Source organism: Oryza sativa, chromosome 8 (assembly GCF_034140825.1).
Source record: "Oryza sativa Japonica Group chromosome 8, ASM3414082v1".
NCBI lineage: Eukaryota > Viridiplantae > Streptophyta > Magnoliopsida > Poales > Poaceae > Oryza > Oryza sativa.
The window spans coordinates 4,091,958-4,230,353 of record NC_089042.1 but is presented as its reverse complement, the minus strand read 5'-3'; the positions used below and the strand labels follow the sequence as shown (position 1 = coordinate 4,230,353).

The window sequence follows — 138,396 nt, the reverse complement described above, 5'->3', positions numbered from 1 at the left end:
ACACAGGAGTAGGGTATTACGCTTCGCGGCGGCCCGAACCTGTATACATCGCCGTGTCTCGTGTTTCTTCCGGGCGAGCGATCTTTCCACACACAGCGAGAGCTTGAGATCTCACCCTAAGCCCCCGGCCGAACTGGCAAAGGGGGGCCTGCGCGGTCTCCCGGTGAGGAGCCACGGGCTCCGTCAGTGTGAATTTCAAAATGTATCCAGAAAAGGTTAGAAACTAACTGAAAATCACCTTTGCAAATCAAAGGAGTATGCAAGATAGTGGAAGAGATTTTGTAGCACTCTAACTTAAATATCCATCCGTTTATTTTTTTCAAATGAGTAATACAATTTTAATACTAAGAATACATATATATCCCATATTTCTCTTAAAGATATGCCATATAAACCTCGCTACGTTAGCTATGTACCTTAAAAACTATAATTTCATTTGGTTATAATTGAGACTGAAAAATATTTTATATCAAATATGAGTTCATCGTCGCTTGAGATCATGTGGCCTAGCCATGTAACCTCAAATGTCCAACCTCCCTCTTGACGGATTTTTTTTTATTTTCTACAAAGAACTCATGCAATATTTTTCTCATACAAATATCCTCATATATATACAATTTTTTGCTGCATATATAATCATCTACATTTTCCTTAAATATTTAAATCAGAGCATGCTGTTGTAAAGTTTAAGCACTACTTGCAGAAGGTCTTTCTAGCTTGCTAGTTAACTACTTGAGATTTTATTTTCTAAGACAAAATTAACCAATTATTTCTCATGAATTCCCCATCCTAAGAAGAGATGGCAAAACCATGCCCGATCCAATGCCCGACATCACCCACTCAAACCTGCCCACCAGGGTTAGCGGGCAAAACTCCGTGCATGTACCCATACTTGATATGCACAGGCATGTCCGATGGGTTCCCGGTGGGTCTCATATGAATAATATCTCAATAGATAGGTAATTTAACAAAGAAAAATAAAATCAATAATTTGCCAAATTATCAATTAGCAACGTTAATTTAAATTGCATCACAAGTTATCACCAACTAGCATCACAAATTGGTCAAGGGGAAGGGGCGTGAGAATTAAGAGATGCCCAAAATCAGCTAATACATATGTATTGCATCAGGCACGAGTTACCAGGAAAATATGTGCATATGAAGTGGAAACCTGCAAGCTATCGTTGCATTTAAAAATGGACGCTTGAGATTTGTCTACGTCACTAAGAGTAAAAATTTTACTCCTAGTAAACTTTTTACTCATGGTTAAATCTGGGAGTAAAATTTTTACTCTGGTTGACGTGGATTTTAGATCCAACAGTAGTTTCTAAGTTTTTCACTACATATATGGTTCGCACTACATATTTTTCTGATTTACCCATGGACAACAAATAAAACCCGGTTGCTGCCCACTACATCTTCAGGTCTTGAGCAAACGTACCCACATGTAAAAAATTGCACCCGCGCCCGTACCCATCGGGCTAGGTATTCGTGGATATCCAAACCCATAGGCAAAATTGCCATCCCTAATCCTTCCAAATAACTCATAGTCATCTAATCATAAATTAATTTCTTCATAAATTTCCATCACATCCCCTCTCACCACACCTACGTGGGAATTTAATTGTTCTTAAATGCCACTTACCCCCTCCGTCCCAACAAAAGACCAATCCTATGTGTCCAGATTCGTAGCTAGAAATTCATTTTTTTGGACGTTGTAGTAGTAATTGAGCAAATAAACATGAACCAATACATATCCATTCCATGTTATTGACAGTTCATTTTCTATATCTGCCTTTTATTCTATTTTAATTTTTTTCCTTGTTATTTTTCTTTCAAAAAATGTTTTCCCCCATTGTTTTGGTCAAGGTTTTTAGTTTGTTTACAGAACATTTTATTTCAGTGGTTTAGAACAGATCAAATTTTAGAGTGTTTTTTACAAGTTTTATTCACTTTGTGTAGTAAATACTCTCACTAACATTTAATAACTTCGCTAAACAACATGCAGTTCTTTTCATTTCTCTACAATGGAATCATGCAAAAATATATCATGAAATTCTCCTCATACAGACTCTTGCTGCGCATAGTTATCTTTATTACCATTAAAAGCTTTAAATGTGAGTTTTAATACTGTAGCTATATACATAAAGCCATACTAATTTACTTTCTGTAAGCAATTTGACATCTTATTTTTCCCGCTCCTGAAAAACTCATAGTCATCAAATTATAAATTGTTTTTTTTCTCAAAATTTTCCACGTCATCCCGTACCACTGTATAGATAGACACTACTACACTTATCCATTTGCTAGTGACTAATTGAGCAATTAAAACTGAACCCATTCACCCAACTCCATAATATTTACCAGCTCATTTTCCATATTTGTCTTTTATTCCATTTCAATTTCAGTTTCATTTCACAAAAAAATATATTTAAATACCAAGCGCTCCACATCCAATGGCTTCCAAGCTCTATATAATAGCCAACCACGCGTGCGCACGTGGCAAGCGCATGCGCACGTGCATCATCTTCTTCTCCGACTCCGGCGATGGGTTGCTCGAGCTCGAGGGACGTGCGCGGCGGCGCGGCGAAGCCACCGGCGGTGGCGGCTCCGGCGGCGGAGAGCCGGCGGCATAGCCTGCGGCCGTCGCGCACCGCCTTGGTTCTCACCTCCCTCGCCTTCTGCCGCGGCCGCCGCGACGACGCCGTGCACGCGTACTCCAGCCTGCCGCTGGAAGAGCCGCCGGCGAAGGGCGCCCATGTCTCCGTCGACTTCGACTTCCGCGCGCTCCCCGGAGAAGAGGATGCTAAGCGTGGGCTCAAGGCTGCCCTCGAGGACGCCGCGCCGGCGCGACGGTGCGCGTCTTTCAACGCGTCCTCGCCGCCGGCGGCGGCGAAGGAGGCAGAGGTGCGGGCTTTACCTGGTTTTGACCAGGGAATCATGTCCGGCCTCCGGGGCATCGTGGCGGCGGAGCCCTCGCGGTCGCCGGAGCGGGAGAATCCGACGACGCCGAAGGCGAGCGAGGAGGAGGCGGCGGCGGCGGCGGCGGCGTTCGACGACATGGGCACACCGGCGGCTCGCGACATCCCGGAGGTGACGGGCTTCGTGCGCGCGCGCGTCGACGAGTTCCACGAGAAGATAGAGAAGAAGAAGAAGGCGGCCAAGGCGGCCGATGAAGAAGCCCTCGACGTCGCGCCGCCGCCCCCGCGGCGGCCGGAGCGCGTGACGAAGGCATCCGCCGTGGTGGTGGTGTACTTCACCAGCCTCCGCGGCGTCCGCCGGACGTTCGAGGACGGCCGCGCCGTGCGCGCCATCCTGCGCGGCCACCGCGTGCGCGTCGACGAGCGCGACGTGTCCATGCACGCCGCCTTCCGGGCGGAGCTCCGCGGCCTCCTCGGCGACGGCTTCGCCGGGCCACCACCGCTCCCGCGCGTGTTCGTCGGCAACGGCCGCCACGACCTCGGCGTGGATTCAAAAATCTGGTCCTTTCACTCTTGATCCGACGGTCCACAGTGATTCTAATGCGTGGTACTGTTCATCCTCTGCATTAGTACCTCTAATGCAGAGGATCCGAATTGCAAATTTATAATGCATCAAAACATGGAATGCAACAAGCACAAACATATACCATACATCCAACCACAAGAGACGACAGATCCAACACATACTCAGACCTACAAACTTGAAAAAGAACAAGATCTTGCAAAATATATAATCACATAATAATATACTCCTACTGAACAAACATGAAGCAAGAAAAACATCCACAGGAGACCAAACCACCCAACTAAAACAACATCATTTTCTCTATCAGATCTGGACAATTAACATGCATTACTCCACCTAAATCAGACATATAAGAAGGGGATTGGGAGTTTACACGAGGGAATTGATAGTGAGATTAAGATAGGAATTTGATTTTTCATGCCAGTCTCTTGTTTGGTAGAGGTGGTGGAAATTAAGAGGGAGTTTAGTTAGAGATTAGGTCATTAATGAAAACGAATGGCTGAGATTTGTTTAGGCGAAGTAAAGGAGGAATTCCCTCCCAATTACCTGCCCCTACCCAGGTATTAAAAAGGAAGAAGTTCATTCCTCAATTCCCCATCCCCATCCCACCAAAATTCTCATCTCCCAACCAAACAAAACAGTTAATAGCCTCATCCCTCTAAACTCCCAATCCCTCCTAAAAACTCCCTTCAACCAAACAGGATCTAAAAACCAAAAAAGGGAAGAACAAAAATACTGAAAAAAGGGTCAAAGAATGAAGCTGCAGGGGGTGAGATGGCCTTACCTCAGACTCAGATCTCGCCGACCGGCGTTGAGGCGATGAAATGCGGGAGGAAGGACTCTCGCCGGCGACGAAAGCTCCCACGACGGCGCACACAAGGAGCCCCCAAACCCTAGGCCTTTTCTCCCAAACTAGGCCCAATACACGGCCCATATGGAGATGGAGCCCACAAGGTTGGCCCAGAGCTCTCGCGAACGTGCGGGCCCGTGTGGGCTGATCCAAATTAGGCCCATGCAGCTCGTCGCATCCGAGTCCTCTCCAAGCTCCGTCTTCTAGGGTTTGCGCCGCGACGAGCTCTCGAAGATTTCGCCGAGGAGAAATCCAAGAAGAAGAAGATTCACCTCGCGGCGATGGCCACCGTGCAACCCGCCGCCTCGGACCCCGCGCCTCCTCCTCCTCCGGAGACGGAGGAGCAGCCGGCCGCGGCGGGGGGCGAGGAGATCGCGGCGCTCGACGAGCAGCTGGCCGTCGCGGACGGCGGCGGGGATGATGGGAAAGCGGCTGCGGCGGCGGAGGGAGGAGGAGGAGGAGGAGGAGGGAAGCTGGTGGCGGAGACCATGCGCAAGTACGCCGCGCCGCGGTCGTCGCGGTACCACGGCGTCACGAGGTTTTGGGAGCTCTCTCTTCGGAATCCTAGCTCCCTCAATTTTTTTTCTGTTTTTTGGCTTGATTGGGTTTGGAATTTTTGGATTGGCTGCAGGTTGAAGTGGAGCGGCAAGTTCGAGGCGCACCTCTGGGACAACAGCAGCCAGGTCGAGGGCCGCAAGCGCAAGGGGAAGCATGGTATGTGATGCGCCTGATGATCCTAGCTAAGCTCGCTGCAAGCAAGATCTCTCATCCTTGTTGGTATCACTATGTAGCCATTGAAATTAGCTCTGGTTTAGTTTAGTTTAGTTTGGAAAGTGCCGAGATGGTGCACGCCTGATGATCCTAGCTAAGCTCACTGCAAGCAAAATCTCTCATCCTTGTTGGTGTCACTGTGTAGCCATGAAATTAGCACTGGTTTAGTTTAGTTTAGTTTAGTTTGGAAAGTGCCGAGATGGTACACGCTCGCTTGGTAGCTATGCGAAACAGCTGTGAGTTATTCCAATTACATTTCGTATCATCACAGATTTTTAGCTAGAGGCTTGACAACAGGTGGTTGTTGATAGCCGTATGCAATTTATTTGTTGCAGGGTGCACATATGGATATATTTAATAGTTGAATTCAATGAAGCGACTTGTAAAATGTGGTTTCGTAATTTTAATTTACTTTAAGGATTAATGTGATGCTTGAATTTGTGAAATGTGTATTTCGATATGGAAAGTAAGGAGCATGTAGCCCTTGGATTTAGAGGATTGTTGATTAATTATTTATGTAAGGAAGTATATCTGTTTTTCTTCTTAGGAGGTAGGGATAGCATTGGACAGCTACATTCAATCATTAGCTTCTTCCTCCAAGCTCTGGGCATTGAATTTGTTAGATGACCATGGCTCATCCTATAAGCTCTGGGCATTGAATTTGTTAAATGACCATGGTGAGAATAGGTCAAGGATAAGGGAACAATACAGAGATAGTCATTGCTATGAAAGACTATCACTTCCTTATGCTTCACTTTCCCTTCATAATTTCTTTCTTACCTGATTCTTCTTTGGATTTTGTGCATGGGGAATCTGGCACCTTTGGCTACTGGTGATTCAGTGTACCTAGGCAAGTGGTAATTGCAGAATGAATTCATTTGAAGCATAAATTTAGCTTACTTATAATTTAATTAACTTCATATTTGGCATTACAGGAAGCTATGTTACTGAAGAGAATGCTGCAAGGGCACATGACCTTGCAGCCCTTAAATATTGGGGTGCAGGGCCAAACACCAAACTTAACTTCAATGTAAGAACTGTCTGTTTCTTTGTGATATTCTGGGACCTGTTATTTTTTGGCATTAAGAGCTTTTATTTCTATACCAGGTTTCTGATTATGAGAAAGAAATCGAGAGGATGAAGACCATGTCCCAAGATGAATTTGTGGTGTACATAAGAAGGTCAGTGATAAATTTGAGTGATTACTATATGACACCGTTGTGTTATGATTGTTTTAACTTTTAACTGTTCTGCGTGTTTATTACAGGCAGAGCAGCTGTTTCTCAAGAGGAACTTCATCATATAGGGGTGTAACAAGGTGCTATTCTCTGCATTGCTAGAATAAGCCCATAATTATCTGGTCAAATGAATTAAATCATTATTTACTTATCCCTTTTGCTCCAGTTGAAAGAAAACGATTTGTGAATCATGTTAAACAAAGTATTCTGAATATTCTATTTCAATTTTGCAACTTAATCCCTTGGACTAAACAGGCGAAAGGATGGTAGATGGCAAGCACGGATTGGTAGGATTGGAGAAAGTAGAGACACCAAAGACATCTATCTTGGTACCTTTGGTGAGTGACCTAAATTTGTCCTCATTTATCTTTTGTGACTTGAAATATTGTGGAAAGTGAACTTGTTTGAAGCAAATCAGTCACTGAGCTTAATTTGCAGAAACGGAGATAGAGGCAGCTGAAGCTTATGACCTAGCTGCCATCGAGCTTCGTGGTGCCCATGCTGTGACCAACTTTGATATTAGTAACTACTGTGAAGATGGTTTGAAAAAATTAGAAGCCTCATCAGAGGTTCCAAAGCTACTAGAGGGTCCATCGAAGGCTGCGAAGCTCGCTGGACGATAGATAAAAGAATACAACTTGTAAATTGTTTTTTGTTTTATTTATTTTCTTTTTAACACCAAGTTGGCCCTTTTTAGTTTTCCCGCGCTTGTATGTGTTTTTCGAGATATTCTTATCTGCCGTGTTGTCATGCTGGTGTTTACCAGCTCCAGAGATAGGACCATGTGATGTTGGGGGTGTTCGGTTGATATTACTCTTTGGCATAATGATAGCTAGGCTTGTTACCTTCTCTGTGTTTGCTATATAGGTTTAGCACAGCTGCTGCCTGCTGGTGCTGCCTCATGTCCGATGTCTACGATGCTACATTGAAATGTAGGAATTTCGCAGACAAAGGAGAAGTTCAGTTCTCATATCAAGTCTTGTTAACCTGATTGAGATCATGGGCGTCATGTTGTTTTTGAGATCCAACAATTGTGAAAGTTCGTTTTTTAACTACCATTGTGAGTCCAGGTTGACACGGATTTACGTATTCAAGATTTTGTGAATGCTGCATTTGAGAATGCATAATCTCAACTAAAAGTTCAAATCCTAAGAGGCTGTAATTCGTGGTAGTAGGTCCCAATGGTATGGAGAAATTTGTGTATTCCTACACCTGAAGAATAACAATTCTGTATATAAAGTGAAGACTCGTCTTCCTGAATGGCCTTTCTTCCCCTAAAAATGTACAGCAAATTTTGGAGTTTCTATTGGTACACTGTCTCCATATGCTAGAAAATGGAGCATAAATAGACACAAAAAATTAGAGAACATCACAGGTACAACACAATGTGGCATACCTTCACAGCGAAAGAAATTACATACATATGGTTGCATACGATTTTCTGCACAAGTATGTGTTGCAATCTGTCATCACTTTGTCGCATTCCCAGTCGCCCAACACATCTATTGTATAGCTCGGCAGATCAAATGACGGCGTGGATGATGTTTTAGGTGAGCCATTCGAACAACATTACCCTTGGGTGCTCCAAGTATATTGCACTGTTCCCGTCGGTAATTCTCTCTATATTTTTCCATTGCCTTGACCTTCTTTGCAACCGAATTGGAGCCTCCGTACCTTCATCTTTCCGTTCAATGCCAGCGCAAGTACATCATACTCTTCTACAAACCATAGCTCTTTTACCGTGGCCTGAATAGCGGTTGACATATACATATTTAGTTCATGCATAAAGGTAGTTGCAAATATAGTGCTTGGTAAACAAATCAGGAACTCTTACCTGGAAGCCACGGATTTTTGAATTAACCTGTGCAACCAGGTCATGGAAGAACTTGACATGATCAAGAGACTGTGCATTACCCTACAACAAAGAATAGCAAACATACCAAGCAATGCCACATGAGATAGAATGAATAATTAAAAAACAAAGAACATAATACACTAGAGTAGCAGACAATTTTTGAGATACCAAACAAGTGTAAATGCAGAAAACATGTTTACAATAAGTATAAATCTTGTTTGAGTTTAAACATCAGCTTATGGCTGCCTTGCTTTTTGGAAAGTAGTTGGCCATGTATGTTTTCAGTAAACAAAATATTCTTGAAGTGGTTGATAATCAGTTGAAACTCAAAGTATTATATCCACTGTAATGCATAATGCAGCAAGATATTATATCCGCTTTTTATGGGCATCTTGCACAAGATAGGCAACAGTTTGAATGAAAAGAGAAGACAACTTTCTAGTGTCTAAAAGGGAAATTAATATTAAAAGTAACAAATTAGAACTCAGATTTCCATGCGGGCTACCTCTTGTGGGAGCTTTGGATGTCCCAGAATACGTGCCAAAGAGGTGTGAAGCATAACAGGATCATACTGCCAAAAGTGAAAAAGAACACCTTACTAACAGATTCATAGAAAATGTAGGATAGGTCAATAACAACCAGCAATCAATAATTGTATTCTGCAGTAGCCAGTAGGTCCTGAATTTCGAACTTCCTAGACTCTGAACATTAAATTTAGTGCAGAAAGGAATTCTCTATTTGGTCCAGAAAGTGAAATTTCAAATAATTTATTTGAGTTGCTCTTACAAGCTGCTTTTGGGGTGCACGAGGAAGAGCTTCTCTCAATCTTGAGCGGATATCAGCGGGATCAGTACCAGATTCAACCTAAAAACAGCAAAAAGGAAAAATACCAGTTCAGTCTGAAACTCTGCATACTAGAGGATGTTCGCTGAAATTAGCGTACAATAGAATAAGGTGTTTTTAAAGGCCCACACCTGCCACAGGCCAAGAAGCACTCCAGTTGATGTCAAAACCACTTGATCCAAGATAATTTTAAGTGGACAAACATCGTCGGTGACTCTTTTTACAGCATCCACTTCAGCTTCAATCTCAACAGTATTACACACAGATACATCAGTAAAAACTTGTATTGCATTTTCATGAACATCATACTCATCCAGGGCATGTTTTTACCTCATCTTCAGTTGCTACAATTGGTTCCAGGTGATGCGACGTGTGAAACATACTGAAGTGGTAGATGCTCATATTTTGGAACCAGATAGCTGGCAAAAGAGATCAACCAAGATATATAAAACCTCACCATGATAATCCAAGCACAGTTTCAAGTGTTAAGAAACCGAGAAATCAAGAAAAAGCAGGCAATTCAGAAACAGAACAGCTTCACATCACAAATGCATGATCAAGCTTTCTTTAATATTGGACAATTCAGCAAGGGTATAAATTCAGGCTTTTAAAAAGCACAGCTTTGGGTTACAGTCTTTCAGATAAACGAAGAAGCAACAGAAATGGTCAAGTTCTTCAGCAAAGATGCAGCTTTAGATACGAAAGATTAACCAAGCAATCTATAGCAGCAAGCAATTGAACCGATAGTTCTTCTTTAGACACATGAGTAATACCAGCGGATAGTTTAACTGAATACACTGAACATAGATTAGGACGACTGCAGTCACTCATGTAATTCAATAATATTATGTTGCAGAGCTAGTAAGCAAAACCTCACCTTGATTAAAATAAGGAAGAAACACTTCCTTCACAGCCTTCCTGCAATCACAAGAATAATCAATACACCAATATTCTGTCCTCACTTCCCAAAACATAACAAGAAAACTACACTACCAGCTCTGTCCTGCTACTACAGCTAAATTAAAATCGATTTCAGCAACAATTCAATTCACACAACAGGAGCTCGGATAAAACTTCAATACATACGATATCACGGAAGCAAACTCAGGATCCAGGTAGAGCACATTCGCGCGCACCGGCGGGTTGGCAGCCTGACAAGAAAAAAAAAGAAGAAAAGATTGTGACATTTCAGCAATGCCAATCACTACAGTGGAGAGCAAATAACTATAGCTATTTTGCAGAAAATAACCTTGAGCATGGGCACGACGGCGCCGTCCCTGGTGTCGAAGAGCTCCGACAGCGTGAGCGACTGCGACGTCTCGCCGCCGTCCAAGAACGCCGCGCCGCGCTCGTCGAGGTCCCTCGCCATCCTCCCGTACAGCTCCGCCCGCCGCGACGACACGGAGCCACCTGAAGTGAAACAAAAAAAAAAACATAACAGATAAAAAAAAATCCACAAATAAAAGAACAAACTTGTTTGACTCAAACAAAAATCGACAAGAGGTAGAATCGAAGGGGCAAGAAGATGACGAATTGGGAAAAGAAAAAAGGGAGGTGATGTGAGATTGATTGAGTGTTATACCTGGAATTGTGGGAGGGAAGGAGCCCATGGGAGGGCGGCGGAGGAGGAGGAGGAGGAGGAAGAGAAGGAGGGACGCCGGGAGGAAGCAGGCGGCGGTGGTGGCCGGAGATCTGAGGCGGGTGGAGCAGCTCGGGGGCTTGGTGGCCGCCATCGAAGGTGCCGGTACGCCGTACGCGTGTGACGACGATGGCACGTCTTCCTTCTTCTTCAGGGTCCAGCGTTAATCGTCGTCGGTCCTGTTTACTGGGACTTTCCAGAGAGAAAAAAATCTTCATTTCTTAATGCCACGTTTCGTGCAAAACAAATGTTTGTGGTCAGATACATATGTAGAATATACAGGCTATAAGAAGATTAGGGATAAAATATTGGATCCGACGGCTACCTACGTGTAAACGCGATGCGTGCTGTAGAAGTAGGGGATGGAAAGAGGATGTGTCCACTTATAAGCTGTTTGTTAGCTGGTAGTACCCAATAATCTAAAATAAACATCTTTAAAGTGTATTACTATATTATAGTAATCTTACTTATAAATTATAATAATCTATCATAATAAGCTATCTGTTTGTTTCAACTTATTTCTAATAATTTAGATTATAATAATCATAAGCTGAATCAAATAGCTATATGTTTGTTTCAGCTTATTTCTAATAATCCAGATTATAATAATTCTAAGCTGAATCAAATAGGACCTTAGGTTAGTAGAAATATGATTAACGAATTGACGAGGGAGAAATTGATAAGTACTTATAGACCTATAAAATTTATATTGTTGTTTATATGTGAAACTTATATTGTTGTTGTCTATAAGGAATAATATTGCTGAATTATTTTTTTCAAGGAGATATAGATGAACATATGGGCTACAACTTCAAATTTTTAAGCTTGAGACAAAGTCAGGTGTCTTTTTACATGAGTACACGACTCTGTATGATCATTGATTTATAACATTAGCAGCAGTTCAATAATTACAACTTTGTAAAAGTTAGTAACTGAGTGAGAGAAGTAAGATTGAATAATCTATTTTTGTTGTTAAATACAAGGATATTGATAACGATACTATCACTTGTCCTTTATATTTGTGTATGGAGCATACGATTTCTATAGTAATGAAGAGCTATATATTTGTATATGGAATAAAAGATATCTGTATAATAGTATAATGAATAGTTGTAAATTTATGTGTGGAGTAGACGCTACTATAATAATAAAATAGGTGTTGGATATAGGCACACGTGGAAACTAAAGATCTTTTAAAAGAATCACCTTTCGCTTGTTACGTGAAAATTGCATTATTATCTTTCTAGTCCATTCCCAAAAACTACATGGAGGACTTATTGCTCCACACAATTGATTGTGTCTGCTCGGTTAACATGGAATATGTCGGTGATATGGGACCGGGAGTATTGCGCCCGGAGGCTTGAGGCAGATGGAATCGCCCACGTGGCCTGGCACCTTCGGGGACGTCGGGCCCGAGGGTGAGGTGTCCGCCCTCCTCCTGATTTCCCCGAGGGGGGGTCGGGTTGCTCCTGCCCCGGCCCCGAGGGCCGAGGTGCCCCGACCCCTTGTGGGGTTTGCACTATGTACATAGGTTGGGTGAACACGGTAGGGCTCACCTAACCGCATTTATTGCGGTTTGGTCAAGCGTGTCACGCTGCATGCAGCGCAATGCAGCGCGCTCTTTTATCCGGTCTGTGACCAGTCACAGACCGGTCAGATCAACGGTTAGGTGGCGACTGGCGGTCTGACGCACGCCACGCCCCGTCCCGTCAAGACGAGAGCCTCTAGGCACGCGTCTCCAGCCGGAGCTAGCGTGTTACCTCTTAGAGATGACACGTTAGCCCTGGTTAGATGAATACCAGGCTTCATCCTAACCATTACAGGCAAGATGTTATGTGAAGAAGGGCAAACATGCACGTTGCTAAGCTGACACGCGGTGGACAAGGATGACCGATTTGTGACCGGTCTGACACTGCTCATGTCGTCAGCGCACAGCCACGTTCCCACGACGCGCCTGCCCCCGGCGGAAGTGGAGGTAGGTATGTGCCGTCCCATCAGAAGGACGTTCGGAGGGCAACCGTGCAGATCTCCGTCCATTTATGTAAAGAAGAAAAGTCCAGTTTGAAAAGGGAAGAGTGCATGTGGTATCCCCTTAAGATATAAAAGGAGGACCATGCCCACAAGGAGAGGGGGATGGGATTTTGGATTTTCCCGGGAGAGGAGAGGGCTGGTTGATATTTTGTAACTTGCTCTTACACAAATCCACCAAAAACACAGGAGTAGGGTATTACGCTTCCCAGCGGCCCGAACCTGTATAGATCGTCCGTGTCTCGCGTTTCTTCCTGGCACGCGATCTTTCTACATACAGAGAGAGCTTGAGATCTCACCCTAAGCCCCCGGCCGAACTGGCAAAGGGGGGCCTGCGCGGTCTCCCGGTGAGGAGCCACGAGCTCCGTCATCTGGCGCGCCAGGTAGGGGGCTCAGCGTGTGTTTTCTGAGCTCTCATACTCTTCCGTGTGCGCCAAGTTTTTCTTGTTCAGCCTAATGGCCGAGCAAGCAAAGGTGCACGACCTCTCTCCGAGTGTGAGCGGCGACGACGGGGAGCCAAACCCACGCCGTCGAGCCCGTACTCCCCCACCTCCTCCACACCAAAATCCTAAGCAGGGGGAGGCACTCGAGAGAGTCGAAAAATCCGCAGCATCGCCAGTCGCGGGTGGTGCAGGAGAACGGCGAGATGGGGAGCGTCGCCTCCTCGTCTACGGTGACGGCAGCACGCCTCAGGGCGCGCTTCAGGCTGTTGGCGCGCTCCTACGTCACCCGCCTGTCGTCCCTGACCCGGAATCTCCAGCCCAGCGATGGCTGGACGACGTGGCCAACTTGGTCATGACGGCACAGCAGCGCCTGGGTGCTGGTGGACGGTCCGCCACCACCAAGACCTCCGGCGCCGCCACTACCGGTTCCGCGTCGTCAAGACGGAGGGCGCGGCGAGCGGCGGCTGTTGCACGCCATTCGGCTGCCACTCCCTCGTCGGCACCTCCGACTCGGGAGGATCGGCATGGAGAGCCGGATGCCCGCCTCGACATCGAGCGTCGGCGTAATAGCCGGCGTACTCCCCACGCAACGGAGGGCGCCTCTTCGTCCAGAGTGTCACCTCGACAGGGACGTGAGGACCAGCCCTCCATGCCCCCGGCTGGTGGTGTCGGCTGTAGAGCCTTTGTGGCGAGTCTTCGGAATGTCCGTTGGCCCCCAAGGTTCCGGCCCACCATCACCGAGAAGTATGACGGGAGTGTCAACCCCACCGAGTTTCTCCAGGTCTATACGACCGGGATTGAGGCCGCTGGGGGTGACGACAGAGTCATGGCGAATTTCTTTCCCATGGCCCTGAAGGGACAGGCGCGGGGTTGGCTAATGAACCTGCCACCCGCGTCGGTCCACTCCTGGGAGGATTTGTGCCAGCAGTTCACCATGAACTTTCAAGGCACTTATCCACGCCCAGGTGAAGAAGCGGACTTGCACGCAGTACAGCGAGGGGATGATGAATCCCTTCGCTCGTACATTCAGCGTTTCTGCCAAGTCCGCAATACTATACCTTGCATCCCTGCACACGCGGTGATCTACGCGTTCAGGGGGGGCGTGCGGCACAACCGCATGCTCGAAAAGATTGCCTCCAAAGAGCCCCAGACTACCGCAGAGCTTTTTCAGCTCGCGGACCGAGTGGCTCGTAAGGAGGAGGCCTGGACCTGGAACCCCTCCGGTTCCGGTGTGGCAGCTTCGGCCGCCCCCGGATCCGCCGCTCAGACAGGGCGGCGTGACAGGAGGAGGAAGAAAAGGTCGGTCCATTCCGGCGACGAGGGTCACGTCCTCGCCGTCGAGGGCGTTCCGCGGGCCACCCGAAATGGGAGGCCTGCGAGCGACAAAAAGAAAGAGGCTGGTACTCCCAGCAGGGAGCGCCCAGCCAGCAAGTGGTGCTCCGTCCACAACACCTCCCTCCACGATCTCGCGGATTGTCGCGCAGTCAAAAACTTGGCTGAGCGAACGAGGAAGTGGGAGGAGGACAGGAGGCAGGAACGCCGTGAGGGCAAGTCCGCGGCAGTTCCCTCCGGTAAACGGCGAAGTGAGGCCAAACAGAAGGCCCCCGCCGTTGACATCGATGACGGTGATGATGACCTAGGTTTCCAAGAACCTGGGGCCACCATTGCCACTGTTGACGGGGGAGCGTGTGCTCACGTTTCTCGCCGGAGTTTCAAGGCCATGAGGCGAGAGCTTCTCGCCGCGGCCCCTACTCATGAGGCGACACGTCGGGCGCGGTGGTCGGAGGTGGCCCTCACCTTTGACCAGACCGACCACCCACCGTGCGTTGCCCGGGGAGGGCAGATTGCGATGGTGGTTTCCCCCACCATCTGCAATGTGAAGTTGGGGCGTGTCCTCATAGATGGAGGAGCGGCTCTCAACATCCTTTCCCCCGCGGCCTTTGATGCTATCAAGGCCCCGGGGATGGTGCTCCAGCCGTCTCAACCGATCATCGGTGTAACGCCGGGGCACACATGGCCGTTAGGTCACATCGACCTACCGGTCACCTTTGGTGGATCAGCCAACTTCCGCACGGAGCGGGTGAACTTCGATGTGGCGGACCTCAGTCTGCCCTACAACGCGGTCCTGGGGAGGCCTGCGTTGGTGAAGTTTATGGCGGCGGTCCACTACGCCTACCTCCAGATGAAGATGCCGGGCCCCGGTGGCCCCATCTCTGTCCGTGGCGACCTTAAAGTCGCGCTCGCTTGCATGGAGCAGCGCGCGGACCACCTCGCTGCTGCGACCAAGCCCGAGGGTGGTGACGAGAGGCTTGGCACCTCCGCCCCCACCGCCCCGAGGCAGCGGATTGCCACATGCGACGAGGTCCCGGTCAAGGAGGTTGCCTTGGGCGACGGCCCATCCAAGACCACACGGATCGGTGGTCTTCTGGATGGCAAATAGGAAGGCGCGCTCGTCTCCTTCCTGCGGGCAAACGCTGACGTCTTCGCATGGAGACCAGCGGACATGCCCGGGGTCCCCAGGGAGGTGATTGAGCACCGTCTCGCCGTGCGGCCGGGCGCAAGGCCGGTCCGGCAGAAAGTACGGCGGCAGGCCCCGGAACGTCAAGCCTTCATCCGCGAGGAGGTGGCGAGACTTCTGGAGGCCGGATTCATCCGTGAAGTCATCCATCCGGAGTGGCTGGCGAACCCGGTGGTCGTTCCCAAGGCGAACGGCAAGCTTCGGATGTGCATCGACTACACCGACCTTAACAAGGCATGTCCTAAGGATCCTTACCCCCTGCCTCGCATAGATCAGATCGTCGACTCCACTGCGGGGTGCGACCTTTTGTGTTTTCTAGATGCATACTCTGGTTACCATCAGATTCGCATGGCTAGGGAGGATGAGGAAAAAACTGCGTTCATTACCCCCGTAGGAACCTATTGTTATACATCAATGCCCTTCGGGTTAAAGAATGCAGGTCCTACTTTTCAACGTACTACTCGAATTTCTTTGGGTAGCCAAATAGGACGTAATGTTGAGGCTTATGTCGATGACTTGGTTGTGAAAACGCGCAACCAAGAAACTTTACTTTCAGATCTAGCGGAAACTTTTGAGAACCTCCGCTCCGCCCGCATAAAGCTGAACCCCGATAAGTGTGTGTTTGGTGTACCTGCGGGCAAGCTTCTCGGGTTCTTGGTCTCTGCCCGAGGCATTGAGGCCAACCCCGAGAAGATTCGAGCTATCGAGCGGATGCGCCCCCCCAGCAAACTTAGGGATGTGCAATGCGTCACCGGTTGCATGGCCGCCCTAAGTCGTTTCATATCAAGGCTAGGAGAGAAGGCGCTACCCTTGTTTAAGCTCCTCAAGCGCTCGGGGCCGTTTACTTGGACGGAGGAAGCTGAACATGCCCTTACTCAGTTAAAGGCATATCTCAGCTCTCCCCCGGTTCTAGTCGCCCCGGAGCCAAATGAGCCCTTGCTACTTTACTTAGCGGCGACCCCCCAAGTAGTTAGTGCAGCGTTGGTTGTGGAGCGCGATGAAGACAATCCTCATTTCGTGCACCCCCATTCTGTGCTAACTTGGCCCGGGAGCGAGCGGGGAGCAGAGGCCCCCGAGTCGGACGGTGGCCTACGGCCCCAGACGACCGGAGTCGGCCCTCTGCCCGCTTGTCAGACGGTGCTAAGTGCCCCCGACCCTCAGGAGGGCCCCAAGGCCACTGCGGGAAGGCCGCACTTAACGCCCTTTGGCCCCGAGGCTAACCCTGTGCTGACTCGACCCGGGAGAAAGCAGGGAGAAGAGGCCCCTGAGCCGAACGGAGGCCTGAGGCCCCTGACGACCGGAGTAGGCCCTTTGCCCGCTTGTCTGACGACGCCAGGGGCCTCCGACCCCCAGGACGGCCCCGAGGCCACTGAGGGAAGGCCGCCCCTTTCATCCTCCGACCCCGAGGTCATCGGCACAGAAGACAAGTGCGCCCCGAAAGGCCACTTGAATGAAGAACGCCCCGGGGATACGGCCCCTAGCAAAGAGGATCGGCCCCACCGAAGGGTGCAGCGGCCTGTCTACTTTGTTAGTGAGGCCCTCCGGGACGCTAAGACCCGATACCCTCAGGCCCAGAAGATGCTTTACGCTATTCTGATGGCCTCGAGGAAACTGCGCCATTATTTTCAGGCACATAGGGTCACTGTGGTTACGTCTTATCCCCTCGGTCAAATCTTGCATAATCGAGAGGGTACAGGACGGGTGGTAAAATGGGCAATCGAGCTTTCTGAGTTCGATCTGCACTTTGAACCACGCCACGCTATCAAGAGCCAGACCCTCGCCGATTTTGTGGCAGAGTGGACCCCGGCTCCAGAGACCGTCTCAATCCCCGAGGCCAGCACGAACCCCTCGCAGCTGCCTCACACCACCCACTGGGTGATGCAGTTCGATGGTTCTCTGTCCCTCCAGGGTGCCGGTGCGGGGGTCACTTTGACCTCCCCGACCGGAGACGTCCTTAGATATCTGGTCCGCCTCGACTTTCGAGCGACCAATAATATGGCAGAGTACGAGGGACTCCTTGCCGGACTCAGGGTGGCAGCCGGACTGGGGATCCGCCGTCTCCTGGTGTTAGGCGATTCCCAGCTGGTCGTTAACCAGGTCTGTAAGGAGTACCGGTGCTCTGACCCGCAAATGGACGCCTATGTACGCCAAGTGCGGCGTATGGAGCGCCATTTTGACGGGATAGAGCTTCGGCATGTGCCCAGACGGGATAACATGATAGCCGACGAACTCTCACGGCTCGCGTCCTCGCGAGCCCAGACCCCACCGGGCGCCTTTGAAGAAAGGCTTACCCAGCCGTCGGCGCGACCCGACCCCTTAGGGGAGACGGATGCGCCTGACCGGCCCCCGAGGCCCGTCGGAGTCCAGGCCTCGGGACCCGAAGGGAGCGCTCCAAGCTCCCTTAGATTGATTGCTTGGATCTCTGAGATCCAAACATACCTCACAGATAAGACTCTACCTGAGGACCGCGAAGGGAGTGAACGCGTACAACGCATTTCCAAACGCTACGTGCTGGTAGAAGGGACCCTCTATCGGCGCGCGGCTAACGGAATCCTCCTGAAGTGCATTCCTCAGGAACAAGGCGTTGAGCTTCTTGCTGACATCCATGAGGGCGAGTGCGGAGCCCATTCCGCCTCGCGCACCCTGGTTGGCAAGGCCTTTCGTCAAGGATTTTATTGGCCGACAGCCCTCAATGATGCAGTCGATCTGGTCCGGCGATGCAGAGCGTGTCAGTTCCACGCCAAGCAAATCCATCAGCCGGCCCAGGCCCTGCAAATCATACCACTGTCATGGCCATTTGCTGTCTGGGGGCTTGATATCCTGGGACCGTTCAAACGGGCCCCGGGCGGGTTTGAGTATCTGTATGTTGCAATCGACAAGTTCACTAAGTGGCCCGAGGCTTATCCGGTTGTCAAGATCGATAAGCACTCTGCTCTTAAATTCATTAAGGGCATCACGGCCCGTTTTGGAGTGCCTAACCGTATTATTACGGATAATGGCACCCAATTCACTAGTGAACTCTTCGGCGACTACTGCGAAGACATGGGCATCAAGCTCTGCTTCGCCTCACCTGCCCACCCCAGAAGCAATGGCCAAGTGGAGCGCGCCAATGCAGAAATCCTCAAAGGCCTTAAAACCAAGACCTTCAATATTCTCAAGAAGCACGGCGATTCATGGATCGAGGAGTTACCAGCGGTGCTCTGGGCAAACCGAACCACACCAAGCCGAGCGACCGGGGAAACGCCTTTTTTCCTCGTCTACGGCGCAGAAGCGGTTCTCCCATCCGAGCTCACCCTGAGGTCTCCCCGGGCCACCATGTACTGCGAGGCTGATCAAGATCAGCTTCGTAGAGATGACCTCGACTACTTAGAAGAGCGAAGGCGGCGCGCGGCCCTCCGAGCCGCGCGCTACCAGCAGAGCCTGCGGCGCTACCATCAGCGCCACGTCCGGGCCCGATCACTCTGCGTCGACGACCTCGTCCTACGCCGCGTCCAAACGCGTGCTGGACTGAGCAAGCTCTCACCAATGTGGGAGGGTCCGTATCGAGTGATCGGTGTCCCCCGGCCGGGCTCCGTACGGCTGGCCACGGGCGACGGCACTGAGCTGCCAAACCCGTGGAACATCGAACACCTTCGTCGCTTCTACCCCTGACGGGGGGGATCGGGTGTCAGGTTTCGGGCTCGGGCTAACCCCGCACCCCCCTCGGGTGTGCAGGGTTAGCCGGGGGCTACCACACATGCACAGCCTTACTTTTCTTATTTCAGCATTTCAATAAAAGCAGTTTCAATTTCCTAAAGGTTGTGTCTGTGCCGTTTTTCCTTCTGAAGAATCTTAACTTGAAATAAGGTCACTCGTGCTCAACCTTGCCCTCGGGGGCTCGGTTCGGTCAGCTAAAATCGCCAAGCGGGGCCCAGAACCGAGCCGTGCCCCGGGGCGTGGTGAACTCCGGGGGGGAATCGGCAAAAACCCACAATCGGGTCACCCATAACCCTCGGTCACCATGTTTCCGGCCTGGCCAGTCTCGACATGTGGATCTCCCCAGGCACTAGCCCCGACCCGAGCCATTTGAGGATCGGGACTTGAGCACGAGCCCTTAAATCAAGCTAAGATGCAAAAGGACCACGGCACAAATCATCCTCAACTCATATGCATAGCAAAATAAAGTTAACATAGAAATTTTTCATCATTTTTGATTGCAGATTAAGTTGATCTATACAAAAAGAAGAAAGAAAAAGTTGGAGATTGGCGGGGGCCTGGGGGCTCATTCCAATGCGCCCGGGTCGCCGGCCTCGTCGCCACCGTCGTCCTCACCGCTGGCGTCGCCCTCCTCGTCGGGGCTGGGGGCGAACGCGAGCCGAGGGGCCGACCCCTCGAAGCTTTGGACGATATGGTTGGCGGCATCCCGGATCCGCGCGCGCGCATCGCCCTCGGTCCCGGGAGGGAACTCCTCCAGCGCCATCCATGGGGAGAAGCCGGGGTCCCTGGCCTGGTAACTCGCTAACACGAGTTCCACCGCTCCTTGGGCGAGGTCCCTCGAGGATGACTTGATGGTCTTCTCGAGCTCCTCGGGGAGTTGTTGGACAGCCCAGGCCATCCTCCTAAGGTGCGGGGCGAGGCCTTCCAGATTGGTAGAACGCGGAATTGTCTGGCCTTTCCAGAGGCCCGCTTCCCGACCGGCGCGATCCAGCCGGGAGACTGCATCCCAAAGCATGCCGGGCCCTATCTCACCCGACAAGCGGAGGGCCTCGGCTTCCCCGGTGGATGAGTCCAGGGCGCGCTGCATATCCGCGACGGTGTGTTCGGCAGCTGCGAGGCGGGCGACTAAGTCGCTTTCGCCCGTAGCCGCCCCGCCGCTGCGCTCCCTCGCGTCCAGCTCCTTTCCTCGCGCCTCGAGGTTAGCAGCCCGCTGCTCCAGCGCGGCTCTCTCGGCGCGGATGCATTCCAGATTGCGGCGCGCCTGCTCCTCCTGCGCTGCCTTGCGGAGGGACAGGCTGTCCGCCAGCCGTTGTGTCGCGGCCTCGGATTCCTCAAGAGCTCGCTCCCGCTCAGCAAGCGCGTCCTCGCGGAGCCGGAGCGCGGACTCCTCTTCGGCGCAGGCGGCCTCGTGCGCCGCCAGCGTCGCCTCCCGGATAGCGGCGGCGGCCTCGCGGTCCGCCAAGCTGATCTCCACGGCGCCGGCATGATCTTCCAGCGCCATGGCACGGGCTTCGAGGGCCTCTTCGCGCCGTCGGGATGCCGCTTCAGCCTCCGTTGCTCGCTGCTCTCGGGCAGCGGCGGCGTCAAGGACCCCCTGGGCGGCGTCGAGCTTTTTCTTTAGCTCCGCCTCCCAGCTCCCGTGTTGAAGGCGGAGGGAGTCCTGCGCCTCAATCATCGCGGTGGTGGCGATGAGGGCGGCCTCTCGCTCCTCCTCCACCTCTCGGGCGATCTCCGCCAGCGCCGCCTTGCGGGCTTCAAGCTCCGAGATGTGGCGGCGGTGAGCCTTACGGCCCACCTCCACCATGGCGTCCACCGAGCGCCGCCCCTCCTCGACGCGCGCCCATGCGGCCTCGAGCTCCGCTCGTTCCGCTCGCAAGGCCTCCACCTGGGCGCTGAATCCATCTAGCACCGCGGTGTTTGCGGCGGCCAAGGCTTGCAGAAGGGGCTCGGCACTCAGCGGGGCGGCAGAAGACGAGGGGAAGAGCCGCCTTGGAGAAAATGCGACGCGGCTCGGCCCGCCAGAAGACGCACTGAGCTCGGGGATGTCCCCCGGACCCGTTTGGTCCTGGGCGTCGCCCGAGGGAGCGGGCCCAGGCGATGCGCCCGCGGCCTTGTCGCGAGCCGCCCCGGAGGTTGTCGCCTGAGCGTCACCCGAGGGAGTGGGCCCGAGCGACGCGCTGGCGGTCTTGTCGTGAACCGCCTCGGAAGACGCCATCGCCTCAGCCTGGCGAGCCCGGGCGGTTTCCTCCCGAGTGGCTTCTTCAGCCTGACGAGCTCGGGCGGCCTCCTCCCGAGCAGCTTCTTCGGCTTGGCGAGCTCGGGCGGCCTCCTCCCGAGCGGTATCCTCCGCCTGCCGAACCCGAGCGGCCTCCCGGGCGGCCTCTTCAGCTTCCCGAAGGCGATCTGCGGCCTCTCGCCGGTCAGATTCTCGCCTCCGTTCCTCTGCGGCCGCCGGATCTTCGGCCTCGGATTGGCCGGACTTGGGATGGCGGGAGGAACGCGACGGGACATCGCTGAAGCAGAAGAAAAAACCGGAAGACAAACAAGGTGGATAAGAGAAAACTTGCTGATTGGGATAAAGGGAAGATGGTTGTGAAAGGCGTGAAACGAACCTGCGAGGGGGTCGGTTGAACGACCACCTTGGAGGGGAAATCAGGTTTCCCCGGGATGGTTCCGTCTCCCCCGTCTTGCGGAGCCGCTTCTTCTTGCGCTCCGTCTCGGGCTGTGATGTCGGCGCGGCCCCCTCCGGGCGCCTGCTGCTGGCACGCACCGCCCCGCCCCCTCGGGGAGGAGATGGGGGAGGTGTTCCTCCCTGTTTCCTCTTCCCCCGGGCGTCGGCAGGGCGGTTGCTCCCCGAGCCCCCGTCGCGGGGCCCAGAAGCACGGCCCCCTCCTGGGGTTGATTCTTCCTGGCGGCTCCCGCCGGCGCCGTCGTGGCCCTTAGGAGCCACCTCCTCTGAGGCCCCGACCCCCATCATGATGGTCAGAATGGAGGCGCGGTCTGGATCGCAGCAGAGGGGGAGGAGTCCTTGAGGAATAAGAGACGCCTCCATGGAGCTGAGATTCAGCACCCTTTGGACCACGATCTTGAAGTCATCGGGAGCCCAATCCCATCTGACTCCCCGGTGGGTCCTCATGTAGTCCTCGGACCCGGTGTACTCCCATGCGCTCCGGGCGCGCCGCTGAAGCGGCGCAATCCGGCGTCGGAGGTAGTCGCCGTACACCATGGCCCCTGTGAGCCCCTGAGATCGCAGGCCCGCCAGGCGGTCGAGGACGGCGTCATAGTCATCCCCCAGATCTACTGGCGCCCGCCAGCTGGAGACCGGCACCGGGGGCTGGCTTGGGAGTCGGAGGCGCGCTTCGTTGGCAAGGGGGGTGTAGAACCAGTCGCTCTTCCAATCGTCCCACTTCTTGCGGAGGGCGCAGGGGATGTAGCGGTTCAACACTGGCCCCCGCGGCTGGAAGTAGCAACCACCGACCACCGACGGCGGCGACACCGACTGCACGGTGAAGAACCACCGGAACAGCCGAAGAGATGGGCGCACCCCAATGAACATCTCGCACAGGTGCGCGAAGATGGCCAAAGTCATCACTGCGTTGGGGGTGAGGTGCGCCATCTGGAGATCGTAGAACTCCAGAACATCCATAAAGAAAGAAGAAAAAGGAGGAACCAACCCGGCCATTGCGAAGGGGAGGAAGAAGATGGACCGCCCCGGGTAATCTGGTGCTGGGCGCGCCTCGCCCAGCATCACTATCTCCCGGCCGGTAGCGGATTCCGGCATGAAGCGGCGCGGCAGCCCAGCCTGCCTCTCGCCCACAATGCGGGAAGGCGGTAGTACGCTACCGTCGAGCAGAGCGGAGCCCCGTGCCATGTCGTCGGAGAAAGAGAGGGTTGAGAACGAGCGTGTGTGGCGAAGGTGAGGCGCAGCAAAGAGAGAGTTTAGGGCGCAAACGGCGAAGGAAAGGGGAATAGTGGCGAAAGGAAGGGAGCAAGTCTTTTCCTCGATGGCTTTATACCCTTCCCATCGCTGAGCCCGGCTCCTCGTTTCTCGTGCCCACTATCTCGCTCCCTCGTTACTCGCTATCTCGCTCCCTCGTTTCTCGCGCCCACGCTTCCACTAATTCCATTCGCCCGCTTGCGGCGCATGAGGTGGATATGCGGTTGTGGCAGTCGAGATAGATCGTATCGTGTGCGCGTTAATTACGATCGCCGACCGAAGCGACGTTACCATATCTCCAGACGAAACGAATCTGCACGTCCAGATTCGAGCGCTGCTCAAGTGATGTGGCAGTCTTGAAGAGACCGCCCATGGCTGACGGCCAAGACACCGTTACCGATATGCGTGGTTTGAGACCGTTGGGTTTCTGCCCAATCACGGAGACCGGTCCCACCTGTCACCAGGCTTTATGAGTGGCGTCATGCCCGACCGCTTCCCTTGAGAAGGATGATCGCCCTGACATCACGCCGGGGGCTACTGTCGGTGATATGGGACCGGGAGTATTGCGCCCGGAGGCTTGAGGCAGATGGAATCGCCCACGTGGCCTGGCACCTTCGGGGACGTCGGGCCCGAGGGTGAGGTGTCCGCCCTCCTCCTGATTTCCCCGAGGGGGGGTCGGGTTGCTCCTGCCCCGGCCCCGAGGGCCGAGGTGCCCCGACCCCTTGTGGGGTTTGCACTATGTACATAGGTTGGGTGAACACGGTAGGGCTCACCTAACCGCATTTATTGCGGTTTGGTCAAGCGTGTCACGCTGCATGCAGCGCAATGCAGCGCGCTCTTTTATCCGGTCTGTGACCAGTCACAGACCGGTCAGATCAACGGTTAGGTGGCGACTGGCGGTCTGACGCACGCCACGCCCCGTCCCGTCAAGACGAGAGCCTCTAGGCACGCGTCTCCAGCCGGAGCTAGCGTGTTACCTCTTAGAGATGACACGTTAGCCCTGGTTAGATGAATACCAGGCTTCATCCTAACCATTACAGGCAAGATGTTGTGTGAAGAAGGGCAAACATGCACGTTGCTAAGCTGACACGCGGTGGACAAGGATGACCGATTTGTGACCGGTCTGACACTGCTCATGTCGTCAGCGCACAGCCACGTTCCCACGACGCGCCTGCCCCCGGCGGAAGTGGAGGTAGGTATGTGCCGTCCCATCAGAAGGACGTTCGGAGGGCAACCGTGCAGATCTCCGTCCATTTATGTAAAGAAGAAAAGTCCAGTTTGAAAAGGGAAGAGTGCATGTGGTATCCCCTTAAGATATAAAAGGAGGACCATGCCCACAAGGAGAGGGGGATGGGATTTTGGATTTTCCCGGGAGAGGAGAGGGCTGGTTGATATTTTGTAACTTGCTCTTACACAAATCCACCAAAAACACAGGAGTAGGGTATTACGCTTCCCAGCGGCCCGAACCTGTATAGATCGTCCGTGTCTCGCGTTTCTTCCTGGCACGCGATCTTTCTACATACAGAGAGAGCTTGAGATCTCACCCTAAGCCCCCGGCCGAACTGGCAAAGGGGGGCCTGCGCGGTCTCCCGGTGAGGAGCCACGAGCTCTGTCGGAATACGATATATAAAAGAAATCATGTATGACGACTTCTTTGACTTGGCACCAAACTCACCAATTTATCCTATGAACATGTTCAAATTTAAGCCGTCGTACTTAAAATATGCACACACATATCCAACCATTTTAGCTAGTGCGTCGAAATATATCATCGTTCTAATTTCTTATATTCAGACTACAATACTTTAATATATAAACAACATATAAAAATAATATGAGTTCATTTCGAGTTTATAAAACCTCAAGCATACTTGTAGATCTGGTGGTACTACGCCTTTTTCTACCAATCTCTTGATTTTTGTTATAGTTAATTGCACGAGAGATAGGTAGTTCAGATTGATACATGCTCTCCCTTCAAATACAAAGAAATAATATAAACATAATTTTAACAATATTTAAATTCAAATAATAGACCTCTATCAATGTAAACATTACACAATTTTTTAATAGGTATTTCGGATTAATATACATATTTTAATACGTAGATATGTGTCGACGTAAACGCAATCGTAAATATGTACTGGATGCAAATTCCAATTAGTGATGGAACTCAATTAGAATTTCAACCTACGAAATATAAGCATAGCTCAACTGATTAGGTTTCTTGTGGTGGAACCAGCTCACCCCGGTTCAAATTATTTGATACGGATGATCGCATTGATAACTATTTATTTTTTCGGTGGTAGACGATATAACCGTCGATAACGAGTCGTCCGTGGTGTCTTTATCAATTTCAAAAAATTACTGGATCAGTAATGCTCGCAAACCGTGGTTATTAAAAAAAACAAATTCGAACCGGAATCCTCAAAATAATCAGATGTTCCCCCAAACCAAACCGGACTCCATCTCCATCCCCAACTGCCCAAGCTGGAATCCACCTCAAGCTCTCCCTCATCTTCTCATCTTCGCTTAAAAACACAAACAAAACGAATTTCACAAAAATCCTCGAGAAACATCTCCTCCTCCCCCTTCTCTCTCTCTTCCTCCTCCCCCCACATCTCCCGCGAGATACGAAACCCTAGCGCTCGCGGCCTGAATCCGCAGCAGCAGGCGGGGGGCCTCGCCGGATCACCGCCGGGCGGCGGGCGGCGGGCGGCGGCGGGAGATGAGTTCCAGGAAGAAGCCGTCGAGGATCGAGCCGTTCAGGCACAAGGTGGAGACGGACCCGAGGTTCTTCGAGAAGGCGTGGAGGAAGCTCGACGACGCCATCCGCGAGATCTACAACCACAACGCCAGCGGCCTCTCCTTCGAGGAGCTCTACAGGTTTCCCATCCCCCCATCCCCCATCCCATCGCGCTTCTCCCTGTCAGTGCTGTACAGGGGCAGAAAGAAAGATAAGAGGCCTGATTTGATTTGATTTGATTTAGTTTTGCGGTTACAACAATGCGGAGATGGCGATATGTGATGCGAGTATTTGGACATAGTTCATTAAAAAAGGAATTAGAAATTTTGTTTGTTAGGGTTGTATATTGCAGATGGAGTTTAGGACAGCTCCTAGATTCATGATCTGTTATGTGGGATTTGAACCTCACTATAATAATTGATGCTCGCTTGTCGGTTATCGCTGTAGACGTAACGCCCCATTATGATTGGTAGGGAGCTTTGTCAGCCAGATGGAAATCGTATGCAGTTAACTGCTTAATTTGTAGAGCATTAAATACTTTTAACTTGGTTTAGAAGTTTGGGAGATTGCGTATGTCGGTTCATTGATGGGTCTCTTGGTTCGTTATGCTTTTGCTCCATAAATTTAAGTGCAATGGATTCTTAAGTCATGTTGTAGTGCTGTTGCATTTTCTGGCTCCTTTTTTGGTGGCCATGCTATCAAGCAATTTGGATGTTGCAAACCACATGTAAGAGGTGTTTGAGAAAGTGGAAAATACTCCGTTTTATTAGAAGGAAAATACCATTGATTCTACAAAATTTAATTTGTGAAGAAATTCATCACTTGAGAGTTTGCGTGCCTATTACCTCTAGGGAAATTCATCTCAGATCAATTCTCATCACTTGAGAGTTTGCGTGCTCTATGCTATGCATTTGTTTGCGCATAAAAAAAAACTCTTATCCCCTTGAAACAAGATTAGCTGAACAGTGTCTCAAAATACTTATGAAAGTCTTTCTTCTTTACATCATTGTTTTTTCAGTGGAAAATTGTTATTTTCCTTACATAAGAACTCTATTTCTACAATCACAAAGCATGGTCTTTTACTATTCATGTAGTCTGTAGGTAGTGCTTCTATCATACTGAAACTGGATTACTGCAGTACCCATAACTTGTTCAATGGAACTTTGTAGTTGTTGTTATGTCCCTTGCATCATTGTATACTCTTAAAAAAGTGCAATAAATAGAATTTTAAGAGAGAAACAAAGGCCAACTGCCCTGTTTGCTTGCCCTTAAGCGATGTGTTATTGTGATATCTGATTTTTCTTTTTCTTTTTGGTTCTGGAAATACCTTCGATATTATTATTGGCTTTTCATGGTATCATGTCTGAGCTACCAGCCTTTCATGGCACAGTATACTATTATTATTTGTTTGGAACCAATAAGCCTTCTTACGTACCAGAACATAATATTGTCCTTATATTCTGGCAGGACTGCTTATAATCTGGTACTTCACAAACATGGGCCAAAGCTCTATGACAAACTGACAGAAAACATGGAAGATCACCTGCAAGAAATGCGCGTATCGATTGAGGCTGCTCAAGGTGGTTTGTTCTTGGTAGAACTACAGAGGAAATGGGATGACCATAACAAGGCTTTGCAAATGATCAGAGATATCCTGATGTACATGGACAGGGTTTTTATTCCCACCAATAAAAAGACACCTGTATTTGATCTTGGATTGGATCTTTGGAGAGATACTATTGTTCGGTCACCCAAGATCCATGGAAGGTTGCTTGACACTCTTCTTGATCTCATACATAGAGAGAGAACAGGTGAGGTGATAAACAGATCCTTGATGAGGAGTACAACTAAAATGTTGATGGATCTAGGTTCTTCTGTTTATCAGGATGATTTTGAAAGGCCATTCCTTGAGGTGTCTGCTAGTTTTTATAGTGGTGAGTCACAAAAATTCATAGAGTGTTGTTCCTGTGGTGAATATCTTAAGAAGGCTCAGCAGCGGCTTGATGAAGAAGCGGAACGTGTTTCACAGTACATGGATGCCAAAACAGACGAGAAAATAACTGCTGTTGTGGTGAAGGAAATGCTTGCGAATCACATGCAGAGGTTGATTCTTATGGAGAACTCAGGTCTTGTTAATATGCTTGTGGAGGACAAGTATGAAGACCTGACCATGATGTACAGCTTGTTTCAACGTGTTCCCGATGGTCACTCGACAATTAAATCTGTGATGAATTCACATGTTAAAGAAACCGGGAAGGATATGGTAATGGATCCTGAGAGGCTGAAGGACCCTGTTGATTTTGTCCAGAGGCTTCTAAATGAGAAGGATAAGTATGACAGTATTGTTACCACTTCCTTTAGCAATGACAAGAGTTTCCAAAATGCTCTGAATTCCTCCTTTGAGCACTTCATTAACTTAAACAATAGATGCCCTGAGTTCATCTCGCTGTATGTTGACGACAAACTGCGTAAAGGAATGAAAGAGGCCAATGAGGAGGATGTTGAGACTGTCCTGGACAAAGTGATGATGCTGTTTAGGTACTTGCAAGAAAAAGATTTGTTTGAGAAATACTACAAGCAACACTTGGCGAAGCGCCTTCTTTCTGGGAAGGCTGCTTCTGATGATTCTGAGAGAAGTATGCTTGTGAAGCTCAAGACAGAATGTGGATATCAGTTCACTTCAAAATTGGAGGGCATGTTCAATGATTTGAAGACCTCTCATGATACCACACAGCGATTTTACGCTGGTACTCCTGATTTGGGGGATGCCCCTACTATATCTGTCCAGATACTCACCACTGGGTCTTGGCCCACACAACCATGTAACACCTGCAACCTTCCTCCTGAGATTCTTGGCGTGTCCGAGATGTTTCGGGGTTTCTACCTTGGTACCCACAATGGCAGGAGACTGACATGGCAAACAAACATGGGTACTGCAGACATCAAAGCAGTGTTTGGAAATGGCAGCAAGCACGAGCTAAACGTGTCGACCTACCAGATGTGTGTTCTCATGTTGTTCAACTCGGCGGACTGTTTGTCTTACCGTGATATCGAGCAGACTACAGCGATACCATCCGCGGACCTGAAGCGCTGCCTTCAGTCTCTCGCGCTTGTGAAGGGCAAGAACGTTCTGCGCAAGGAACCTATGAGCAGGGACATCTCCGACGATGACAACTTCTACGTCAACGATAAGTTCACCAGCAAGCTGTTCAAGGTGAAGATCGGCACGGTGGCGACACAGAAGGAGTCTGAGCCAGAGAAGATGGAGACCCGGCAGAGAGTCGAGGAGGACAGGAAGCCTCAGATCGAGGCGGCCATCGTGAGGATCATGAAGTCGAGGAGAGTGCTGGATCACAACAGCATAGTGACAGAGGTGACGAAGCAGCTGCAGCCTCGTTTCATGCCGAACCCTGTGGTGATCAAGAAGAGAGTCGAGTCTCTGATTGAGCGCGAGTTCTTGGAGAGGGACAAGACAGACAGGAAACTGTACCGGTATCTTGCATAATTACTCTTTTTTTTTTCTTCTGGATTCTTTAACCTGACCATAAGTAAACCGTGGTCTATGTATACCTGTTATATCACGATAATGCTTTTGGTTGGATTAAGTTTTGGCCGCTGGATCCAGGTAACATGTGGTCTTCTTGTGGATGTTAATGTTTGCTTGCAGTTTGCGATGAATGTTACTGGCTATTCCTGGGTGGTTTCTTCAGGATTGAGTTTGTTCTCGTGTTAGCTCTACACGCTACTCACGTTTGCAACCCAGGGCCCAATTATGCTTATATGAACCCTGTGAAGTTAAAAAAGAATATATATTTTTTTCAACTTTCTATTAGAGTTTTTCTGTGATTCTGTTCCATTGAAAATGTATGCGTGTGTATATTTATTACTAGCATTAGTGAAAAATAACTAATACCAAGTGTAGTATCTCTAAACTGGTACTCTCTCTGTCTCGGTTTCAAAATACAAGTATTTCCAACAGTGGTTTCAATACACGAAACTAAGCTATTGAAAATTTTAAGAAACTAAGCAATCGAAAAATTTAAAATTTGATCGCCGTGGTGATTAAAAGGAAATCCTTTTCTTTACCTTTAGAATATAGTAGTAAACAACCTAGAGAAATAACATATATTTTAGAACATAGAAAATATATATTGTACAAAATATAAAATTATATAAAAAAACAGTGGCCAAAAACGCTTGCAGAGAAATAGTAGCAGCCTATCAGCTATGATTGCTTGAGTTGTTGAGTAGAGGCCATTTGCAGTTTTGCTTCTTCTCCCAGTGCACAAACCAAGCTTCTTCTTCTTCTTCTTCTTCTACCTCCTCACCTTCCCTTCGCTTGCTATTCTGTAGTTCTGTGGCCCCCCAATCTCCTCCTCCGCCGATCCGCCCCCTCCAAGTACCATTGCCGCATCCAGTCGCCGGAGCAATTTCCGATGCGCCGCCGTCGCCGCTGCTCAATCGCCGGAGTGGAGCAGCTCCGGCTACAGACTCATTGCTTAGCGATGAATGACGAGTCCCTTTGACAGAAGGTAGCTAGGGGCCTCTTGAGTTAGCATTTCAAGCGATTTTGTTTGATGAAATTTGGGATCTTTAGATGGGAGCGTTTGGAATTTCTGTAAAATTTTTTTTACCTAGTTGGAATTGTGGGCTTCCAATAGCTGGGACATTTTTGTTGTCACTCACTGTGAAAGTGATCTGCTAGTATTAGTCTAGTTGGGCTTTGTGAGGTTTGAGTTGGAAGCTGTTAGAAATTAGAGCTAAACATGCTTCAGGTTTCTGGTTGATACTCCTACTTGATAGTTGAAATTGAGTTAGAGATTTGAGAGTTTTGAAGTTCAGATAAAACCGAGTGAAGTGCTTTTTAGGGAGCGAGTTGAAATTTCATATAAAATTCGAGTAAAAAAATATTTCTTTCATTAAAAGATCCTTATCTTGGCTGTGACTGAAAAAGGAGAGGGGGGGGGGGGGGGTGAGAAGTCTGAGAAGATGAGGTACAGGAAGCTGCCATACAATTAGCAGAGGATAACACCAAAAACACTACCACACTATTAGCATTGTTCAATTATCCATCAACTCAACCTGCTTGATCAAGCTTGAATCATGGAGCTGGTGACAGGGGCGATGGGGAGCTTGCTCCCGAAGCTAGGTGAGCTGCTCAAGGACGAGTATGACCTGCAGACAGGCATGAAGGAGAAGGTCAAGTCTCTCTCACGGGAACTCGAGAGCGTGCACGCCGTCCTCCGCAAAGTCGGTGAGGTAACACCAGAGCAGCTTGATGAGCTGGTGAAGCTCTGGGCACGCGATGTCCGGGAGCTGTCCTATGACATGGAGGACATCGTCGACACCTTCTTGGTGCGTATCGACAGCTCCGAGACCGATGACCGGTCTGTGCTTAGGCACCTCCGGAAGAAGATGAGCAGACTGTTCAAGAGGACCAAGGATCGTCGCAAGATCGCTGGCGCGATCAAAGAAATTGACAAGAAACTCCAGGAGGTGGAAGCCCGGCGTGCTAGATACACAGTTGATAGCATCATCACCAAGCCTGCAGGACCAGCGAGCATTGATCCTCGCCTACAGGCTCTGTACAAAAGATCAACAGAGCTTGTTGGTATTGATGGGCCAGTGGACAAGGTTATAAAGATGCTGTCCCTTGGGGATGATAGGAACATGAAGATCGTCTCCGTTGTGGGATTCGGAGGATTGGGCAAGACCACTCTCGCCAAAGCAGTCTATGACAAGCTTAAACCGGACTTCGATTGTGGGGTTTTTGTTCCAGTCGGTCGAGTACCTGACATACAGAAAGTCTTAAGGGACATTCTCATTGATTTTGGCTTCAAAGTTTCTGATGTGATGATATTGGACGAAAGGCAACTTATCGACAAGCTCCAGAATTTTGTTCAGAAAATGAGGTAAGAATATGATGATCACCCAATGCTGGTCTCAATTTACTTTTGGTATATGAGTGATCTTAAGTTTCAATAGTTATAATGCTTTCTTTAGCTTCAGTAGTTATGATATTTTTTTATGGTTGCCACTTTTCTTGTTTTAATATGTTATTTCTACTAGTTTCAATTATTAAATTGATGGCTCTTGCACTGTCATGCGGCTGCACAGATGTTTCATTGTTATTGATGACATATGGGATAAGAAATCATGGGAGTTAATCAGATGCGCTCTGCAAGACTGTAAGTGTGGAAGTAGAGTAGTCGCAACCACTCGCATTTCTGAAGTTGCCACACATGTTGGTGATGTTTACAAAATGCAGCCACTTTCTCGTGATGACTGTGAAAAATTATTGTATGCCAGGATAGTTGACAGTGAAGGCAAATGTCTTGATAGCCCATCAGTTGAGGCATGTGACAAAATTTTGAAAAAATGTCGTGGTGTGCCATTAGCTATCATTACAATTGCTAGTTTGTTGGCCAGTAAACCAATGGAGGACTGGCCTGTGGTGTACAACTCTATTGGTTTTGGGCATGAAGGCAATGATGATGTAGCAAATACTAGAAGGATATTGTCTTTTAGCTACTATGATCTGCCTTCACATCTGAAACCTTGCATATTGTATATAAGCATATTTCCAGAAGATTATGAGATCAACAAAAACCTTTTGATATGGAAGTGGATAGCTGAAGGTTTTGTCCATGTGGAACATGTAGGGATTGGATTATTTGAGGTCGGGGAGGGGTACTTCAATGAATTGATAAACAGAAACATGATCCAGCTGGTGAAGGCAGAAAACGAAGGGTACATAAGTAGTTGCCGTGTTCATGATATGGTGCTCGATATGGTCCGTTCATTGTCGAGTGAAGAAAACTTTGTTACTTTATGGGACAGCAGTGAAAAACAAAAACTTCCGAGGAGGAATGCTCGCAGGTTAGCGCTGCAGAGTAGGAGTATTAAAGAGCAGAATGGTAATCAGCTAGCTAGTACAAGCATGGAGCAAGTGAGGTCCTTTATTGCCAATGATTGCGACGATATTAGCATGTTATTCCCAAGGTTTCGAGTTTTACGTGTATTAATTCTAGAAGATTGTGATGATGTGGAAGATGTGGAAGGTTGTGGTGGAAATAGTGTGGATCATCTTGGCAGTTTACTTCACTTGAGGTACCTTGGGTTACCAGATACTGACATTAGCAAGCTCCCAAAGGAAGTAGGAGGTCTCAAGTTTCTCCAGACTTTGGATTTATGGAATACTGGCATAAAGGAGCTGCCACAGGCAGTGGGCCTGTTGACACAACTGTTGTGCTTACACACTGATCGGAGTACGACAGTGCCAGCCGGTTTGATCGGCAAGCTGACGTCTTTGCAAGAGCTGTGGACATGGCCTGGTTCCGCATACTACCGCGACATGGACCCAGTGGCTGGTGCCGCTTCGACACGCCGTTTTGCGAAGGAGCTGGGTAACCTGAGGGAACTGAGGGTGCTCCGTGCTAGTATTTATGCAGTTGATGAGAGCACGGAGAGAGATTTGATGGAGTCCCTGCTTGGCAATCTTCAGAAAATTCAGAGTGTGGATATTTTTGGATCACCACTAGAGAGGGGAGTCACATGGGATGCAGGATTTGCCTCTCGTTGGCGCCTCCGGCACCTGAATTTGGAATGCTTCGAGCTCTCTAGACTGCCAGCGTCGGTTAACTCCTCGCTTCTTCCGAACCTCTCCCATCTAGACATGAAAGTGCAGGTTATGCAAGAGCAGGACATGGAAACTCTTGGGAGGCTGCCCGAGCTGCGTTGCCTTGTACTGGATTCGCGTTACACCAAAGTGGTAAGAATTAAGAATACTGGCAGTGATTGCTACTTCAAGAAGTTGAGATTCTTCACGATGGGCAGTTCATCCATCTTGTTTGATGTGCAAGGCAGTGAATGCGCTATCATGCCAAGCCTTGAATCCCTTGCATTTAGTGTCCATGTGCGGTTCCTCAAAGACGCGGACCTGCTTTGTTTCAAAAAACTTGGCTTGGTGAACCTCCCTAGCTCGCTTCAGCGAGTCACCGTTGAAATCAACTCTTGGGATGCCCATGATACAGAGGTGGAAGAAGCGGAGGCCATGTTGGAGCATGCAGCCATCGTCCATCCTAATCATCCCATCTTCCAAACCACACGGCCATTTGGAAAATATATCATGCTCTTACCTGACCAAGAGGTATGCTCTGATCATACAACAAAAAGATGCTCTGTTTTTCATTTGATGTTGCTATTTACTGAGATAATTAGCATGATGCATCAACTCTAGCATGCATGTTGTAGAATATAGATGTGATAAACTTGTACAAAATCCACACAAGGTAGTGGATGGCTGCAGTGTCCATGCATACTTCTAGCTTAGTTACTTGTTTCTTTTTTTTTTTTTTCATGGCTTGGCTTACCTGTCCATTTCATCTTAATTCCTTGTTCTTAGCCAAGCAGCACCAATCCTAAAGTTGATAGATGTGATGTCAATCTGCGAAAGAACGACGGAGACCATTTGGACTTCCGATGGCTGTTGATGAATCCACGCGTCGAGAAATTCTGTGTCTCCATAAACTGCGAGAATGCTAGTCTTGAGGAGGTTGAGGAAGCAGAGGCGGCTGCAAGATATGCAGTCGATGTCCATCCCAATTGTCCCACTCTTGAACTGGTGAGATATGGTGAAGATAAGATGGTGCTACCCAACCCCCAGCAACAGGTGAACACCCCCCATGTGCTTGTACAATTTTGTTGCATATGTAATTACTTTACTGCTACCTTAGCTTGTCTCTCTTGCTCTTATTTCCAACCTACATGCATGATTTAAGGGTAATTTTACTATCTCTAAGAAGGTACATAGAGGTACCATATTTTCTAGTGTAAAATTTGGTACCTCTAGGTACTAAGTACCTCAAGGTACCAAAAATTTTAGAATAAAATTTAGGTACCTCAAGGTAATTTCTCAACTACTGTAAAATTCCTCATGATTTAATCTTAAAGAACTCTCTCTCATCTTACCAAGACGTTACTTTACTCTTTTCTTTTACCTTATTTTACATGCCTGGATAGTGTGTTTTTGTGCACCGTATCATCCAACTGACCAACTCTGTTTCTAGGATGTGAATTTGATAGCCTGGACCATTAGCTACACTCTTCTGAAATTTAGACTTGTTTGATTTAAAAAAATTCTGAAAAAAATACTAGTACTTCCTCTGTTTCACAATGTAAGTCATTCTGGGAGTAGCATTTAAAAAACAGTATTTACAAGGAATCATTTTGAACAGCTTATGCCTAGTTTTCGCATGCTTTTCGTCATTTACTTCAGTATCCTTACATTTTGTACTTCATTATTTTTTATAGGTTGGTTATCTATCTTGATGACTTTCACAATCATGTTGCTGGTTGTAAGAATGAATCATCACATACTTGGCAACTTCGGAGTATATGCCTGTGAAACTCTAGACAGAATGTATTGGATATCGTTCACTCCAAAAATACAAGTTTACAACACAAGGATTCTATACCACTAGTTTCTGATGGAAATGGCAGCAAGCATGAATGAGCTGAACATGTCAACCTTCCAGACGTGTGTGTGCTCATGCTGTTTACTTTGCAGATCGTTTAACACATCGTGATATTGAACAGACAACAAAAATATCACCTGTATATTGAAATGAAGTGAGGAAATCTCTGATGATGTCAATGATAATTTGCTAGAAAGTTGTTCAAGGTCAGTATGTAAGGACCACATTTTTTTTTCTGGTTGTGGATAGTTGAATATCATAGAATTATTTCTGAGGTAACGCATAAAATGTCTCCTGCATCTTATTAGAACGTATTGGATTAGAAAGGGGATTGTGTGCAGTGGAAGGAATTTGGAGTTGCGTAGTGGCAAATATACAATTGTTCGTAATATAGATCGCCCCACTGGAGCTGGAACATCTTAGGCTCCTAGCTGCATGGCTTGTATGATAAATTGGCGGTTTCTTTGCAGTTTGCAGCTGAAAATTTATTTCTTCAACTTGTTAGCTGTGCCAAGTGTGATGTGAAGTGAAACTCCTATTGCTTTTGATCTCTTTAATATTTTCTACTTCCCCTGTCTCAAAATAAGTAACCACATTAGATTTAAAACTCGTCCCAAAATACATGTTCATTTTAAGCAGTCTTATTAATTACTTCTTATTTTTTTTTCTCATCTTACCTTCAACTACCCTCTCACTCATATACATCCCTCATTTAATAAGGGGCCTATACGTGATAAAGTTAGTCACTTATTTTGAACTGTCTCAAAATAAGTAACCTCATTATATATTTATATTTACAACTTGTCCCAAAATATGTGTTCATTTTAAGAACTACTTGTCTTATTAATTACTCCCTCCATCCCAAAATATTTGACGCCATTGATTTTTTTAAAAATGTTTGACCGTTCGTCTTATTCAAAAAATTTAAGTAATTATTAATTTTTTTCATATCATTTGATTTATTGTTAAATATATTTTTATGTATACATATAGTTTTACACATTCACAAAAGTTTTTGAATAAAATGAACGATCAAATATGTTTAAAAAAGTCAACGGTGTCAAATATTTAGGGAATGAGAGAGTACTTCTTATTTAACTTTTTTTCTCATATATCTTACCTCCAACTACCCTCTCACACATATACATCCCTCATTTAATAAGGGGTATCATTTACCTCTCAGCTTTCCTTGTAATTTAGACTATACATGATAAAGTTAGTCACTTATTTTAGAACGGAGGGAGTGCTTTCTTTTAGTATGCTTTTGGCCAAGTGGAGCAGAAATTCTGGGTAATTATTGGGGCTTGGCAAGCTTTTTGCATAAGTAGGATTCTCTGTAGTTGGATAATAAGGAAAATTATTTGTTTAAATAAAGAGGAGGGACCAAAAGGACAGATATATTAGAGGTGGCCGATTAGGAAAAAATAATTATTAATTTTTTTCATATCATTTGATTTATTGTTAAATATACTTTTTTTATACATATAGTTTTACACATTTCACAAAAGTTTTTGAATAAAATGAACGGTCAAACATGTTTAAAAAAGTCAACGGTGTCAAATATTTAGGGAATGAGAGAGTACTTCTTATTTAACTTTTTTTTCTCATATATCTTACCTCCAACTACCCTCTCACTCATATACATCCCTCATTTAATAAGGAGTATCATTTACCTCCCAGCTTTCCTAATATAGCCTATACATGATAAAGTTAGTCACTTATTTTAGAACGGAGGGAGTGCTTTCTTTTAGTATGCTTATTCCGGGTAATTATTGGGGCTTGGCAAGCTTTTTGCAAAAGTAGGATTCTCTGTAGTTGGATAATAAGGAAAATTATTTGTTTAAAGAAAGAGGAGGGACCAAAAGGACATATATATTAGAGGTGGGCGATTAGGAAAAAATATCTCTCTCTCTGATAATGGTAACTTTAATGAAATGGAGAGCGGAGAGTGGAGACCACTAGTGATTGTCTATTCTTAAGATGTTCTTATCTCTAGCGATGGACCAAAAGCACAAATTATAGCAGGCATAAAGTCAGTAGGCTAGCTAGCTGCTTTTGCCGGCCTGAGCATAATTCAGTGCTCAATTACGTTGATCCTAGACATACAATTACATCATCGCCGTCTTCATCCTTCCATAAGACAATGGCCTAAAAGAGGAAAACATAATTTAATTTAATATGAAAAAGTTTAAAGGGTAATTGAGTGGTAGATTCACTGCCAACACCACTAATATATAGAGATGTTACTGGCTGTTCCTGTGTGTGTAGCCAGGTTGATTTGTGTTGTTTCTTTGCAAAAGGTATGTTTAATTAGATGCCAAAATCAATGGACAAAAACAATTTAAAATTTGTCAATGCTGAAATTCAGTAGTCGTGACGCCGAAATTTTTAGTTCTTTGCTTCTATGCATGGGTTTTTACTGATTTTCACCAGTTGTATGCTGCGTAGTTGTAAGTTTTTTGGACCCATTTTTTCTCTATTGGTCAACTCTCTTTTACTTAATGAAAGCATAAGCTCCCTATCTTTTTTGAGGTTCAAAAGAATAGATGAAGTTTTAAAAAATAAATTAATTCTGAGTTGCCTCTCTATGTTTCCATAGTTTTTGTCGTAGTTGTGACAATGAAAAAGGAGGTAGTTGCAGTGAGCGGAAAGCCTCTCTTTCCTAGACTCCGTCTCCTCAATTCTCACTCGCAAGGACGTGTCTACAACGAGACCGTTCTCTGTATTGTTATAACCAGCTACCTCAATCTCATATCTATTGTTACTTGTACACCCAAAAGTGCATGTATTTTTTCTTCTTATGGAATTTTCTATTAAATTACTCATCTAATTTATGATCCGATTACACCATTATGTTTGTAACAATTAATTCTTTATAACAATATCTCACATGATTATATTTTTATAAAAAAATACAAATTACTTTTATAATATATCTAAATTACTTTTAGATTTCATTAAATTACTTCTTAGTCATAAAAGTAAATTTAATAAAGCCTGAAAGTAATTTACATATATTATAGAAGTAACTTAAAATAAAAAGTAAAGTAACTTGTTACGGTATTAAAAGAAATCTATTGTGGAGGTAAAAACATAAGTCTCTAGAAATTAGATTTAATCAACATATCATAGTTACCCCCACAACGGATTTATTCTAATGTCATGACAAGTTACTTTCTTTTTGTTTTAAGTTTCTTCTATAATATATGCAAATTAATTTTATGTTTTATTTAATTTATTTTTATATGTCTAAGAAGTAATTTAGTGAAATCTAAAAGTAATTTAGATATATTATAAAAATAATTTATAATTTTTCATCAAAATATAATCATGTGAGATCTTATTATAATGATTTAATTCTTACAAGCACAACAGTTGTCGGAAGGTGAACTCCTCAAGCGGGGGACTGTGAGGCCCCCTTTGTTAGTTCGGTCGGGGGCAGCAGGTGAGAATTGAGGATTTGGATGGAATGTGTGAAGTAGAGGGGGTCGAGCCCCTCAAGAAGATGAGACAAAAGGAGTTTATACAGGTTCGGGCCGCTGCAAAGCGTAATATCCTACTCCTATATATGATGATTTTTCTGAGCTTAGAAAGTCTCTGAATCTCTGGAGTATAAACTGGAGTTGGCCTCCAGAGATTGCCTTTTCCTCCGGGATCTCCCTTCTCACTAGGCATGGACCTCCTTTTATACTTCAAGAGGTTACCACATGGGTCCGAAAAGCTACCTAGGGAAAAGGAAAAATATTCTTTACATTAAATGTGTGTCTTGTGCCTTGACTTGGAAGCCACACGCACGTCGGCTGCTGTATAGGGCCCATCACATCAGGCCGGCTGACACAGGGGACGCCCGCGTCATTCTCTATTTAATGGATGAGGACTTTGGGTGCATGCATGCATCGGGAATACAAATCCGGGTACAGCTGGAGTAGTTAGGCCGGTACCAGATAGGATGAGGAGTAGAAAAGCTCCTCATCATGATCGATGGGATGGGGCGTGGCATGCCACACGCCGCCTGACACACGGGCAGCAAGTGGGCATGTTGCCGTCGTCCTATCAATCACTTGGCCGGTCACAGACCGGTCATAGCGACCAGTCAGGCGCTCTGCCTGCCGCATTTAATGCTGGTTGTTAAATTGAAACACAAGTACGATGCACAATTACCGGATTGTACAAACACATTTGGCTAATTCTATGGGACAAATGTAACGCTAATGACCACTTCTTATTCCATCATTTAAGGGGAACTCCCCTGGGCTTCTTGTTGATGGTTGATCATTCCTTATGTTGACATGTTCATTCACTAGTTTTAGTTACTAACTTATGGCTCTTGTGCTATCATTGTGATGTGCAGGTTCTTTGTTATTATTGATGACATATGGGATAGGAAATCATGGGAATTAATCAGATGTGCAGTGCAGGATAGTAAGCTTGGAAGTAGAGTAGTTGTAACTACTCGTATTTTTGAAATTGCCACACATGTGGGTTGTGTTTTATAAAATGGAGCCACTTTCTCGTGATGACTCTGAAAAAAATTTTGTACACAAGAATAGCTAATGCTGAAGGCAAATGTCTTACTTGACCACCAGCTGTGGCATGTGACAAAATTTTGAACAAATGTGATGGTATGCCATTAGCTATAATCACAATAGCTAGTTTGTTGGCGAACAAACCAGAGTAGAATTGGTCTGAGGTGTACAATTCCATTGGTTTTGGGCATGGAGGTAATAACGAAGTAGAGAATATTAGAAGGATAGTCTTTTAGCTACTATGATCTGACTTCACATCTGAAGGCTTTCCTATTATATCTCTTGGTGTAAATATGTAATGTATACGAGGGTCTACTTGTAAAATGTTTTTTTTTAAGAATAGAAGGATGATGAAGGGGTGTGTAGGCTTGAAGCCCCCTGAGAAATTGCCCCAAAACCAAACTACAATATGGTATTAGAGCCAAACCCTAGCTCACCGGCGATCTGTGGGGCGGGGTGAGGCCCAGAGCAGGAGGAGGGCGCGAGGAAGGCGGCTGGGCCTAGAGCAGCGGCATCGTACGCGTGAGGCGGCAGCAGCGGCGCGTGTGCATGGGCCGCGCTGGGCCCGGAGCAGGTGGTTGGCGGCGGCATAGGCGTTGGGCCCAGAGTGGCAGCGTCATACGCGAGCAGAAGGCCAGGCACGCGTGCGTGAGGCAGCGGTGTCCACAGCGCGCGTGCGTGCAGGAAGAAGAGGAGAGGAAGAAGGAGGGAAAAAGAGGGAGAAGGGTGAGAAGAAGAAGAAGGAAGAGAACAGCAAGAAGAGGAGAAGGAGGAAGGAGTACTATCACCGGTAGATTTGGGATTTTGTGTGGTTGATTTAAGAAGAGGAGGAGGAGGAGGAAGGAGTACTATCACCGGTAAATTTGGGATTTTGCTGTTGTGTGTGGTTGCTGCTAGTAGATTGGGATCTTGTTGTTGTGTATGGTTGCTGCTTGCTGCTAGTAAATTTGGTGCTGCTTGCTGAAGAGAGGAGAGAAGGAGAAGAAAGAAATGTCTTCAGTGGTTGGAAAGGAGGTTGTAGATGCTTCCTCACTTATCACTAAGGGTGATATGAAGGATTTGCTAGAGGATTTGTTGAAGATGGGCATGATAGGTCAGAGGAATGTAGCAGGAGGGTCTAAACTGAAACTAGAAGTGATGCCAAGTGAGTTGAGGTTGGAAGGGAGCAAAAATTATTTGAGTTGGTGTAGGAGAGCTCAACTAATGTTGAGAGCAAAAGGGGTGGATCATTTTTTGCAAGAGGGTTGTGAAGAGCCCTCTGATAAGGAGAGCCAAGCATGGAGGACATGGAATACAACAAATTTAACAGTTATGCTAGTGAGTTGCAGCAGTTATGGACAAATCTTGATCACTGTGATCCTCTACAGTTGAAGCATGAGGAGGACATTGTGATTGGAAATAAATGGATGCAGAGGCGAAGAGTCATTCATTTCTTGAAGGGGCTGAACAAGGAGTTTGAGGATAGAAGAGCGGCTATGTTCCACCAGGCTACATTGCCTACTATGGAAGAGGTTATTTTTGCTATGGTGCAGGAGATGAGGTTGAAACTGATGAGAGGCACAAATCTTACAAGATCAGCATACACTGTGGCTGATAATAGGGAATGCTACAACTGTGGACAAGTGGGTCATGTGAGCTACAATTGTCCCACTCCTCGGAACATTGGCGGCAGGGGGTTAATTCGAGGAGGGCATGGTGGATTTGGTGGAACCCGTGGTGGATTTGGAGGAGACCGTGGTGGCTTTGGGGGAAACCGCGGTGGTAGAGGAGGTGACTGGAGAGGTCGCGGTGGAGGTCGTGGTAGGACAGAGGTTCTCCTCAGGCCAATGCAGCCATTGAGGAGGGTAAAGCTATTACCCTAACAGGTGAACAGCTGACACAGTGGGAAGAATGGCAGAAGAACAAGACCAATGAGAGCTCCAACACCACCACTCACTTTAGTAACTTTGCCAACTACGCCTAAGTGGATGAAGGTACTCAGGCACATGCACTAATTGCATCTACATATAGACATCCTATAGATTGGATCATAGACTCAGGAGCATCAAAGCATTTCATAGGATTGCATAATACTTTCACATCATACACCCCTTATATCCGCTATGAAACTATCTAAATCGTTGATGGTACATCCAAACCTATTTATGGTATAGGGTCGGTAGAGTGCACATCATCAATGAACTTATCTTATGTTCTTCATGTTCCTTCCTTTCCAGTTAACCTTCTCTCGGTTTGTTCGGCTATTGATCAACTCAAGTGCATTGTTGTATTTGATGAGAATTCTTGTCTGTTCTAGGAGAAGGGACTGGGAGGAGGATTGGGACTGGAGTCAGGCGTGATGGGTTGTGGTACATCAATCATGAGGAACTGGTACTAGCTGCGGTGGTTGGAGATGTTTAGAAGGAGATCGGTTTGCTTCATTGTTAGTTAGGACATCCATCTTTGGGGTTTTGAGTAAGTTGTATCCAGACCTCTTTAGTAGAGTGGATATGCATAGACTGGTGTGTGATACTTGTGAGCTTGGTAAACATACTCGCTCTACATATGTTGGGCTTGGCCTTCATAGCTATGAACCATTCATATTAATACATTCTGATGTTTGGGGACCATACCCTGTTACTTCTGTGAGTGGTTTCAAGTGGTTTGTCATCTTTATTGATTGTCATACTCGTATGACTTGGATTTATATGCTTAAGCATAAGAATGAGGTCCTTCGATGCTTCCAGGACTTTCATAAATTAGTGACAACCCAATTTTCTTAGAATTATTAAATATAGAACTATTTTCTTAAAGAAAAAAGTCCACTCAAACTAACTATTCAAACTAACTATTTCATTGGATCGAACACCTTAAATTAATTTTTTTCTTATTTTACCCTTATATATACTATTGAAAATGGTTAACTCAGCTCCCTCATGCCTAACATTTTTGTTTTCTATAGGCTATATATTTAGGCTGCAATTTTGTAGACCCACAGATGACACCGTTATCAATGTTAGAAAATATTTTCTAACTTTTTATTATGATTTTTTGCATGAAATTTTAAAACTCGATATTTAAATCTATCTTGAGTGCTTCCAACCTAAACACATTAACCCCTCTTAATATAATAAATCTGGACATATTTGTTATACTAGGATAGGTTGGCATTTTTGGGACGGAGTAAGTAAGTTGTTAACATGTATCATCGACATACCTAATTTCAATGCAAAATACCGCTTATATAGGGAGTGAAAAAAGAGAAATACTATTAAAGGGTAAAGTGATCCCTTTTTTTAGTAGTTTGAGAGTGCAGGATGAGCTTAAAAAAAATTACTTTAGAGGGTTAACTGGTGTGACAAAATAGTTCGAGTGGGTAAAATGGACTATCTTCTAATATCCAAAATAAACTAAACTAAAATTTAGACTTAAAAAATAGAAACTAAAATTTAGAATAGTATTATCGTCAAGGCAGCACAATGGTAGTACTGCCATATATATAGACTCTTTTACAAACATCGGATGTTTCCTTTACAGGTCGGTATTATTTTATTCAACTAGCTAGTGCGATCTGAAGACTGAACAGCCCGGCCGCCCTTCTTTGTTTCTTATTCTCAACTTGCTTTATATAATATCTTGAACGTAAATTCCAGGAAATTGGTGCATATACACTATTAATTTCTGTTTGCAGGTAGTGGTGATGGTAAATCTATCATCATTTTTACTATTACCACCTAATAACTACTGTACGTGACCAATAAACAGTTAGATAAGATTTATCTTATTTCCAGCCAATTTTTTATTTATAGTAATTAATTATTTGGAAATTAAATAACCAGTAAATTATCCGCATTGGCTCCACCTCTCTCCTCCCCTCTCCGCGTGGGACGGTGTCCGTGGCGTCGCGGCATCGGCCACGGGCGGGACAACTGTTCCTGTGATTAATCCGGCCGTTTCCGCGGCGGATCCAGCATCAGTGGTGGGCGAGAAACTGAAGGCGGCCGTTCTTGCAGCGAACCCAGTGTTGGCGGCATCGGCAATGGGCGGGGGTAGTATCGGTCATGTTGGCGGCAGGCGAGGCGGTCGTTCTTGTGTCAGATCCGGTGTCGACAGTGGGTGGGGCGGCCTATTTAATGCTATAGATACTATTCTAATTATTGGGTTAGGAATGGCCTTAGTCGTCCTCTGCTGCTCAACCTTCTCTTCAGTCTTTTTTATCGCTGCCCTCTGCTGCTCGCTGCTACCAAGCGCACAGCTAGCTGCTCTCGGACGAGGCAACGACGACTCCTTCCCTTCCCTTAACCATTAAGCTACTCTAAAATCCCAAGCTTCGGATCGAATCGAGCTACGAATCGCGTCCCAGGGCAAAGAAAGGTAGGCCTTTTTCAGTTAAAATTTCAAAAGATTTCTTGATGGAAGTTTTGGATCTGTGTTGTAATCATCAACCGGCACTTCTGGGCTGGCAAACTTAAAGTTTTATTACTCAGTGGGGAGGTGCAGGGGTGAACTAAGAAACTAGAGATAAAACTTTCAACTTTTTATATGTTTGTCGTTTTGATAAAATCGATGTTGTTTCTGCGTGAGTTGGAAGTTTGATGAGAAAAATTGGAGCTAAAAGTTAAAAAAGAAAGAAATTCTGCTTGAAAACTCATTATTTATGTGGTTTGTGATGATGATGAAGGAGAGGAGCTTTCTCGATCGCAATCATGGAGCTGGTGATGGGGGCAATGGAAAACCTGATCCCCAAGTTGGGTGAGCTGCTCAAGGAAGAGTACGTCATGCAGTCGGGCGTGAGAGAGAAGATCCAGTCTGTCTCACGGGAGCTCGAGAGCATCCACGCTGCTCTCCGCAAGATCGGCAAGGTGCCATGGGAGCATCTTGACGATGAGTTGAGGCTTTGGGCGCACGACCTTAGGGAGGCGTCGTATGACATGGAGGACATCATCGACTCCTTCCTTGTGCGCGTCGACGGCCATGAGGCAAGTGAAGTTCACTGGTTCAAATGGTTCTTGGAGAAGATGACCAACCAGTTCAACAAGATCAAGGCTAGCCATGAAATCGGTGTCGCAATGAAAGAAATCGATGAGAAGCTCCAGGAGGTGGCTACCAGGCATGCGAGGTACACAATCGACAATATTGCCATCAATCCTGCAGGCCCAGCAACTGTCGATCCTCGTCTCTTGAGTATGTACAAAACATTGGCAGAGCTTGTTGGAATTGAGGGGCCCATGGATGAGCTCATGAAGATGTTGGATATTGATTTGCCGACCAAGAAGAGGAAGATCGAAATCGATGTGTCCGTTAGAAAACCGAAGATGGTATCCATCTTTGGGTTTGGAGGACTTGGCAAGACCACTCTTGCCAAAGCAGTCTACGACAAGCTTAAACCAAGTTTTGATTCTGGGGCTTTCATTCCGGTCGGTCAGAATCCTAATATTAGGAAAGTTTTTAGGGATATTCTCATGGATCTTGACAAGCAGTCATACAATGACTTAAATCTAAAGCTGCTGGACGAAAGGCAACTCATCAACAAACTCCAGGAATTCCTCCAAAAAAAGAGGTAGGAATATAATCACCAAACCTTTGGCGCCTATTGGTAGAGAATGCAATAACAATTAACTTTCTCCAAATTATTGCATGCTACAGTTTGATGCAGATTCATGTCGTTCCTCCTTACTACTTCTGTTTATATATATAACAAAATCTCATGCTACTGTAATATGGTTGATGGTTTTCTGCGGTTGTTGTGTTCTGCTTGCTTTTACATGTTCTTCCACTAGTTTTAATTACTAACTCTATTCCCTTTCATTGTTGTGTGGATATATGTACCAGGTGTTTTGTAGTCATTGATGACATATGGGATAAGGATTCATGGAGGTTAATTAGATGTGCACTACAAGACAGTAACCATGAAAGCAGAGTAGTCACAACTACTCGTATTTATGAAGTTGCCACACAAGTGGGCGAAGTTTACAAAATGCATCCACTTTCTCATGATGAATCAAAAAAATTATTGTACACAAGAATTATTAGCGGTGAAGGTGAGTCTCTCCGTAGTACATCGGTTGAGGCATGTGACAAAATACTAAAGAAATGTGGCGGTGTGCCTTTAGCTATCATCATAATAGCTAGTCTGTTGGCCAATAAACCAAGGGAATACTGGTCCGAAGTGTATAACTCTATTGGTTTAGAACATGGATACAATGATGACGTAGATAATACAAGAAGGATATTGTCTTTGAGCTACTATGATTTGCCGTTGCATCTGAAGCCGTGCTTATTGTACCTAAGCATATTTCCGGAAGATTATTATATTGAGAAAAATTTGTTAATATGGAAGTGGATAGCAGAGGGTTTTGTACATGAGAAACAAGCAGCAAAGTTAGGGTTATTTGAAACCGGGGAGGGATATTTCAATGAGTTGATAAACAGAAGCATGATCCAGCCAGTTGAGCATGAATACTCAGGGTACATGTGTGGTTGCCGTGTTCATGACATGGTACTTGATCTGATCCTCTTATTGTCAGGTGAAGAAAACTTTGTCACTGTAGTAGATGGCAGTAAGGAACATGAACTTTCATGGAAAAATGCCCGTAGATTAGCTCTACAACATTGGAGTTTTGAAGAGAACAGGAATCAGTTGGCTAATATGGGTGTGAAGCAAACAAGGTCCCTTATTATGACTGAGTGCTTTGATAAGAACATGCAATTACCGAGCTTCCAAGTTTTACGTGTACTAGAAATACAAAAGCAAGGCCGTTGGTGGAACATTGATGGTAAAATTAACCTGCAGCATGTTAGAAATTTACTTCACCTTAGGTTCCTCCATCTAGATTGTATTGATTCTATTCCTCTCATAGAGCAATTCAGAAATTTGAGGTTTCTACAAGTACTTCATCTGAAGGAATCTAACATACAAGAGCTGCCAGAGTCAGTGGGCCTGCTAACAAAATTGCTGTCCCTACGTGTTGATATTGATGTAAGGGTGTCGCCTGGTGTGATCGAGAAGCTGACGTCCTTACAGGAGCTGTATTTGTGGCCTTATAGTGATGATACGTTCCAGTTCGTGAAGGTCCTAGGCAAGCTGAGGGAACTGAGGGTGCTGCATGCTAAAAACCTTAAGCTTGATGGACAGGGCGAGACATCAGCACTGCTGGAGTCCCTATGCAATCTGCACAAGATCCAAACTTTGGACATTGACCTAAATCTTAATCCAAATGAGGGTGTCACGTGGGATGCAGGATTCACTTCCCCTCAATGCCTCCGATACCTCTGCTTGGTGTCTTTGAGGTTTCATAGAATGCCAGAGTGGATTAATTGGTCGCTTCTTCCAAACCTCTCTTATCTTGAATTGAGAGTGAATTTTTTGGAAGAGCTAGACCTTGAAACCCTTGGGAGGTTACCAAAACTACGATACCTCCATCTGTTTATACACTGCGACAGGATAGTAAGCATCGGGAAGATTGCCGGTGCTGGTGATGCCTGCTTCCAAGAGTTGAGATTTTTGAACACACCCTACTTGTATGTCCGGTTTGATCAGCATGGCATCATGTGCAGCAAAGACGAAAAAGCTGTCATGCCAAACGTCAAAACTCTCAGTTTTTGTGTTTATGTGCGGATCCTAAAAGATACCGACATACTTGGATTTGACAAGCTGTTTAGCTTCGCTCATCTTGGAAGAAGTTCGCTCCAACAAGTCCAAGTTAACATCCAATGTCGTGGTGCTCGTGCCATGGAAGTCGAGGAAGCGGAGGCGGCGTTGGCACACGCAGCCGCCATCCATCCCAACCGTCCAACCCTTCAAATCCATAAGTTTTCGGAGGGAGAAATGCTTCCCCCTCACGAGGAGGTACGCTCACACAAATGGGCCTCATCTTTTCGTTTATGTTTATACTTATCAGCTAAAATTTAAATTTTTAAGTTTAAAATTAGAGCTTATTTCGAGGTTTTTTCATTGAAATTTATTTTAATTAGCCTCTGTTTTTAGATCGCTAAGAACACTTATATAAACGTTTTATGCACATATTATTTTTCCTTTGCAAATATAGCGTTTGACTTATTCCACGAATAAGCGAAATGATGGGCTGATTAATCAATCGGACTTTTTCCGATGGTCTCTATTGGTACTGTTATACTACGCACTACTATTATTATCAACAGTACAAGACGTCTCAACTGTTGGTTTATGACTTCTAGTACTGGTAGAAAAAGAGTATTCGACTAGTACTTGGTGTGGCAGTATAAATAAATACCGGTTTAAATTCGTTTATACCGTTAGTAAAAGAACATTATATTTATAAAACACTTCTTGGAACTTTCAGTGACCGCTGGCTCCCATTTTTGGTGATTGAGCTGTGTATCATCTATTCTTCTCTATATTAATTAGTTTTCTTCTTCTTTCTTGATGGCCACTTGCTTCTCCTTCCCAGCCTAGCAGCTTCTTTCCTAAAGTTGTTGTCGAAAATCTCAATGCGCATGAGAGAAAGGACGACGATCTTCGTTTTGTCCTCGGACAGATGCTCCAGCGTAATCCATGCGTAAAGAAATTCAGTGTCTCCATCAACTGTGAAAATGCATGTCTTGAGGAGGTGGAGAAAGCAGAGGCGGCTGCGAGATATGCAGTCGACTTCCACGCAAACCGCCCGACACTTGAACTGGTAAAATATGGTGAAGATAAGATGGTGTTGTCTGGCCAACACCAACAGGTATGCACCCCAGGTTGCCTATCTGATTCTAATCCCTAGTTGGTTACTGTGAATCCCATTAATTTGGTTCAACGCCTCTTCTGCAATACCATCTCTAGGTCTGAAGAAATTCTACCATGTTGTTTTGAGTCAAGATTGTCAAAGTGGTAGCACAGGAGTCTCAGTACTGTCTTGAGCAGAACAGGGAGCCGCTGCACTGCAGATCGAGCCGAAGAACATTTGATGTAATCCTGATCAGAACACCATTTTGACTTCCATTTTATTTGAGAACACCGCAAATTTTACTCTGCAACCTGTAATAAAATGTACTTGTAAGCTCAATCTTATTTCCGATTGATGGCTAGTTGGCACGATTGCTGCGCAGTCTTGATTAAAATGTGTCCCTAGAAATGGTACCAGACTATTTTTTGAACAGAATGAAATGGTACCAGACTAGTTAGCACGGTTACTGTACAATTTGCAACATGTCTATTTATATATATACCTCTACTCCCCAGTTAGAGTGTGCTCTTTACTCTATCTTTCCAATCTCGACTCTCTTGTTTTCTACACATACGCTTTTCGAACCGTTAAACGATATATTTTTAATATAAATTTGTTTTAAATAATCACATTAATCTATTTTATAATTTTAAAGCGAATATTTACATAATTAGTTATTCGTTAATCCATGCTTTGTTTTGCATGCTGTAGGAAGGGGTTTCCAGTCCCTTTTTTTTAGACTCGCACTAGACAGTGCGAAATTCTATTGTATAGCAGGAGAAAAATACAAGATTACAACCCTAGGAGGTCGTAATCAGAAAAAAAAAAAGTATACCACCATCTACACACTGACAACGCCAACACACAGACCCAGGAGAAGGCTAGCCCCAGACCGGTCGCCGCCAAGCGGGACCGACCGGCGCTAAGCCAACAACGGAAAACATCCGAGATCGCTCAAAACCCAACCCTTACCACTAACACATAACTATGCTCTATCCAAATACTTGGGAATGAGGGAGAGAGCATGAGAGAGAATAATGGAACCGCTCTCCCCCCTAGGCCCTTCGACGTGGCCAACTTGCGGAAGCTAGGACGCCGACACAAGAGGATAAGACTCTAGTGCGAGATTGCACCCATTGCTTGGGAGGTTTTGGCAAGGGGGTGCCTAGAAGACGTCTCCAAGGAAAGTAGCGACGAAAGAACCGCCGCCGCCGTCTATCAAGGTCTTAAAGAGAACCAAGACTGGCTTTCACCCGGCAGCCACACTAGAGGGGGTGAGACGGCACGGCAACGCCCTCAGGAGGCTCGAACGCCACCATTGCCGGCCCGGCCAAGGCCGGGCTTGGTTTTCACCCGTCGTCCACCGCCTGCTGATCAAAAGCTGTTCTCCATTGCTCCAACTACCAACCCTTCACCGTCAGTACGTGAACATCGCTGCACCAACGCCCCTAGTTGGCCAGCCTCCACTGCCTCCATGTAGGCCTCCCACTCGCCGCCACCGGATAGCTGGCAAGCCACTGCCACCACCTGTCGTGCCTCCTTGCGCCGTACTGGCTTCCGCCGTCACCGACCACACCTCCTCGTGCCGTGCCAACTTTCACGACCACTGTGGCACAGCCGGCAGCCTCCGCTGCCACCTGCACGCGCTGCCTTGTCGTCCTCCACCGTTGCCTGCATGTGCCGGCTGTGCCTTGCCGTCCTCCGCCGCCCCTGCACGCGTCGGTCGCCCCTCATCGGCCTCCATTGCCGCCTACATGCCCACGTCGGCCTCCGCCGCCACCTGGACGCTCGCCCTTGCTGCGAGCCGTTTGTCAATGACAAAATTTGGTAATATCAGCATCGGAGATGAAGATTAGATTGAAGCGAAATCAAAGATGAAGATCTTTACGGAAACAGAGTAGGAATCGGCTGGAGTCCGGATCGGCTACGATTGGAATCGGCTAAGTCCGAGTCAGACTGGGTTAAGTGATACAGCCGATTCCGACATCACGACTTGGTGTACGACATCGGGTTGAGTTGATATGCTTCAAGATGATTGCCACGCATGGATAGAGTCCTGAAAAGGCAATTGTATCTATTAATTAGGATATTTTATATAATTTCCTTAGAGATATGTTTGGGCAAAAGTCTGCCGCAAAGACTTATGGTATCTTAGAGTTTGTTAGAGATAAGAGTCGTGTCCGATATGGACGTAGTTTGTAATTTTTGGGTATAAATAGACCCCGAACCCCATGTAATCAATTAACACACACGTTCAATACAATCTCGGCGCATCGCCACCCTTTTTGCTTTAGTTTTATTTCGACGAGTTCTTGCTTTCGGGTTGAGCTGCATCGGTTTCGATCTTCAACAAGAGGTAAAACTTGTTATGACGGCTTGCATTCTCGGGATTAGTGCTTCCATCTTTATGATACTCTAATCTTGTTTATGTAATTCGTCGAGTTATCATATATCTTATATAATCTCTGACAATATCGCTATCTAACCTACAATCGGCTAGCATCTATTGATAGAGGCCAGCCGATAAGGTTAAATATCGATGTTGGCTTAGATTATATATGTTATCCACCACTCTATGAAACTTCCAATGGCTTGATTGTTTAGATATTGTCCTTCTTTTCATACTTTTAGCTGCATCAGTTGTTTGATCTTATGAGTCGTGATTAGAATCTCAATCTCTAGTCTGCTTCTTGGATGCCGATTAGGGTAGTATCGGGGTTTCAGCCGATCTTACCTGATTTAACTATATTTGCTTTATATGCTTTACTGACATGTTAAATCTGCCCTTTATATTAAGATCTTGTAGCATTTAAGTATATTAGACTTTTGTTTGATATATTCTACTTGCTTTAATATCTTAATATAGAGTTGTATCGGAGTATTAGCCGATACACGCTAGATCTATCTAATCGGCTATGCTATGAACATATCTATTCCTATTATTAATATATATTTCAATCTAAGTGATTTATACTGTCTCGGCATGGCGACCGATCTATCCCAATCACTTGATTTAAGTATATATCGATATAAGGAATACATATTGTTAATATCTACAGCCGATTGAGTAGATTTAGTCCCTTTTTACTTGTTTATGACCGCCGATCGACCTACATATGTCATCGGCTCAAAGATAAATGATATGTCATCAGCCCCTTAGCCGATCGGCTATTGTTTATGGATTTAACCACGGTTCCTTTGTCGTTATTTCTTGTTGATTGCAGGATCAAATCAACTGGCACGCTAGCATACCCGAAGGCGAGTTTGGACCTGCACTGGAGTTAAGCAGATCTCCCAGGCCTCGTGTTTTTCAGCAACACCGTTGCCCTCCACCGCTCCGATGCCCATGCCTCCTACCCCGCCGCCACTTGCTGCCTCCGCGACGGCCTGCCACCGAAACTTCACAGCCACGGCCACCACGGTCGCCTACCACCGCCACCACCACTCATCCCCGCCGTCAGTCACCACCCGCCCAGATCCGGCCGGGGTGGTGTGGATTTGGACGGGGCTCCGCTGCCGTCGCCGCCATATTCGCCACCAGGTGTCGCCACTGCTACTACAGCCCCCGCCGCAAGCCACTCCCCAGCCAGATCCAGCCAGACTCGGCCCGGATCTAGCCACCATCGCCGCTGCCCTAGACAGCCTCCCCCGGCCGCCGAGCGTGGGATGGGCGAGACGAGGCTCCGCCTCCGCCATCCTTCATGGCCGCGTGGCTTTGCCGACGCCCGCTCAGGCGGCGGCGAGGCAAGACGAGGAGGGAGGCGGGGAGGAAGGTGGCGACGAGGCGTCGCCGCTCGTGCCGCCTAGGGAGGGCGACGCGAGAGAGGACCTTCCAATCCCTCCTTCTGAGGATCCTTGCGGATGAATTTAATTTTTTTATCAACTTGTTGCATGGGTCAAGTGTGATGTGAAGTGTGAACAGCTCTTCCTGCCGGTGGGTAAATTCCAGGCAATTATTGAGGGCATGACAAGCTTTTTCTGCAATGACTGAACCGAGTCACCGACAGCATGATAGGGTGTTAGGGCATGTTTAGATCTACTGGCAAAATTTTTTACCCTATCACATTGAATATTTAAACACATGTATGGAGTATTAAATATAGACAAAAACAACTAATTACACAGATTGCGTGTAAATTACGAGACGAATCGTTTAAGCTTAATTGCTCCATGATCTGACAATGTGTTGCTATAGTAAACATTTGCTAATAATGGATTAATTAGGCTTAATAAATTCGTCCCACAGTTTACAGGCGGATTCTGTAATTAGTTTTGTTATTAGTCTATATTTAATACTTCAAATATCTATCCATATATCCGATGTGATACGTCAAAACTTTTCACACCTAGATCTAAACATAGCCTTACAAATGATTGAAACAGTACAGTACTCTCAATGGACCCCAAATCAGTCATGTTTTAAATATTGACACAGTAAGCTAGATATGTTATATTATTTATTACTGCTCCATCATTCTAAAATATAACAACTTTTACCTTTATATACATGGATAAAGAAATGTCAAGATACATAGCCAAAGTTATACTATTTTTTTAAGACAAATTTAACAATACCATTTTAAAATGTTGAACCGAAATTATTCAAAAAGTTTATTTTGGAATAATTATTCAAAAAGTTTTGATTATCAAAGTTTAAACATGTTGGTTGCACACCGAGAAGACGTCACTCCTTGTGACAAAAAGTCACTCATCCGTGGAAAACGTGTTGATAAACGGTCTGCATGATTTCTTTTTGTTCTGCAAAGGAATCAATCTGTAAAAAAAAAAAAAGTGAAGGGAAAGCCCGGACCCCGGAGTAACCAAGCAGGCATACCACCCTCTTTCACTTTCCGTGGTTCCATCTCCTGATTATGTCCTCAATGATCGATCCCCTCCATCCCAATCTGTCCTTGTAGTTGCAGTAGCTCCACCCCCGCCGCTCTGCGCCTTGGCAACCATTAAATCACCTTGGCAAAAAAAAGTAGGTCTTTTGGTTAAAATTTGGAATGATTTCTTGATATGAATGTGTTCGGATATGTAGCTGTAAGGCCTGGAATTTCTGAATATTGTTATCAGCAGGGTTCACAATTTCGGATGGAAATTTCGGTTCTATCGGACCGCCCGATACGATATAATTTCAGCCGAAATTTTTATTTTTTTCATTTCTCGTGAATTTGGTAATATTTTGTTTAAATTCAGTCAAATTTTATTTAAAAATTCATAAATTTTCAGACCGAAATTTCTAAATCTTCGGACCGAAATTTTTAAATTTTCGGCCACCCCTGATACAAATCAGCAAACCGAAACATTAAACCCTGGTTATCAGTACATGGGAGTTGGGGCTTGTGGGCTTCCAAGTTCCAACTGAAAGTTTTGTCACTGGGCAGGAAGGTGAACTGCTGTATTAATCTAGCTAGTTGGGAGTTGTCAGAGACTTGAGATAAAAAATTTCAGCTTTTCATTTATAGTTGGTCGTTCGGATATATAAATGACAGTTTTCACACAAATAAAGAACAATTTACGCTTGGCAGCTCATCATATGTTGTTTCTAATTAACATCAGCTTAACCTGCTAGCTCTGCTTGCAATTGCAATCATGGATCTGATGAAGGCGATGGGTAGGCTGCTCCCCAAGCTCGGCCAGATGCTCAAGGACGAGTACGACCTGCACACGGGCATAAGGAAGAAGATCCAGTCTCTCTCACGTGAGCTCGAGGATGTGCACGCCGTCCTCCGCATGGTCGGCGAGGTGCCACCGGAGCAGCTCGACGGGACTGTCGAGCTGTGGGCGCACGACCTCAGGGAGGCGTCGTACGACATGGACCTTCCTTGTGCGCGTCGACGCCATGGAACCAGTGGCTGTCCCGCACATGCTCCGACGGCTTAGGAAGAAGGTTAGGAAACTGTTCGAGCAGAGCAACGCTCGCCGCAAGATCGCCGGTGACATCCAGAAGATGAACAGGAGGCTCTTGGTGGAGGTGGCTGCAAGGCGTAGCAGGTACACGGTCAACGACATCCCCAGGCCTATAGTTCCAGTTAAATATGTGATCCGAATTTTAGGCCCACAGTATATTCGGATTAGTTTTCTAATAGTACTTTGTATTATAGGAGAGGTTTTTTACTGTCCTTGAGGTTGTGCAGTACCAAATCCTGATCGTTGATCTAGCATCATCCAACGGTCAGAAATCGTCCGTACCTCATGGTACTGCACCTCCTCTTTCAAGCAGTATCATTGGTGGAAAGGTATTTCTGTCCTTTACTGTTTGACGGGGAAAAATCGGGGAGAGCAGTGAGATTGAGGATTTGCGGCGAGACCGGCGAGAGGCGTGACAGCAACTCGGTGGGCTCAATGCGTGGCGGGCTCGATGGCTGACGGCGGCGGCCACGATGCGTGACGGCGGCGGCGGCGGCGGAGGGCTGGATGCGCGACGGTGGCGGCTGGATGCGTGACATGTGACGGCGGCGGCAACCTTGATGGGCGACAACGGCGGCTGGATGCGTGACGCGTGACGATGGCGGCAACCTCGATGGGCGACGACGGCGAAGGGCTCGATGCGTGACGGCGGCGGCTGGATGCTCGACGGCAGCGACGGGCTCGATGCGCGACGGCGGCGGCGGTCGATGGCCGACGGTGTTGGGGTGCCCGACAGCGGCATGGATGGGCGACGACGGTGGCGGTGGGCTCGATGGGCGACGACAGTGTGGAAGAGAGACCTAATTTTTGTTAGCCCAATCATACCTCTGTTAAATCAACGGTTAGATTAGATTGGTACCTCGTACCTCATGGTACCTCCTCAAGGATGGAAAAGATGCTCATTATAGGATTAGTTTTCTATTAGGACTTCGAGTCTTTGTCTATTAGGGCTCCTAGTTATATATCCCTTGTAAGCCGCATAGGGAGGGTGCGACAGCCCAATGTATCTCCTACGTTTGTATCCAACTCCCCTATCACGATCATTGCTGGTCGACATCCGTGGTTTTTTCCCGTAAGGGTTTTCCACGTTAAATTTTTGTCTCCGTTGTGTATCTATTTTCATAACAGTCCCAGTGACATCTCTATAGGAGTTGTCGGTGTATTCTTACGGTGGTGATACATTGCTGTTTGTGAAGTTGCTTGGCAAGCTGAGGGAACTAAGGATCCTTCGAATTAACCATCTTTGTCTTCATGGACAGGATGAGACATCTGCATTTTTGGATTCCCTATGCAATCTTCACAAGATCCAGACCGTGAAGATTTTGGACGATCGTGATGAAAGTAAGGTGGTGTTTGGATCCAGGGAGTAGACACTAATTTAGAGTATTAAATATATACTACTTACAAAACTAATTATATAAATGAAAGCTAATTCGCGAGACAAAATTTTTAAGCCTAATTAATCCATAATTAGAAAATGTTTACTGTAGCATCACATAGGCTAATCATGGATTAATTAGGCTCAATAGATTCGTCTCGTGAATTAGTCCAAGATTATGGATAGGTTTTATTAATAGTCTACGTTTAATATTTATAATTAGTGTCCAAACATCCGATATGATAGGGAAAGTTTTAGTCCCATCTAAACAGGGTCTTAAGGCGTCATGTGGGAAGCAGGATTCGCTTCCTGTCAACTCATCCGATATTTGTGTTTGACGTCCTTGACGTTTCATATAATGCCTGTGGTGATTAAGTTGTCGCTTCTTCCAAACCTCTCATATCTCGAATTGAAAATAAATGTTTTGGACGGGCAGGACATTGAAGCCCTTTGGGGGGGGGGGGGGGGTTACCAGAGCTACGTTACCTTCGAATATGTATACAAAATACAAAGGTATAGTAAGCAGCACGAAGACTCCTAACGGTGGCTACTTTCAAAAGTTGAGAGTTTTCAACACACCCTTTTGCTATGTCCGGTTTGATCTGCATGGTATCATGTTTAGTGAAGAAAAGGCTGTCATGTCAAACCTCAGATATCTCGAGTTTCTTGTCTATGTGTGGATCCTTAAAGATGCTGGCCTATCTGGTTTCAATGAGCTGCTTAACTCCGCCCATCTCGGAACAAATTCATCAGAAGTGTCAAAGTTGATATCAACTGTCGTGGTGCCCATGCCGTAGAAGTTGAGGAGTGGAGGCAGCGCTGGTGCACGCGACCGCCGTTTCTGTCGGGAACGAGAACAGCGCAGCGACGACTATAAGAAATGACAACACTCCGGCTGTTCTTCCTATCCCGATAGAAGAGAGACTGCCGACTATGACAACATATGGGAGAAGACCTCAGGCGGCCAAAACCCACCTATCCACTAGGAATCAAGTACCCACGAGGACAACTCCTTAGAGATCTACAGCTTGATGTGTCATTCACAAGACAACCAATCACTCCCTAACGAACTGCAAGGTTTTACAACACATGAAGGCTGAACTCGAGGCCTGCAAGGCGTGAAACATTTAGCGTACTTCACCAACAAGGACTACCTGGTGTCCGATCGAGAAGTCAAGAAAAACATGAGCTTTCAGGTTGCAAAGTCGCTGCAAAGTCTTTCTTGACGCAACTAAATCTTCGAGCCCTCAGATCCAACAACGACGAGTTCAAGCTCGACACATTGCAGAGGAACAGAGCACGGAAGGGTCTCCAAATCGATTCGTGGGATTCATTGGCATTGCCGCCAATGAACCCTCAGTTCTACACAGTGTGGAGGATCAAGAATCTTCGGCATCCAATACTCCACGCAATGTGAACGTTATCGACGGAGGTGCTCCAAGCAATCTCAACCCACTAGACTCGACTTTGCAGGGGGCTATGGATCTTGTTCGTACTTCTACACAACATCTTAACGAGATCAACGCTCTGTTGAGGGAAAGCCATTTTGATCATGAATAGGGCTTTCTTTTGGCCTTTTGTTGAGTCGTCTTGTTTCACGTGTAGCTTCAAAGCCTGAAGACTCGCAGTGCATGGATTTGGAGGAAGGTTAAGATCTCGAGCAAGGCAAGTTATCTTTGATCATCTTGCACCCATAAGTTTAAAACTAAACCAACCGGAGGATGAATGGTTGGAATACCAAAAACTTTTGAGCAAATTTTACATGTGGGATCCACATGAGTATTGCCCATAGCCACTGAATAATACCTATTTTATGGGTAAGCTAATTTTGAAATGGGTATGGATAAAATTGGCAGCCCTAGCTTGCAGCCATATTTACAAACTCAAACGGAGTGAAGGTTTAGGATTTGTGTCTTACATTTTCAATTTGGTGTGCAGCAATATAACATATCCTATTTACAAATTTGATGTCAAAAACTCCAAACAACACACACGAAAACGTCTCTGGCCCATATCACTTCATTTGATAATTTGGTACAAGTTCACCATGACCTCTCGTTCCCTTGCAGTCCGGATAACATGATAGCAGTATATCATCCTTTCTGCGGAGTTTTACAGTACATACAAGTAGAACAGTCTGGCCAGAGTGCACTTAATAAGAGAATGAAATTCAGATTGAGAATATTCACCAGATACTGTTGACGCTTTTTCGTGGCCAACACTAGTTCACATAATGATTTGCGGTGTAAACAGTAGAGTCGCCAAAATCGATAGTCGGCTAGTGAAACCGATTTCTCAAGAATAATTCACTTTCGCGGAATCAAGCGACTATTTTACACACAAATTAGCAAAGAAAATAGATATCGTACTTACGTGATGACGAACAACTAGTTTTTGAACAAACTAGCAAAGGATAACCTCCTCGCTTTTATGGAGAAGCACGACCGTTTTTCAGCGCAAAACGGCAAAGATTAACCGAATTCTAGCGTTGCCATATCTCAGCCATGAAAGTAAAATAAAAAATAGCGGAAAAGTAAATAACGGGAAAAACAGTAGATTGATAATTTGTTCGGGGGTCCATCTAATCATCCGTGACCAGCATATATATACATGCCGTCGTACACATGAACCGATCCCACACAAAAATAGGAAAGTTAAACCCAAAAGGAAACAAACTAAAAAGAAACAGAAAATATATCTCTATCTTCACAACCGCACACGCTAATCATGCCTAGTCAAACACAAACACTAGTATAGATCCTTCCATCTGTGACGGCCCATAACAAGACTAGAATTTGCGGGCCGTCACAAGGAAGTAATCTCAATCGGGCCGAAGTTTCGCCCGATTGAGATATGGTCGCACAGCCATGGTATATCGGTATAAAACTAAAGCCTGTCACGGATGACACTTATCTGTGATGGGCTATAGTTGAGGCCCGATTGAGATGAGGGTTCCATATCTCAATCGGGCCCTAAAAGAAGCCCGTCACAGATGACAGATGAGGGTCATCTGTGACGGGCTCCAACTAGAGGCCCGATTGAGATAAGTTTAATGCCCGTCACAGATGACACTCTTTTTTGACGTGCTTTTATTAAGGCCCGATAGAGATTACTTGTATGCCCGTCACGGTTGATTGTTTTAGGGCCGTTACAGATATTTGTTGCTCAGTATAAATACCCCCCACCACCTAGTGTAACTGTATCCCACTGTTCACTATTTCGGTGGGAGGCTGTAGGGGGCGATTTTTTTTGTCCTTTTTCCAAGGAAAACAGAAATTAAATTTCCAAAAGTGATCAAAATGGATCAATCAAGTGAGTAATATTATTCATTAATTGAGCAATTTCATCATGTCTTATTTTTGCAATACTGATCTTATAATATGTGCCTCTAATTTGTTTTTTTTTATTTTGTAGCAATTGATCGAAGTTGGATGTATGCGAAAAATTTGAAACGTTATTCTACGGAGTACAGAAAGGGTGTAATAAATTTTATGAACGCTGCGGAGGAGGATCGGAAAAGAAGAAACAGTGATTATATGTGTTGTCCATGTGCAGATTGCAAGAATGAGAATATGTTTGATAGCGGAGAGGACGTACACGGTCATCTGATACAACGAGGATTCATGGAGGGCTATACATGTTGGGTGAAGCATGGAGAGCAAGAATCAGGAAGTGGAGCAGCAGCAGACAGAAGTGGTGCACATAATCAGGAAGATGAAGATGAGCATGACATGCTTATACCTTCTCCATTGGGTGGTGAAATGGTTGATGTGGATCACGATCTGCTGCAAGACATGCTACGTGACGTTGAGGACCCAGCCTAGAATGAGAGAGATGGAATGAAGTTTAGCAGGTTGGTAAGTGATTCCGAGACGCCTCTGTACGCTGGATGCAAAGCAAAACACACTAAGTTGTCAGTTACCTTGGACCTAATGAAGCTGAAGGCAAGTAGTGGATGGACAGACAAGAGTTTCACAGATCTTTTAGGAATTTTGAAGGCTATGCTTCCTGTTGAGAACACATTGCCCAAGACGACATACGAAGCAAAGCAGGTTCTGTGTCCACTGGGGTTAGAGGTCCGTAGAATTCACGCTTGTCCCAACGACTGCATATTGTACCACAAGCAATATGCGGACTTGGATGCTTGTCCTGTCTGCAAGGCTTCTCGATACAAGCGAAAGAAAAGTGCTGACGAAGGAAATAAGTCAAAGACGGGTGGTCCGGCAAAGGTTGTGTGGTATCTACCTATCATTGATCGTTTCAAGAGAATCTTTGCCAACCCGAACGAAGCGAAGTTAGTACGTTGGCACGCCACGGAGAGAAGGAATGACGGTATGCTTAGACACCCAGCGGATTCGATTGAATGGAGGAATATCGATCGAAAACACAAAGACTTTGCTGCCGACCCTAGAAACATGAGGATATGTCTGTGTACGGATGGCATGAATCCTTTCGGTGACATGAGTAGTACTCACAGCACTTGGCCGGTTCTTATTGCGAACTATAACCTCCCGCCATGGTTATGCTTTAAACGGAAATATATTATGTTGTGCTTGTTAATCCAAGGTCCAAGGCAACCCGGCAATGATATCGATATATTCCTGGAGCCTGTTATCGACGATCTGGAGATTCTTTGGAAAGGTGTGGAAACTTGGGATGCATATGGTCAGGAGAACTTCAAGCTAAGAGTTCTATTGTTCTGTACCATTAATGACTACCCTGCACTCGGTAATCTTTCCGGACAAACTATAAAAGGAAAGAAGGCATGCTCCGATTGCAAGGAACATACACGAAGCCGGTGGTTGAAGAAATCACGAAAGATGGTATACATGGGTTACCGGAGGTGGCTCCCGCTACGTCACGCATTTAGAAGAAAGAAGAAAATTTTTAATGGTAAGAGAGAACTTCAGCCTGCTCCCAAAGATTTGTCCGGAGATGAGGTCCACAATATGGTCAAGGACATAAGTAATGAGTTTGGGAAGAAAAGAAAACGTAGCAAGACAAAGGAGAAGGGTATGTGGAAGAAAAAATCCATATTTTGGCGGCTACCTTACTGGAAAGATCTTGATGTCCGTCATTGCATTGATCTCATGCATGTAGAAAAGAATGTGTGTGAGAGTTTGGTTGGCCTGATGTTGAATATTCCCGGGAAGACAAAGGACGGGTTGAACGCGCGCCTTGATCTACAGGACATGAATATTCGCAGTGAACTCCAGCCCATACGAGATGCAGAGACAGGTAAAGTGTACCTCCCTCCAGCCTGCCACACATTGTCGAAGGATGAGAAGATCGCAATGTTATCATGCTTGAAGGATATTAAATTTCCATCGGGCTATTCAGCGAGGATAAGTAAGTATGTTAAATTGGACGATCTAAAAATTGTTGGAATGAAGTCTCACGATTGCCACGTGCTAATCACACAAATCTTGCCAGTTGCTATCAGAGGCATTCTACCACCGAAAGTGCGTCACACGATCCAACGTCTCTGCGCCTTCTTTAATGCAATTGGACAGAAGGTTATAGATCCAGAAGATCTAGATGGGCTGCAGACTGATATTGTGTATACCCTCTGTCACCTGGAGATGTTTTTCCCACTGTCTTTCTTTGATATAATGGTTCATCTCCCTGTTCATCTGGTGAAGCAAACAAAACTATGTGGCCCGGCTTTTCTAAGGGAAATGTGGCCATTTGAAAGGTACATGGGAGTTCTGAAGTCGTACGTTCGTAACAGAGCTAAACTCGAGGGGAGCATCATTAAAGGTTACACGACCGAGGAGGCTATTGAGTTCTGTGTCAATTACATGTCCGATGCCGATCCTATCGGAGTTCCAGCGTCTCGTCACGAGGGAAGGTTGTCAGGTGTTGGCACAATCGGAAGGAAAAGAATTAGGCCCGATCAAGCGTCGTACGCGTAGGCTCATTACGCTGTGCTCTAACATATGGCAGAAGTTGGCCCATACTTTGAGGAGCACTTAGCGAAAATCCGAGATGAGAACTTGGGGCGATCTGATGCATGGATTAACAGAGAACATAATTCTCGGTTCAACGAATGGTTCAAGAATCGTGTGACAATGTCCACGGATGTCCTAAATGGGACAGTACAGTTGTTGGGGATGGGACCGTCTTGGACCGTAGACACATGGCAAGGATATGATATAAATGGATACACATTTTACACCGTCAAACAAGATGACAAAAGCACAGTGCAAAACAGCGGCGTCCGTATAGATGCATTCCAGGATCAAGTTGGGTCAAACACATACTACGGCCGCATTGAGGAGATCTGGGAGTTAAATTACGTCAAGTTCAAGGTTCCTTTGTTCTGCTGCCGTTGGGTGAATCTACGCACTGGTGTCAAAGCCGAGAAGGAAGGTTTCACTTTAGTTGATCTATCTAAGGTGGGATACGCCGATGAACCATTTGTACTTGTGAAACAGGTCGAGTAGATATTCTACATAAAAGACCCTTCAAACAAGAAGATGCACATCGTGAGGGATGGAAAGCGCCGAATTGTAGGAGTTGACAACGTCGTCGATGAAGAAGAATACAACCATAATCTACATGTCCGATGCCGATCCTATCGGAGTTCCAGCGTCTCGTCACGAGGGAAGGTTATCAGGTGTTGGCACAATCGGAAGGAAAAGAATTAGGCCCGATCAAGCGTCGTACGCGCAGGCTCATGTCGACGACAACTAGTGGGTCCTCAAGGGCACGTACTCCTAGGACAGGGAACAAAATCCCTAAGGAACGGTTCCACATAACAGCGGTGGACGCCGTAGGGTTGCCGACATCTCCAAGGAAAATATTGAGCCGATTTAGATCTATCTGCGGGGTCATAGGGAGGCAGAAATTCAGTATTCTGCAAGATGACATTAAGCTCATGCCGGCCGCAGAGAAGGACATTGCTTGGCTAACGTTCAAGGAGAGCTTTGATTATCCTGTGGAGCATGAGGACCGTCTCAGGCGGGCTGCTTTCAAGGTTATGGGCAATGCTTGGAAGAACTTCAAGACTAAGCTAGTCGGCGAGTTCGTGTACAACCCGGCAAATCCAGATCCAAGTGAGAAATTTCCTTGGATCACAGAACAGGTCTGGGAGGAATTCCATGCGAAGAAGTCGACCCCCAAGTCCAGAGCTAGAAGCGAGGCATATCGCTTGCTCCAGACCAGGAACCAGCATCCGCACCGGCTTGGCACCGCCGGATATGCCAGTAAGGAAGAGGAATGGCAGCGTGAGGATGAAGGAGCGGAGGAATCGTGCACACAGCTCGTGTTTGGCGATATCCCACAAACTCGGGCTAGAAACTGGGCCAGGGCCAGGTACCAGAAGAATGATGATGGCACAATCTTCATGCCAAATGCAGAAGATCAACGAGTATACGAAGCTATAGTAAGTGTCCAGTCAAACTAGATGTTCGCATTGTTTGCCATCGTGCAGTTTATTTAACCCCACTAAATTGTAATGCAGAAGGAGTTGGTTGCCGAGCAACAAGCCTCGCAAGAGGCCTGCTCTCAAAGACGCGAGGACGACCTCCTCACGAAAGCGTTGGGCAACAAGGAACACCGTGGACGGACACGAGGCGTTGGGTCTTCTGTTCCCTGGAAATATGGATTTCCAAACTACGCGTGGCAGTACAAGAAGCGGACTTCCAACAAGGCGGAGAAAGATGCACGCCTTGAAGCCAAGATCCGGGCGTCGATAAGAGCTGAGCTGACATCTGAATTCGACGAAAAGCTCGAGTCGATGAGGGCCAAGATTAGGCAAGAGATCCGAGAAGAGCAACAGAACCCCCAGGCCGCCGCTACTGCTGCGCACGAAGAGTTAGGAAGTCCCACCCAAAAACGCAGCAGTTGCGCATCAACTGAGTTGGCGAAAAATCCAACATCGGTCGACAGCGCCGTCGACCACATAATGGTAACCGTGAACTTACTCAATACATGAAAGACTTAACGAATCCATATGATATATAATATTTTAAAAAAATTGATTAATCTATCGCAGGAACCAACGAGCTGCACCCTCATAGTTAGGGTGATGCCGACCTTCACGGTTCCAGCAGCCGAGGGACTTGCGTACAAGCCGACCCCAGAGACAAGAGTGCATGGAGCGCAACTCAGGGCCGACTGTGCGAAAGTTCAAGTCGACTCGGTGAAGCCCGAATACGAGCTGTTCCCTCTAAAGTATCCACCGAACGACGAGGTCCTCTCACTAGGAAATGCCCGTGGTACCTTCATCCAATGGCCCAAGGACCTCATTGAGATCAGGGTTATAGCGAGGCCAACCACTGCACCAGGCGGTCGTCCATCAAAGAGACCCGCCTCTGCTCCTTCAGCCCCTCCTGCTCAAGATCGTCATGCACAATCTTACGATTTGCAGTTGCAGTACGACACGGATTTTGGGGAGGACCGAACGGAGGCCGACAGCAAGGCGATTCATGAACCCCCACCGATGAAGAAGAGCAGGAAGGCACACTCTTCCCCTTAGAGAATTACTCTCGATAAACCCGAAGCAAAGGGGAGAGGAAGGGGAGGAAAGGTGTAGGCCTCGCTTCTAGCTCCAAGGAAGCTAGATCTGGGCAAGGGCCAAGAAGAGACTAAGGGCAAAGAGGTCAAGAAGAAATACGTCGCTCCACAGGAGTTCCAACTAGGCATGCCATTGGTTGGAGATGACGTGCTTGCCGCAATGGGCACCGCTTGCAAGGACCTTCACTTATACTATATGGAGAAATCTAACGCCAGGAAGCCAAGTAAAGCTACCGATATCCTTGGAGAGCACGATAGAAAGCCATTCCTTGGTCCAACAAATTATATTGTGGTCGACTTCAAGGATCTTTTCAACCTCTACAGGCTCCGAGTGGTGGACACAAGCCTCCTTAAGTGCTACTCCTTGTAAGTATTGTCGCCCAACTCAATCTGGTAATAACAATCGGTTTAACTTGTTTACAAGATCGTTTATCCTGTGTGTAGGTTAAGTTGGCAGTGGTGTCTGAAGCATGCACCGGAAGTTGCCTTCCTTGATCCACAAGTGGTCACTGTCACAAATCTCCAGAATGACCGTTAAGGAATGGTCAACTACATCTACGACACCTTGTGGTCCCGCCGAGACAAGGAGTACATTATGTGCGCCTATAATCAATAGTAAGTGTGTTAACTAAATATACACAACAGCATGACACATTCCTTGAGTACTTAATTAACTTTTATTATATTAATGCCGCAGTGCCCATTGGATTCTTCTTGTCATAACACCTAAGTGGAGTACATGTCACTACCTGAACTCCAGAATTGATAAGAACGCATATGATTGAACCCCAATTCAACTAGCGATAGATGAAGCGTGGGCCCAATACGTGCAAAGAGGAGGCCTCAGGAAGACAGGACATGACACCCTCATCCACAAAAAAGACTTCCCGGTGAAGCAACAAATAGGTGACCAGTGCGGATTCCATGTGTGCCACAACATGTGCCTTCTGTCTAGAGAAAAGGTGAAGACTTTGGCTGAGTTTGAGGTCGGTGGTCTCAATTGTGACAGACTAACTACATTTTAGTACTTATATATGATCGATCAACTAATCTGGAATTATGACAATGTAGGGCACAATAACCAAGTCTCTGCCTACCAGCTTTGAGGAGGTTCACGAGGAGATAGCCAGCTTCATCCTCCGCGAAATAATTAACCCCAAAGGAATGTTTAGGCTTAAACTAAAATGATGAACAATGTTGAACTTTTATGTTTAGGCAATGATGAACACTTATTATGCAACTGTGATGATGTAACTGTGATGTTTATATTTATGTATATATTTCATATGTTTATGTTAAGGCTTGCTAAATAAATATTTGATCAAATTAACTCGGTTTTGCAGGTGAAATATGATAAATATTTGAATGGATGTGAAATATGAGCTGGCTGTGAATGTGTCGTTGTGTGAAATATGTTGATGTCTGTGTATGTGAATGCATATGTATATGAATGGGTGATGCTGGGGAGCTGGGGATATTGGATATCTCTGACGGGTCATAACTAAATGCCCGATTGAGATAAGGTCATCTGTGACGGGCACTAGTTTAAGTCCGATTGTGGTCAGTAGTTATCAGCGTTACCTGGATACGGCAAAAATCTCGCGTATCCGTGTCAGATACGGATACGTATCGGGTACGTATCCATAATTTTTGCGATTTTCAAATAATCAAAATAAATCCGATACTTCCTGGATACGCCTCGATGCATCCCCATAATCCCACGTATGTCAGTTCGATCCATTGAAATCGCAAGAGAAGTACAGATCCAAGCCAACCACCGTATGAGCTTCTCAATCTTATTCACCATACCTCAAAAGCCGCCGATGCCGGACGCTGCGGCTCCTCCGCCGTTGGGCGTGGCGCTGCTGGCGCCGCCGCCGGACATGGCTCTTCCCCCTCCGTCGTCGGTTGTGCGGCCGTCAGTGGACATAGCACCTCCACCGTCGGGTATGGTGCCGCCGCCGCTCGTCCACAGCTGATGGACGCAGCTCCCAGCGCCTCCGTCTCCGTTGTCAGCTGGACACAGCCCAAATACTGCCGGATACTTTTTGCTGTTGTTTCTTTTCTTTCCATAGAGTACATGTGCATTCTTTTTTTTAGTGTAGTAGTTGCAGGCTGGTAATGCTGCAGGCAGCAAACTTATCCCATTTCATTGACATGTGTGGGTGTGTCTGTATTTGTATATGGGCATATTTCCAAATTTACAAGAGTTGAAGTAAGTATTTATATTTTTATTATATATATATATATAGACGTATCCCCGTATCCATGTTTTTCAAAAAATGCCGTATCGACGTATCGCGTATCCGTATCCGTATCCCCGTATCTAGGTAACATAGGTAGTCATCTGTGACGGGCTCTAGTTTAGGCCCGATTGAGGTCAGTAGTCATCTGTGACGGGCTCTATTTTAGGCCCGATTGAGGTCATCAGTCATCTGTGACGGGCTATAGTTTAGGCCCGATTGAGATGAGTATCATCTGTGACGAGCTCTAGTTTAGGCCCGATAAATGTTAGTAGTCATCTGTGACGGGCGCTAGTTGTGGCCCAATAGAGATAGGTCATCTGTGACGGGCTATAGTTTGATTGGTCGTCTGGGTCAAAGCTATCGATGACAGGTTTTACTTAGGGCCCGATTGAGATATATTCATTCGTGACGGCCATTTGCCCGATTGAGATAACTCTTCACATCAGTGACTTCTAGTCTGTGACGGACGCTGTGCCCGATTGAGATGGGGCTTACCGTCCGATTGAGATGAGGGTATCCGTTCTAATGAAGCCTCCCGTGCGTGCGAAGGAGTAAGAGAGTAATACCACATTCATATGATCAAATCAGTCTAGCATGTACAGAATGCACAGCAGGAACTCCTCAGTCGTAGCACGGTAGCTAGCGCAGCACATGCATCACCATGCTGATCCAAACGCTGCAGCTCCCCAGCAACTCGTACACCTCCGGTGCATCACATATTACTGCACATATAAACTGAATTGATTTTCTTAAACAAATTTCTAGACAATTACACCCGTTATTCTACATAATTTGGCTTGTCTAAAATGACCTAACCATAAGCCAAATTACGCTATTAACACATACCTCATAATCAGGGATATCATCAGCATACCTCACAAGGGCCGTTTAATTTGTACTCCATATCTCATAATTGTAAGTTTAGGACTGTTGGCATGGCTGTCAGTTGCATGCTCCAATGCCGCCTGTGCTTCCTCAACCTCTGCACCACTGGCATCTCGACAGCAGATTACAACAATGATTCTCTTTAGCGAACTAGGGAGGTTCTCCAAGCCAAGCTTGTCGAAACCAAGCATGTTCGCATCTTTTAGGAAGCGTACATGGACATCAGTCTCAAAGGTTTCAAGGCTTGGCATGAAAGAAGATTCTATGTCGCAGCCACTCAGATCAAACCTGACTGATGAACCAACAATCTTGAAGGATTTCAACTTCTGGAAGTAGCCTGCATTGCTTGTATGCTTAAAGCTTACTAGCTTTGTACAACGCGAATATAATTTTAGGTAACAGAGTATAGGAAACATCCCAAGGGTTTCCATGTCCTGCTCTTGCACAACCTCCATTGTCATATTTAGATAGGAGAGGTTTGGAAGAAGTGACGAGTTAATCCATGCAGGCAGTCCAGAAAACTCAAGGCATTCCAAATACAGGCGCTGGAGATGCCTAGGGGAAATGAATCCTGTTCTAGTCCATTCGACGTTCAACCCTCGTGATGCCCCCAAAATTTCCAAGGACCGTATCTTCTGCAGATTGTCTAGAGACTCTAGCAAATCTTTCTCCATGCTATCATCCAATATATCAATCTGAGTCTGGAGCACCCTCAATTCTCCCAGCCTGCCCAACGCCTTCACAAACTGTCTCATACCATTGGCCTTGTCATCGTAGAACCTGTCGTACGCATAAGCAGGCCTTATGCACAGCTCTTGCAGGGACGTCAGCTTCCCGATCAGATCAACTGGCGCCCATGTACGATGATCAACATATAGGCATAACAGTTGTGTCAGCAGACCCACAGATTCTGGCAGCTCCAGTATAGAAGTTTCTCGTAGATCCAATGTCTGGAGAAACATCAGATCTCCCACTTCCTTGGGGAGCTCTGTAATTTCCGCATTGACTAGCCCCAGGTACCTCAGGTGATATAAACTCCTGAAATGCGACAAATTAATTTTGCCCTGACAATATTCTAGAGCTAATATACGTAACACTCGAAAGTCTGAGAATGCCAAACTAATACCATAACAACGATTAGCCAAAAAGGACCTCACTTGCTCCATGCCCATATTAGGCAGCTGAAGACGGTTTATCTCTTTAATACTCATACTCTGCATGGCTAACCTGCGAGCATGGCTCAGCGGAAGTTCCACTTGCTCATAGCTGTCCACCAGGGTAACAAAATTTTTTTCCTTCGACAATGAACAGATCAAATCAAGCATCATATCGTGGACACGGCAACCATATACATACCCTTCATTATAGCGTGCCTTAGATTGATACCCTTGATATTGTACCTCCACTGGCATGATCATGTTTCTGTTTATCAGCTCGTTGAAACAACCCTCTCCAAGCTCAAATAACTCTACCCCTGCTGCTTGTTCGTCTTGAACAAAACCTTCAGCTATCCATTTCCATATCAAAATATTTTTATCGATCTCAACATCTTCAGAAAATATGCTTAGATACAATAGGCAAGCCTTTAGATGTGAAGGCAGATCATAGTAGCTAAAAGACAATATCCTTCTAGTATTCTCTACATCATTATTGCCTTCATGACCAAAACCAATAGAATTGTACACCTCAGACCAATCCTCTTCTGGTTTGTTCACCAGCAAACTAGCTATTGTAGTTATGGCTAATGGCACACTATGACATTTGTTCAAAATTTTTTCACATGCCACAGCTGGTGGTATATTCAGACACTTGCCTTGAGCACCAGCTAATCTTGCATACAACAATTTTTTGGAGTCATCAAGAGAAAGTGGCTCCATTTTGTAAACATGACCGACATGCATGGCAACTTCGGAAATACGAGTAGTTGCGACAACTATACTTCCACAATTACTATCTTGCAGTGCACATTTTATCAGTTCCCATGATTTCTTATCCCATATGTCGTCAACAACAATAAAGCACCTGTACATCTCAATGATAATGCAAGAGCCACAAGTTAGTAACTAAAACTAGTGAAAGAATATATAAAAGGAAGAAGCATGTCAGCTATAAGGAATTATCAACCATCAGCAAGCAGGAGAGTTACCCTTGTATGTTGAAATGAGAAGTAAAGGTTAGCATTATGTTTTTTTTTTTTCATAATGCTTGATAGTACAGTGGCAAGGGGTGTGTGGTTTCAACCCCAAGTTCCGTGTTCAATTCTCAACAGACTCACAATTTGTTCTAATTATTTGACAACTAAGTTCCTCCTTGGTTGTCCTCATTTTTTAGAGGGTTTATTGCATATTCCAAGGTGTTTTAAGTGTGTCATTCCTTCCATACTCAAAACAGTTTTACTTTGTGCTTTATAGGCACATCCATTTAGACTAGCATTCGGTCTTTGTGCAAGATTAAGTATAAATTGTTAATTCGGAGGGAAGGAGCATAACATATTTTTGGCAAAAGGTTATCTATGGATTTTTAATTTATTTTATTTTTGCGTGGTTACCTGTGGAAATTTGGAAACCATACTTGGAGGGAGTAGAATACAAGTGTACATAGCACTAGTTAGGCATTAAGAAAGCATTCTAAAGCTACCAAAACTAACTATCGCAGCAATCTTTGCGACCAGCCTTCCATGATTGAATAACTGAATATATATCAGTACCTCTTTTTCTCGACTAGATCCTTGATTTCGTTGATGAGCTGCCTTTCATTCAATGTCATTATAATTGAATGCTTATACTTTTGCTTGTCAAGATCAATCAGAATGTCCCTTAAAACTTTTTCCATGTCAGGATTCCGACCGACCGAAACAAAAGCCCCACAATCGAAATCTGGTTTAAGCTTGTCATAAACTGCTTTGGCAAGGGTGGTCTTTCCTAGTCCTCCAAATCCTACAATTGAGATGATCTTCTTCTTATCAGACAGATGAATATCATTCCAAGGTGATAGCATGTTTATGATCTTGTCCATTGGTCCATCAACGCCAATAAGCTCTGTTGACCTTTTGTACAGAGCCTGAAGGCGAGGATCAATGCTCACTGGACCTGCAGGTTTGGTGACAAAGCTGTCGACTCTGTACCTGGCACGCCTATTTGACACCTCCTAGAGCTTCTCATTGATTCTTTGTATCGCGCCAGCAATCTCGCGGCGATCCTTGGCTTTCTTGAACAGTTTGCTCATCTTCTTGCGGAAGCGCCTGAGCACACGTGGGTCATCGGACTCATGACCGTCATTGAAGCGCACGAAGAACATGTCAACAATGTCCTCCATGTCGTAGGACAGCTCCCTGACATCACGTGCCCAGAGCTTGACCAGCTCATCGAGCTGATCCGATGGCACCGCGCCGACCTTTCGGAGGACAGCGTGCACGCTCTCGAGTTCCCGGGAGAGAGACTTGATCTTCTCTCTCAAGCCCCTCTGCAGGTCATACTCGTCTTTGAGAAGCTCACCCAGCTTGGGGAGCAGACTGCCCATCACCCCTGTAACCAGCTCCATGCTTGAGAGTTGAGAACAAGCTATGCGCAGCAGCAGGCAGCAGCAGCTTTGAACTGATGGATAGTGCTAATCTGCCCCAGTGCTTAGCTTCTGTGAGTGGCACCTTAATTTGTCGAATCCTTCACCTTCTCCTTCATCATAAAAAAGAACATAATGAGGTTCCAAGAATAATTCTTTTTTTACTCTTATTTAACTCGGCTTTTTTAAAGAAATTTTCAACTGACGCAGTAACAACAAGCTTGCTGCTTCCTTTCAAAAAAAAAAAAAGAACATCTTGCTCGATTTTATCTTAATTACCAACCAAAAAGCTGAAACTTTTAGGTCAAGTATCTAAGAACTCCCAAGTCCCAAGTAGAAAATCGGTCCACCTTCCTATGCATGCAGTGAGAAAACATTCAGTTCAAAGCTGATCAGAACATCCTATGGGAGACAAATTTCAGAAATTCCTGACTTTCCAACTACAGATCCAAAACTTTGATCAGGAAATCACTTGAAATTTTAATTCGAAGGCCTACCCTTCGCCTAGGTGATCCATAGTTAGCACGATACGACGAGGTCGTTGAGGCAATCTTTTTTTTTCTTCTTGTGAATGAGATTTGAGAAGACGGAACCAAGTAAAGAGATGCTAGCCGGATTCATCTCCTCCTGGTTCTCTGCTCAGTGCTTGCAACCACCACATGTGTCTAGTCATACCCCTCATTTTCAATGTCACAACTTGGACAAAAACTATGGAAACGTCTAGAAGCTCTCAGAGTTTCTTTTCAAAACCTCACCTACTCTTTTGTGGCAAACCTCAAAAGAGGGCAGGAAGCTTCTGCTTTCAATAATAAGAAGAGAGTTGATCTAGTTTAGGAGGAAAACCAGGTCAAAAACCTTACAACTGCGCAATTAATTGAGGAAAACCAACTCACACGGAGAAGCAAAGAACTAAAAGTTGCGGCAACACAAGTACACAACTACTGAGGCCCGTACAAAGACATCGTTGCCATGCTCAAACGAGCAGTTCGAGTGCTCAACTTCCTGTGGACGGTTCGTTAGACGCATAAAAACCTCACCTATAACTTTTTTTTTGAGAATTATTATATACAGTCATGTAATATATTTATATATATAAGGTACTACGCTCTATCAAACGGGCCCTACAAATAATTAAACTTTATATCTACTCCATTCATCTCAAAATAAATGCACTCCTAGTTCAAATATTTTGAGACGGATGGAGTAGATATAAAGTTTAATGATTTATGGGCCCATTTAGTAGAGCTCCAACTTCTTAATTTAATTTCAGGAGTTGGAGTCTGAAATAAATTTAAACTCAGCTTCACTTTTCATTTAAAGAATAGTAAGTTCTACACAAATAGAAAATGATTGTTTATTATGCGGCTGTGGCAACCGACATCCTGCCTCCACGTCCCATCCATGCCGGCAGCAATAACTACTGAATAATACCTAATTTATGAGTAAGCTAATTTTGAAATGGGTATGAATAAAATTGGTATGGGTTACCCGTACCCTCCCCAGGGGCAGCCCTAGCTGGCAGCATCTTTACACACTCAAATGGAGTGAAAAGGTTTAGGATTTGTCTTACATTTTCAATTTGGTGTGCAGCAATATAGCATATCCTATTTACAAATTTGATGTCAAAACTCCAAACAACACACACAAAAACATCTCTGGCCTGTATCCCTTCATTTGATGATTTGGTACAAATTCACCATGACTTCTCGTTCCCTTGCAGTCCGGGGCGGGCACATTCCACAGAACATGATAGCAGTATATCATCCTCTCTGCGGAGTTTTACAGTACATACAAGTAGAACAGCCGGGCCAGAGCGCACTTAATAATAGGATGAAATTCAGATTGAGAATATTCACCACATACCTCACAATCAGGGATATCATCAGCATACCTCACAAGGGCCGTTTAATTTCTTCTCCATATCTATCAATTTTAAGAGTGGGATTGTTGGGATGGATGTCAGCTGCATGCTCCAATGCCGCCTGTGCTTCCTCCACCTCTGCATCACAGGCATCTCGGCAACAGATTACAACAATGATTCTCTTTAGCGAACTAGGGAGGTTCTCCAAGCCAAGCTTGTCGAAACCAAGCATGTTCGCATCTTCTAGGAACCGCACATGGACATCAGTCTCAAAGGTTTCGAGGCTTGGCATGAAAGAAGATTTTATCTCACCACCACTGCAGTCGCAGCAACTCAGATCAAACCGGACTGATGAGCCAACAATCTTGAAGGATTTCAACTTCTGGAAGTAGCCACCATTGCCAGTATGCTTAATGCTAACTACGTTTGTGTAACGCGAGTACAATTTTAGGCAATATAGTTCTGGCAACATCCCAAGGGTTTCCATGTCCTGCTCCTGGATAACCTGCACTGTCACGTTTATAAAGGAGAGGTTTGGAAGAGCTGACGAGTTAATCCAAGCAGGCAATCTGGAAAACTCGATGCATACCAAACACAAGCGGCGGAGGTGCCATGGGGAGATGAATCCTGTTCTGGTCCATGTGACGTTCATCCCCCATAATATACCCAAAATTTCCAAATACCTTATCTTGTGCAGATTGTCTAGAGACTCTAGCAAATCTCTTGCTATGCTATCATCCATTACATCAATCTTAGTCCGGAGCACCCTCAGCTCTCTGAGTCTACCTAAGTCCTTAACAAACTGCCTTGCAGCATTCTTCTCATCAGAGTACATGTCACCAGCATCCTTCTCGCTGAAGCACATGTCATCAGCATTCTCGTCATGGTGCATGTATGCAGCTGCAGAAGGCTTTATAATCCACAGCTCTTGGAGGGATGTCAGCTTCCCGATCAAACCAACCGGTGCGGCAGCGTAAGCATGTAGGCACAGCAGCTGTGTTAGCATGCCCACAGTATCTGGCAGTTTCGATATAGAAGTTCTCTTCACATCCAATGTCTGCAGAAACTTCAGATCTCCAACCTCCTTGGGGAGATCTTTAATGTTGACACCTACTAGCCCAAGGTACCTTAGGTGAAATAAACTCCTAAAATGCCGCCAAATACCATAATCCGCTGAATATTCTAGACCTAATACCCGTACAGCTCGGAAGTATGGGAAAACCAAGCTAATATCATCGCACTTGTTGGCAAAAAAGGACCTCGCTTGCTCTGCAGCCATATTAGCCATCTGACAACGGTTTTGCTGTTCAATACTCATACCATGCAGGGCTAACCTGCGAGCATGGCTCAGAGGAAGTTCCGACTGCTCATGGCTGTCCAATACAGTGACAAAATTTTCTTCCTTTGACAATGAACGGATCATATCAAGAATCATATCATGAACACGGCAACCATATACATAGCCTTCCTCATACACTTGGTCACTTTGGAACTTCGGTCCATACCATTCATATTGTGACACCTCTGGCTGGATCATGTTTCTGTTTATCAGCTCGTTGAAACAACCCTCCGCAAGCTCAAATAACCCTATCCGTACTGCTTGTTTCTCCTGAACAAAACCTTCAGCTATCCATTTCCATATCAAAAGATTTTTGTCGATCTCAACATCTTCCTGAAATATGCTTAGATACAATAGGCAAGCCTTTAGATAGGAAGGCAGATCATAGTAGCTAAAAGACAATATCTTTATAGTATTCTCTACATCGTTATTACCTCCATGCCCAAAACCAATGGAATTGTACACCTCAGACCAATCCTCTTCGGGTTTGTTCGCCAACAGACTAGCTATTGTTATTATAGCTAATGGCACACCATCACATTTGTTCAAAATTTTCTCACATGCCACGGCTGATGGTCTAGTAAGACATTTGCCTTCAGCACTAGCTATTCTTGTGTATAACAATTTTTCAGAGTCATCACGAGAAAGTGGCTCCATATTGTAAACACAACCCGCATGTGTGGCAACTTCAGAAATACGAGTAGTTACGACTACTCTACTTCCACAATTACTATCTTGCAGTGCACATCTGATTAATTCCCATGATTTCTTATCCCATATGTCATCAATAATAACAATGCTCCTGTACATCGGAAGGATAAACATTAACAAGCAAGAAGCATGTCAACCATCAACAGGTAGAACAGGAGAGAGTTCCCCTTAAATGATAGAACAAGAAGTAATGATTAGTATTACATTTGTCCCATAGAATCAGTCATTGTCCTAATCTGGCAATTGTACGCAATACTTGTGTTTTAAATTTAACAACCAGAATAAACAGTACAAACAGATCCAAAATTGGATGTTATATTAGTGTATCAAATATATTTCCCCGCAAAAAAAAGTGTATCAAATAAGTTACAGATAAAGATGTTTACACAGACTGTTAAGGCACTGTTTTAAATAAAATTACAAATATAATACATGCATGCACCAGCAAATGCAATGAAAAAATTGAGTAGATGACGAATTCCTAGTAAAACAAAACTTCAATCTTTTTTTTTTTGTTGTGCGTAGATATTACCGGTGTGGTAGTTTTTCATCTCTCAATGTGATAATTTCTAGCTAACCCTTATAAAGTGAATGTGGTGTATCCTTTCAACCTTGTTTTAGAGGGTTTATTTCATATTCCAAGGTGTTTTAGGTGTGTTATTCCTTCCATACTCAAACAGTCTTACTTTGTGTTTTATAGGCACATCCATTTAGACTAGCATTTAGAAATAATAAACGTAGTTATCCTCATTTCAAATTTCAATACCTCCTTGGTCTTTGTGCAAGATTAAGTATAAATTGTAAATTCGGAGGGAAGGAGCATAACATATTTTTGGCAAAAGGTCATCTATGGATTTTTATTTTATTTTATTTTTGCAAGGTTACCTGTGGAATTATTACTTGGAGGGAGTAGAATTATTACAAGTGTACATAACACTAGTTAGGCATAAAGTAAGCATACTAAAGCTACCAAAACTAACAATCACACCAATCTTTGCGACCTGATTGAATAACTGAATATATAATTATATATCAGCACCTCTTTTTCTCGACTAGATCCTTGATTCCGTTGATGAGCTGCCTTTCATCCAATGTCGTCGTTGTATTTGAATGCATATAGTTTTGCTTGTCAAGATCAATCAGAATGTCCCTTAAAACTTTTTTCATGTCAGGATTCCGACCGACCGGAACAAAAGCCCCACAATCGAAATCTGGTTTAAGCTTGTCATAGACTGCTTTGGCAAGGGTGGTCTTTCCTAGTCCTCCAAATCCCACAATTGAGATAATCTTCTTCTTATCAGACAGATGAATATCATTCCTAGGTGATAGCATGTTTATGATCTTGTCCATTGGTCCGTCAACGCCAATAAGCTCTGTTGACCTTTTGTACAGAGCCTGAATGCGAGGATCGATGCTCACTGGGCCTGCAGGCTTTGTGACAATGCTATCGACTCTGTACCTGGCACGCCTGGTTGCCACCTCCTGGAGCTTCTCATTGATTCTTCGTATCGCGCCAGCAATCTCGCGGCGATCCTTGGCTTTCTTGAACAGTTTGCTCATCTTCTTGCGGAGGCGCCTGAGCACCCGTGGGTCATCGGGCTCATGACCGTCATTGAAACGCACCAAGAAGGTGTCGACGATGTCCTCCATGTCATAGGACAGCTCCCTCACATCACGTGCCCAGAGCTTGACCAGCTCGTCGAGCTGCTCCGATGGCACCTCGCCGACAATACGGAGGACAGCGTGCACGCTCTCGAGCTCCCGCGACAGAGACTTGATCTTCTCTCTCGTGCCCCTCTGCAGGTCATACTCGTCTTTGAGCAGCTCGCCCAGCTTGGGGAGCAAACTGCCCAGCACCCCTGTAACCAGCTCCATACCTGGGACCAAAGCTATGTGCAGCAGCAGCTTTCAACTGATGGATGGTGCTAATCTGCCCCAGTGCCTAGCTTCTGCTACTGGCACCTCAATTTGTCAAATTCCTTCGTCTTCTCCTTCATCCCAAAAAAAACACATAATAAGGTTCCAAGGACAACTTCTTTTTTTTTTACTTTTAACTCGTTTTTCTTCTAGAAACTTTCAACTCACTCAGCAACAACAAGCTTGTTGTTTCCTTTATATAAAAAAAATCATATTGCTCAATTTTATCTTAATTACCAACAAAAAAAAGCTTAAACTTTTAGGTCAAGTATATGTATATGAACTCCCAAATCCCAAGTAGAAAATCAGTCCATCTTCCTAGCTACGCAGTGACAAAACTTTCAGCTCGAATTGAAGCTTATCAGAACATCCTATTGGAGACAAAAAAAGAAATTCAGAATTCCTGACCTTAGCTTCCAACTACAGATCCGAAACATTGATCAAGAAATAACTAGAAATTTGAACTCAAAGGCCTACCTTTTGCCTAGGTGATTCCTAGTTAGCAAATGGATTGAACCTGGAGCGCCACCAGCGAGCAAGTGTAGCAGCACTGCGTCGGATGTAGCTCTGGCGATTCGCTGCAGTGCAGGATAACATGTAATTATACCAAGCTACGAGGTCGTCGAGTTAGTTTTCTTCTCTTCTTTTTTTTTCTTTACTTTTTGAGAGGGAGAGCCAGGACCCGGGTAACGAAGTCAAAGGAAAGTGAGGATGGGAATCTCTGGCTCTCTGCTCACTGCAACAACCACCACATGTCTAGTCATACCCCTTCTTTATCCACTTCACAACTTGGATAAAAACTATGGAATTGAATAGAAGCTCCCATAATTCTTTTGAAAATCTCATCTATATTATAGAGCTACAAAATTTTATATTATATTTTGAGAAACACAGTATAAATACAAGCGCTCATATGCATGCACACACGCTTATATCATACCCCTGTGTTTACCTTCAAAATATTTTGGCATCGCTAGAAATTCGAGTGTAATAAACAAAAAAGTTTTCACACGAGTGGTAGATAGTAGTTCTCTTTTTAGTTTTCTACTAGTAGGGGAAAATGCAAAAACCATTCTAGAAGTCACTTTAAGTTTGATGTTTCCACCCCACAAGTCATTTGTTTAAAATGCTCATCCTTACTCGGTTTTATTGCGAAAACCATCATAGTATACACATGCTTAACCGAATCAATATCTTTACTACTTAAAAAATAAGAGATGTTTTTTTCGTCCATCAAAACAAAAAAAATAGCGAAAAAATAAAAAAAAATGACTCCTATCCGATTCCCCCTCAGAAACGAAAAAAAAGTCCGACTATAAATTCGATTCCCCCTTAAAAAAAAAGTCCGACTCCTATCCACTCCTTTTGAGTCCGAGATCCCAGCCACCACTCCTCTCGGTTTCAATCTATACCGTGATATCTCACACATCTTGGTGAAAGAAAATGATGTGCAGGATTAAAGATCTGTTTACAAAAATGGAACCTACAGGTCGAGTGCATTCCATTTTTCATATGATTTTAATTTTTGGGTTTGTATTTTTGCATTTGAGTCTCTGTAATTTTTATATTTACATTTGAGTCCCTATAATCTTGCAATAAGGTATTTGAGGTCGTTTTTGTCAAAAATAATAATAAAAGAGAGAGAACAAAAGCATAAAGGTGCATAAAAAGAAAAAGGAAAGCTGCACAAAAAAAAAAGAAAAATAACAACAACAAAAGTTCTGTTTCCTCTACGTGGCGAAAAAAACCATAGATCCGAACCGAAAAAAAATCCGATTCCTATAAAGGCAAAAAAAATTGGTGAAAAAAACACTAGATTCGATTCCTTTAAAAACGGAAAAAAAGTCTGATTCCTATAAAGGCGAAAAAAAACCCAAAAAACATCTAAAAAAACTCGTCCAATTCCCTAAGAAAGTGGCGAAAAAAAATGGTTCGTATAAAATAAAAAATGCAAACTAGAAAAAAAAATGAAAAGGGCGAAACAAAGTCCGATTTCTAATCAATATATATCTCTTCTATATCTCTAATATAATCTAACTATTTCAAAAGAGAAAATGCACGAGAAAAAAAAACGGTTGAAAAAAAACGCGTGAGAAAAAAGCGCAAAAAAACACGCTAAAAAGGTTTTTCATCTTCCATAAAAAATAAAAAACGCGCGAGAAAAAAATATTTCCATCATCGGTAATTTTTTTAAAAAAAACATGCGAGGAAAAAACTATCAGAAAAAATGCGACATTTCTAAAAATGGTTTTAAAAAACCGCGCAAGAAAAAAACACCGTCTATTAAAAAAATCGCTCTAAAAAAACTGTCAGAAAAAACGTTAAATCGATGGACGCTTGAGTCGGATAGGATCCATCGATTTTTTGCCACCTACTACACGACTTTTATTTCGTCATATATTCTCCTGTATTGAAAAAAGCAAAAAAAAAAAGAACATTTGAAAAAAACTAGCAAAAAAACGCCCGTGAAAAAATTGTCAAAAAAGGCAAAAAAAACACACGAGAAAAGAAAGCAAAAAAGCGATGAGAGCAGCAAACAACCTATTGATTTGAGTTCTCATCGTCTAATCTCTTCATTTTTGTTTTCTTCTTCTCCCCTGTTGAATGCTTCTCAGCTAATCCGTTGCATATTTGCATGTGCTTTCATGTTGTGTAAGGAGGTCACGCAAAAGTTTTCATATTTTCCAGAAACTTCTAATTAGATAAATCAATTTTTAAACTTGTATGTCCATGAGGGTATTTTGGATATTTTTGAAAATAAGGTCCATCCTAATAGCGTATTGTAAAACAATTGATAAAGTCATCGGTATATTATAAAAAGCAACAATGTCAATGGCAAATTGTTGAATTCGAATTCTCTATAAGGCCCGCCGGCTAGGGTGCTTCGAAGCTTCGCTGCTTTCGGTGTGGCCCGGCTTGGCGGCTTCCATGGGAAAGAAGAGGAAAATGTATATATAGGGTTTTCCTTAATTAGTATTCCCTCCGTCTCATAATATAAGAGATTTTGAGTTTTTGCTTGCAACGTTTGACCACTCGTCTTATTCAAAAATTTTTAAATTATTATTTATTTTATTTTTGACTTACTTTATTATCTACAGTACTTAAAACACAACTTTTCGTTTTTTATATTTGCAAAAAAAATTTGAATAAGACGAGTGGTCAAACGTTATAAGTAAAAACTCAAAATCACTTATATTATAGTACGGAGGGAGTACTCCTTACCTCCTAGTCCTAGGCACCTAGCCTAGCTCGGCAAGCACAAACCAATTGCTGCTTGTTTGTTTTTGGTTGGTTTGCTTTCTTTGTACCACTTTACCGTTATCATGCGATCGAGTAGATTTTTGCATTTGAAGGGAATCCAATTAATTAATTTGGCTCGTCCATGCCGTCCAAAATTTCCTTGTGGCTCTGCAATAATCTCCTACTTTGATGCGCGAAGCTAGATATATACTCCTATCGTAGCCAGGGAGTAGTATCGATCTTTTACGGTTCCAAATACCTATCCTAGCCAGGCATGTTTAAAGTATCAAAAATGCTTCCGAACGAACGGACGTTCCGAGCGCTATAAAATATCAGACGCCGTCTTTATCCACACACACAGCAATATCACCACCACATGTTTCTTCTTTAATTTTCTCTCTCTTTAATTTCTTCTCTCTTGCTGCTTCACCGGCGTTGACCTCACAACGGCAGCAACTGAGGGCTAGGGAAGCGCCCACTGCGCGACGGCCGAGCACCAGCAACAGGGGGCGGCGCCTCTCGCCGGCGACGAGGAGGAGGAACCGAGGAGGAATCGCGAGGGAAGGGAAGGGAGTGGGAGCTCCGGTGGATGCTGCATACGCAGAAAAAAGGTGTGGAGCCGAGCATGTGCTACAGTAACCCATATGTGTTAATGACGGATTAATTAGACTTAATAAATTTGTCTTGCGGTTTCTAGGCAAGTTATGAAATTAGTTTTTTCATTCGTGTCCGAAAACCCCTTTCGACATCCGGTCAAACGTCCAATGTGACATCTAAAAATTTTCTTTTCGCGAACTAAACATGACCACAGTGTCATCCCTTTTCTCCGGGCTGTTGTTTTAAGTAGGTTATCCCTAAGGTCGAAGATTAGCCGGTCCTGATAATATGTAGGTCCCACGTATATAGATTGCCCTTAACCTTGCACTACGGGTGTACGTAGTAGTGTTCTTAAATTGAAGTTCCTAATTAAGCGTACATGGTAGCATGGGAGATTAGTCAAAAAGTGCTATATATCTGACAGTGACAACAACTTTGGTCACTTATTGCTCTATAAACACTTTAGGGAGAGCGCAGGCGTACGCACCACGCTGTAATCCATCATCGATCGACTCACTCCATAATTAATAAATCTACCCTCACCTCACGCTCATAGCAAGCACGTACCAGTTTGCCCTCCTCCCCATCATCTCGGCCTAGCTCCCCCTCCTCCTCATCAGCATCACGTCCATCTCATTGCAAAAGCTGCCACAACAACAACAACCGGTTCGATCGGGTATATATAGCTAGGCGATTGTGTGATACCGTACGTGCTATGATTTGGAGTAATTTATGATCAAATATTTGTTTGTTGCGCTTGCAGGATCGCGTACGTGGTGGAGGCGGCGGTCTGATGGAGATGGACGGCGTTTACATCAGGAGAGACACAGATCTTCCGCAGGTTTGTTAATTGAACCACGGTCCCTCTCCCTTCGCCATAGAATGTTCGTTCGATCCCAATATTCTTTTTTAATTACGTACGCTTCTTTTTTAATTAAGGTTCTTGATTGATTTGTTTCCAATTAGATATACTTGAGCACTATAGTATTGTTAGCTGCGCAGCTGTCGTCGCTGTGTGAGGAGGAGGTGGGGATTGGGAGGATGCAGCAGCGGTTGTGCGTGTGGAAGGAGACAGTGCGCCCTGTCACGGTGACGGGCGTAGGGAGAGGAAGAGGAGGACATCAAGACGACGACGGCCTAGGCTTCTCGATCTCAACCTAGCTATTGATGAGTAGTACGTGTTCATCAGTGATGGAGAGATAGGCTTCTCTCAACCTATTAACTTCTTTTGCTCTAGCAGCGTTCTTCATTTTCTCTTAGAGAGGATGTTGTCCTTACATACAATACAAAGAGAGAACTCCTTCCCTCTGTATTTGTCTAATTTGTTACCCTCCTGCTATTTTTTTTCCTGGATCTGTCACTAGAAAGAAGAGAGGGCTGGAGTAAGAGAATATGAGATGAGCCCCTTCCAAAGTGACAGCGGGGTAGGTAGGATGGAGGCCGAACATGCACCTTCTGGTCGCCATACCGGAGGTGAACAAGATGAGGTTGCCTAGCCAAGCGACGCTGGTTGCTTCAGCCACCTTTTAATTGGCCGGCGTTCTGGAGGTGAAGAAGATGAAGTTGCCCAGCCATGCTTCAACGCCTTTTGGTCGGCGTTCTGGAGGTGAAGAAGGTGAGGTTGCCCAACTAGGTGCGAAGCTGGTTGCTTCAGCGACTTGTGGCCGGTGTTCTGGAGGTGAAGAAGATGAGGTTGCCAAGCCAGGCGACGCTGGTTGCTTCAGCTCCTTTTGGCCAGCGTTCTGGAGGTGCCCAGCCAGGCGACTCTGGTTGCTTTAGCGCCTTCTATCTGGCGTTCTGGAAGTGAAGAAGATGAAGTTGCCCAGGCATGCTTCAGCGCCTTCTGGCCCACGTTCTAGAGGTGAAGAAGACGAAGTTGCCCAGCCCAGGCGACACTGGTTACTTGGGCGATGAGTCTTGAGAGACACCTGTAGGCCACGCATGAAGATGCCTTTTTGTTATGATCCGATGCTCTCGTTAATTGAATCGCTCTGTCGGATAGTCCATGTTTCTTTTTTATGCTTTAAATACGATAGCTTTTGTTTTTTTTTAAAAAAGAAAGTTCTAGCTACTAAATATTACCTCAATTATAAAATGTATGACGCTGTTGAATTTTTGCATAAAGTTTGGTCATTCGTCATCTTCAAAAAAATATTATATAAATATTGTTTATTTTGTTGTGATTTGTTTTATCATCATATAAAATATAATCTTAACTTATATATTTACATTGTTTTTGAATAAGAGACAAACGGTCAAACGTGGTACGAAAAGTCAATGACGTCATACATTTTGAAAAGGATATAGTACATGAATAGCAAATCTTGCTTTAACTATCTTGGCAAATTAATTTGGTACGTAATTAGTGCACTCAATATACAGATCCCTCCATTCCATAATACAAAGGCACATACGTATTTTAAGATTTAATTTTTAAAACATTTGATCAACAATTAATATAATGCAAATTGAATTTTATTTGCTAAAATTTATGTCATTCGATTTGAATTTACTTTTATATTGTTATAATGTTGTTGATATAGTGTACGAAAAATTATAAGACAAAAAATAGTTTTGGAGTTCAACATATCAAATTTGACCGTCCGTTAATTATATTATGGGATGAAGTGAGTAGGTGTAAATATAAAATATTAGTTTGACTTTTATCTTGGACAATTAATTGGATACGTAATTATTAATGCACTAATCATGTATGATGTACACTCATCAATTGGTAATGTATAAGAGCAAGTTTAATAGAATAACCAACTATTAGCTACAAATCATCTATAGTTAATTTTATAGTCAATTTATACAATAGTTACCTATAAATATATATTACACAATTAATACCTAGTGCCACATATCATACACATATGTATCTTGGAATCCGTACTGCAGCTGGCTGCTCTTCTCTCTCTTTTTTATCTCGTCGAAATGTGTTTATAGCTGGCTTATAGTCTGTTATTGTACCTGCTAGTATACGCGTTTTGTGTACATGCAGCAGCAGCCAAGTTCTGACCAAAAGAAGATGGATAAGCTGATAAAGATCGTCTTCGGGACAGTGGTCGCGGTGGGCATCGCCGCTGTGTTCTCACCCCAGTCAAACACGTCGTCGTCGTTGGTCAGCCGCGCGTTGGCCATATCCACGTACACCTCCGTGATCATTTCCATGGCGGCCACCATGACCTCGTGCGGATCGCTGTGGTCGGTCACCACGCTCTACCTCGTCTCGCTTAATTGGAGGCAGGTTGTGGCGGTGCCTGTAGCCCTGGTCATCTTCTTCGCCGCCGGTAGATGGCCCTTCGTTTCTTCTGTCGTCGTTGTTCATCATCCTGATCACGACGAGAATGCCATCAAGGCGGTGATCTTTAGGAGATGCGATCTGTTCATCGGCACCGGCCTCGTCGGCGTCTTCTTCGGCACCAGTTTCAACGACTACATGACCAAGGCATCGAGGGTTCCTGGTGCCGTCGTTTACATCTGGATTTCTATCTACCTCGTCTTCACTATTGGCCTCTTTCTGATGGCGAGCATCGGAACGGGACTGGAGGCTCTCACCGATGACTATGCAAGAAAATTATACTACGTCGCCGCAGCTCTTCTTACGGTTGCATTTCTTCTCGTTGTGGTTGTAAATTGTCTACGAGTATCCGAATTACCCACCAGCTGAACAATATGTGGTGTACACTGTTGGGAAATAATCTCTCGGCTAAGGAAATCCGAGAGAAAATCATGCGATTTCGGTTTCCACCCGTTAACCAGCGTGATTAGCTAGAAAAACCATTTTTCCAGCGGGAGAAAATGGTCTTCCGAGGCGGAGGACCGCTCTGCCTGCACACTTGATAGGTTAATTAGATTAGTGTGCGCGTGTACATGTAACTATATATAATAAGGGGCTTTTATGTTTTTATCCTTGCTTTTCAGTTATAATTGTGATTTTACCTATTCATTTTAAGATTTATCACTAGTGGAGAAACCATCTTTACTGGGTTGGCTAAAATAGTCTCGGTTAAATAGGAACTGGGACTAAAGAATATCTTTCGTCCCGGTTCAAAAACCTAAAAGCACTTTTTGATCTTTAATTAGTCCTGGTTGGTGAAAGATCATTTTTAGTCCCGGGTCAAAAAATGGCAGGTAGTGTTAGACCCCTATACTACCAACCAGGACTAAAGAAAATTTTTAGTCTTGGTTGTTAAACAACTGAGAAAAAGAATCGGCAACCGTGCGCTAAAAAAATAGATTTACTGCCCCCGATCTCATCGTTATCTCTTCCTCTCATCTCATGTCATCTCCTTATCTCTTCTCATGAACCTTGTATCTTCTCCTCCTCCTCCCCTCATTCCCCCCCCCCCAATCTCTTCTTCCAGCCCCCTAGCTCCCCTCTCCTCCCCCTCCTCCCCTCCCCTTCGGCGGGCGGTGGCCACAGCCGGCACGGCGGCGGGGGATGGGAGGCAGCCCACTGCGGGTGGCTACAGCCGCGTGGTGGAAGCAGCCGCGGAGGCGAGATGGGAGGCGGCGCATGGCGGCGGCCGGGCAGACGCAGCGGCGGGATGCTAGGCAGCGCACGGCCTCGCGTTTATGTCTGTTCATTTTTTTGGTTTAAGTCCCGGTTGATTTGTGATGTGATGATGGTAGTAAGGGTTAGAGTGAATGGGATTTGGAGAAAATGCAGCTTGATGTATTTGGGGATTTTGTGAAAGATTTATGGATGATTTTTTTGACTGAAAGTGCTACCAGGACTTTGCCCAGTAGTGTATTTTCATTTATTTGAAATGTACAAATTTACATGAATAGGGAACCAAACAAGAGAATTCAATAAAGTTTGTAACCAATTAAAAACTATTTGCTTCATAGGATCCTTCATCCTGCACATATGCAGAAGAATCTCATTATTAAAAAGATTTCTCCAGGACTGGAAAGTTGGTGGAACATTTTGAAAGATCAGTCCATTCCTTTGCTTCAAGATATGTCACATTGCAATGAAACAGATTTCGAGGAACCCCTTCCTTCTAAAATTAATCCTTTCAAGTACCATCATTTGAAAGAACTCCAATGTGGGATCCCAGGAAATTCCCAGATGCTACCAACAGGCAACACTGAACGGGAAAGCGAAAAATAGATGAATTCTAGTCTCTCTGTGGCCTCCAGGACATAAAGCACAAGTCAAGTCATCATCTTCTTTTGTACAATGTCTTCCATCAAGCATATCCCTGGTGTTTCATTTGTCAGTGAAGCAGCCAGTCAAAAACCTTAATTTTCATTACACATTTTATCTTCCATAACCAAACAAAAAGTCTGGGCGGTTGTAGGGCCAAATAAATTATGGATGATTTTATGAATGGTTTGTGGTGCTCGAATAATTTGTGGATGATTTTATGAATGATTTGTGGTGCTCGAAATTAATAGGTATAAGCAGCAAAATAAAAAGGAAAAAGAAACTTTAATCCCGGTTGGTGTTTACCAACCGGGAGTACATCTTTTAGTCCTGGTTGATCGATATTTAGTCCCGAGTATTTCACCTGGGACTAAAGATGGTTATCTTTAGTCTCGGATTCGTAGTCACGGTTGCGTAACCGGGACTACACCCCCTGTAGTCCCGGTTACGCAACCAGGGGTAAAAACCCTTTGTTCAGCAGTGTATGATTTTTCCCTCACTTTTTGAAATCAAGTTTGTTAAGTTATTGAATTTTCATAGCTTCTAATACAAATGATGCGCAAAGCTTTTGCACGTTCGAAAAAAGGTTATCTCAACCGTGTTAATTTTGTGATACAAAGACACATATACCACCCTTACATATTGTTGCAAATTTGCCCTAACTTTTGCACAACAAGTGCGTGTGCATTACGATGGAGTATATATGCAATGACTAAATTAATTCAAAACAAAGTTTGGAATTGAGACGCTAGCTTATGTATGAAATGTTCTTATGTCTTGTCGATCCATGCATTAATTCCTTCGTCCTTAGAGCAGGTACAATAGCAGGCTATAAGCCAGCTGTAAACATATTTTAAGAAAATAAATAAGGAGAGAGAAGAGCAGCGGGCTACAGATTTATAGCCAGCTGTAGCACGGACTCTAAGACGCAGTGTGTATGACAGGTGGGACCAGGTATTAATAGTGTAGTATGCAACTATTGTATGAATGAGCTATTAGATTGGAGCTAGTAGTTGGCTATACTATTAAACTTAAACTTGCTCTTAAGGAGTCAAAAGTTTAGCCACGCGGCTGAGACAATTCTACGTGCATGAAATATTGTTTATAGTACGCGTACGTTGTCCCGCTTTTAAAGATTCCCCATGTCGATCGTGCTCCCATGGCTAGCTCTCTTTCTCATCAAAAGAAGTGGCGCCTAAATTCAACGAGTAGAATAGAGTCCACAAATTAATTACTGTACATCGACTCCCCGAGGTGGGCTCCGGCGCCGGCGCTGTTCATGCTATTGCTATCGGCATACCTTCAGCTTCCGCCGCACACCACCGTGGTCCGTGGCTATGGTGAGTTAGGCCCTGTATAGATGGGACTAAAACTTTTAAGTCCCTATCACATCGGATGTTTGAAAATTAATTATAAATATTAAACGTAGACTATTAATAAAACCCATCCATAATCTTGGACTAATTTGCGAGACGAATCTAATGAGCCTAATTAATCCATGATTAGCCTATGTGATGCTACAGTAAACATTCTCTAATTATAGATTAATTAGGCTTAAAAAATTTGTCTCGTGAATTAGCTTTTATTTATGTAATTAGTTTTGTAAGTAGTCTATATTTAATACTCTAAATTAGTGTCTAAAGACAGGGACTAAAGTTAAGTCCCTGGATCTAAACACCACCTTAGTTGTTCTTTCCTGTTCTTTTTCAACTCACTTCCCTGTTTTTACGCGCGCACGTTTTCAAACTATTAAACGGTATGTTTGTTGTAAAATATTTATATAGGAAAGTTGCTTTAAATAACCATATATTAATCTATTTTTTAAACTTTTTAGCTAATACTTAATTAATCACGCGTTAATGGGTAACACCGTTTTTCACACCTCCTGAACTCAGCCGTGCGATATCATCAGATGCCTTTGATATGTCGCGTTTTGATCAGTAGTGTTCGTTCAGTGAGTTCTTACAGTTGTTCTAGAATTAATGCTATAAATTAGAAAGTTTCAGTCTAGCTGCAGTATCTAATTAAACCAGTTCTATACATCATGACTGGGCAATTGCATTTTGTATTTGTAAATTTGAAATTGTAATGCCACATACGAGTACTAGAAAGAACATTTTTCTAGACGATGGCATTTTTTTTTCCAGGCAGGTAGGTCTCTCGGAGCTAAATAGCGTCTACGAAAATGACAACCGTGGAACGAGATCGTTGTCTGCCTGTGAAAATAGATTTTCACAGACGGATCTCTTAAGAGTCCGCCAGCAAAAAGGTTAAGCGTCTTAAAAACGCTACCCACCCACCAAAAATCGCTAGGTCAGACTGTCGGCTCTCCCCTCCCACCTCTCCCTCACATCTCCCTCCCATCCCTTCTCCTCACCTCTCCCCCCTCCCTCTCCCCGGCGCGGATCTGGCCGGAGGGAGCTGGCGGTGGCGGCTTACCCCGGTGCAGCTCCCCTCCCCTCCCTCCTAGATCTAGCCGAAGGGGGGAGAGGGCAGTGCGGTGGCGGCGTGTGGGGGACTTTTTTTATTTAGTGTAATTGTTTTTTAGGCGGGTGGATTAGCGCCTGCAGAACTCTATATGCTCACCTGGAAAGTGATTCTTGCAGGCGAAGCTAATCTCCGCTTGTAAAAATCATATATTTTTATAGGTCTTTGCTTAGAAGTGGCCTTTTCCCCGCATGGAAAAATGTTTTTGGCCCGTTTGCAAAATTTGTTTTTCTAGTAGTGTACTTATCGGACCGAAACAATTAAAATTACATAGAAAGAGAGAGACCATTTTTGAATTTAACAAAATTATAAGTACACTATTGCCCTTCTTTGAAAAGGCCTCGATATCACAAATTGCCCTGACGTGGTTTGCCCATCAGAACAAAATTTTGGGTTCCTGCATTCCAGTATATACAGTATTGAAACCCCGCTGGAAAAGTATATATAGTATTATCTTTATATTTTAAGGTATGACGCTATTGACTTTTTATCTAATGTTTGATCATTTGTCTTATTTAAAAAATATATATAATTATTATTTATTTTATTGTGACTTGATTCATCATCAAATGTTCCTTACGTATGACATAAATATTTTCATATTTGCATAAAATTTTTGAATAAAATGAATAGTCAAATATTGATTAAAAAATCAACGGCGTCGTACATTAAAATACGGAGAGAGTATATGCTTCCAGTTTTCCGCGCTAGCACTCTCGCTTAATTCAGCGCCAACAAAAATTCACTGCACAAGCGCGCGCGTGGGGGTGGGGGGGGGGGATGGTCAACTCCATTTATTCTTACACAGGTTTTTGTAGATTGTGCATATTATTAGATGAACACAAATCAGTAAATCACATTCCTATAAAAACCGAGTACATCTCATGTAGAAATATAACCATTTCTTTACCTTTCCTTTCCAATTATATATCATGCTGACTAAATAGCTAGTTACAGCTTACTAATATTCATGGTAGGTGAAGGTATAATTAAGCAGACATATTAAGATAAGAGAAGCATCCAGAGGTCGCAGCAAATTAACTGCAATATCTTTTTTTAATTTCTTTCTCAAATTGCATAGTCTAATGTCCATTTTCTAATCATGTATCGATGATTTTATGAATCTATGTATATATAGGTAGAGGTAGAGAGCAGCGAATGGATCATATGCTGGGACACCGCGTACGCAAATCCAGGACTAATCACGTTTAAATACCATCCGATCTCCTTTAGATAATGGGCATGCTTAACAACATGATACTTAATTAGCAAGTAAATAATATGCGCTGATGAGACAAAAGCAACCAACGACCAAGCACATGGCTAGCACTAGTTGATTTTCTCCCTGTATAATCTTTGATAGTTAATATTTTTCATATAGTGTACCCTATTCAAAATCCATTTATACTTATGATCTCTACTTAAAATATAGAACAAAAAGAGTCTAATATTGAATATATTCCAACATTATAATATTTGGATTTTTTAGTCCACACGTCATACGATAATAATTGAGCCAATCATATCTTACTACTAAAACACAACATCCAACCGTGCCACATCATCACCCACTAGCAATAGTTATATATATAACCTCATGCAAGCATACATCATCATCTATAATTTATTTAATTCTATAAATCAACATGCAGATATATCTAATCATCACCCCTCACATCATTTCTATAATATTTTAACAAATCTAGCTATCATTTTTATAATATTTAACATATACTTATCAATAGGTTTCACATTAACAACAGGTATCATTTGTTTGTTTTATGCTAAATACTAATAAACCCTCATGTTTCATTATTTTGTTTTCTTTTTACTCCTAGCTCGATTATCGAAAAAAATATATTGAAAATCGCTTAATAATTCCCGCAGCAAAACGCGGAGAATCACCTAATTTTCTCTAATGAAGGTTGAATTTTTACTTGGTAATATGTATCGGCATCCATGTCAACAATTTATTATTTATATTATTTCATGAATTTTCAGCACATAAATTCATTAAACATATGCCCTTGCCGAGTATGGTTCATGTGCTAACTTATTTCCTATGAAAACTTTCACTTTCTTGAAAATATAATTGTAGTTACTACAAGTTACGATAGGACAGGTTATGGCAACCAATCCTCCTCCCAGGTATTTTCAGTTGACGCTGTTCTTCTTTTCATTTTTCAGACTATATCTATCGCAGGACCATTGTAGTACTGGAAGGCAATGAGATGCTTTGGAAGTGAATCTAAACAATTCAGACTTTAAATTTTAACCACTAAAGTGACTAAAAAATAGTTGTTCCCCTCTACTGTAGTTTTTGAACCTAAAAATGCTTAATTAGCGCCCCTATGAATTCAAGGATTACCATAGAAATTTTGGAGGATTTAATTTCTTAAGAAATATTTCCTATTGAACCCTTTGATTCAGTGGTCGATCCATGCATATCCTCTAACCCCAAAGGTTTTTCAAAAACCCCTTTAAAAACCTCGAGTTTTATTATAAATCCAGAAAACTTAGAAAAATAACCCCACTTAAATATAAACTGATATTAATTAATTGACCTTACTGGGTTAAATTCCTAACTGCTTTGATTCATAGGAAAATATAAGAATTTTTTCATAGGATTACAATCCTGTGACTCAATTTCATAGAAAAATAAGTAAAAGGTCAAACCTCTTACAAACTTTCCTTTGGCCCTGTTTGGGGAGCTTCTCTCAGCTGCAGCTTTTCCCAAAAGCTGCTTCTGCTAGAAGCTGCCTCAAACAGTCCATAGTTTCTGAGAATCTGTAGTTATAGATTCTGAAAAATAAACTAAGAAGCCAGAAGCTGGAGAAGCTGGGTTTCAGAGTTTTTTCAGATTCTCAGAAGCTGACTACCAAACAGCTGCTTCTCAAAATCTAAGGGGTTGTTTGGTTCGTGTCCTGAAGGCCACGCCTGAGAAAAACTCACGCCGGACAGGCAGCATTGGGAGATGCAACACTTGCCTCATCAGGCAGCCTGAAGCTTTGTGTGTTTGGTTCATGCACATGCCTGAAGAATAATAGAATATCAAAAAGCAACTTTTACCAGAGCAAAGCATAGAATAAATGACACATGCATCATTAAGAGTAGCTGCCTGAAGCTCAGGCGTCCAAATTCGATGGCCTGGCTCAGGCTAATGAAGTTGCCTGAGGATTTAGCAGGCTAATGAAGAGTCAGGTCAAGCTAGCTTAGGATACACCAGGGCACAAACCAAACACGTAGTTGTTGGAGCTCAGGCAGCGCTCCGGCCAGGCATGCAAGCATCAGGATGCGAACCAAACAGCCCCTAAAGCTCCCCCAAACAGGCCCTTTGCCTTGTTTGTTTCTTACAATGCTATCGAAGGATCCTCTTCATATTTCCTGTGTTCTTTATTTCTATAGGATTAGGGGAAACACGTATCACTTCAATTCCTGCATTTTTCTATTATTTCTGTGTTTTTTCTATACGGCATTTCAAAGGGCCCTTAATTATATTTTGAAATGGATGTATTTCACGGCAGGATACATGCTTGTTCTTTTTATATATTTCGAACTATATCCCATGGATGCAGGAATCTGAAGTTGTGTACAACAAGAAGTACCAAGTCAACTATCCCAGCATTTCGTGTTATCTTAATGTAGGTTTAGCTAGGCTGGCATCTGTTGACACCATAGGCTATCCTGTGAAATGACCATTGATTAATTAAGCATTTTTTCCCCCTTGAGCAATCAACAGAACGTCGAGCCAACTCATCAGAACCTTATTTCCCCACTACAAAAAAAAAAAGAACTTTAGCAGCCAGTGTTTTACATAAGTACTATGATGTTTTCCAGGCATGTTCATCATACATTGTTCCTAGAATGATGCTAGGTCGCTGACCTCTTTTAACATATTCAGAAGGACATAAGTAAGCTGTCAGAATGGTGTATTGTATTGAAACTGGCCTGGCTAGTTTACTGTACTAGAAAATAAGAAGCATCACAGGTCTTATTTTTTCGCTTATGCTCATGCTTGTCAGCCAAATTTTGAATTTTCAACCTTAAATTTGGAGCTGATTTTGAGGTTTTTTCATCGAAGTTTATTTTTCAGCCTTTGCTTTTAGATCATATAAAAGTTTTATTCACAAATTACTTTTCGTTTGAAAATATGCCGTTTCGTTTATTTCGCGAATACTATGGTTGAGATGGCGGCTATTGCCTGTCTCTGTATAAGTCTCCTTGTTAATTATATATAAAACTCTTAATTGTATACTCCATCAATACCGCAAAGACTTTATTTCTAACAATTCTTAGGCAAACTAATAGCGAGAAGAAATGCCTATGATGCCCCCTATTAATTAATGCCCTGGTATATTTTCTAGTGCTCCAACTAAATGTGCATGACTTAACCTGATTGATTGTAACTCTAAAAAATGAAGTCTTTGTGGGACAAATTTTTAACACTAGAAATGAATTCTTTGAGAATATAACTCAAAATGTTGAGATGTACGAATGACATGAATAAAACATAGTATGGCATTTAATATCGATCATCTATTTGACTATTTTGCTTCTGCCGCAAAAGAGTCAACTTCTTTTTTCTCACATCAGCGGTTCGAGAAATGGTTATGTTTTCATGCATTGATTATGGATTGCCGTTGTACATTCCCTGCTTGACAAGACAATTGATCAGAATGATCAAGACATCTCTATATCATATAGCAATGCTCAAACTTTCAAAAATTTGATAAACCAAAACATATACTCCCTCCGTGCCATTATAAGCGCAGCCATAAGTTTCTGTGTCCAATGTTTAACCGTCCGTCTTATTTGAAAATTTTATGAAAAAATTTTAAAAGTTAAGTCATGCATAAAATACTATTTATATTTTATCATCTAATAACAGTAAAAGTACTAATCATAAAAATATTTCAAATAAGACGGATGGTCAAAGTTGGGCATTGAAACTCATAACCACGCATTGAAACTCATAACCACGATTATTATGGACGGAGGGAGTATATAGGAGTATGTAATTGGGAATGGAGAGATTACGATTTGGAGTAGTCTGATTGCTGGCTACGGCCAGTGTATGTTTTATTCCTGTACGTTTCGACAGCCTCCAGTCGATGTGAATTTGCACTTTGTAATTTTTCTCACAAAATCTGGATGAAATTGGTTGGCCTCGTCTTCGGGCAATCCGGCTAAAGGAAATAGCAAACTATGGATATGCGATTACTGAACGTAGACTATGTGATAGATCCAACTCCAAGAATGTTCTATAATACAGAGTTTTATGCTAAAAATATAGTGAAATTAAGTAATCCCTTCGTTACAGAATATAAAAATCTAGGTGAAATTAAGTAATCCCTCCATTGTGTCACATCTAATATTAGGTTTTTATATCCTGAATGGAGGAATTAGTATTTATGTTTATATTATAGAAATGTGTTCTTAAGATGGCTCACTCAAAACAACTCCACTAGTTCACCTCCGGCTCCAAACTGTTTCAGAGCTACAGATACCCAGAACCAATTTAGATTCTTGTAACATTAGGTGCTGTGTTGTAACCCCCGATTAAGATTCTCTGATTCAGAGTAAGTAACATCAGATGAAGTCATTGACATGTAGGCCCTAACACCCACAGGTCCACATGTCAGTACATCAGGGGAAGTACGTGTAAGAAAATCTACTTCCTGTTTACCCTGCTGTCAAATGACGTTTACAAGTTTGTAAATATATACAAATTTAACCACCTATGGTTTTGACACATGTAAATGTCATGGAGATAAAAAAAGTTAGTCGTTGGATCGAGTCAACAGTACACAAACATAACAACTTTCAGGGGGATCAATAATGGCATGAGACCACAATTTATAGCCAAATTGTTCGTCACAACTGACAACAGTTTATCATCCCTAAGATCTCAAAGTTTGATTAATGCTCATCAGCTCTTCTGTGCCGGGGACCACACATGTGTATCATCTCATGTAAGCGTTCATCCTGATCATCCTTGCATGCATGGTCAGAGCAATATATACCTGATCAAATGTGAAAAATTGACACACATTCTACAGAAAAAAAAATTCCCTATAGCACTACAAATTACTGACACTCTCTCATCAAAACTTGTCACAGTGCAGATAGACGACTAGTAGTATTAATATAAGGAGCCATAATATCTCTCCAAATTTACACAAGAAATACCTCTACCTTGTAAATACATTCCAAGTGCGTAAAAACTCATGGTGTTAAATAGGAATGTGATGTTACGATTCATATAAATTGGTTTATTGTGTATACACACATTATTAATTATATTCTAGTTTCATAAACATATAGTTAGGCGAGAATTAGTGGTCATGTTATATGTGTACCCGGGTCCCGTAACATGCATCAGTTGCCAGAGACAGTTAAGAGTAAAAAAAAAAAGGAGTGACAACTATGCATGCAGTGCAGATTGGCAAGCTGCATCAAATGGATCCAACAAACAGTACTGACCTGTTAATCCACAACACTATATATATGTATCTTGGTACTCCAAAGGTACCAATGCAACAGAAATCTGGGTGAGAAACTCAACCATATCTGTTGCTTAATTGCAAGAGCCAAAGAGTGTGCAAGCATGGAGCTAGTGACAGGGGCAATGGGGAGCCTTCTCCCCAAGCTGGGTCAGCTCCTCAATGAGTATGGCCTGCAAGCAGGCTTGCAGAAGAAGATCGAGTCTCTCTCGTGGGAGCTTGAGAGCGTCCATGTCGTCCTCCGCATGGTTGGCCAGGTGCCACCAGAGCAGCTTGACCAGCTGGTCAAGCTCTGGGCGTGGGATCTCAGGGAGGCGTCCTATGACATGGAGGACATCATCGACGCTTTCATGGTGCATATTGATGGCCGCGAGGATCCTGCCGACCCCCACATCCTCCGCCGCCTCAGGAAGAAGATCAGCATACTGTTCAAGAAGACCAAGGCTCGCCGAGAGATCGCTGGAGCCATCCAAGACATCAACGAGAAACTTGAGGAGGTGGCTGCAAGGCGTGGGAGGTACACGGTCAATAACATCGTCACCAAGCCTGTAGTCCCAGAAGACATTGATCCTCGGCTCCTGAATCTGTACAAAAGGGCAACTGAGCTTGTCGGCATCGAAGGGCAAATGGACAATCTCATAAAGATGCTGTCTCTTGGGAATGATATAGATTTGTTCGACAAGACGGTGAGGGTGGTCTCTGTTGTCGGGATTGGAGGGCTGGGCAAGACAACTCTTGTCAAAGCAGTCTATGAAAAGCTTAAACCAGGTTTTGATTGTGGGGCTTTTGTTCCAGTCGGTCAGAACCCTGACATGAAGAAAGTCCTTAGGGATATTATCATTGATCTTGACAAGAAGACCTATACAGATTTTAATATCACCTTGTTCGATGAAAGGCAGCTCATCAATAAACTCCAGGAAATCCTCCAGGAAAAGAGGTAAGAATATAATCATCTGACCACGGCTTGCAACAATTATACGATGATAATGATTTTAGTTTCAGTAGCTGTACAATATTTTATTTATGTCACCTATATATGCAGCTACGCCCAACTTTCACCCATGTATCTCCACTGTACATCAGCTATATTACTCTAAGTCTCAACTTTTAAATGGTCATATCACTTCCAAAACTCCAGCAGCAACCATTTGTAAAAATATCTTAAAAACTTTTCAAGACTTTTCTAGATCCATCAAATATCAATGAAATTATTGAAATAAATTTAACAATAGTTAATATTCACTCTGTAAGGTTAGAAATTACAAGATTAATTGGTGGTTATAAGTTACGTGCACCAGCACGTCCTCCAATCCAAACAGACACTAAGCCAATCAAGTAGTTTGCTTATATAGTTATATATATTTTAACAGCAGCCCCACGTCGAGCTCTATCCCTTAATCATATCTAGAATAAAAGTGGGTTTCAATATTCTTATTTAATTGTGCCAACCAAGATTGAAGCTCAATATCTCTTGCTCTGATATATCATATTGAGTTCTATGAAATGACAGTGCATCGACAAAACAACCAGTTGAAATATTAAGTACTTATTATTTTAGTGGATACATACTACATAGACTAGCTAGCTTATATTTGAGTCAATACAAAAGTATACAACCACGTAACATATATGAATGTATTTTTGGAAATAAGCACAGCCCACATTGTAAACATAGCTTTAAATATGTGGTAGTGTTTGGTCATAAAATTGTGAAAAACTCAGGTAACTAGTTTCCTATAATTATCGTTGATATCATATATATATATATATAATAGGAGTTGACAGCATGTGATTGGTGCTATGAAAAAAGAAATATTCCGCGAAGCCAAAATAAATATGGTCATTATTTGTGTGTTCTGTGGTTATAAAAGCTTAGTGTATGTCAGTGTGTTAAGAGAGACAGATTGATTTAAATAGATGTCCATTGGTGATCAGTATTAAGATAACACTCCATGTTCATAACCTCTGCCTATAAACTCTTTCGAACCGCCATGCTTAGTCTAAATTATCTCGCACCTTACACAGATGGATCAGTTCATCTTCTCGGCTACACCATTTTATTGTGCTATCTTGCATATTACGAAATATCACCAAATTCCTATTCATAAAACTTCTGTAATAATGAAACAATGTGTTCTCCAATATTGTTAGATCTTAGTTACTTAATTCTACTACCTGGCTGAAATGTTGGATGCTGAGTCCAATTAAACCTTTCCTACATTCCTTTTACCTGGTGTTGCCACAGGACTTCCAGTCCCTTGACCACAATATCATGTATGAGACAGAAGTTCTAAAAAAATAGAGTATGAGACAGAAAAACAACTATGGAATTATTTCTAAACTGAAGAAGGTTTCTGGGGGAATGTATAATAATCCGTAGACCATGGTGGAACCATTCTTGTCCTTGAAAGCATATAGTGTCCATAATCCGTGGATTGGCTGGTGTTTGAGGGGCGTTCGTAGCCTATGGATAGGTGTAGGTGGAATGCATTCATACACAAAAAAGGTGCAGCATATAGAAAGGGGGAAAACATGAGATAATATTGAGAAAAGTATTGCTCTAATCTTCCAAGGAATTATACAGAAGGCAATTTAATAGCGCGTTGCAGTTCAAGCATAATTCACTTGAGTCAAATATTAAGATTGGCCTAATTGTAGCACATAAGTTTGATTTTAACTGCACTAATCTACATATAATTGTCAGATTGAAAAAATAAAATTGTTACAGTTTGGTTTCTCAGGGTTGGTGTGCTTTCTTGCCTGTGTATGTTCTCTCAGTAGCAGTTGCAATGTTAGCATTCCATTACCTAAACAAACATGTTCTTTCTCTAGTTTAGTTTCTAGCTCATGGGGCTCTTTCACTGTCATGCGGATCTATAGGTGTTTCATTGTCATTGATGACATGTGGGATAAGAAATCATGGGGGTTGATCAGATGTGCTCTACAAGACAGTAATCACAGAAGTAGAGTAGTTGTAACTACTCGTGTTTTTGAAGTTGCCACATATGTGGGTGATGTTTACAAAACGCAGCCACTTTCCCGTAATGACTCTGAAAAGTTATTGTATACAAGAATAGTTCAGGGTGAAGGGAAATGTCTTGATAGTTCGTTGGTTGAAGTATGTGACAAATTTTTGAAGAAATGTGGCGGTGTGCCATTGGCTATCATTACAATAGCTAGTCTATTGGCCAATAAACCTCAGGAGGATTGGTCTGAAGTGTACAGCACTATTGTCTTGGGGCATGGAGGCAATGATGATGTGGAAAACACTAGAAGGATATTATCTTTGAGTTACTATGATCTGCCTTTGCATCTGAAGCCTTGCTTACTGTATCTAAGCATATTTCCAGAAGATTATTATATTGAGAAAAATTTGTTGATATGGAAGTGGATAGCTGAGGGTTTCGTACATGAGAAACAAGCACCTGGTGTAGGGTTATTTGAACTCGGGGAGGGATACTTCAATGAGCTCATAAACAGAAGCATGATCCAGCCAGTGGAGGCTGAAGACAAAGGGTATGTAGATGGTTGCCGTGTTCATGATATGGTGCTTGATATGATCTGTTTATTGTCATTTGAAGAAAACTTTGTCACTGTGTTGGACGGCAGTGAGAAACAGGAATCTCCAAGGATCAAGACTCGCAGGTTAGCCCTGCAGCATAGGAATTTTGAAGAGAACAGACATCAGTTGGGTAATGTGGGGGTGGACCAACTGAGGTCCTTTGTTGTGAGTGAATGCGATGGTATTACTGTGGAATCTCCAAGCTTTCATGTCTTACGTGTATTAGCTCTAGAAAATCATTTTTCTCGGAACTATTACTGTAAACATATTTTGCAGCACCTTGGAAATTTACATCACCTTAGGTACCTTGGGCTACAAAATGTTCGAACCAGCGAACTCCCGGATGAAGTAGGAGATTTAAAATTTTTACAGGTACTGGATCTATCGGGGACTGGAATTCAAGAGTTGCCAGAGTCAGTGGGCTTGCTGACAAAACTGTTGTCCCTACGAGCTAATGAGGGTACAAGGGTGTCGGCTGGTTCGATCGTGAAGTTGACATCCCTGCAGGAAATGTGGATATGTCCCGCTGATATAAGTCAGTTTGTGAAGGTGCTAGGCAAGCTGAGAGAACTAAGGGTGCTTCATACTAGCCTTTTTACTCATGGACAGGATGAGAGAACAGATAGAGATTTGCTGGAGTCCCTACAAAATCTACACAAGATCCATACTATTGACATTGGGGGCTCATCAAGAATGAAGAGTGTCATGTGGGAAGCAGGATTCACTTCCCCTCGACGCCTCCGACACCTGCGATTGCGATCCTTGGTGTTCTATAGAATGCCTGTGGGGATTAACCCGTTACTTCTTCCAAACCTCTGCTATCTAGATTTGCAAGTGCAGATCGTGAAGGAACAGGACATGGAAACTCTTGGGAGGTTGCCAGAGCTCCGCCACCTAAAACTGTGTTCGTGTAAAACCCATGTGGTCAGCGTTGAGAAGGCTGCTGGTGACGGCTACTTTCGGAAGTTGAGATATTTCAGCACACCCTGTTCATTTCTCCGGTTTGATCTACATGGTGTCATTTGCAGCACAAAGACTATCATGCCAAGGCTTGAATCCCTCGAGTTTTTTGTCCGTGTGCTGTTCCTAAGAGATGCCAACCTACTTGGTTTTGACAAGCTGCTTGGCTTTGGGAACCATGGAAGAACTTCACTAAGAAGAGTTGAAGCTACCATGGCATGTTCGGGTGCCCGTGTCACGGAGGTGGAGGAAGCGGAGGCAGCGCTGGCACAAGTGGCTGCTGTCCATCCCAACCGCCCTACCCTTAAAACCACAAGACTGGGTGACAGTAAGATACATTCACCTTACAAAGAGGTACGTGCACACACATCTATCGATTGGAATTTGTGGTTTCAACAATTTATTTGTTCTCTTAATTCACCTATTCTTTCCTTCTTTTCCATTCCTGCGATTAATTATAAGCCTTGATCAGGGTCTGAGCTGCCAGCTAGCCACACGATGTGGCATTCTTCTCTTGTTTAGTTCCTTTATTCTTAGTATGTGCCATGGTTTAGCTTTTCAATAATGGAATTCAATTCATCCTCTACAGTCTACATTGAAGATGTATCCAGCCGATCGAGAAAATTCCTTACATGCATCTAAAATTTCAGTCAATCCATTTCATACCCGCGAATTCTACTCAATCCCTTCTAAGACCCCAAATTTTGGTTTTGGTCCCATAAATACTCATTCCATTAATTGACAGGCAATTGACCATTTAGTAGTTATGGAAAGGTCCATTTTACCTTAGAGCATTGAATGGATGTTGGGATTTGTGGTGTGTTAGGTTGGCAGTATAAGTTGTCGTGCAAGGTTCACACTAAATTCATAACTTGTTGTATGGGATCATGATATATTTTAATTCCGTCCAACTCTTGTGCTTGGGCATAGAAGGAGTTTTCTCCAATTTATTACGGAATTACACAATTCATAGTTTATCTTACTTACTTGTCCATTCAATTCTTATTTTGCCGTACTCAGCCTACAAGTGTCAATCCTAAAGTTGTTTTCCAAAATGTCAATGTGCGGGAGATGAAGGATGACGACGGTTACTTTGACTTCCATTGGTTGCTGCGTAACCCATGGGTCAAGAAATTCGGTGTCTCCATCTTCTGTGAGGATCTACGCTTCAGGAGGTGGAGAAAGCAGAGGCGGCTGCGAGGTGCGCAGTCGACAATCATCCCAACTCTCCCACACTTGACATGATGAGATATGATGAAGATAAGATGGTGTTGTCTGACCAACATCAAGAGGTAAATCGCCTCTGTGATCTCTACTGGATTAAAAGAGTTAATCCCCCATTGTTGTACTTGTTACAAGTAGTTATGAAGCTAGTTGACTTGGTTACCAAGTTTTTAGTCTCCAATCCTATCCCTTATTACTAGTAGCTAACAATATAAATTCTTCTCCATTTGATTCCTATTTATGGAGGTACTTAGCAAGCATGCATGCTGTGCTGCTATGGTGATTTCAACCTTCCATCTATTGTACTACTAAAATAGGGTGAGAAAGAGGCAAAAGAGACACCACATTCGCTAGCTCATAAGGTTTAGAAAGTAAACCCAAATACCCAAAAATAAAATCGTACTTGACTGTGTGTGGATCCACCTTGTAACTGTCCATATTAATCACTGTAAGCTAAATAGAAAATAATTTGTATCCTAGAAATGATTGAAAAGTTGTATAGAGAACGCAATTCGTTTTAAAACAATCCTGTTCAATTTGTTCATAAAGAGAACCACACCGTGTAAGCCTAAGGACCTACGCTAGCTGCATGCCTGCACCTGTTCTTAATTTACTTTACACGATAACACAGCTTTGCTTACTTGAAATTGGTGTCCCACTCTCAGCCTGAAGTTGTTCACCGTGATGTCAATGTACGGAAGATCAAGGATAAAGGTCGTAACATTAAATTCTCTTGGCTGTTGAGGAACCAATATGTCGAGAAATTCAGGATCTCCATAAACTGTGAGAATGCTAGTCTCAGGGAGGTCAAGGAAGCAGAGGAGACTGCAAGGGAGGTGACATGGATCCATCCAAACAGTCCCAGAGTTGAAATTGTGAGATATGGTGAAGATAAGATGGTGTCGGACTAACACCATCAAACGGCGAGCTGGAAAAGCAGTACAGGGTTGCCAGAGAAGTCATGCAGCTCAAGCACGGCATCTCTATCGACATTGCAGAGACCATGCTGGAAGAAGGTGACAGGGACAAGGAAATAATCTTCTGATCATGTCAGTGTCACACAATAAGCAGAGATATAGTATCTGCCTACTCTTAGTCATGCATGAAAATAAACTGTGTTTGGAAGCCAAGTGTATTTCTTAAAATTTCATTCTGTTTGTTCAGGAGTGATATTTCTACAGCCTGTTTGACCATGTTTGGTTTCAGGCATGGTCGCATGGACACTAGTCTGGAGTCTAGTGTATTCAGGCATAGGAGCGGGAAAAAATTGGTTTTGATGTGTCTGTAATATGTTGGGCTGGTTTAGTGGATTTTACCACATTTAGTGGCAAGCTGGTAAAGGTGCTAATTTATTGCAAAATGCAAATACATCGATAATCCAATGCTAGTGATATTTGACTTAATACATTACAAAAGTTGGCGCCTCTTGGTCATGACAACGAAGCTTTGGAGAGAAAAAAAAAGAAAGCCTGTGAAGATCACCTGCGGTGAGGTTTCTATGATGTCATTGTGGAAATCTTGTTAGAATCCGGTCTTGTATCTCAGAAAATGTCCTCACATCCTGTCCCCACAGCCTAAAAATGGTGGCATCATCATAATGGCATTACTAAGAAATCAATCACTTGAAGAGACATGATATCTGCAGCACAATTGAACTACATGGTGAAAGGAATGAGAAGGGAAAGACTATGCATACCAGCACTCAAGCCCTATGGCATTAGCACCTGCCTTGTCTGCAGTTTCATCATCTCCAACATGTACTGCCTTGCTGGCCTCTACGCCAATTTGATCTGCCAAATAGAAAATCAAACCACTTTTTAGTTCTACTGAAAAAAAAAGCATCAACTGATTTTAAATAGAACATGTGGTGCAGCATCCTGCTTGTGAGACTGCGTGTGTTACCTTCAGTAAATGCAGCCTAGCCAGTACTGGATGAATTCATCCATTACTCATAGTTTAAAAAAACTTAACTCACAAACTAAATGCTATTGTGTACCTAATGCTCTCTTGAAGATCTCTGGAGCAGGTTTTTCATGTCCAACCTCCGATGATACAACAATGGCATCAAACCTGGACAGCTCAAGATTTGTTAGCATATGTCCATTGCTCAAAAAATTTTATAAGAGCAGGGTATTTAGAAAGTGCAATGTTATATGCACTTACATATCCGAGACATGAAGGTCCTTAAGTAATTTTCGTAACCGTGTGTCGAAGTTAGATACAACAGCTAGCTTAACTGAAATTGAAACATTAATAAGGTGTGATTTTTGCAGACAAAAGAGTTTCAGACAAGGTTTTGAAGGCTGAAGCCATAATTCAATACTGGAAGCTGAAAAGGGAAGAGAATACATGAATTATATGACCTCCAGCATCCTTTAGATCACGCAGTGTTTCGTAAGCCCCAGCAGGCAGACGCCATGCATCTCCATGAGCGTAATACTAACAGATAAGAGAAATTTCAACTATAAGTCACACGGTACAAGTACAACATGAACAATTGATGCATCAATAAATTAAATTGAACCAAAACACAACTCTTATTTTATCGGATGTCACCAAAGTGTGCCCTCCTTTCAAAAAAAAAAAAAGCAGCTCTTCATCTTCAAAAACACTTACTTGTCTATCATCAAATCACAGACTCTTGATTCCAATTAGACAAGGGCAAGTGTAATGAGTAGCCACCCGATATCAATAATGAAGATTAATTATCTGAATTATCATTGTCTAACAACATATCCATAATACTTGTAAGGTAGCGGAAAATGTTTTTCCCGTTTCTTCAGCAGATATCGAACAATATTTGAGGACAGACTCTTTATCAACCTTCAGTAACCAAAGGTCCAAAGCAAAGCATTCATCCAATGATCAAAATAACCTTCTCAGCAAGTTACAATTAAGCACCCCACACAAGACCAATAACGCTATACCTCATATACTTCTTCGAAATAATCATTATTGGTGCATTCGGTTGCCTCTGCCACCACAATCCTCCAGAACGGCCGTCCATCTCCCTACGACAACAACCCGCATCCAAATCATCATCACCTCAGCAACAAACCCACCACAATTTCACAGCTTGCACAAGCAACATTGCTGCTCTATGACACAATTACTGCGTGTCCATGTCGATTACCTGGTATCTGAGCGTCTTTGGCCATGGCGCGGAGAAGGCCCGCTTGAATCCCTCCTTGATGCTCTCCTCACTCTTGCTCATACCTGGAGGCCACACGCCCGCCACGTGTTCGACGAAATGCCAAGGTAAGCGCGAGGAGCGAAATGGTGGTTCGATGGGGAGGTGGGGGGAGAGGAGTACGAACCGTATCGCCGGCCGAGGGACGCGTACGTCTGGGCGACTGGCCGCGCCAGCTGCAGCAGCGTGCCCCCGGCGTCGAGCAGCAGCCCGCCGAACGCCGGCGACGACCGCCGCTCCCTCCCGCCGCCGCCCGCGCCCGCGGCCGCGCTGACGCACCGCATCCCGGAAGAGGAGAAGGAGCGGCGGGCGGCGGCAAGGCGTGGCGCCGGGTTCCGCCGGAGATGGAGGAGCGGGCCGCGCGCCGCCGCCGCCGCCGCCGCGGGCATCTCGAGACGCGCTCGCCGGCGAGGAGAAGAGAGAGAGAGAGAGCGCCCGAATCTCAAAGCACGGAATAGGCAAGAGCAATGTTGGAGGTGGTATTTGCCACTGGACCCACACGTCATAGACGCGTGTGGACCCCACGTGTCATTGACATATGAGTGGCAAATAGATAAATTGCCCCATGTTGGAGAGGGGCATTTTGGTCAGATAAAAAAAAGCTTTAGAGAAGAGAGAGAGCCCGAATCTCAAAGCACGGAACAGGAAAGGAGCAATGGGACCCATATGTCATAGACACATGTAAACCCCGTTAATGTTAAAACTAAAAGTGGCAAATAGTTAAATTCCCCCATGTTGGAGAGGGGCATTTTGGTCAGATAAAAAAAAGCTTTAGAGGAGAGAGAGAGACCAAGCCCTAAACCCTCGCCTCCTTTCGCTGCGCCGCCACAGCTCGCCGACTCAGGCGGCGGCGCACCGACGGCGAGCTACCGCTGAACTCCCTCAATCCCACCTCCGTCGCCGGCGAAGAGTCTCGAGAAGGTGCGTGGTAGCGATTCATACCCCGACAAAAAAAAAAGAAGTGCAGAAGAGTTTTTTTTTTTTTTTTTGAGTTCATGGATGTCCAAATGGACACCTGGGAGATTCACCCGTCTTCGAAGCTGCTGCTGCTGCTGAATTTCTAGCTCACCTAGAACTGTTAGTTTTGTGCTTGCTATGAAAATTTTTTGTGTAGCTTTGTTCTATTAGTTCTTCGTGGCGGTTGTAACCATTGAGTCCAACTGAAAGAGACCAAATATTTTTGTCATTTGTTAGGGAGGAAGAAGTCTGGCAGACCAAGCTGTTGCCTGTTGTTGTTCAGAGAAAAGTTTTCTGGTGGAGGTCTGGGTGAGCTTATTATTCTGGAGATCGCTTGTGGTACTTATCGGAACCAATTTCGAAGAGCTCATTTGCTTTACTTTTTTGACTGGTGGATTATTATTATTATGCTGGAATTTGACCAAAGGATTCATTTATTTGTGCTTTAGATTGAGGTGGAGAAGCTAATATTGGTGGAACAATGTCGGCGAAGTGGCGCTCGTTGCAGCATCGGCACCGGTACACGTACACCTCACTTGTGTTCCCCAAGCAGTACCTTGAAGAACTAGCTCGTGTGCCGACTGAGGTGTCCTCGTCCAGTTTCTTCTCCCAATTGAACAATTTGATCTCTCTCACCTCCACATATGCGCAAGTCATTGCAGTCAAGGACCTTGCCTCAGCATTTGTGCAGTTTCTTTCAAGTCCAGCCATCCCTGATGATGCTGTTCTTGTTGCAACAAAACTTTATTTGGAGATTCTCTTCCTTGAGAACTCCCTACCACTCCATCGGACAATCATATCTGTGCTTGCCAAGTGCAAGAAACACTGTTCATTGATCAGTGGATGCTTTGCTACGCTCTGTGAGGAGTATGGTGGCTCTGGTATCAAGGCGAAGAAAAGATTTTTGGTATCTCGAGCAGCATTATCGCTGATTGGGTACCCAAAGTTAGGTTTTTTGGATGAATCAGTCAAGAAGTGTGCAGAGGTCATGGCACTAGATGTGGTTGCTGGGCTTGATGGGGTGATTAGTGACATAGTTGATGGGTCCCGACCATCGCCAGTTGTGATGGAGCAGTGCCAAGAGGCTATGTCTTGCATGTACTACTTGCTGCAGCGCTACCCTTCTAAGTTTACTGAACTTGACAAAGCATCTACTGTCTTCAAGCATGTTGTTAGGACGATACTGACTGTTCTCAAGTCATCAGCCTTTTCTAGGGATTGCCTGGTGGCCTCTGGAGTTAGCTTTTGTGCTGCAATTCAAGTTTTCATGAGTTCCGAGGATATTTGCTGGTTCCTTTCTGAAGGTCTCTTTTCTATTTGCGCTGAACAAAAAGACATCAAAGAGTCAGCTGGACATGAGGTGCTTTCTGACTTCAATTTGTGTGAAGAAATCAGAGATATCTCAATTTTGAGTAGACTTTGTTTGCTGAGAGGGATTTTGACTGCTATTCCAAGGACAGTACTCAACATGCGTCAGCTTCATTCCAATGGATCCTTATGGACTATGTTGTACAATGGGATTTTACCTGAGCTTTGCAAGCACTGTGAGAACCCAATTGATAGCCATTTCAATTTCCATGCTCTTACAGTGACTCAAATATGTTTGCAGCAGATAAAAACTTCAGTTTTAGCTGATTTCACTGACTTCTCTGGAGACTATGAACCTTTCTCAAGAGATGTGATCAACCGTATATTGAGAATCATATGGAGTAACCTAGAAGATCCTTTGAGCCAGACAGTAAAACAGGTGCATCTCATATTTGATCTACTATTAGATATTGAATCATGTATTCCATCAGGAGATCCTGAGGAAAACAGCAAACTGTTTCTCTTTAATATTGCAAGTGATTTACTTCGCCTAGGTCCGCGATGTAAAGGGAGATATATCCCTTTAGCTTCTTTGACAAAGCGGCTGGGTGCCAAATCTCTTCTAAAGTTGAAATCAAATCTCCTTTTGGAAACAGCTTATGCTTACATGGATGATGATGTCTGTTGCGCTGCAACATCATTTTTAAAATGCTTCCTCGAGACATTAAGAGATGAATGCTGGAAAGATGATGGTATTGAGCAAGGGTATGATGCCTTCAGATTTTTGTGCTTGCCTCCTTTGTTGCGGGGACTAGTATCTGGAAATTCAAAACTACGTTCTAATCTAAATACTTATGCTCTGCCTGCTGCTATCGAAGTTGATGCAGATAGCATATTTGCTATGCTTGGATTCATCAATGTTGGCCCAAGCGCAAAGGCAATCGAACTAGATGTTGCTTTGAAAAATGACCAGTGTATAGCTGCATTGGTTTCACTGCTTAAGGTCTCTCGGAACCTTGCACTTGTGGAAGGGGACATTGATTTAGATCCTGATGTTTTGTCTCAGCAGGTAGCTAACAAGTGTGATGCGGTTATATCTATCAGAGGAATTAATGTTACAGTGCCTGTTAAATGGTTTGTTTTAGCACTGACACACAATGAAGAAAGCCTCCGAATAGATGCTGCTGAATCACTTTTTCTAAATCCCAAGACATCAAGTCTTCCATCCGCCTTGGAACTGAGCTTGCTTAAACAAGCAGTCCCATTGAATATGCGTTGTAGCTCGACAGCATTTCAAATGAAATGGACAAGTTTATTTAGAAAGTTTTTTGCCAGGGTGCGAACAGCACTGGACAGACAGGTAAAGCAGGGTTTATGGCTTCCATCTTCATTGTCTGGCGACAAAGATTCTAATTCTGTTGATACTGTCAAGGCCACCACTATCAAGAGAGCTGAAGATCTCTTCCAATTCATGAAGTGGCTTAGCTCCTTTCTGTTTAATTCTTGTTACCCCTCTGGCCCTTACGAAAGGAGAACAATTGCAATGGAGCTTATTCTTACCTTGCTAGATGTATGGCCTATTTGTCGCTCTGAAGGGAAGAATGATCTTTATCCTTATAGTGACAGCATAACACTGCCAGATTCAACAATTTCATTTGTAGGGTCTATAATTGATAGCTGGGACAGGCTAAGGGAAAACTCTTTTCGCATTCTACTGCAATTCCCAACACCACTCCCTGGAATTTCCTCGAGTACATCCATAGACAGTGTTATCAGATGGGCAAAAAAACTTGTACTTAGCCCACGAGTCCGGGAAAGTGATGCTGGTGCGTTAACCTTCCGACTGATATTTAGGAAGTATGTTCTAGAGTTTGGCTGTGTTCTTGTGTTTTCTAAAGAAAATGATTGCCTTCAATGTTACACAAAATCCACAAATGATGACACAGAACTGACTAGTCAAAACCCAGTTGCACAATATATTTCATCACTTATTCAGTGGCTGTGTGCTGTTGTTGAAGAGGGTGAGAAGGATCTTTCTGAAGCATGCAAGAAAAGCTTTGTGCATGGAGTTCTTCTTACCCTGCGCTACACATTTGATGAATTGGATTGGAACACTGAGGTAGTACAGTCATGTATTGCTGAAATGAGATGTCTTGTAGAAAAGCTTCTTCAACTTATAATGCGTGTGACTTCATTGGCCCTGTGGGTGGTTTCTTCTGATGCGTGGTACATGCCATATGATGTGGATGACATGATTGATGATGATTCCTTCCTCTCAGATATAATAGATGAGGATCAACCTGGTACCGCTTCAGAAATAGCAGAGACCAATGTAAAATCAGGGCATAATGGCAAACCAGCTGAGCATGTTGTTATGGTTGGTTGCTGGCTTGCTATGAAGGAGGTAAATCTTTTCACTTGGCTTACTTCTGTTTTGAAAGCTGCTCTTCACCAGCTTTATTTATTTTTAGCTTCTCACCGGATGCAGTAAATTAACTTTCCAAAATCCTTAGGTTATCAATGATACAGTATGGTTATAAACTGGGCTTCCGATGAATAATAGTATCGTAGTATGCAGTTTTTTGGAAAGTCTGTTTGGTCGAATGTGTCCTTTATTCAATGCTTCTCATCCTGCCTGAACCCCGATCTTTATATTATATGTAGCCACTAAAACAGAGGTCTTGTTTCCAAGAAATTGCACACTTCACGTCAGATGGACATTATTGTTTCAATGTAATTTTCTGTGTGTTGTATTCAGTTATTGTTTCCCTGACATAACTGTTCCATTTATATCTCAGGTTAGTCTTCTCTTTGGAACTATCATCAGGAAAATTCCATTGCCTGGTTGCTCTCATTCAAATTCATCTCATGGTGATTTGGCTGAGAATACAGAGGAGACAGGCATGACTGGGGACATTCTTGATGTTGAACAGTTAGAGAAGATGGGTAACCATTTTCTGCAGGTTCTTCTTAAAATGAAGCATAATGGTGCAATTGATAAGACAAGGGCTGGACTTACTGCACTTTGCAATCGCCTTCTTTGCTCAAATGATTCAAGGTATACTTCAGTATTTCATCTTCACATTGGTTTCTTGTTTCTAGGAAGAAGGAAATATTTATTATGGTTCGCATAATCTAGTCCTGCAGTACATGTTTACCTTCAGATTTCAGAATGTGTATATTAATAATTCAGCAACAGCCAACAAGTAACATTATTTATGAGATTTAACATAACAGGAGGCTCCAAACTGTTCATCAATTCCCTATCCCTACTTGTGATACAATCATGTCCAAGATGATGAGCAACTCAATTTCGTCCTTAACTCTCAACATAAAAAAATTTGCCATGTTATTAAGAATGCTTTGTTGTGTTAATGGTCCATCGTTTGAAAGGCATTACTAGTTTATTGTGATTTTCATGAACCTGATTCTATATTCATGTGCATGCAGAAATTAAAATTTCATGTTAACCATATTCTACAGTTGTGTATTATGTTGATTTGGGACTTATAGCTCGCTTCTATGTGCTGATGATCTTTTCTTTGTCTCATCATTTCAGGCTATGTAAAATGACAGAATCATGGATGGAGCTTCTGATGGATAGGACGGTTGCTAAAGGGCAAACTGTGGATGATTTGCTACGAAGGAGTGCAGGAATTCCTGCTGCTTTTATTGCCTTGTTCTTGGCAGAGCCAGAAGGAACACCAAAGAAGCTACTTCCACGAGCATTAGAATGGCTCATAGAATTTGCCAAAACATCTTTAGCTAATTTTCAGAATGATTCCAACCAGAAGCTTGACACAGAGAAGGATTTTCTTGGAGAACCATGTGAATCACAATCAGAAACTACTGCAGGTGTACATTCTAATGGGAACTTATCTAAAAGCCGAAATGAGGGTGTTGTTCCGACTGTGCATGTGTTTAATGTGCTTAGAGCTGCCTTCAATGATGCAAATTTAGCGACTGACACTTCTGGTTTCTGTGCTGAGGCAACAATTGTTGCTATACATGCATTTTCATCTCCTTACTGGGAAGTGCGCAACGCAGCTTGTCTTGCGTATACTGCATTGGTTCGTCGTATGGTTGGGTTTCTGAATGTGCACAAACGTGAATCAGCACGGCGGTCATTAACTGGCCTTGAATTTTTCCACAGGCAAGTTGATGATGTTTGAATATGGTTTTCGGTGTGGTAATTTGTGCCCTGTCATTATTGCCCTACTGTCCTCACACATTAATATCATGGAAAATATTTAAATTTTGTGAATTACACATACACAGTTAGTAACCTTTTCAGTGGTTCAGCACTTCAGTTTTGTGGCTCTTGTCTATATAAATTTATCAGTAGATTATTACCTGCGGCATTTTTCTTTCTTATTGACAAACATTTATATTCAATATCTGTACAGACCAGCAACTAGTTCAGTTTGTGGGATCAACTGTTTTTATTGAAAGGTGTGCCTTGTTTTCTTATGTAGGTACCCAGCACTTCATCCTTTCCTTCTTAGTGAACTGAATGTTGCAACTGGACTGCTAGCTGATGGAATTTCGAGCAATTTGGGGTCACAGATTGCAAAAGCCATACACCCAAGCCTGTGCCCAATTCTTATTCTATTGTCAAGGCTCAAACCTTCACCTATAAGCCGTGGCACTGATGATTCCTTAGATCCTTTTTTGCTTTTGCCTTTCATCCAAAGATGCGCCACACAAAGTAACTATCGGGTTCGTGTCCTTGCATCAAGAGCCTTAATTGGTTTGGTGTCTAATGAGAGACTGCAGCATGTTGTCGGTGATATACTGCATAATTTACCTTGTGCAAGCCATGAAGTGACTGCTCACCGTGCTCTGTGTTTATCAGCTGATATGGGAAATGGAAATTTAACTCTGCCCGCTAAGTCTTTCTCATTCAATTCAATTCATGGCCTTTTGCTGCAGCTGTCTTCTCTTCTAGATAACAACTTTAGAGCTTTGACAGACAGTACCAAGAAGGATCAGATTCTTAGCCAACTGATTGAGGCTCTCTCAAAATGCTCCTGGCTTGGCAGTGTCAAGTTATGTGCATGCCCCGTTGTAAGTACATCTTACTTGCGGGTGCTTGATCTGATGCTTGATGTTGCAAGAACAGGGAAAAGTGGGCATACTGATGCCATCCAGATCCTCCTTTGGGAGTTGAGTTATCAGTGTTTGAACAATGGGACTTCAACTCATTATGCATTCCATGACCCTACGCAGATTGAACTTCGCCAGCAAGCAGCTGCATCATATTTCAGCTGTGTTGGCCTTCCAAAGAGACATGATGAAACTAACGATGAAAATGTTCAGTTGCAAATACTTGATATGACTTCAAGCATACCAGAGATGCCTCGGGAGGTCTCCCTCTATGAACTACATAAGGAGATTGCATCTTGCCTTGTTGATCCTGCATATGATGTTAGAATTACAGCACTGAAGAGGATTCTTCAGCTTGCCAAATCAGCCAGATCTGGTGATAGCAAAAAGTTTTTGCACCAGTGGGCAAAGTCCAACCTGCAGCATGTTATATTAAAACGAATATTTGAGGAAGAACACCCCAAATGTCTTTACTATAATCTAAAGATCATCTTTTCATGGAACATGGAATGCCAGTTCAACAGTGAAGAAGATTCCAGCACATTTTTATCCTTCTGGGACAGATTAGTTCATTTAAACAGCACAGTGTCGCATGCAAAAACCAGAGAAACAATTCTATGTTGCATGGGTATGTGCATGAGACAGTTTGCTAAAATGCTAAGGGGATTACTGGATTCTAAAACACATGAGCACTCTACTTCTTTTGTCAGAATTGATGAAGGGAAAAACTTGTCAACTGCCATTCTTAGTGCAAGCTCTTTTGTCAATCTTGTTAAGAACCTGAGTGCACCGTCTGAAACTGTAAATGCTCGAAGGGCTGCTGCTGAAGCAATTATTGCGTCTGGTCTTCTGGAAGAAGCCAATTTATTTGCCCCATCCCTGTCCAATGCATACCTTCCTTCGGAACATGATGAGAACCATATCGAGGAAAAATGCTCAAATGCTACTGTGAGTGAACTTATCAATCTTTATTCATGCAAGATACTTGACTTATGGTTCATATGCATCCAGTTGCTGGAGGATGAAGATACATACCTTAGACAAAAACTTGCCAACAATGTTCAGAAAATAATTGCAAAGGGTTCAGCTAATAACTTGTGTGATGATTCCACACCACTTCAAGTGGATAGAGTGATTGAGTTGAGCTTCGAATACCTAACTTCTTTGCTTGGTCACTGGCTGAAATACACTGAATACTTGTTAAGGCTAGTTCTGGATACCGCTAACACTTTGAACTCCCGTGGAGATTTAATCCGTCAGATCTTTGATAAAGAGATTGATAACCACCATGAGGAGAAGCTGTTGATATGTCAGATCTGCTGCTCTAGTATTCAGAAGCTTTTGCAGTCCAAATATCTGGTGGAAACAGGAGCAGAAGTTGAACTGTTCTTGCAGAACTGGAGGGAGAGCTTTCTGCACCAGCTCATATCACTGACCAGCAGCTTTCTCGAGAAAGAAGGGAAAACTGATTGGATTGGTGGTATAGGAAACCATAAGGATGTGTTCATATCAGTTTATGCAAATCTGCTTGGCCTATATGCACTTGCTCAGTCACAATCTTTGGAACAGCTGAAGGACAGACACACAGAATATTTGAAGAACTTTTCAGACCTTGATGGGGTTATCACACCATTCCTAAAAAATCCTTTGATCTCTAACCTTTATTCGTTGGTAAAAGAATCACACGAGACGTTCAATTCCCCAAAGAAGCAATGGGATCAAGTAGGGAGTTCAGCAACTGAAAGTTTTGATCCTTATTTTCTTATCAGATGATATTTTGTCGTGCACAAGTAATTTGTTGCCATTGTAATTCTATTATAGACGAAATACATTTTTTTCCTGATACAAATGTACCAGACAGGTTCCTTATTTGATGCCCACAGGTTCCTTATTTGATGGCCTGGGGCCTAGATTTTAGCTAGTAAATTTTTGCAGCCACCGTTGTAAAGTTTCCCTCAAATATGAACTTCAGTTTAGAATCTGAGCATTCTTCTCAGTTCCAATATTCACTGGAGTCAAACAACAACCAACATTATTTTTTTAACACCCTTATTTTGGTCATTAAGCAACCAATCAACAGATGATTTCTACTGTAAGAGAGGTTTTCCTTCCTGACTATCATGCAACTGTTGACATCAACATCTAAACTTCAGTTTAAATCTTAGCTTTCTTCTCAGTTCCAATGTTCACTGGAGTCAAACAACCACCAAAATTATTTTGCTTGTTTTTAATATTCATATTTTGGTCATTAAGCAACCAATTAACAGATGATTTCTACTGGAAGAGAGGTTCTCCTTCCTGACTATATGCAACTGTTGACATCAACATCTGAAAGGAAAGAACTGCTGAGATCAACCTTGAGAACACATCTCACTTGCCATAGAATTGTCACCAGAACAATCCCTCTAAATCCTTAGCATCTCAACAAATACTCACAAAGCATAATATGGATCCAAAAGTAATCAAGGAATAAAATCCTTTTCTCATATGATAAAAATTGTATGTTACAGATATAACCAATATTTTTATGGTACACTTTGGTGTGCTTCTCCTTTGCCAAACGGATGCTCTTCAGATACAACATACGAGTGCTCAGTGAGGCCAACTTCAGACAAGACTATTTTTCCTAGAGCACAATGAGTTCATGTTATGGTAAACTACCACAACTTGTGCACAAGAAATTTGATGTTTTTGCTGCACAAGCAAGGCGAACTCTGGAGTCAAGAACGCGATGCTGCGGTTTGATCCTCTAGAATTTCGGCCTATTGCTCTGAAACGGCCTATTCAGATCAGTTGGTTTGTTGCTCTGCAATGGCCTATTTTGACCAGTTGGTTTGTTACTCTGGAATGGCCTATTCTGACCAGTTGGTTTATTGCTCTCAAACGGCCTATTCAGACCAGTTTGTTTGTCGCTCTGTAATGGCTTATTCGGACCAGTTGGTTTAGTGATGGTAATGGTTGAATTGGGTCTATGAATAGTCGTTGTCTTCATTGGCTGTACATGATTTGAGTTCATCCTTATGTGCTGAGATGTCCTGTCAAAGCAGAGCCAGAGTTAGTGAAATAACATGAGAGATTGAGAGGTTCAAATAGCAAGGTATTTCAAAAACGAAACATGTATGAAATTCTCCAAAACGTTAATGTCGAAATGAGACAAACCTTGCTATAGTATTCCTTTGAATAGCAGCTTTCATTTTTGCCTGACTGTAACACAAAATTAGACAACGGTTTCAGAAAACAGCCATTTCACGTCAATCGTTCCACGAGAAAATAAAATTACCTGTTAACCTCCATCCTTGCTTTTTTAAGAATAGGGCTCTTATAGCTGGATAGGTTGCTGGGTCCACTTCCTGTGGAGACTTAGTAAGTATGGGAAACATAATATGTTGCAAGGCAGAATCCAGAATAAACTGAGAAAGAAAACTACCTCCGAAAAAACTTCTTTTGCTGCTTGGTGGCACCTTCGTACAAATTTTAATTTGTTTACTTTGTTTCTCTGGAAAAGAAAAGGAAAGTTAGAACTTGAATGATACTGATCCTGGATACTAGTATAAAATAACAAAAATAATTACTTGTTGTCACAAGAAGAAGCTAGATTTTCTTCTAACTAGGAATTAACTAATCAAATTAGACAGGAATCAAATAAACCTTTCTTTGCACTCTCTAATGGAGGATTCTGATACCCCTTTTTGAGGCAAACAGCTCAGCTAATCTCAGCACTAGGTTACATTTGCAATATTTACCTCCAATTCAACGTTAATTAAAGATGGTTTCATAAGTACAGATTCCATTTATAAATGTATGCGATTGCGGCCTATAAATGGACCTTATAAGAACAAAAAAAAAATCTATGAATCATACAGATTGCGGTTGGCTTTGCTAATTTCACCGTAACTCAAGGGATTAACACAAATCATCAGAAGATTCTTACATGGCATAGCATGTGGAGAGCATGAACTGGCAGTGGGCATTCAGGTTCTTCTCAAGAATCACCCATTTCTAATGGTAGAAAGCGTAAATAAATAAAATGCAGACGGGAAGGGGGAAAATCAATATTTTATTGGACTGTGGTAGCTTACAAAAAGCTAATTTTGTGGACTTCCGTGAAAGTTTGCAATGGCATTTGATTCATTCTATTTGAAGTAGCTTACAATAGAAGTGTAGAGTACCACTAAACGAAAAATTAATCCACCATCAAAGACCCAAATTATTATGCCAGCCAAATACTTCCATTGCAAAATTAAATGCTTATTTCATAGCGCAAGAGTTAATCCGTATCTAACACATACAATCTGGAGACACCCAGCAAGAAAATGTTTCTGCAAAAGTAATTGACAGATTGAAGTTAATGACATTACGACTAGGGTGGCAAAAGTAATTCATATTTTAACATGCTGTACTTACCAGGAAAATTTGTTAAATTCCATAAACAAAACATGTGGAGGGAAGGCTCCTCACACATCCTTGTTCACCATAGAAATACCGACTACCGTTATGACTCATCCTAGTTCATCCTCGTGGTGCAAAGCCACCAGTGGATACAATCCAGCCCTTTCTAGCAGCGAGGAAAGAATATTGATCCGGTGATCCCCGGACAAAATCTGAGTCGAGTCGATATCAATACAACGAGAGGCCCAAGATGCAAAGTGGGAGAGGTCAGCAGTGGCATGAGTGGATCATCCTGGATGTAACCCAGGAGCAGAGTCAATAGCGTGAACAGCCTATGAGTTCGGCAGGACCCCTCACAATGTCATCAGATCGTGCCTTTGGCGAATGGACCCCATGGAGTGGCGAGGTACTATGAAGCCACTCAACCATGTATAGGTATTTGAGGGTTGATCTGTGGTTCTGCGTCCCCTCGCCCAGCACTATAGATAGGCCCTAGAAGCAAAGGAGATGTCACTTGTAACTCCACCAAAATAAAAGGCAATACATCAGAACAAGTCAAAGTGCTGTCTTGTAATTTTGTCCTGCTCGCGTTCTCAATGGCTGAAGCGCCAACTGGAGATATCGACCAATTTACTGTCCAAACTCATTTGCAAATAACATATATTCATTAAGCTATCAAAGATCCTATAGCTATTCTATTATCAGCATGACACATATCAATTCATTTTGCACACTTTCAATACAGAACTATAACCACCTTACCAGCTTTCGCTGCCTCATACTTCTTAGCAAGCCTCTGGCCCATCTTTTCTTCATATTCCTTCTGCTTTTTTGTTTTGGCCTACAAATAACAGGTACAACTTTTAGAATTTTAGTCCTTCATAATTCTTTCTCCTAAAACCCTGACATCCACAGCCAACCAAAACAACAAAAGAGTGATGAAAAAGGTACTATTTTACATCGAAGAGATCCTTCCACTTGTACCGCGCTCCGCTCATGCTCATTCTCTTGACGACTTGGTTTGCATTTTCCTCGCCGAATTGTCGCGTATAGAATAGCTTCCACAGCTTATCAGTAACTGGGGTAAGATCCATCTATCCAACCAAAACACAATGTCAGACCAATCTACTACTACAAGATAACCTGGAATATCGCCTCCGACGAAACCCGAATCTTATCGAAATCACCTCGGTATTGTTCTCGATACGGGTCAGGTCCTCCATCTTGCAGTGAGGCAGGATTCTCTGGAGCAGATCCATCTCCACGCCGTCCACGTTATCGACATACCTCAGGTTATCCATGGTAGTACGGATGCACAGCTCCAGCAAGCTAATAGGTTTCCTCCTTCCATACTCCATCCTTCATCACAACAACAAATTAATTAAAAATAAAAAATAAAAACAGCTGATTTTTTACAGCAAGAAACATATGTGCAAACTGGATGGGTCAATCAAAAGGGGAAGAAATGAATCCAACGCCGTATGAATCTCCAATCCAATCCAGCTCGAGAGGGCTATGGGAGAAGAACGAATACCTTCGATTGGATTCGATTCGATCCGAGGCGCCGGTGGGGGGGAGGAGGCCGCGGCGCCTCCGGCTCGATCTGCAGATCGGGAAGGGTTGGAGAGAGAGATGAGTACAGATCGTGAGCTCAAGAAGGAGCGATCTTTATAGCGGAATTCCAGCTAGAATCATCCCCAAACGGCGAGGAAAGCTGAATTTGGCAACGCAACCACAAAACAAACAAAGATAAAAAACAAATCCCCCCACAAAATTTCACCTGCTTTCCGATGCTCCGCCTCTCTCTTCCCCCGCGACAGTGACCAAATCTGGAGGGAAGAAGAACACCGAGGAGATCAAAATTCCATCTTGAGTTCAACCGATGAATCCCATTTTTGGCGTTGATGCGCTAATCCTTTTTTTTTTCTTCTTTTTTTTCGCTGGACGCGTTGAGACATGATGACGTGTGAACAGGGGGCAAAGCGGGAAATTCCAGGGTGGTCGTCGTCAGCTTGTTCACCGTCCGATGTCATCCTTTTGGCCACGTGGCACGTTATCTGACCGTCCGATTGTTTATAGGCTTTTTGGGTTAGCGACTGGTGGTACACGGAACTCACGTGAGGAAATGCTGCAAATGGGAATGAAAAGGTTTTGCTTGTGAGAGAATGTTCACTCTCATTTGTTGTCAGTACAAATTTAGTTTGACACCTCTTTCTATATCCATTTATACATACATGATATATGAGTCTGATTTCGATCGTTAAGACAGTTTTTAATAGAAATTACATTGTTAGTTGTGTTTGTTGAATTACTGAAACTGTTAAAAACTACAAACAAATTCAGACATCTACTATTTTTCTTATGCTAGACTTCATTTCTAAATAGATACAATATTCACTTTCATAAAAAGAAAAAAAAACTCCAAATCTACCTTTACCTCTGTCACCCTGACATGTAAAATTTAAACTGACTAGGTATAGCCTATAGGTATTGACATAGCCATACATGCGTAAAACTTTCCGGTATAAGACACGAAGTGTTAACAATTAACTATATTATTTAATAATTAAACTATTGGTATGTAGGGGATCGTAATTTTTTTCTAGTGGCGCGATCAAGAAGAGCCTATCAGGTTAGACATCAGAATAATAGTTGTATTATAGGAAATCGATGATGGTGTGGGTGAGCCAAAACAAACAAGCATAGGGAGGCAGAGAAAGAGAAACCGAACATGGCAGAAAGTTGTGTTTGATGGATTTTTTTAAATCAAGGATGGGTGCCAGTTGTTAACCTAAGAATAAGTGCAAAACATCTTAGACAACAACAAAAATCTTACACATATATAATGTAATATGCTAATGCGCGATATCAAATTGAGGGAGAGGACGAAGTACTCTCTAGGTGATGGCAAAGTGAATGAATCATGTCCTCACCTAAGGGGTGCTTGGTACCTAGGTACCTGCTATATCTGTAGGTACTAGGCTGTGAGGCTGATAACTATAGGTATCGACTGTGATACCTGGATATCAGGTCTGGTACATGATATTAGCCAATGAGGTGCCATTGGAGTATTATTTGGATATCCACAAAAATCATTTTTATATCACAAGAAACCTCAAGAAAACCAAACAAGAAAAATCACATGAGTTGCAGTCCTACCAGATCCATACCTCTAGCCCATACTCGTTGCCGCTAGAAACATCATCTCCTGCATCTCGATCGCTGCTACAGATCCACTACTCCTTCGCCTCGCAAGTGTTAGATTCGCTGCTCTCGTGCCTCAATACTATCGGATCTAGCGACCCCATGCCTTAGTCACTCTACTTCACGATCCACCATGCCGCCTCAGTTGCGTTGATCCACTTCACCTACCGCGAATCCGACAAGTCCACGGCTTCTCGATCAGGGATCCATCACCATGCTTGAGCTGTGCCGCCACGCTCGAGCTCCGTAGCACCAACCGTCGCAATAATCGCTCTAGCCAGATCTGAGGAGGGAGAATATGGAGAAAGGGTGTGAGGATGAGAAAAAGAGAGAAGGGGGAGGGGGGAGAGAGGTGTTATGTGGTTTGGATGAGAGGTACAGAAACCCGTCTATGCATGGGAGTAAATATAAAATGATGATCGCTCTCATTAATTTGTACTGATCTCAGTATAGTATAATCTTATATAGTCCTATATAAAATTTATTCCTATTATATTAAACATAACTTTATAGGAACAAAAGCAAGAGTTGGTCCACTCGACAATGCCAACACTTTGTGAGGGTTGGAGAGAGGAGGCTTACAGAACATGCCATAGCTAGCTACCAAATTCACTCGGAGGAATAAAGATAAATGCATACTGAAAAGATAATATTGACTAAAACTGGCTTTATCATCATCAGCACAAAATTATGTTTTCGCTAAAACTGGTGTTTTAATTTTAAAGATCCAAGCAACCACTCATAGCTGACAGCTCTTTATTGACCCATTGACATCCAAGTCATCGAGATTCCGATGGTAAATGTAGCTGAACTTGTTAGACCATGATTGGCTGCATTAGCACAAGACCATAAGCTAGCTAGGCTCAATGAATGGTGTACTCCCACTACTACATAAGGCTGGATAGGTGCCGGTTGGAAAACCCCATTAGGTGCTGGAAACCAGCACCTAGATAGCGACACTAATGACTTGGTCATCTATCGGTGCTGATTTCAGAATCGACACCTATAAGGATAATAGATGTCGTGCCAGTTCTAACCTAAAGAGCCACGTGGCTGTACTAATAGGTGCCGAGGTGCTGGTTCTTTATAACAACTGACACATTTTAGTATCATATAAATGCCGGTTTTTAAGTAAGGTGTCCCCCCAACGGCTAGTTAAGGGGGTGCAGGGTCAAAGATGCCGGTTATTAAGTAATAATTGTCATAAATCTCTGACACCATCAAAGGTGCCGGTTATTAAATAAGAACCGACACATGTCTCTGACATACTCTAACGGGATGACAAATATAAAGGTTCCAGATTTAAGTGCAAAACCGACACCTCTCTCGGATAGAGGAATAGGTGCCGGTTGTATTTAAAAAACCAAAACCTATTTGGGAAGAAAGGTGCCGGTTCTTAGCGATTTGGCGGGCTGGTGGCCGCGTGGATGGGCGCGTGGGTGGAAAAGCACTATAGATGCCAGTTATACCACTTCTGTCACCTATACTGCAGACCCTATTTGCCTCTCTGTAGTAGTGTCCATACTTCCATTAGGAAGCTAGCAAGGCAGCATTAGTCGCTAAATAATTGTAGTTAATCTTATCACCCAACTATCACGTGTGCAAAAACATCCCTTAACTCTAAAACCCAGTATGACAAGCATGTTAGTGGATGAGGTTACATGGACTTATCCTAATATTTTATCTACTGAAGTTGCCAAGAATCATGAAAGTGAAATAAATCAAAACGAAAAAAAAAACATTCTCTAATCAAAATCTTAAATTTTGTGTACTGAAGTTCCATGAAGGTGAAATGGGTCAAAATAAAATAAAAGTCTGTAATTAAAATTAATCTTAATATTTTTAAACCATAAGAATATTCTTAATGTTTGTCTACTGAAGTTGCGATGAGAAATGAAGGTGAAAACAAACCAAAAGGAAATTCTAAAAAGTTTGTTCCATTGCCGGGATTTGAACCCGGGTCGCCTGGGTGAAAGCCAGGTATCCTAACCGGACTAGACGACAATGGATTCTGTTCAATTGTTTTGCATATTTATATAAATAAATAGTCATTGTAGTGGAAGTCGAAGTGCTCAGCTCCGAACCGAAAGCGCTTGATAGCTCATGTCTTTGCTAGCTATTCTCCTCGTTTCAAGATATAACTATTTTTAATAGTGCAAACTCAAATATTTTTTAACTTTAATTAGCGAAAAAAATAAAAAATGACATTAATATATATACTACTCCATCCATCCCGAATATCCCAACCTAGGATGAGATGGGACCCATCCATGTCCAGATAAAATATTCTAGAACGGAGGTAGTACTAGATAACATATCATAATATACAACTGTTTTATGTAAAACAACTTATTTTTATGGAGAATAGCCATTGGTTTAAATATTCTTATATTTGCGAAAAAAATTGACTAATACGAATGGTCAAAAGTTGATAAAAAATCATCGGCGTCATACATTAAAAAACAGAGGTAGTAATTATAAAAAAAATTCTAAAGAAATAATAACATGATCAATATGTGATAAATGAATCTTTCAACTTTAATCCAGGTACAATATGGCGCCAAATTTAGGTATTAATTAATAGACTCAACAAATATGTAGGTATATACAAGTTTTTAAACAAATCAAGTTCTAATATGTCCCTTTCATAACCAGATTTCTTTTTATCTTGAAGTAAACTTGAATGTTTGTACAGTAATATATCACATATTGACTCTGACGGTTAATTCCGCCTTTCTCAACTAAACTCTTAGTATGACACTACTCTCCATGCATATTTGCCAAACAAGCCGTCAATCGATAAGTCTAGCATACATATATAACACCAATTGTATTAATTAGAAGTAATTTTATTCTACAACACATATGCACCATCTGCAGGCACACACACCGTTGTGAACGCACAAAACACACACATATAAATATTTTTTTTACTAGCGGGCCGTAAAACTTAAGAAGAAGGGTCGAGATACTTTAGAGAGACATGCATCGCGTGACATTTATCGACTCCATGTGTAGGCACTCGCTTTATAAAGGGAAAGGGTCATACCCATAAGGTGTCATAACCATCCATCGCCTTCTTGCCTCTATCATTCCTCTCCAGCAGCCGTCGTCCATCATCCCCTCAGCCTTGCCCCCTGAGCCTGTGGCTCCAACTACATCTCGCTACCCTACTGCAGTCTGCAGGTCCAGAGCATCCCATAATTAGAGGAGACACGGTGATGTAGGGGGCACATATGAATTTTCGTAGATGGAGTTGGAGCATTCGTATTAGTGGAGAGGGGACTGGAGACGCTTAGGGATGAATAGAGAAAGTTGTCGAATTCTAGACGCCGAGTCTCAGTTTTTTGTTTGGTAAATACCATACATTGCTACTGAAACTTCACCCTTCTCTTATTAACCACTAGTTACTTTTGTCCTTTTACATAAGTACCTTCAGATCACGTTCCTTGAATTATTTTTCAGTGCTTTAGAGGTCTTTCTATTTGGAGATGAATTTTCATCTCTCGTGAGGATGTCCCCTCATTGCTTGCATGTCACCTAGATAGTGTTGGCGTCTGTTAAATGCCAATTCTATACCGCCAACATCTGCATAAAATTCAGATAATAAAACATTCAACATAGTGATATGTGTTTAATCTCACATATTTCACAAGTGTTGGTGTATATGTATATGCAGGTGATAAAACCCGATGTTGGGAGGAAATCTAGGCTAAAGTGAGGAGAATTATGTATATATACAAGGAGGAGTTGTGAACTTCATCAAAACATCAGTGAATCAACCCAAAACTCCGAGATATGGACAGAGGAGAGTCTAGGGAGTCCACCGACCGAAGACCAGGCTAGGAGGGCCCAGCCCAGGTTCGGCTGAACCATCATCTCCACCGTTGGATGTGGGGTTTGGCGTGGACGTCCCAGATGCATCCCTGATGACGGTTGGAGGGCACTTCGGACATTTCCCCTTCGCCAACCGTCATACCTACCTCTATAAAAAGACATCGCTCCCTCACTTAACACACACACTTCCAAGCTTGAGCTGAGTTATAAGAGGCTCTATTGTACTATATTGTATACTAGAATAAGAAGAGAGTAGAGTAGAAGAAGTTGGAAGAATTATATATTATCAATTCATTTGTCCCCTACTTTTACTAACTCCATATAATGATGGCTTAAAAATAAATTTATTTTTCAGACAAACGGGATATAGAAAAAAATGATTTTTTTGTTACAAAAGGAGTATGTAACAATATTATTATTTGAGTACTCTCAAATAGAGTTATAATCAGAAATATCTGGTAACCATTGGTTTGTTCAATTAAATTATCAATATTGTAAATTGTTTCAAATTTGAGGTTAAATAAAATAGGCTATATAAAATATTTTAATTTTTATCATCATAGATTCTTTAGTTTAAGTTATTTCAAAAATTTGTGATCCCTAAATTTGAAATAAATTGATATCCCATCTTGGACACTCAATTTAGTATCTTAATAATTTAATAAAATTGCAAAATTAATAATTACAGTGTTAAGTTACGATTGAGGTGGACCCTTCTTTTCATTTAAGCCACTGTAGTTTATAGAAAAAGAACAATAAATTTATATATGATTATACAAATATTTACAATAATAATAATAATAATCGTGCAACCCATGGGCCACGGTTGGTGACTAATATGAAAAAACTAGTAGCTGAATCAGGGTATGGCAAATTGTTTAGCCTATTTCTATCAGGGGGACACAAAAATTTTGGTAATTTTGGTCCGAAATACTTTAAAATTTTGAACAAAATTTGGTAAAAATTAAATACAACGAGCTAAATTCACAGAAATTGAAAAACAGTCCAACAATTTCTGGCGAAATATTTTCGTAGAGGGGGGAGGGCGGGGGTGATAGACCCGAAATTTCCAAAATTTTATTCCGGAATTTTGAACCCTGATCTGAATCAAAGTTCCTTCCATTTTGCAGATGAGAGCATGCTAACAAATGGCCACCTTGAAAGGACGGTCATCGACTGGATCCCCGGCATGCCGCCCATAAAACTCGGTGATATGTCCAGCTTTGTTCGCACCACCGACCCTGACGATTTCGGCCTCCGCTTCAACGAGGAGGAGGCCAACAACTGCACCAAAGCCAACGCCCTCATCCTCAACACCTTCGACGAACTCGAGGCCGACGTCCTCGCCGCCCTCCGCGCCGAGTACGCACGCATCTACACCATTGGCCCCTTGGGAACCCTCCTCAACCACGCCGCCGACGCCATCGGCGGCGGGCTGAGCCTGTGGAAGCAGGACACCGAGTGCCTCGCGTGGCTGGACACGCAACAGCCACGCTCCGCCGTGTACGTCAACTTCGGCAGCTACGGTGATGACGCCGGAGCGGCTCGCCGAGTTCGCGTGGGGAATCGCGGCGACCGGCTGCCCGTTCTTGTTTGTTGTCAGGGAAAACCTCGTGCCCGGTGGCCCAAACGCGCTACCGCCGGAGTTCGTCGTGGAGACGGACGGCCGGCGGTGCTTGGCGACATGGTGCTCGCAGGAGCAGGTGTTGCGCCACCCCGCCGTGGGGTGCTTCCTGACGCACAGCGGGTGGAACTCCAAGTGCGAGAGCGTGGCCTCCGGCGTGCCGATGGTGTGCTGGCCGGTGTTCGCCGACCAGTACATCAACCGTAAGTACGCCTGCGAGTCATGGGACGTCGGCCTCAGGCTCGATGAGGAGGTGAGGCGGGAGCAGGTCACCGCCCAAGTCAAGCAGGTGATGGAGCACGAACGTTCTCTCAATATCCTACTATTTCTATCCCAAAATATAACAACTTTCGGCTATAAATTTAGACATGAATTGTTTAGATTTGTAACCAAAGTTTGTTATATTTTGGACGGATGTATTACTTGATTCGGTCATAAGTATTTCATACCTACAAAAATATTTGGATGAATTTTTGAGACAACCATAAGTAATTTCCCCTACTGTGTTTTCCTTAAAAAAACCATAAGTAATTTCTCAAATGTTTAGATTTTTTTTTTTAAAAAAAACGGATGGTGGAGATTTGCTTCAAAAAGTACAATCATCGTAATCATCGTAACATTTTACAAAATGTTAAGCTCATTATAATATGAAATTGGTAGTCAATTTTTTTAAAGTTTGATTGAATCTTCTCCTGAACATCAAATAAATATATTTATGACCAGAGGAAGTTGTTGTTTAGCTCGTGTCTTCTTTTCTCTCTAGCTTTTTCGAGTTTATTTTATGTGAGGTTAATTTGTCCTATGGAGTTTTTGTTTTTCTTATTATCTAGTTTTTTTTTAAAAAAATCTCTGGCTAGGTGAATCCTAGATGCAGAAATTGGGGATGCAAACTTATCTTCCTTATCATAAATTTAAAAAAAAAAACAGGTGATGGAGTCAGAGGAGATGCGGCAGGACGCGGCGAGGTGGAAGGCCAAGGCGGAGCAGGCGGCACGCCTCGGCGGATCATCTTACAAGAACCTGCAGAGCGTGGTGGAAGTCATCCGTTCTTTCGCCTCCGACTCCAAGAAGGCTGAAGCCTGAAAAATATTGTTCAGAAACAAATATATTGAAGCAAAGCAAGTGATCAACTTCTGTTCATGAATGTAATGGTGATAAATCGTCACGAAAATAAAATAATGTAGCTGATGAAGTTTGTTCGCAATGTACTTACTAGTTACATGTAATGAATAAGAGGATTGTTTCCTATACATGAGAAAAATGGTTTAAAACCTCAAAGGAGATGTCTCCTTGTTTATCTGAAAATCCATTTAAATAGTTATGAAAAATTGTAAAAAAAAATGGACTGACTCTTGTTTCCCATGCTAGAGCTCACGACGACGATACCACGATGTGGTGGGAGACACCGGGTTCGGTGATTTCGCCACAACCATCCGTTCGACGAGCTCGTCGCCGTCAAGGAAAAAACTAACAGCTAGCCGATCGATGTAAGATCGAATATAATCACAAATTGGTAGGTAAATCAACTCAGAAATAACATAGACAATGCAGCAATGAACACTGTAACTTACACATCAAACTACTATACAAAACACAATCATGAGATTGATCAGCTTAATTACTGGAGGTGTACGTATTCATGCATTCATCCCAATTTTGACACTGAAACTTAATTAAACTGGCAAGAACAAGCAGGCACCCGGCTCAGCTAACACGATAGATTACTTGAGCATGGCGAAAAACCTCTCGAAGTCCAGGGATGACAACAATTGGCACAATGGACACCCATAGGAGGGGATCGGATCAGCTTCCCGAGACCTCACCCGCCGCGTCAGGCGAGGCGGCGTGCTATCCTCCCCGATCTCCCGTGCCACCGCTGCCTCCTCAAGCTCCCGCTCCCGTCGCAACCTCGTCGAGTCTAGAGCCCTCTCTGCCCTTCCCCGTTTGTCTTGCTGCCACCGGCATTCTCACGGCGAGATGACGCTTAGGTCGCCCCTGACCTCAAACTCGGGTGCGGCGACGGTGCAGGATGGATGATTTGTGCCGCTGGCCTCGTAAGTGATATGAAAGATAGTGGAGAGTATAGATGGCTATATGGCCCGAGACCTGATGGCCCGGCCCAACAGCCGTGCCATGCCTGGGCTACTACCTCGGCACGCAGCTGGGCCGGCACGGCCCGACACAAAGTTCAAGGACGAGAAACAGACTTATTTTCAACCATATGTATGGCACGACACAAAGAATAGGGAGGAAAAATAGACGTATTATATGGCACGGCTCAAAACGTAGGGATGTAAAATAAACTTATTTTAAAGAAGGCACGATGGGCCGCCGTGTCTTCGGGCAGGCACGGCACGGGCCAACAACTGGTGGGCCATGCCTAGGCCAGAGGGCAGCCCGTGGGCTGGCACGGCACGGCTTGATCGCCTCGGGCCATGCCTAGCCCGTGCCTGGGCTGCGCGGGCCTTATGGCCATCTATAGAGGAGAGTGATGTATGAGAGGAAGAGAGGAGTTGCTGACATGTGGGTCCCACCTGCTGATTCGGCGAATCATCCACAATTATCCTGCCACATCAGAAAAAAAAAGCTTATCAAACCATTGAAGGATTCGATTTGCACCGGTTTTCAATCATGGAGGAGGCTTTATATCCGGTTTTATAGTTGAGGGAGACGATTTAATAAGGAGCAAGAGACGAGGAAAGCAAAATAAACTTATTCTGCATGCTACGGTGTCTCCAACAGTGCACTTCCTCTTCTTTATTTCTTCTTCCATTTTTTTTGGTGTACACTGGTACTCGCACACATAAGCGAGGAAGCATGTTGCGAGGACCTCTCTGCACAGTGTTCGTTTATCGTGTGTCACCTTATGTTACCTGACATCTCTAGTGGTTTTGAATCTTAACTCCTCTAGTTCTAATCCGTAGTTGACCATGGTTTACTCCTAAGATTTATGACTTCAATCCAACCTTGTCACATGGCGTCCTTACCATGTTAGACCTCCTCTTCTTCTTTCTGAGCGTAGCCCTGGTCGTCAGTATTGGCTAGGGTTGACCTTAATCACTTTCATATAAATAGATAAAATATATGCTTCTTGGCATAGTTATCCTAACCCGACCCATGTTAGTCGAACGCATTCACACCGACATTTACCAACATCGAAACCATTTATTGTTATTATATTATAAAACATGAATAGTACTTTATACATGATTTATTTTTTTAGTATGAGTTTTTTATAGGTGGGCGGTGGACCATTTGAACTACCCTCTAGATCTACGAGTTCAGAGTAAATGTCTAATCTCACGCAGTGCAATCATATATGCTTTGACATCCGAACACATCCACGTGTGCATAGATTGCAATATGAAATTTGGAAATGTATGTTATGCACACAAATTTTTTGTGCACATCAACTAGCAAATGTCACAGAAAATTCTAAAAACAATTGGACACATACTTCCAGTAGTATTACACCTACGTGTGAAATCTTACTTTCAAAATCATTATATTTTATCCGTAAAAAAAAACAAAATTCTAACAAATTTTTACCCTTAAAACTATTAGAGTTTTAACTTTTTTTTGTTACGGCTAAAATATAATTTTTTGAATATGAGACTTTGTAAATATGTGTAATACTATTAGGAGTAAATATTCATTTTTTTTAGATTTTTTCGTGACATTTGCTAGTTAGTGTGTATGAAGTGTGCACGGAAAACTTGCGTGCATAAGATATATATGTTCCCATGAAATTTAATCCTATGTTACCACATGTGCCGAGTCTATGAGTCAAGCCCAGATAAACAGGTTCTACCGCACAGATTTAATCAACTGAGGTAACACTTAGTCTAAAAGTATGAGATTCCGGCCGGTAAGATCGACATTAAATATTTAGCATCTTGTAATAACATTACAAGTACACACAATGTACATACTTATTACTCGAGAGATAACTGTATTACTTATTACACAATGTACATTTGTAGTATTTGTAGTATTTGTTTAAATATATACCTTGTTTAAAGAATGGTCTTATCCAAAACATTATGGATATACCTCTATGAGTGATTTAATCCCCAAGATGGGTAAAATCTTGTATTGTGTAAAGCCTGCTTTCAGAAATATCATATGCCACTCTTTCTCTTCTCGCTCTTTGCCTGTTGTCACTGTCATCATGCATAGATCCAAGAAAAGTTGAGCTTCATATATCTGTTGAGATTGTGATCCAATCACTGTGTCTATAATTATCACTTTGCCTCCTTCCCTATTTGAAATAGCCTCTCTGCATCTTGACAGGATTCTTACACAATCCTCATCACTCCAATCATGTAATACAAGCTAGCACCACAATATAAGTAGTAAAAACTTCAGTTAGAAAAGCTGATATGAATGGTCTCAATTTTAGTTAGTACTAACTATTTGGGTATATATTCTTCTTTTTCAAAGAACTTACCAAAAGACGAAGATGGTAATAAAAAAAAAGAGTTTCAAAAATATCATATCATCTACCACCAACACTATATATCCACCTCCATTTTGAATATGTCAATTTACTAAGAGGACCAAAAAATCAACATATGAAAACACATGCATGCCACAATTTAATTATTTACTTTGAGTAGCACAACATTAGCTGGTGGAACAAAATCCATCATATCACCCGCAACATACTCAACAAAACCATCAGCGGGAATGCCACGGACAACATGTGGTAGGTCTAGAACCAGGCACTTGATGTGTGGGAAGGCCTTGACAATGGCCCTCGCCATCGAGCCATCCCCGCCACCGACATCGACCAGCGAGCTAACATTCATGAACGCTTCAACGTGCCTGCGGATGGCTATCTCCGCCAAGAACTTGCTGTCGGCTGCCATGGACGCGCTGAAACCCGCTGCAAGAGCTCGATCGAGGCTCATAGCGCCCCATACATCTATGCCATGCGCCATTGCGAACGGCGTGGTATCACCGCCATCTCGAAACCACTCGCCCAAGCAGAGAAATGACCTGAAATTACGGGTGAAAACGGTATGGAAATTTCCCGACTGTACCGATACTGTTTCCGCAAAACTAATATAATAATAATATTTTTACCAATGGTTACCCTTTTTAAAATTCAGTATTTTTTAATTCCTGTCAGCGTGGCATTGAAGTCGACACTAAATAGATGAATTTGTAAATATAGAAATTTTCTAACCGTTTCCGTTCGTTTTCGAAAAGAAAAATAAAATAATGATACCGTTTCCGATATTTTCCGACTGTTTTCATTGACGGCCCCTCTCGCGAACGGCAGCAGGTTGAGCGGGATGCTATCGACCAGAAGTCGAGACACCCTCGTGAGCTGGTACACGCCATCATCAGCCGAGGTGAAGATCCCGGACACAGTTAGGAATCTCATGAGCCGATGCAGGAATGGCCTCTTGTTCTCTGCGATTGGGAGGGTGGCGAGCAGGTCGGGCAGGGAGGCAGAGCCGCCGTTGCGGTGGATGGCGCTGGGGATTCCGAGGTCGATAGCGCACTTGAGGGCCATGGATTCCATGTGCCGCCAAGCGTGGCAGCACAGCTCTGCTTGGGCTTGCAGGAGCTCTGCGTCATCCGCATCCGTGCCGGTGGTGCTCAGTGGGGCTGGGAATGGGATGGGTTGATTTTGATCCATCCAATTGCTCCTACAGCTGCAAACTCTGTTTGGCTAGCTGGTCTTGTATTTATAATCTTTTCTCAACACGCGCGCTGGGAATTTGTAACCTGGGAAACGTACAATAATTAATTGTTGCTTCTTAGTCACATTTTAAATGCAACCATAAGTTTCCGCGCTCAACTTTGATCGTCCGTCTTATTTGAAAATTTTTTATAATTAGTATTTTTGTTATTATGTACTCGTGACTTTTTTTTTAATTTTTTTAAATAAGATGGACGATCAAAATTGAGCGTGAAAAACTATAGCTGCACTCAAAATAAGACTGAGTAAGTATTCAATGCTGTCATAACGAATTAAATTTAAAAATATACTGTTGCTTTGTTTTTTTCTCAAAAATATTTGGGTTGTAAATGTTTTGATAGAAATATACCTTCGTGAGTCTCGCGCAACTGTTGCGCGAGAATGACGTGAGCGTGACAACGTACACAGGCGGTCTCGCACGACGACGGGACGAAACCACGCAGTATCGTGCAAGCGTGACAACATTCGACGTGGCATTTAACTATTTGCCATTTTAGATTTGGCAATTAACTATTTGCCACACCTATCTCAATGACATGACCCACATGTGTCTGTAACATATAGGTTCAGTGACAAATAGTTAATTATAATATCTAAAAAGTGGCATATAGTTTAATATTCTCCGACGAGACAGCGAGACCGAATGGCTGGTCGGATTTAATTAATCCCTAATTGAGTACGACGAGACAGCGGGACCGAACGGTCCTGCGTTACCAGCAAGCGAGACCGAATGGCTGGCCGGATTTAATTAATCCTTAACTGAGTAATTAGTCACTAATTGAGCGACAGCTCTGTAGCGCTCTCGCTGTACGAGACCGAACGGTCTCACTGTTTCCTCGCGCGAGATCGAGACCGCGCGGTCTATCGTGCAAGACCATGCACATCGTCATGCCCATGTTATTCTTGCGCAATCGTTTTTACGCAACGATTGCGCGAGATTGACGATATATTTCTGTAAAAAAAAAATTACATCCCAAATATTTTTGAGAAAATGACAAATCAACCATATATTTTCAAATTTAATTCCTGTCGTAACCACACAATCAGTGGTTGGTTATTTATTGGAATACTATTACTTCCCCTGTGTGTACTGCTGTGCCATCCTTTTTCACCAGTTAATACGAATTTATGATATCTTGGCTTTTGCCCTCTTTTTTTTTAAAAAAAAAATGTGATATGGGGGGCGGTCTTCCCGACAAAGGGAGTATAAAAGGGAGATCCGGTCTTCCCCTTGCCCGCCATCACCGATGGATGTGGGGGGCGGTCGTCCGCCACCACGCGCACGCCACTCCCGGTCGCCGCTCCCGCCCACCGGATCCAGGCGGCTTGGGAGGAGGGAGGAGATGGGCGAGCGAGATGGGAGAGGGAGGAGCGGGCGCACAGCCGGATTAAATGGTGGGCGACTATTTTCGTGTGCGGGCCACTTAACACGTCCACACTCAAAAATAGTCTTATTTTCACATGCGGATGTGTTAAGTGGTCCACACAGAAAAATTGATTTTTCTGTGCAGATAACCTCCAGGGGCACTGGTCCCCTGATTTTCCAACAATCTTCTCTCTAAAACCACGCACGATAGATAAGCAGCATTCTATCTGCAATATGCCCACGAGAGGCACCCTCCAAATCACTAAAAGCTTCACTCGACGGCTCCGTCCTTGCTTAGGAAAAAGTCGAACCACTCGCAGATGGATCTTTTTTTTCTAGCTTTAGAGCTCACTCTGTCAGTCCACTAACACCACACATATTCACGTCATGAAAGATTAGATTCCAGATTTAGGGTATAAAGTATACTCTAAAGTATAGTATCGCATCTAAGGATGTGTTTAGGAGATGAGGTTGAGAACTCACCTCCTGTGCACACGAAACGGAGCGACACATTTTCTCATGATTAATTAATTATTTACTATATTTTAAAAAGATAGATTAATATGATTTTAGAAAATAACTTATGTATAGAAAATTTTTGCAAAAAAGTACCGTTTAGCAGTTTGAAAAGCATGTGCGTGAAAATGATGGATGTGAGATGGAAAAGTTAGGGTAAGAACTCAGGCTATGCGGTTACATGTTACAAAGATCATGAGGAATTGAGTTGTGCATGTGAAAGAATGATTTTCTTTTTTCAAATTACATGGAAAATACGTAAAAAGCTACTCCTTCCGTCCAGAGTATAAGAATCTAGTATAGGATAAGACATATGAACCTATACTAACCCACAGTCCAGATTTATAGTACTAGGATGTGTCCCATTCAGTATTAGATTCTTATATTCTAGTACAGGGTAGTACACACTATTACGCACACCCACGACACATCACATCTCAGACCAGATAAACCAGCACGAAGCATAAACACACATTTGCATTACATCTCAAATCAGATAAACCAGTACGAAGCAAAAACACACATTTGCACTCACGGGTTATTTTATTGTACTAGCTAGTGGCACCTACCTCTAGAAGGATTATAAATAAGAGAAAAGCAATACAAATTTAAGTACGCATCACACGACTTTTCTTTACGGTGTATTCTTTTCTCGTAAAGATAAAGATGAAGATGAAGATTAAGTTATTACCAAAATGAGGTGGTTTTAACGTATGATTGATTGAGTTTTAATTATTATAAACTTGAAAAATAGATTAATATAATATTTTAGAGCAACTTTCATATAGAAAGTTTTCATACGAAACATATCGTTTAGCAGTTTAAAAGGCGTGCTACGAAAATCATAATATTTATCTAAGTCTTGTTGACTGAAAGCTTCTACTCATGCTTTACCATCATTCTCTTTCGAACAAGGGGAACGGCAACGCGTGTATCATAGTCATAGCCAACCATCGTCTCATAGCCACTAACTTTTATCATCCCTTTCGCACCCTCTGTCCCCGGCCCCCACTCTTCCAAAGCTAGGAGAGGATTGACGACGGACGATATAGCACCACTGCTTCGCCGTGCCATCGCTGGCTGCTACACCATATATCCCCTAGCCTTTCCAACCTAAGCGAGCATCAGCCTTCTTCATCCTTCACCTGATCACCCTTCCACCTTCCCTTTTCCACATCCATTTAATCTATAGATAATCCATAAAATGCCATTGACAAGCGTCTAAGTTCTAAAAATGCCATCGACAAGTGTGAGTTCTAAGAAATGCCATCGTACAAATGATTTTGTCCTAAAAATTGCCATCCCCATTAGGGTTCCGTCCATTCCGTGCCGTTAAATATATTGTTCATCCTATAGAACTTAACTGTGCGGAATGGACGGAACCCTAACGACGATGACATTTTTTTTAGAACTCACACTTATCGATGGCATTTCTAGGAGTTAAACGCTTATCAATGATATTTTATGAATTATCTCTTTAATATATCTAGCGTGCTTGATGTAGAGGTACACATGAGCTTGCCGATATGGGGCACACATCTCGATGTGAATCTAGCGGAGATGGTGAGCTGCTTTCGCTGGATAGAGAATTAAAGCAGTCAAATAATGTCACACGCCAATTTCGAAAATTTATTTTACTCGGCAAGTAACTTATACGTCTAACATCATGCAGATTATATTTATTTGTTTCAATTAGTTCTACTCTTGATATGTGATGCTTTCTCAGAAATAACATGATACTATGCGCAATGATGCTACGCGCTTGAAATTAGTAGCAAAAGAAACTTTTATTCCACTTTGGATGGTGTAGTACCTACATAATTTCGTAATAGAACCTACGTGATTTTAAAAACATGATTGTAGTAGATCATATTATTGATATAAGTTGAGGGTTTGTCCCATCTCGCCTTTTTTAAGCTCTTTCTGTTCACTTATGGACTTTTTGACTGTGTGCTTATGGGCAGAGGCCGGAGATGTAACCCATTTTCATTATTAAAAAAAAGTAACTTATACGCTACTGAAAGTTTACCATTTTCTCATTAATTAACCACTAGTTACTTGTTGATTACCAGCTGCCCACAGATCACACTGCTTCAATTATTGCTTTACTCATCTAGGTCCTTTGGTAGAAGAATCCAACATCTAGTGCAACAGAATTTCAGACGCAAGGGGCATTTTTGACGTGTCACTTTTTTTTAAAAAAAAACAATTACACTGGCGTGTCCTCTACAGGTGTAAGCGATATCAGAGCTGTAAATTGATTTGGCATTACACAATATATGCTCTAATTCTTCCATCAACCATTCTACAACCACAAGGGAGAAAGAGACATTCTATTTTTTTTAAGAAGTTGTACGTGATCTCTACGCAACCAAGTGACCATGGCCATGGGTTACACGGATCCTGAGAAATTAAGTGGTGCAGCTGAAATTTAAAAAGAAACCTTTTTTTTCTGATTACATAGAATGTGCTTACACGTGTACGTACTGCTAAGCAAGCAATTGAGCCGTGCGTGTATAATAATAAGGAACCAAATCCACTTTCCCTTTGTGTTACATCAAAAAGCCATGCATACAAGAATAGAGGATTAAGGAAAGGAACTTTTTTAAGGAGACGGATTAAAGAGAAGCACCATTTTAAGGTGATTATTAAGAGTTCTGAAGTGCAGTGACACGTCAAAAGTTGCGTAGAATACTTTTACTTTTGAGACACTTTAGACACATTTTGAAAAACTTGTGTGACTAATATCAATCAACTAAACTTCCAGACTGACTATATTTGTCACACATTAGGCCAGCTTGAGAACCGCAAAAGAAAGCGATATAAGAGCTGTAAATTGATTTGGCATGCGTAACAAGTCTTACATAAAATATGCTCTAATTCTCCGATCAACCATTCTACAACCAGGAGGAAGAAACCAACATTCTATTTGCAAAAAGTTGTGCTCTCTATGCAACAAAGTTGCCAAAGGTTACAAAGATCCAGAGGACATGGAATTAAGCGGTGCATATGCAATTAAAAAAGAAACCACTTTTTTCCGATTACATAGAAGATGCCTACACGTGTACACAACGCTAAGCAAGCAAAGGACATGTACACAACGGACACATCTGTACGCACGCACATCACACATGTACACTCACGGGCTATTCCATCCAATTAGTGGTCCGCACATCTAGAAGGATTGAAATATAGGAGAAAAACAATAGTGTTTAGCATAGCAATCACGCAAGTTTTCTTGGCTCTATTTGAGAGCTTTTGCATGTACTCTACCAAGATTCTCTTTATAACAAGAAAGCACGACTCTAGCCAACCATTTTAAGCAGCAGCAGTTTCCATCAACAAAAAGTTGTAATCTTCTCTGACCATCGATCGTCGGCGGGGAGTCGCTTGCGTGGTGGTGCCCTGCCCTTGAGTGGGTAGCAACAAGCCAGCGCTTTGGCTAACGAAACCCTCATCCGCAAGTACATGCTCACTGCCCTCCTGTGTTTTCGAAGCAATGTCATCGGCGATGATGCCACCGACAGATGCAGTGGTCTGTGGCTGAGAAGCAGGACACCAAACGCCTCACGTGGCTTGAAAGGCAAAAGGCCATTGCTTCCGTGTACATCGGCTTCGGCAGCCACGCCGTGATGACACTGGAGAAGACGACAGAGTTTGCGTGGGGCCTCGCCGCTAGACATGGGAAGGACGGTGCTCATGTTTGTTTGGCTAAGGCATGCTGCTGGAGGTGGGGGTGAGGAGGGACCAGGACGATGGCTGGCCAAATACAGCTGGTGATGGAGCCGAGGCCCGTCGTTTCAGCAGAAGTTGTAGAGCATGTTGGCCAGTCCGCAGTGATAATCTCATCACAGCAGCAGGTCGATCTTCAGGGCAGTGTAGCATGTGTATGAATTGTGGTTTAGGTCACATTTTATTATCCAAGTTTCACTTTGGACCTCCCTTAAAAAATAATCTTTTCATTTTGGACCGGGTGACTTTATAATATTTTCGTCTTGGATCACCCCAAACAACTTCTTCAGTACTCATAAACAATCTCAATCAAATTGGTTTTGGTATATACATGAACTTTTCCGTCTATATGTAGAACAAATATTTTCACCAGAATAAAGTACATGAATAGTAAAGAGAGTTGAGTGGTCCAAACCAAAAAAAAATGGTAAGGTTACACAGTCCAAATGAAAGGATGGTGAAAGTGAACCTTTGGTGCCTTAACAATAGCACCTCAAATTTACACATATCATTAGCAGGCACATACACCCACACACACAATCAAAGATATTTTATTCTAATAGTTTGCCTTACATATTTATGTGATCGATCAAAATACTAGAGAAGATAGCTACACGTGTACACACTGCTAAGCAAGCAAAGGACATGTACCCATCAGACACAACAATATGTACGGATAGGACGCATATAGACTCACGGGCCATTTCATCCTAATAGAGTCCCTACATCTAGAAGGATCAAAATATAGGAGAAAAAGAGTATAGTTTAGCGTAGCAATCACGCAAGTAAGCAAGCAAAGGACGTGTAATCACCACACACAACAATATGTATGCATAGCACGCATATAGACTCATAGGAAATTTCATCCTAATAGTGGTGCCAACATCTAGAAGGATTGAAATATAGGAGAAAAAGAGTATAGTTTAGCGTAGCAATCACACAAGTTTTCCTGGCTCTATTTGAGAGCTTTTACATATGCTCTACCAGGATTCACTTTATAACATGAAAGCGTGACACTAGCCAACCATCATCCAGTCCCCACTTGGTTTCTCTTCCCTCTCATTACCTCTTGTTGCCCACCCTCGTCCTCAAGCATTGAGGCTTGACGATATCACCATTGCCACACCATCGGTCCGGTAGTCCCTGTAATCTAAGGGAACCCCAATCCTCTTCATCTTTCCGACTCAACTTCCCTTCTTTTGCCCCTTTCCTTGGCTTGCACTGTTAGTTCGCGTGGGGCCTCGCCGCTAGATGTGGGGAAGACGGTGCTCATGTCTACATGGCTAAGGCATGTAGCTGGTGGTGCGGGTGAGGAGGGACCAAGATGATGGCTGACCAAATCCAGCTGGTGATGGAGCCGGAGGCGCATGGCGGCCAGAGGCGGTGTCATGTTGTGCTGGCAGAAACAGCATAGCAAGGTGGTCGGTACTCAGTGATAATCTCATCACAGCAGCAGGTCGAAGTGCAGTGCAGACCTACACATGAAAAATCTAAAAATCTGAATTGGTTTCTAGGCAGTGTAGTGTGTGTATCAGACTCAGTGTGTGTAAAGTAGGCAGCATGCTACCACCTCCTCTTGGTATAGCAACCCGTCGCTCTATCTGCAAGAAGATGTGCTCTGTATGCAACTACGTGGCTGCAGGTTCAAAAGATAAAAGAGCAATTGAGCCTTGCACGTAAAATAAGGAACCCAAGCCACTTTACCTTTGTGTTACATCGAAAAGACACAGAAAGAGAGGGGGATCAAGGAGAGTAACTTTTCAAGGTGAGGGGATTAAAGTGTGGCACTTTTTTTAAGGTGATTATAAAGAGTTCTGAAGTGTAGAGACACATCAGAAAGTGCCTAGAATACTTTTACTCTAGAGACACTTTAGATACATTTTCTTAAAATTTGTGTTGCTAATATCAATCAACTAAACTTCTAGACTCACTATATTTGCCATATATTAGGCCAGCTTGAGAACTGCAATAGAAAATGATATCAGAGCTGCAAATTGATTTGGCATGTGTAACAAGTCTTACATCGGATATGCTCAAATTCTTCCATCAACCATTCTACAACCACGAGGGAGAAAGATACATTCTATTTTTAAGAAGTTGTGCTCTCTACGCAACCAAGTGATCACGGGTTACACAAATCCATAGGAACTAAGCCATCCATCAGCCCATACCCACTTGGTTTCTCATCCCTCTCACTACCTCCCGTTGCCCACGATTACCCTCAAGAATGGATGCTTGACGATATAACCATTGCGCCACCACCCATCGTCGGTCCGACAATCCTTCTAGTCTAAGGGAACCCCAATCCTCTTCATCCTTGTGCCCCAACTTCCCTCCTTTTGCCCCTCTCCCTGAGCTGCACTGTGTTAATTGTATATTCAGCTTGTTCATCAAAGAACTCGATGCTGTAGAGGCATACACGAGTTTACTGAAATGGTGGCAGCGGTGAATGCATCTCCATGTAAAGATACTGGTGACGAGGAGGCACTTGCAATTGACAGAGAAAGCCGAGGAATGTCATATGGCGAATTCCAAATTTTTATTTGGTAAATACCTAGTACACTACTAATATTTTGAACATTCTCTTATTAACCACTAATTACTTGTTTCATTTCACATAAATGCCCAGATATCACATTCCATGCATTTTGTTCAGTTA

The 138,396-nt window shown here is 43.5% G+C and overlaps 15 protein-coding genes, 1 long non-coding RNA gene, 3 other non-coding genes and 1 pseudogene across 28 annotated transcripts; 12 read left to right on the top strand and 8 right to left on the bottom strand.

Moving 5' to 3' along the window:
- Positions 1-2,464: 2,464 nt before the first annotated feature.
- On the top strand, positions 2,465-3,626 carry LOC112939832 (uncharacterized). The gene has a single exon (XM_026027325.2). The coding sequence runs from the start codon at positions 2,548-2,550 to the stop codon at positions 3,496-3,498; it is 951 nt and encodes a 316-aa protein (XP_025883110.1). The 5' UTR covers positions 2,465-2,547; the 3' UTR covers positions 3,499-3,626.
- A 911-nt stretch (positions 3,627-4,537) lies between these two features.
- On the top strand, positions 4,538-7,210 carry LOC4344773 (AP2-like ethylene-responsive transcription factor CRL5). Of its 2 annotated transcripts, XM_015795417.3 has the most exons (8): positions 4,538-4,895; positions 4,989-5,071; positions 5,970-5,978; positions 6,064-6,158; positions 6,236-6,309; positions 6,396-6,446; positions 6,622-6,704; positions 6,805-7,210. In XM_015795417.3, exons 1-8 carry the CDS (start codon positions 4,639-4,641, stop codon positions 6,987-6,989), a joined length of 837 nt encoding a protein of 278 aa, XP_015650903.1. In that variant the 5' UTR covers positions 4,538-4,638; the 3' UTR covers positions 6,990-7,210. The 2 variants fall into 2 exon arrangements, with proteins under 2 accessions (XP_015650903.1, XP_066159728.1); XM_066303631.1 differs by lacking the exon at positions 5,970-5,978.
- A 408-nt stretch (positions 7,211-7,618) lies between these two features.
- On the bottom strand, positions 7,619-10,839 carry LOC4344772 (uncharacterized). Its single transcript, XM_015795415.2, has 10 exons — positions 10,647-10,839; positions 10,314-10,474; positions 10,151-10,215; positions 9,942-9,982; positions 9,395-9,483; positions 9,196-9,309; positions 9,008-9,085; positions 8,727-8,792; positions 8,201-8,281; positions 7,619-8,112 (listed from the first exon to the last, which is right to left on the bottom strand). Exons 1-10 carry the CDS (start codon positions 10,795-10,797, stop codon positions 7,987-7,989), a joined length of 972 nt encoding a protein of 323 aa, XP_015650901.1. The 5' UTR covers positions 10,798-10,839; the 3' UTR covers positions 7,619-7,986.
- A 15,053-nt stretch (positions 10,840-25,892) lies between these two features.
- On the top strand, positions 25,893-29,697 carry LOC4344771 (cullin-3A). Its single transcript, XM_015795178.3, has 2 exons — positions 25,893-26,208; positions 27,536-29,697. Exons 1-2 carry the CDS (start codon positions 26,051-26,053, stop codon positions 29,571-29,573), a joined length of 2,196 nt encoding a protein of 731 aa, XP_015650664.1. The 5' UTR covers positions 25,893-26,050; the 3' UTR covers positions 29,574-29,697.
- Positions 29,698-30,305: 608 nt separating this feature from the next.
- On the top strand, positions 30,306-36,048 carry LOC4344770 (disease resistance protein RGA5-like). Of its 2 annotated transcripts, XM_015794622.3 has the most exons (5): positions 30,306-30,600; positions 31,188-31,980; positions 32,186-34,217; positions 34,473-34,739; positions 35,381-36,048. In XM_015794622.3, the coding sequence occupies exons 2-5, from the start codon at positions 31,193-31,195 to the stop codon at positions 35,396-35,398; spliced, it is 3,105 nt and encodes a 1,034-aa protein (XP_015650108.1). In that variant the 5' UTR covers positions 30,306-30,600; positions 31,188-31,192; the 3' UTR covers positions 35,399-36,048. The 2 variants fall into 2 exon arrangements, with proteins under 2 accessions (XP_015650108.1, XP_015650107.1); XM_015794621.3 differs by having other exon boundaries at positions 30,306-31,980.
- An 8,197-nt stretch (positions 36,049-44,245) lies between these two features.
- Positions 44,246-49,250, top strand: LOC4344769 (disease resistance protein Pik-2-like). Its single transcript, XM_015794620.3, has 5 exons — positions 44,246-44,423; positions 44,731-45,609; positions 45,882-47,898; positions 48,479-48,754; positions 48,853-49,250. The coding sequence occupies exons 2-5, from the start codon at positions 44,756-44,758 to the stop codon at positions 48,856-48,858; spliced, it is 3,153 nt and encodes a 1,050-aa protein (XP_015650106.1). The 5' UTR covers positions 44,246-44,423; positions 44,731-44,755; the 3' UTR covers positions 48,859-49,250.
- An 18,085-nt stretch (positions 49,251-67,335) lies between these two features.
- LOC4344768 (disease resistance protein RGA5-like) lies at positions 67,336-70,693 on the bottom strand. The gene is made up of 2 exons (XM_066303615.1): positions 70,386-70,693; positions 67,336-69,700 (listed from the first exon to the last, which is right to left on the bottom strand). Exons 1-2 carry the CDS (start codon positions 70,691-70,693, stop codon positions 67,669-67,671), a joined length of 2,340 nt encoding a protein of 779 aa, XP_066159712.1. The 3' UTR covers positions 67,336-67,668.
- On the bottom strand, positions 70,260-71,344 carry LOC136351456 (disease resistance protein Pik-2-like). Its single transcript, XM_066303616.1, has one exon. The coding sequence runs from the start codon at positions 71,216-71,218 to the stop codon at positions 70,826-70,828; it is 393 nt and encodes a 130-aa protein (XP_066159713.1). The 5' UTR covers positions 71,219-71,344; the 3' UTR covers positions 70,260-70,825.
- A 1,178-nt stretch (positions 71,345-72,522) lies between these two features.
- Positions 72,523-77,721, bottom strand: LOC4344767 (disease resistance protein RGA5-like). Of its 3 annotated transcripts, none has more exons than XM_066303614.1 (4): positions 77,542-77,721; positions 77,302-77,435; positions 76,187-77,138; positions 72,523-75,238 (listed from the first exon to the last, which is right to left on the bottom strand). In XM_066303614.1, exons 3-4 carry the CDS (start codon positions 77,020-77,022, stop codon positions 73,129-73,131), a joined length of 2,946 nt encoding a protein of 981 aa, XP_066159711.1. In that variant the 5' UTR covers positions 77,023-77,138; positions 77,302-77,435; positions 77,542-77,721; the 3' UTR covers positions 72,523-73,128. The 3 variants fall into 3 exon arrangements, with proteins under 3 accessions (XP_066159711.1, XP_015650502.1, XP_015650500.1); XM_015795016.3 differs by lacking the exon at positions 77,302-77,435 and having other exon boundaries at positions 72,523-73,005; positions 73,100-75,238; XM_015795014.3 differs by lacking the exon at positions 77,302-77,435.
- A 3,448-nt stretch (positions 77,722-81,169) lies between these two features.
- LOC136351480 (uncharacterized) lies at positions 81,170-82,887 on the top strand. 2 transcript variants are annotated; one of them, XR_010734670.1, is made up of 4 exons: positions 81,170-81,577; positions 81,665-81,742; positions 81,904-82,075; positions 82,266-82,887. It is a non-coding gene; the product is annotated as an uncharacterized lncRNA (long non-coding RNA). The 2 variants fall into 2 exon arrangements; XR_010734671.1 differs by having other exon boundaries at positions 81,868-82,075.
- Positions 82,888-94,208: 11,321 nt separating this feature from the next.
- On the bottom strand, positions 94,209-104,441 carry LOC4344766 (uncharacterized). 4 transcript variants are annotated; one of them, XR_010734537.1, is made up of 10 exons: positions 104,113-104,441; positions 103,929-104,011; positions 103,723-103,806; positions 103,159-103,234; positions 102,959-103,031; positions 102,792-102,865; positions 102,492-102,585; positions 102,278-102,369; positions 98,475-98,701; positions 94,209-94,569 (listed from the first exon to the last, which is right to left on the bottom strand). XR_010734537.1 is itself a non-coding variant. In XM_015795576.3 (9 exons), exons 1-8 carry the CDS (start codon positions 104,372-104,374, stop codon positions 102,300-102,302), a joined length of 816 nt encoding a protein of 271 aa, XP_015651062.1. In that variant the 5' UTR covers positions 104,375-104,441; the 3' UTR covers positions 94,209-94,569; positions 102,278-102,299. The 4 variants fall into 4 exon arrangements, 3 of the variants coding, with proteins under 3 accessions (XP_015651062.1, XP_015651064.1, XP_066159645.1); XM_015795576.3 differs by lacking the exon at positions 98,475-98,701; XM_015795578.3 differs by lacking the exons at positions 94,209-94,569; positions 98,475-98,701 and adding an exon at positions 94,949-95,633.
- Positions 95,154-95,990, top strand: LOC112936065 (disease resistance protein PIK6-NP-like). The gene has a single exon (XM_026027625.1). It carries the CDS (start codon positions 95,154-95,156, stop codon positions 95,988-95,990), a length of 837 nt encoding a protein of 278 aa, XP_025883410.1.
- On the top strand, positions 97,743-102,360 carry LOC107281894 (disease resistance protein PIK6-NP). The gene has a single exon (XM_026027624.2). The coding sequence runs from the start codon at positions 97,916-97,918 to the stop codon at positions 100,037-100,039; it is 2,124 nt and encodes a 707-aa protein (XP_025883409.1). The 5' UTR covers positions 97,743-97,915; the 3' UTR covers positions 100,040-102,360.
- Positions 104,442-104,776: 335 nt separating the features above from the next.
- On the top strand, positions 104,777-113,361 carry LOC4344765 (uncharacterized). Of its 2 annotated transcripts, none has more exons than XM_066303410.1 (6): positions 104,777-104,906; positions 105,180-105,251; positions 105,392-108,654; positions 109,049-109,308; positions 109,810-110,403; positions 110,726-113,361. In XM_066303410.1, exons 3-6 carry the CDS (start codon positions 105,424-105,426, stop codon positions 113,127-113,129), a joined length of 6,489 nt encoding a protein of 2,162 aa, XP_066159507.1. In that variant the 5' UTR covers positions 104,777-104,906; positions 105,180-105,251; positions 105,392-105,423; the 3' UTR covers positions 113,130-113,361. The 2 variants fall into 2 exon arrangements, with proteins under 2 accessions (XP_066159507.1, XP_015650009.1); XM_015794523.3 differs by having other exon boundaries at positions 105,180-105,281.
- Positions 113,362-113,815: 454 nt separating this feature from the next.
- Positions 113,816-117,675, bottom strand: LOC4344764 (uncharacterized). Its single transcript, XM_015794524.3, has 9 exons — positions 117,526-117,675; positions 117,280-117,348; positions 116,933-117,104; positions 116,705-116,839; positions 116,508-116,586; positions 114,784-114,852; positions 114,637-114,706; positions 114,516-114,560; positions 113,816-114,391 (listed from the first exon to the last, which is right to left on the bottom strand). The coding sequence occupies exons 3-9, from the start codon at positions 117,101-117,103 to the stop codon at positions 114,106-114,108; spliced, it is 855 nt and encodes a 284-aa protein (XP_015650010.1). The 5' UTR covers position 117,104; positions 117,280-117,348; positions 117,526-117,675; the 3' UTR covers positions 113,816-114,105.
- A 3,209-nt stretch (positions 117,676-120,884) lies between these two features.
- On the bottom strand, positions 120,885-120,958 carry TRNAE-UUC (transfer RNA glutamic acid (anticodon UUC)). The gene has a single exon. It is a non-coding gene; the product is annotated as a tRNA-Glu (tRNA).
- Positions 120,959-123,975: 3,017 nt separating this feature from the next.
- LOC107278410 (7-deoxyloganetin glucosyltransferase-like) lies at positions 123,976-125,493 on the top strand (annotated as a pseudogene).
- Positions 125,494-128,451: 2,958 nt separating this feature from the next.
- On the bottom strand, positions 128,452-130,077 carry LOC4344762 (acetylserotonin O-methyltransferase 1-like). Its single transcript, XM_066303505.1, has 3 exons — positions 129,644-130,077; positions 129,021-129,473; positions 128,452-128,745 (listed from the first exon to the last, which is right to left on the bottom strand). Exons 1-3 carry the CDS (start codon positions 130,058-130,060, stop codon positions 128,452-128,454), a joined length of 1,164 nt encoding a protein of 387 aa, XP_066159602.1. The 5' UTR covers positions 130,061-130,077.
- Positions 130,078-135,747: 5,670 nt separating this feature from the next.
- Positions 135,748-135,916, top strand: LOC112936233 (small nucleolar RNA Z242). The gene has a single exon (XR_003238361.1). It is a non-coding gene; the product is annotated as a small nucleolar RNA Z242 (small nucleolar RNA).
- Positions 135,917-137,051: 1,135 nt separating this feature from the next.
- Positions 137,052-137,249, top strand: LOC112936232 (small nucleolar RNA Z242). Its single transcript, XR_003238360.1, has one exon. It is a non-coding gene; the product is annotated as a small nucleolar RNA Z242 (small nucleolar RNA).
- The last annotated feature ends 1,147 nt before the right edge of the window (positions 137,250-138,396 follow it).

What these genes read in the sequence shown, in the direction of transcription:
- LOC4344772 (XM_015795415.2), bottom strand. Translation starts at nt 10,797, where the DNA reads ATGGCGGCCACCAAGCCCCCGAGCTGCTCCACCCGCCTCAGATCTCCG. An exon ending in CTTCCCTCCCACAATTCCAG is followed by an intron (nt 10,475 to 10,646) that starts GTATAACACTCA and finishes GTTTCACTTCAG; the next exon opens with GTGGCTCCGTGTCGTCGCGG. An exon ending in CCGTCGTGCCCATGCTCAAG is followed by an intron (nt 10,216 to 10,313) that starts GTTATTTTCTGC and finishes TTTTCTTGTCAG; the next exon opens with GCTGCCAACCCGCCGGTGCG.
- LOC4344765 (XM_066303410.1), top strand. Translation starts at nt 105,424, where the DNA reads ATGTCGGCGAAGTGGCGCTCGTTGCAGCATCGGCACCGGTACACGTAC. An exon ending in GCTGGCTTGCTATGAAGGAG is followed by an intron (nt 108,655 to 109,048) that starts GTAAATCTTTTC and finishes TTTATATCTCAG; the next exon opens with GTTAGTCTTCTCTTTGGAAC. An exon ending in CTTTGCTCAAATGATTCAAG is followed by an intron (nt 109,309 to 109,809) that starts GTATACTTCAGT and finishes TCATCATTTCAG; the next exon opens with GCTATGTAAAATGACAGAAT.
- LOC4344771 (XM_015795178.3), top strand. Translation starts at nt 26,051, where the DNA reads ATGAGTTCCAGGAAGAAGCCGTCGAGGATCGAGCCGTTCAGGCACAAG. An exon ending in TCCTTCGAGGAGCTCTACAG is followed by an intron (nt 26,209 to 27,535) that starts GTTTCCCATCCC and finishes ATATTCTGGCAG; the next exon opens with GACTGCTTATAATCTGGTAC.
- LOC112939832 (XM_026027325.2), top strand. Translation starts at nt 2,548, where the DNA reads ATGGGTTGCTCGAGCTCGAGGGACGTGCGCGGCGGCGCGGCGAAGCCA.
- LOC136351456 (XM_066303616.1), bottom strand. Translation starts at nt 71,218, where the DNA reads ATGGAGCTGGTTACAGGGGTGATGGGCAGTCTGCTCCCCAAGCTGGGT.
- LOC4344768 (XM_066303615.1), bottom strand. Translation starts at nt 70,693, where the DNA reads ATGGACAAGATCATAAACATGCTATCACCTTGGAATGATATTCATCTG. An exon ending in GATCTAGTCGAGAAAAAGAG is followed by an intron (nt 69,701 to 70,385) that starts GTACTGATATAT and finishes TGAGATGTACAG; the next exon opens with GTGCTTTATTGTTGTTGACG.
- LOC4344766 (XM_015795576.3), bottom strand. Translation starts at nt 104,374, where the DNA reads ATGCCCGCGGCGGCGGCGGCGGCGGCGCGCGGCCCGCTCCTCCATCTC. An exon ending in CAAAGACGCTCAGATACCAG is followed by an intron (nt 103,807 to 103,928) that starts GTAATCGACATG and finishes TTGTTGTCGTAG; the next exon opens with GGAGATGGACGGCCGTTCTG. An exon ending in TGATCTAAAGGATGCTGGAG is followed by an intron (nt 103,032 to 103,158) that starts GTCATATAATTC and finishes TTTCAATTTCAG; the next exon opens with TTAAGCTAGCTGTTGTATCT.
- LOC112936065 (XM_026027625.1), top strand. Translation starts at nt 95,154, where the DNA reads ATGGAGCTAGTGACAGGGGCAATGGGGAGCCTTCTCCCCAAGCTGGGT.
- LOC4344770 (XM_015794621.3), top strand. Translation starts at nt 31,172, where the DNA reads ATGGAGCTGGTGACAGGGGCGATGGGGAGCTTGCTCCCGAAGCTAGGT. An exon ending in AATTTTGTTCAGAAAATGAG is followed by an intron (nt 31,981 to 32,185) that starts GTAAGAATATGA and finishes GCGGCTGCACAG; the next exon opens with ATGTTTCATTGTTATTGATG. An exon ending in TGCTCTTACCTGACCAAGAG is followed by an intron (nt 34,218 to 34,472) that starts GTATGCTCTGAT and finishes CCTTGTTCTTAG; the next exon opens with CCAAGCAGCACCAATCCTAA.
- LOC4344762 (XM_066303505.1), bottom strand. Translation starts at nt 130,060, where the DNA reads ATGGATCAAAATCAACCCATCCCATTCCCAGCCCCACTGAGCACCACC. An exon ending in GTCGGAAAATATCGGAAACG is followed by an intron (nt 129,474 to 129,643) that starts GTATCATTATTT and finishes TATTATATTAGT; the next exon opens with TTTGCGGAAACAGTATCGGT. An exon ending in CTAATGTTGTGCTACTCAAA is followed by an intron (nt 128,746 to 129,020) that starts GTAAATAATTAA and finishes TTGTGGTGCTAG; the next exon opens with CTTGTATTACATGATTGGAG.
- LOC4344769 (XM_015794620.3), top strand. Translation starts at nt 44,756, where the DNA reads ATGGAGCTGGTGATGGGGGCAATGGAAAACCTGATCCCCAAGTTGGGT. An exon ending in GAATTCCTCCAAAAAAAGAG is followed by an intron (nt 45,610 to 45,881) that starts GTAGGAATATAA and finishes TATATGTACCAG; the next exon opens with GTGTTTTGTAGTCATTGATG. An exon ending in TGCTTCCCCCTCACGAGGAG is followed by an intron (nt 47,899 to 48,478) that starts GTACGCTCACAC and finishes TCTCCTTCCCAG; the next exon opens with CCTAGCAGCTTCTTTCCTAA.
- LOC4344764 (XM_015794524.3), bottom strand. Translation starts at nt 117,103, where the DNA reads ATGGAGTATGGAAGGAGGAAACCTATTAGCTTGCTGGAGCTGTGCATC. An exon ending in GTATCGAGAACAATACCGAG is followed by an intron (nt 116,840 to 116,932) that starts GTGATTTCGATA and finishes TTGGTTGGATAG; the next exon opens with ATGGATCTTACCCCAGTTAC. An exon ending in CAAAAGAAGTTTTTTCGGAG is followed by an intron (nt 114,707 to 114,783) that starts GTAGTTTTCTTT and finishes AAGTCTCCACAG; the next exon opens with GAAGTGGACCCAGCAACCTA.
- LOC4344767 (XM_066303614.1), bottom strand. Translation starts at nt 77,022, where the DNA reads ATGGAGCTGGTTACAGGGGTGCTGGGCAGTTTGCTCCCCAAGCTGGGC. An exon ending in GATCTAGTCGAGAAAAAGAG is followed by an intron (nt 75,239 to 76,186) that starts GTGCTGATATAT and finishes TCCGATGTACAG; the next exon opens with GAGCATTGTTATTATTGATG.
- LOC4344773 (XM_015795417.3), top strand. Translation starts at nt 4,639, where the DNA reads ATGGCCACCGTGCAACCCGCCGCCTCGGACCCCGCGCCTCCTCCTCCT. An exon ending in ACACCAAACTTAACTTCAAT is followed by an intron (nt 6,159 to 6,235) that starts GTAAGAACTGTC and finishes TTTCTATACCAG; the next exon opens with GTTTCTGATTATGAGAAAGA. An exon ending in TTTGTGGTGTACATAAGAAG is followed by an intron (nt 6,310 to 6,395) that starts GTCAGTGATAAA and finishes TGTTTATTACAG; the next exon opens with GCAGAGCAGCTGTTTCTCAA.
- LOC107281894 (XM_026027624.2), top strand. Translation starts at nt 97,916, where the DNA reads ATGCGGATCTATAGGTGTTTCATTGTCATTGATGACATGTGGGATAAG.